This window comes from Natator depressus, chromosome 5, assembly GCF_965152275.1.
Source record: "Natator depressus isolate rNatDep1 chromosome 5, rNatDep2.hap1, whole genome shotgun sequence".
Taxonomy (NCBI): Eukaryota; Metazoa; Chordata; order Testudines; family Cheloniidae; genus Natator; species Natator depressus.
Genome location: NC_134238.1, coordinates 1,645,205 through 1,772,031, shown reverse-complemented (window position 1 = coordinate 1,772,031; position 126,827 = coordinate 1,645,205). Strand labels below are relative to the sequence as shown.

The window sequence follows — 126,827 nt, the reverse complement described above, 5'->3', positions numbered from 1 at the left end:
ATCCTGACGTCTGTCCAGGAAATCTTCAGTTTCTCTTATTGAACGCAGGGTCGATACCTGTTGTTCCAGACCTTGAACCTTCTCTTCCAGTATGGAGACCAGCTTGCACTTTGTACAGACAAAGTCGCTTCTGTCCTGTGGAAGAAAGACAAACATAGCACATCCAGTGCAGGTCACAACAGCTGAACACCCCCCATCCATATTACCTTCCTTCTGCGAGCTTCCTCAGGAGTTGTAGTAACTACTCAGAGAAGCCGGCCAGATGTCAGCCTCAGCAGGCTCTCCCCAGGCGAACTCCCAGGCAAACTCCCTCTGTTAGCTGCTCTGCTGTTCGCAGCTGACTGGCTGACTGGCTTTTATACAGTCAGGCCCACTCATGGCTCACCAACACAAGTTCTATCCTGGCCCCACCCCACAATCCAGCCTCCTCTCTGGGGCTGGGAGGGCCCTTTCCAGCAGAGAGGGTGAGGGGGGGCCTCCTAACACTGGATCTCATAAGGCAAAACAAAGCTACAGACCCAGCCGTGTAGCCCCAGGCTCTGAGCCTGCCTCGGTGTGCTAACCCAGAGCGCAGGGATTTGAATGCTTTACCCCTCCCCCCATGCCTGGATTTTGGTGTCGGTGTCTGTCGAGGGCGCCTAGCGCCCGCAGTGTCTGAGCATTGGCTGGAAAAGCTTTTCTTCTTCCGGTGTGAGTGCCGCTGTGTGCTGAGACTCGTCAGGTAGAGATGGGGCGCGGGGTACATGCAGCCCCGGTGTAGCTCCAGTCGCCAGTGATGTTATATCAGGATCCATTTGGCCTGTTGAGATTGGCTCTTCCCTGCCGGGGCCAGGGCAGGCCTGTTCACGGCAGCGTGTTCAGCATTGTCGCATGGGGACCGTCCCGGGCGATGGGATTCTCGCCCAGCCTACGCGCTCCATCACGGAGCTTCCGCCAGCCGCGTCTCAGTGGTGGGTGGATATGGAGGGCGCAAGGTGCTGGGGGTCTTTGTGAGGGTAAGGCGCTGTGCCCAGCAGATGCAAATCTTTAGCTGGCTCTGTTTGGGAGGCTGCCTATAGGTGTGAAACCGTCATGCCTATGGCTTGATCAGCAGCACCCTGCTTCTGGCTTTGAACACAGCCTCATCTAGAGTGTGGCAAGTCAGGCTGCGAGTCTCTGTTTCAGGTTTTAATAACCCCCTGTCTATCCCCTGTCTGCCGGGTGGAGCCCCTGGCTGTGCTGAGCTGTCAGCTCCCTGCCTTCCTGTACAAAGCCAAGCCCCCTGCCAAAGTCTTAGACTTCAGCTCTAAATGGATCAGGCCCCTCCCCGTGGGATGCAGCTGGAAACTGGATCCTGATCGGACTTGTTCGTAATTTGAAAAGCACGACATGCCCCTGTCGCCCCTTCTTTTCCCCAGGCTGTTTGCCTGCCAGGGTCTGTCTCCGGCCAGCCTGGCCTAGAGGAGGAATCGCGCCCGGTTTCTCTCTGCTGCCAGCCCAGTGAAGCTTGTGCTGCCAGGCTCTGGGCACAGACTTGCAGTGTGAGATGCTGCACACCCTTAGGCCGGTCTGTTATATAACACCATGAACAAGCATTATTTGATCTGATAAGTGTCTCTCAAGCGAAGGCCAATACTGCCAGTCCTAGGTGCCAGCCAGTGAGCTCCCACACCCAGCACGTATGAGCAAGTGGCCTGGTTTTCAGCTGTGCTGAGCAACTCCAGGTCCCGTTTCCTTCAGTGGGATCTGTGGCTCTACCTAGGAATTTGTCTGGCTCCCATCGCCATGACATCTGGGCACCTCCCAATTGCTAATGCGCTTGTCCTCGGAGCATTCCTGTGCCGCAGAGGAATGCTGTCATCCATTGTGCAGACGAGGAAGGAGGCCCCAGGAAGATTGACTTGCCTAGGGTCACACACGGAGTCTGCGGCTGTGCCGGGAATTGAACCCAGGTCTATTGAGTGGCAGGGCAATGCCCTCCCCACTAGTCGCTCCTGCCAGTGTTCAGCACTTCTGCCAGTCCATTGCCATTCAGGGACTGGAGTGAGGAGTCGGATTTTAGGCGCTTGGGAGGGGGAGAGAGGTGGTGGACCAACAAGAAACGCTCTGAAACAAGAAAATGGCACATAAAGAAAAATGAGTGACTCCGCCGAGTGTAGATGAAAAGGAATATAAAGAAGCAAAGTACCCTAGCAGGCAGGCAGCGAGGAAGGCCAGAGGGATCACCTCAGATGAATTGTATGGTGTGAATGATCCACAGCTGGCTGTCAAAGAGCTCTCGAACTCTGCAGCCATGAGCGGGGAAGGAAAGGCGGATGGTTGTGTTTCACCATTTGTTAGTGATGACCGGGAAGCCTGCTAGTAACCCCCCAACAAGTGATGGAGAGGGAGAAACAATACTTTGAGAGGCTCTTACATGAGGCAAATCCCTTCTGGGTGGAGCTGCCCACATGCAATCCCTAAGCCTGACATAACAGAGGGGGAGGTGAGAAGTGATGTCCAGGGAATGAGGAGTGGTAAGGCAGCGGGACCTGAAGTGAAGGCGGACATGCTGAAAGTCTTGGGTGAGAGAGGCGTAAAATAGCTGAGCAGAGTGGCTACAACTGTGTGGTGAGACAAGAATTCCTGACGTCTGGTGTAGTCTTTCCTGGTCCCAACACACAAGAAGGGGAGCCTCCATGAACGTGGAAACTGCCAAGGGATAAAGCTATTGGTGCATGGGATTAAGATACTGGAACACATCTGGGACGCTAGGATTGGGAGGCAGAACACCACTTTGAACACGAACAGTTCAGGTTCAGGAAAGGACGAAGATCAGCATATGCCAGTTTTGTAGTTCGGCAAGGGATAGAGAAGCACCTACAGCACCAGCAGGATAGGTTCTGGGCTTTCACAGACCTAGAAGAGGAGACCGCTAAAGTGGACAGAAGATGCTGAGGAAATATAGAGTGTCTCAGGATCCAATAACTGATGAATGGCCTGTATAGAGCCCAATGTTTTGGAATGACAAGGCCCTTTCGAGTGGAAGTTGGACGCACCGGGGTCAGCCCTCAATCCACTGCTGTTTATCATATCAATGGGCTATGTCAGCAGGAAGAGCCCCATTGGGAAAGGTGAGAAGCTGCTGTATGCAGATGGCAAGCAATACGGGCATCCTCAAAAGAACTAGAGGAAATAGCGGTATGAGCAGCTACGCTGGCGTGGAGCAAATGGGCGTGATTAAGACGGGGCCTGTGGGTCCAGTAGATGTGCCACAGGGCAATTGGCCTTATTGGTTAATGGAGTGAGACTAAACCATCCTAACCAGTTCAGGTACCTTGGTGGCTAGGCTACGGAGACAGCGAGCTTTACCCCGAGATGCAGTCCAGGCTGGGGAGTGGTGGTGGAGTGTGGAATAACATCTCATGGGTTGTGTATGCCAATGAGACTACGCCCAACTGAATAGAACCATGGTTTTCAACCTGTGCTCTGCGGACTCCTGGGCACTCCAGACTATGTCTAAGGGGCCCACGAAAGGTTGTTATTACCATACAACAGAGGGTTTCAACCTGTGGTCCTGGGGTCCACAGACTGTCTAAGATTTCCAAAGGGGTCCGTACCTCCATGTGAAATGTTTTAGGGGCCCACAAATGAAAAAAGCTTGAAAACCCTGGTATAAGACAATGGTGTGCCCTGGTGTGTTATATGGTGCAGAAGCAGGTTCAGCGCCTACAGGTGTTTGAGATGCGGTGTCTTTGTGTCATAAGACGAGTTACACAGAGACGAGAGATCCGAAATGAAAGCATTCAAACCAAGTCAAAGCCCGTGATGTGGCCGACAAAATCCAGGAAGCATGACGTTGCTTTTTCACACCTATGAGTAGGAGGAATGAAGGGGACCTGGTGAAGACAGCATGGCAGGAGGGTGTAGTAGGAAAGAGACCCGAAAGGAAAGCTGAGGAAGCAATGGATGGATTGCTTCAAAGAAGAAGAAAAGTGGGGGGACCTTAGTGCCTCCTCAGACAGGTGAAGATGGCGGATGTTGACCTTGTAAGGCCTAAGGCCTTTGTCTGCAGCCATATTAGGAGAGCAGCAGCCATTACCTGAGAAGCAAGAAGTCACATCCTCACATTCCACCTACATTATATTAAAACAATGTAATATCCGGCTGTTACGATGACTGTCCTGTCCTAATGGCACCCACCATCACCAGATAAAGAAACAGATCTTCAGATGGTTAAAGAAAACTTAGTTTGATAGCATCTGTCTGACAGGAAATCACTTATCAACAGTTGTGGTTGTGAACTCTTCATTTCTTTATTGTTTTATCTTTATGGTCCACACTTCTCTATTGTTTATCTGTATGGTCTCTGCCTGGTTCTTTGATTGTTTCTGTCTGTTATATAATTAGTTTTGCTAGATGTAAATCAATTAAGGTGGTGGGGTAGAATTGGTTAGAGAATTTTGTTCCACTACGTTAGGATTGGTTAGTAAAATTTTAGTATGATGATTGGTTAAGGTCTAGCTAAACAGAACTCAAGTTTCACTATATAAACTGGGGTCCAAAAGGAAGTTCTTGGGAACCAACTACAGGACACAGCCCCAAAGATCAGAGCTGCCAGAACTCAACACCCTGCCAATGACACCGGGCAGAAACTGGAATCCCCCAGATGACTTGATCCTGACTGGCCAGCAGGAAAAGTTCATCTGCCTTTTTGAGAGTGGGGAGCATTGTATATTTAGCATGTGCATTCTGCTTTGGTGATTGTTAATAAATCCAGGTTAAGTAGGATATTACTGTGTAAGGCTCTTCCACTGGTAAAAGACCCTGGAAACTCACAAAAGATTAAGCCCTGAGTCCACAGGGAATGGATGTTTGCTCAGAGGAGTAGAGCCTGGAGCCCATGGAAGGGTAAAGTTAGGTGCCTTTCGCCTGGAGCCCTAGGAACTGGGAAAGGATGGGGGTGCCTAAATCAAAAGGGTTACGCCTTGAGCCTTAGAGGCTGGGTGCCCTAGAGTGTGCAAGTGACAGAGAATTTTGAGCGGGTAACAATCTGATGACCCTGTGATGGATACGGCAATTGCCTGCCTATCTTTGGAAGATCTTATTGAATGAAGTTTTAAGTGTTTGTATTATTGTGGGCCAGGATTGCCTGTGTCCTCTCTGGGGGGAAATGTGATGTGAGCCTGGGAATTCAAAGGACTCTGTTGAAAAGGTGCCAGACAAGAAGAGCTTTGAGACACTAAGTGTGAAGTGATTTCCCTGGGAATCCCAAGGGAGAAGTTGGGGATCAAAAGGGTGTGAGCTATATGAGGGAACAGGCTGATTTTCCCACTCTGGGCTCTGGTTCTGAATCTGAAGACCATCATTATCATAGAATATCAGGGTTGGAAGGGACCTCAGGAGGTCATCTAGTCCAACCCCCTGCTCAAAGCAGGACCAATCCCCAACTAAATCATCCCAGCCAGGGCTTTGTCAAGCCTGACCTTAAAAACTTCTAAGGAAGGAGATTCTACCACCTCCCTAGGTAACGCATTCCAGTGTTTCATCACCCTCCTAGTGAAAAAGTTTTTCCTAATATCCAACCTAAACCTCCCCCACTGCAACTTGAGACCATTACTCCTTGTTCTGTCATCTGCTACCACTGAGAACAGTCTAGAGCCATCCTCTTTGGAACCCCCTTTCAGGTAGTTGAAAGCAGCTATCAAATCCCCCCTCATTCTTCTCTTCTGCAGACTAAACAATCCCAGTTCCCTCAGCTTCTCCTCATAAGTCATGTGTTCCAGACCCCTAATCATTTTTGTTGCCCTTCGCTGGACTCTCTCCAATTTCTCCACATCCTTCTTGTAGTGTGGGGCCCAAAAGAGGCCTCACCAATGTCGAATAGAGGGGAACGATCACGTCCCTCGATCCGCTCGCTATGCCCCTACTTATACATCCCAAAATGCCATTGGCCTTCTTGGCAACAAGGGCACACTGCTGACTCATATCCAGCTTCTCGTCCACTGTAACCCCTAGGTCCTTTTCCGCAGAACTGCTGCCTAGCCATTCGGTCCCTAGTCTGTAGCTGTGCATTGGGTTCTTCCGTCCTAAGTGCAGGACCCTGCACTTATCCTTATTGAACCTCATCAGGTTTCTTTTGGCCCAATCCTCCAATTTGTCTAGGTCCCTCTGTATCCTATCCCTACCCTCCAGCGTATCTACCTCTCCTCCCAGTTTAGTATCATCCGCAAATTTGCTGAGAGTGCAATCCACACCATCCTCCAGATCATTTATGAAGATATTGAACAAAACCGGCCCCAGGACCGACCCCAGGGGCACTCCACTTGACACCGGCTGCCAACTAGACATGGAGCCATTGATCACTACCCGTTGAGCCCGACAATCTAGCCAACTTTCTACCCACCTTATAGTGCATTCATCCAGCCCATACTTCTTTAACTTGCTGACAAGAATACTGTGGGAGACCGTGTCAAAAGCTTTGCTAAAGTCAAGAAACAATACATCCACTGCTTTCCCTTCATCCACAGAATCAGTAATCTCATCATAGAAGGCGATTAGATTAGTCAGGCATGACCTTCCCTTGGTGAATCCATGCTGACTGTTCCTGATCACTTTACTCTCGTGTAAGTGCTTCAGGATTGATTCCTTGAGGACCTGCTCCATGATTTTTCCAGGGACTGAGGTGAGGCTGACTGGCCTGTAGTTCCCAGGATCCTCCTTCTTCCCTTTTTTAAAGATTGGCGCTACATTAGCCTTTTTCCAGTCATCTGGGACCTCCCCCAATCGCCATGAGTTTTCAAAGATAATGGCCAATGGCTCTGCAATCACATCCACCAATTCCTTTAGCACTCTCGGATGCAACTCGTCCGGCCCCATGGACTTGTGCTCGTCCAGCTTTTCTAAATAGTCCCAAACCACTTCTTTCTTCACAGAGGGCTGGTCACCTCCTTCCCATGCTGTGCTGCCCAGTGCAGTAGTCTGGGAGCTGACCTTGTTCGTGAAGACAGAGGCAAAAAAAGCATTGAGTACATTAGCTTTTTCCACATCCTCTGTCACTAGGTTGCCTCCCTCATTCAGTAAGGGGCCCACACTTTCCTTGGCTTTCTTCTTGTTGCCAACATACCTGAAGAAACCCTTCTTGTTACTCTTGACATCTCTTGCTAGCTGCAGCTCCAGGTGCGATTTGGCCCTCCTGATTTCATTCCTACATGCCCGAGCAATATTTTTATACTCTTCCCTGGTCATATGTCCAACCTTCCACTTCTTGTGAGCTTCTTTTTTATGTTTAAGATCTGCTAGGATTTCACCATTAAGCCAAGCTGGTCACCTGCCATATTTACTATTCTTTCGAATCATCGGGATGGTTTGTCCCTGTAACCTCAACAGGGATTCCTTGAAATGTGTGATGGGAGGGCTCCTTAACTTGTAATCATGGGGAAACCCAGCGGTGGGTTTTCAAGGAGCCCGAGGCTGAAGTTGGGATGACCTCTGGCTAGCTTTCTAGCATGCGGGTAGGTTCTTTTATTCTTTGTCATATGTGTTCCCTGTGGTGCTTTCACTTTCAGAATAAATGTGCTTGCTTAGAAAGAGTGGTGTGGTGACCTGTGAGTGCAGGCCATTATCACAGTGTAGGCAGGGAGCGGTGCAGCCTTTAAACCCTGCTCAGGAGGGAGAGAGACATGGAGGAGGTGAGAAGAGGGTATGAAAAAGAGGGTGACAGCTGAGAAGCTGGGAGCCTAGAGTGGGTGCCCTTGGTGGACCACGAGGAGAGAACACAGGGGCAATTGCCCTGATAGATCTGGCCCCAGTGGATGGGATATGGAGGGGAAAGAATAATAATTTTAGACACTTGGACTTGAAAATATTCTCGTAAATCTCTCCTAGTTCATCCACTTCACAGATACCAGGAGGTCAGACCCTCTCTTGGTGTCATTTCATTGTGTGGGTTTACGTCTTGTGGGCACAGACAGGAATCTCTGTTGCAGCCAGCGTTGGGGGTAACTCCCTGAGTTCTGCAGCAGCACCTTTGCTGGCTGTCCTCTTCTCTGCGTACAGGAGATCCTGGCAGGCAGGTTTGTTCTCTGTCCCCGTGGCTTGGCTCTCTCATGTGCTGGAGCACTGAGAGGAGAGGAAAGTGATCAGGAACAGTCAGCATGGATTCACCAAGGGCAAGTCATGCCTGACTAATCTAATTGCCTTCTGTGATGAGATAACTGGCTCTGTGGATGAGGGGAAATCAGTGGACGTGTTGTTCCTTGACTTTAGCAAAGCTTTTAACACGGTCTCCCACAGTATTCTTGCCAGCAAGTTAAAGAAGTATGGGCTGGATGAATGGACTATAAGCTGGATAGAAAGTTGGCTAGATTGTCGGGCTCAACGGATAGTGATCAATGGCTCCATGTCTAGTTGGCAGCCGGTATCTAGTGGAGTGCCCCAGGGGTCGGTCCTGGGGCCGGTTTTGTTCAATATCTTCATAAATGATCTGGAGGATGGTGTGGATTGCACCCTCAGCAAGTTTGCAGATGACACTAAACTGGGAGGAGAGGTAGATACGCTGGAGGGTAGGGATAGGATACAGAGGGCCCTAGACAAATTAGAGGATTGGGCCAAAAGAAATCTGATGCGGTTCAACAAGGACAAGTGCAGAGTCCTGCACCTAGGACGGAAGAACCCCATGCACCACTACAGACTAGGGACCGAATGGCTCGGCAGCAGTTCTGCAGAAAAGGACCCAGGGGTTACAGTGGACAAGAAGCTGGATATGAGTCAACAGTGTGCCCTTGTTGCCAAGAAGGCCAATGGCATTTTGGGATGTATAGGTAGGGGCATTGCCAGCAGATCGAGGGACGTGATCGTTCCCCTCTATTCGACATTGGTGAGGCCTCATCTGGAGTACTGTGTCCAGTATTGGGCCCCACACTACAAGAAGGATGTGGAAAAATTGGAGAGAGTCCAGCGGAGGGCAACAAAAATGATTAGGGGTCTGGAGCACATGACTTATGAGGAGAGGCTGAGGGAACTGGGGATGTTTAGTCTGCGGAAGAGAAGAATGAGGGGGGATTTGATAGCTGCTTTCAACTACCTGAAAGGGGGTTCCAAAGAGGAGGGATCTAGACTGTTCTCAGTGGTGGCAGATGACAGAACAAGGAGTAATGGTCTCAAGTTGCAGTGGGGGAGGTTTAGGTTAGATATTAGGAAAAACTTTTTCACTAGGAGGGTGGTGAAGCACTGGAATGCGTTACCTAGGGAGGTGGTGGAATCTCCTTCCTTTGAAGTTTTTAAGGTCAGACTTGACAAAGCCCTGGCTGGGATGATTTAGTTGGGGATTGGTCCTGCTTTGAGCAGGGGGTTGGACTAGATGACCTCCTGAGGTCCCTTCCAACCCTGATATTCTATGATTCTATGATTCTGGCACTGTAGTCTCTTCAGGCTGCATGGCCCATGTTAAGGATGAGGATAGCTGCTCCTTTGGAAGTGAGAGAAGTACATCCTTCAGGCTGCTAGCAAATGGCCTCTGAGGGTGGGAGACTTGTGGGCCTCTGGAGGAAGTTCTGTGGGCTCATAGCTTCCTGCAGCTCCACCCAGGATTAGCTCATCTGGAGCTGGCTGGGACATTTGAAGCACCAACTCTTGTACGTTTGCCAGCAGAACTCACGGGACGTCCCACTATAAACTTGGCTTGGACGAGGGTTTCCTGCCTGTACCGTCCCCCTCCCCGAAGCGTGCAGCGAGGCTGGATTCCAAACTGGCTTCACTTTGTGCAGCCTGCTTCCCGCTGAACACCCACTTCTTAAGCGTGGGCAGCTGTTTGAGCCCAAGGCTCCGCTCTGATTCCCAGCCCAGTGACGTCTGGCCTGGTGTAGTCATGAGTATGAGTGTGCGTGTTGCTTCTCTTCTCCCCCCCCCCCGACTCTGGCACACATGGCCTGCCTGGGGATTCGCTCATGGTAGCCGCTTCCTTGAAACCCAGAGAATCTCCCCCCATTTCCTCTGCTCTGCTCCCCTCACCTGGACGGAGTTATCCGGGGCTCTCCAGGCCTGTATTGGGGAGTCGCAGCTGAGAATTTGAGGGCATTGCTCCTGCTCCTGAGCCGTGCCCTGCAGCGTGAGCTGCGGCGAAGCACGGCTCGGGGCTGTTCTGCATCCTTATGCCCACTGCTGCTCCTGGTGACCTGCTGGTGCTTCTTCCTGCACAGATGGCTGGGGCCGTTCCCCTGTGCCAGGCCCCTGCTCCCAGTGCCACCGGCTCCCAGCCTGCATACTGACTGTGGCTCACTGTGGTTTCTGGGGAGGGGAGGGTGAATGTGCGGTGCCCATGGGGAGCTCCCATCCCGCGCGTGGGGACGGTCGTTCTCCCAACAGCTGGCTCCCTAGTGATCTCTTCAGCCTCTGCCGTGTAGCCCAGGTCCCCCAGAGGCAGAGAGCCCGCTCAGGGGGCACAAGCCGCCTGCTCTCCTGCTATGCTGTGAATCTAATCCAGGTGCCCATGTAGTGCCAGCCCTGCAGTGTGCGCATGTGAACGAGATCCAAGGGCTGCTCCCTACCACGGCTCCTAGCCCGGGGCAATGGCGGGTGGGGGGCGCCATGCCCAGGGAGGCCAAAATACAAGTTCACCCAGGGCGCCATTTTCCCTAAGGTCAACCCTGATCACCCCCTTTCTGTCCTGGCAAAGTCCTGTGGTGATGATTGGCAGGCGTGCCTGGCATTGGGGCGCTGGGGGGGATCAGTCCCTGCTGCCGGTGGTCCGAGTGAGCTCCGCACGCCGGCTGGGCCTTGGAGGGGAAGGCCGTAGGCAGCGGGAGGGTCAGTGCACCTTGGTCCGGTGGCAGTGAAACGCCCCACTGTACTGGCCGTTCTGTGTACAGTAACTCTGAGGACGGCCTGTGCCAGCCCCAGCTCCAAGCTGGGACGTCCTGAGCCACCCTGAACAAATGACTGACACCAGTTGTTAGTGCTGATTCGCCCTGGCCCCCGGGTCTCTTGCATTGGGCAGTCACGTGCTGTCCTGCTCGGACTGCAGAGAGCCATCTCCTGGGGCCGGTGGGGGGCATTGCCCGAAGAACTAGGGCAGTTTATGCCTCTGTTTGGCCAGGAGGGCGGGGAACGAAGATACAGTACAGTCCAGGCAGCCCTGTGGCGGAGAGCGGTGGAGAGCAGCGTGCAGTGCTCCAGGCAGGCAGAGCCCCACGCCCAGACTTCCCCTGCGGAGTCTCGGCTCTCCTGAGGAAGGGAGCGGCTGTGCACGCCCTTCCCTGTCGCTGCTGTTGTGCCAGGCTGGCGAGGGGCCGGTGGTGGGAATGCAGGAGCAGAACTTCCTGCCTGAAGGGGAGCCAGGGAAATCTGTTTCCCTTTGAGAGAAAAGGGGTGATGGCAGGGGGCACCGGGGAGCCTGAGACATGGACACCAGTGCAGACGGGGCACTCCCAACCCAGCTCCCCCGGTGGGCCGCTGAGCCTGCCCTGTGCTCCGGTGCCTGGAGCGGGTCCTCTGAGGCCACTTGCACATCTCAGCCAGTCCCAGGTATTGACAGGCACTTCTGTGCCCCCGAATGGATGCTTTAACCCAGGCGATGCATGTTAGGGTCTGTAGAAGTAATGGGACACGGTCACTGTGCACCATAACCCTTTGACCCTCTCCTTCAGCTCCCCTCCGCCCAGGGTGTGAGAGTCCCTTCCTGCAAACTACAGCTTTGGCTCTTCCTGGCTGGCCTGCTGCCTCTCAGGCAGCCCTGGCTCTGCCTGACTCCTGCCCCAAATCTGCCTGCTTGTCTTGCTCCTCCTCCACTAGCCAGTCAGCCCTGGTAGCTGCAGCTCCTGTTCCTCCGTGCTCAGTTCTCGTTCCATTTCTGCTGCCTGCCCGACCACCTTCCCCCTCCAGGAACCAAGCTTCCTGCTTCTGCTTAGATCTCTCCCCACTCCTGGGCGTTTAAAATAAAAATTAAGAGATGCGAGGGCTCATGTTGGTGTTCATTAAAGCCCTGAGTCACCAGCAAGTCAGCACCGTCGGATCGCAGCTGTCAGCGGGTGGGATTGTCATGCTCACCACGGCCAGCTCACTTTGCAAATCAGCAGCCAGCGCTCAGTCCACGTGCCGTGTCTGGGTGACACCCCAAAGCCTCGTTACGGAGGATGCACACCCAGAATTGGAATGCCGGGAGGCAGCAGTGGGGCACGGGTGACCTGGCTTGCTCGTGGTCCTTGAGAGGGGCACCTCCTGGCCCAGGGTCACGTCCTTGAGCTCACACCCAAAGTCTCACTTGATTAGCCAGCCTGGGCCCGTTTGCAGAAGGAAGAGGCCAGCGCAGACAGAGCAGACAGAACTAGCTGGCCATGCCGGACCGGCCCAGGGTCTCCGAGTATCCCAGCCTGGTGAAATCATCCCAGCAGAGCTGACTGTCTTGTTCTGCTACTTGGCTCCATCCCTTAGTGGCTGCTGGCTTATGCTGACAAAGCAGGGCTCAGACCTTAATGACTGTTCACTAAGGTAACTGGACGTTCCTGTTATCCACCCAGAGCAGTGCCCCATCTACCACCAATGCCTTTGTGCCCCTTTCTCCCCTCTGAACTAACTAACTAACTTGAGCTGCTCAGTCAGCCTGCCCACGGCTGGCTGCTGCGCGCCCCGCCAGCTCTTTGAGGAGCAGCAGCTCGAGCCCTTGTGACTCACTGGGGGCTGTTCCCCGGGAAAGCTGCAAACATGGCACCTGGGCGGGGGACGGCTGAAGGAAGTGGAGCCTGTTTCTCACAGGGTTTGGCTCTGCCCTTCCTAGCGCAGCAGGGGAGATGGGGAACAGCTGGCGGGGAGGGAAGTGGGGAGATTAATCCGCAACGGGAGCCCTTGGCTGAGGTGAGCCCCAAAGTTGGGGCAGTTCATGTGAACTCTGATCCCGACCAGAATTTTGCCGTAGGCTCCTGTCCCTGTAATGGGCCAAAGCAGAATCCAGACACCCCCGAACACTGTGATTCGAGTCTCTCATCTGGCCAGAAACCGAGTTTAACGCCCCTGTGGTGTTGCCGAGTGCCCCATCCCCCATCCTCTGGAAGCTTCATGCTCTTTATAAACAGGGCCAGTGTTTGCTCTGCGCTGGAGCCTGATGACCCTTTGGAGCATGCTCTGCTGTGCTGCTAAATCCGGCTGGCTGCCGGGCACGCCTCGGCTGGGAGAACGTGAGCTCCCTGGTGGTGCTATTCCCGGTGGCCCAGCCTGCTCCTGCGTGGGGTGAAGTCATTCCTGCCGCTGTGTTGTGCATTGCTGACATTCCGGCCCTGCATGGTCCTGTCTTACCGAACGCCGCAGCCCTGCCAGCATGCGCCCTGGAGCAAGCCGCTTCGGGAGCCGGGGAGCTGTGGGAAATGCTGTCTTCACCAACAGCGCAGCTGCAGTGACAGAGCCCAGGGTGAGCACTTCCCCGGTGGGGTAGACCACAAGGCGGGCTCCGGGCAGGGAGTGAGGGTATTCATGGATAATCTGCTTCTGGGATACTCATTACTCAGTACAAGGTGCACAGATATTAACCGTTAATGCATTTACCCTCGTGCCCCCGGGAGGTAGGTCAGGGTCATTATCCCCATTTCACAGATGGGAAAACTGAGGCACGGACCAGCCGGGACTTGCCTAGGCTCACACAGGCACCTGGCAGAGCTCGCAATGGAAACTAACCTGAAAAGATTCAGAGTGCACCCGTCCTTCCCCGTAATGGGCAAGTACAACCTGTGGCCGATGCACCCCAGCTTGTGGCTCGGACGGAGATGGAGCACTGCATGCATCCTTAATGAGGGCAGTTCCAGGCCATGCTGACGCCATGGGCCACCCCAGCGAAACCTGGGAGCAGATGGTGCTGCGGTGAGGTTAGCGGGGGAAGGGTTTTGGAGAGGCATTTTAGGGGCACAGGGGCAGGGAGAGAAGCAGGCAGAGCTTAGGGCACGACCCAGGGAGTGGGACATGGGCTGAGACGGAGGTATGGACAGAGCGGTGGCACCATTGCGTTCCCAAGCCGTCCGGGGGAGCGCTCTGCCCCGGACGGTCAGTGTGCTGTAGCCTGGGGTGAGGAGCCTTGGCAGGGGGCGCTTTACACCTGGTCGGTGCAGGCTATGCCTCACCCCGGGCTGGGATCACCTGTGTTGGGTCAGCTTGAACCCAAACAAAGAGCCCCGGTTTGGTATGAGAATGGCGATGTGAGCAGTGCTCGGGCTGGTGCCGTGTGCTCCAGTGCTGGGGCGCCTCGCGCCAGCACACTTGTGAAAGTCCGTTCCCTGTCACGTTGTATTATGGGCTGTAACACTCGGGGGGTGGGGGGGGTCCTGCGGGGTCTTGTGCACTCCAGGGTCTGTGAGAAGGGCTCGAGGGGAAGGGAGGCAGTGTGGCCTAGTGGCTAGAGCTCTGGACGGGGATTCAGGAGACCTGGGGTCTGTTCCCAGCTCTGCCACTGGCCTGCTGGGTGACCTTGCAAGTCACTTCCCCTCTGTGTGTCTGTGTCCCCACCTGCTTTAATGGCACTGCCCTGCTTTGCAAAGTGCTTTGAGCTCTCTGGATGAAGAGCACTGTATAAGAAGTTAGCTGTTATTAGCTGCCGTTATGGACCCTGCACAGCACTGGTTGCATCTGAGCCATCTCCATTGCAGCCGCAGGCCTGCGTGGGAACCGAGCAGGGGCCCCTCCCTACGCCAGGCTTCTAGCCTTGCTTGAACTCGGTTTCTGCTAGAGACGGGCATGACTCCAGAGCCAAATGCCCGAAGAGGAGGCTGGAGCCTGGGCGGTTTTGAGAACACATTTAAAGCCCTTGGTTTCTGCCTGCATGGCTGGTCACTCCTGTCTGACCCCAGCGTAGCTGGAACTGTACACGTAACCCCGATGCAGATGCAGGCTCAGCGTTGTCTTGCTCAGCTGTGCCAGGACCTGTCGGCGCTGAATAGCTTCACACGAAGGGGAGCCTGCCTGGACTCTCCCATGTGCAGGGCTGAGCTTCGTGTACGTGCACAGAACCCGTTCACTGCCGCTGGGGTGCTGGCAGCGGGCTGGCCTGGCAGAGTGGGGAGGCAGGCCTGGCCCTGGATCCAGCCCCATCTCAGTGGGAAGCTTTCCGCTTTTGCCATGCGGATACTGCTGCAAAAGGCACGGACTGTCCCAGCCAAGGGGGCGGCTGGAGGAGGAGTGGAGGAGGAGTGGAGGAGCGCTGCTGGCTTCCCTTGCTCAGGGACTGGCAGCCTAGGGAGGTGGCCCTGGCGTAGGGAGCCCCCCTGTTGCTCTGATAGCTGCGTCCCTCCCAGGGGGCCAGGAGGGCGGCGTTGGGCTCCTCAGCCAGAGCACCTCGGTGGGGTCGCAATAGGGGGAAAGTGGGAGCGTGGAGGAGCCCTTCCTCAGCTGCCCCCGCCCCCCAGAACGAGCAGGTGGAGCTGACGGTTGTCCCTCCCACCAGCCCAACCCAGGAACTTGGGGACTTAGGCCAGGGCCAGACCGGCACTTTGCTGGGGACTGGAGGGGAGCGTTTAATGGGAGATGCAGCCTGCGAAGACTACAAGCCCCAGCATGCTGTGCGGCAGGGCCGCTCTCACTGAGGAGGAATGTTGCATGCTGGGCCCTGTAGTCTCCCTGGGCATCCCTATGTCCCTGTAATCAGCAGGGTTGCTGGCCCTCGCTCTGGGTGCCTCCGTATAACAGCAGCCCCCAGCATGGGCCCTTTGGCAGCGCAGGAGTCCTGCCCTGGCCCCACACTGGGTCCCCGGGGAACCGGCTGCTCCTGGGCACCCCCGAACCGCGAGGCCGGCGTGATTCGCGGCCCCTCTCTCTTGTTCGAAGGTTTTGCAGGGCAAGTCCTCCCGCCTGGGCCCCAGAGCTGGCTGCACTGGGGACGCCTCGGGCGTGAGGCTGGTCCCTGCTGATTGCTGCCCAGAGAGAGCCCCCTGGGCGTTCCGGAGACTTCGTTTTGACCTGCTAAAAGTGAAATCGAAAACCCAACCTCTCCAAACCGCTGTCCCCGGGCTGCGCCCCCAGGGCGGCACCGTCGTGTCTTCCTTGGTCAGTCGCTTGCCTGGGGTAAATTCAGCCAGGGTCAGATGTGTGGGTGGTGCTGAGATCTGAGCGGGCTCAGACATGCAGCAGGCCAGGCCAGCCGGTGGAGTGAACTGGACGGATGGGAGCCGCGGGGCTGCAGGCGGCCTGGGGGATTCGGTGCCCGTGACTGTGAAGCCCTGTGCTCAGGAAGAGGGAACAGGCAGCAGGCGAGGGGGCAGAAAGGGAGCTGAGCAGCCTTGCCCATTGCGTTCAAGTGAGGGGCTGTTTGGTCTCCCAGGCAGGACTGTTTGGTGCAGCTCCGCTCCGGGGATGATGTGGATTGGGCCAGGCAGGCTGGGGGACGGGTGTCTAACTTGATCTTTAGTGGGTCCCATCGGGAGAGTTCTGTGAGTCTCTGAGTTATTTAATATTCCCCAGTTGCTGAGGATGGGGGCGTAGAAGCACCTGGGAGAGGCGGTATCCAGGGGCCTCTCTCCCTTCCTAGGTGATAATGGGAGGCCAGTCACTGTACCCCATGGGGTCTCCTCCCCCGATATCTGGGGAGTGGCGCGCTTGTTTGCAGTCAGCCAGCTTCATGCTCTGTGCTCTGGAAATGGCTCTCTGTAACCCGAGCTGCATTTCTGCCATGCCCTTTGAGAGGGCCTCTGGATGTGCACTGGGCTTTTCATTAGCAGGCTGGGCCTGGCTTTGCCAGCCAGCAGCCCGCGTCTCCCCGGCTCGCAGGCTCTGTGAGAACACATGCGCTTTGCAGTGCACGGCCAGCAGTAGGACGGGGAGAGGGGAGCCGGGCTAAGCCCAGATCCCTGCCTGAGAAGTGCCCTGTCATGCCGCTTGCTTTCCAGCAGCTGCTGGCAGCCTCTTCCTGACACCCGATTACAGCACAGAGCCAGCTGATCACTGAGCCGGTGCTGGGACAAGCTGGTTTTCCTTTGGATTATCACTGGCCCTGCATCGTGTATTCTCCAGCCACTCTAATGCGCCAGGCATTGTGAGAATCTAATCGCTTACGCGCTGGGCACCCAGCTGCAGCGAGCCGTGACCAGAGCCTGGGAAGCCGGTACAGGGACTGCACCCAGCCAGGTAGGAGCTGCAGCCGTCTGTTTGCACTGCTCGAGGTCTCAGTATTGGCACCGTAACCCCCCGTCTCCCCACCCAGGGAGTGACAGGTGGCCTGTGTACGTGTTCTATACAGCACTGTGTACGTATTCCTACCAGGACGGGGTGTGCTATGGGAGGATCGTACGTGTCTGCGTTGCAATGGGGCACAGAGCTTTCCTCTCGTGTTCCCTGTTCCAACCCGGCCCAGGTCTGTAGGGATCCAGCGTCGGTCTCGTTTCCCATTATTGCGCAGTGCCCCGAGTTGTCGATGTCGGCGCATCTCCCGGTGGGTGGCGGGGATGTCCTCCTCACAGCCCTCCCCAGCCGCAGCGCTAACTGTCCGATTGAGCAGCGTGGGCGAGAATGGGATCTGGCCCATTTCAGCTGGGGAGAGGGTGGTTTTATGGAGAAGTTACAGGGCTGGGTTCTGTAATCACTGAAACTGACCCTAGAGAAATGACTCAAAACCCTACCGAATGGGACTGGGGCCGATCTCCGGTTAGCAGGGGATTTGAAAGGTTCCCATTTTCCTAGCTTCTCTAGGCCGTTCCCATCAGGGATCTTCTGAGGTGGCTGCTGGTCCTGGATAGGGGCTCTAGGGCTGGCAGGCTGGCATCTTCCCCCACAGCTCAAGGCATGTTTTAAACACAACAGTGTTCACACAACGAGCATTCGTATTTAGCAACCTGCCCCCCAGCTCCAGTCATGCTGATGGCACAGCAACCAGGGGGGTGTAAAGCGAGGGGCCCGCTCCCCTGCGGATGGGGTCATGCTTGCCTGCCTTCCCACCACCACACCCACTCAGGCTGCTCTTGTGCTGATGGCCATCCTGCCCCCAGCCGCCAGGCACCTCTGCCGGGCTCCCCGCTCTAGATGGCAGGCCAAGGAGACTGAGGCTGCTGCAGGGTGGGGCTCGTTTGGAGGGCCAGCTCCAAACACCAAACCATTGTGCAGTGGCTGCTCAATGCCCCCCACCCCCCAGCGTTGGGAGAAGGGTCTCTGGCCCCCCAGCACCCCCCTCTCTGCGGGCAGAAGCTGTATAAATAGTGCCCGCAGGATACTATTTCGGCTCTAGCCCTTCCCAGGATGCCTCCCAAGAGTTATGTGAACAAGTGTTAAAAATAACACCCCAAGCCCTGTCTGAATGCTGGAGTTGCTTCAGACTGAGCAGAACCGGGCGACCGTTCCATAGACAGCAGACCTGGTCCCTGGGCATGGGGGACCAGGCAGGACCCCACGGGCTTTTCTGCTCTGACTGCTCAATCTCCCCAAGGGGGCTATCGAGGGCATCGGCTCGCCAGGCCCACCACTGGCCTGTGGGACTGGGAGTATTTGCCAAAAAGCAAAGGACCTCGCCCAGAACAAGCTGGGTTTTATTTCCGAGCTCTGACGTGAGGGACAGGCGTTTCTAGGAAGGATCAGACGCGGGCTCCACCCAGCACTGTCCTGCCTCTACAGTGCAGCACCTGATGCTTCCGAGGAGGGTGCAAGAACCCTGCAGCAGTGGACTTGAGAGAATCTGTCCCCCACGTTAGGTCTCCCCTGATCCCAAATAGTTAGAGACGGGTTTAGACCCTGAAGTATGAGGATTAATGTCCCTACCACGACTCCTTCTTTGCAGTAGCTTGATAGCTCTGGATATTCTTGCTAGCCATAGACAGACATAGTCCTGAGAGCAAAGGGTTAACCCTGGGTCAGGGTCCCTCACTCTGGCTGACTTTTCCCTGCTATGGTGCAGGGGCTCCTGGGCTCAAGGGGAGCATTGTGTGCTGGGAGGTGTAGTCTCTGCTGGCCGCACTTCCCTAATTCTCCGGCGCGAGTGAGGCCCGGGCTGCTTGTCAGCACAGACAGGACAGAGTTTGGGCACCTGTGTTTGCACGTGACTCTGCAGCGAGAGGCGCGTCAGCACTTCCGTTGTGACCCCCCAGACAACAGCGGTTCCTACCCGGTGCAGCTTGTGTGTGGGGCATTCCTGCCGTGCTGGGGTCCGGTGGCGGCTTTGCTGCAGAGGGGGTCAGGCCTGGCTGCGGTCTCGGAACACGGCAGATTCAGAAAGACGCTTGTTATTGGAAGTCGCTATGAAATGGAAGAGTGACGCTAACAGGGCTAGAAATTGCTCTAAAAACCTCTGGACTCACTGGTGCCATTTCCCCATGGGTGCCACAGGGGCACCGATTGTCACACGCCCTAGGGAGCTGCAGGCCTAAAGGCATCAACGTTTATAACCCTAAACGTCCCTCAGCCAGGGCCAAATGAAATATCCTGGCAAAGAGTTCTGCCCAGCCTTGTTCTGAGATAGAGCAACAGACCCACGCATGTGTCTGGCTCCCCCTCCCATCCTTAGTCACCCTGCTTGGCACTCCCTCGCCCTCAGCCCCCCCGTTGTGCATTTGGTTGGCGTCCTGTTTTCCTGGCACTGTGATTAAAGATCCCAGGGCAGGTTTTGCCCGAGTTGGAGTGTGAACCCCAATGTCTTGGACATATTCCAACATGGGCAATTCCATACATTTCCTCTGCGGTTTCAGCTGGCCACAGAAGTCACTTCCTGGCCTGAACTGAGCGGCCTTGTTGCTGTGCGTTGTGACACATCTGCAGTGCTTCACCCTAAAGGTGGCTGCGTTTTAGGTTGGGTTTGGGATTTCTGTTCCTTACGTGTCCCTCACCTGCTTCTCCAGCTGGCTGTGAAGCTTCGCTAAGGTCTGAAAAGTAACTGAGATGAAAGTCCGTCATGGAAATGTAAAATACCTTCGTGTCTGATTCTGCTGGGGACTGGCTGGGAGGCAGGATAACCTGTCCCAGCCTTTAAGCCCTGCATCTGCTGGCCTAGCTGCTGCTGACCTCCAGCACAGGGTCTCTCCGTCCCTCAGAAGGGCTCTCCTTTCTCTGCCATTCTCAGCACTGGGCATCACGTAAGGCAATGTTCTCGCTCTGCCAGGAGCACTGTCACTGTCAGCAGACACGAGCCTGTGGACCCTGGGAATCTCTCTGCTGGGAGGTCCCCTGAAAGGGAGGTGGTGTGGTGTAGTTAAAGCTAGAGGAGCTCTATTAGGCTCCCGTTTACTTCAGACCATTTCTCTAGTTTGTCCAGAGCATTTTGAATTTTAATCCTATCCTCCAAAGCATTTACAACCCCTCCCAGCTTGGTGTCGTCTGCAAACTTTATAAGTGTACTCTCTAAGCCATTATCTAAATCATTGCTGAAGACATTGAACAGAACTGGACCCAGAACTGATCCCTGCGGGACCCTACTCGATAAGCCCTTCCAGCATGACTGTGAACCACTGGTAACTACTCTCTGGGAATGGTTTTCCAACCAGTTCTGCAACCACCTTATAGTAGCTCCACCTAGGTTGCATTTCCCTAGTTTGTTTATGAGAAGGTCCTGCGAGACAGTATCAAAAGCCTTACTCAAGTCCGGATATACCACGTCTACCGCTTCCCCACATCCACAAGGCTTGTTACCCTGTCAAAGAAAGCTCTCAGGTTGGTTTGACACGATTTGTTCTTGACAAATCCATGCTGACTTATCACCTTATTATCTTCTAGGTGTTTGCAAATTGATTGCTTAATTATTTGCTCCATTATCTTTCCAGGTACTGAAGTTAAGCTGCCTGGTCTGTAATTCCTCGGTTTGTCCTTATTTCCCTTTTTATAGATGGGCACTAGATTTGCCCTTTTCCAGTCCTCTGGAATCTCTCCCGTCTTCCATGACTTGTCGAAGATTTTAATTGCCAATGGCTCAGATACCCTCAGTCAGCTCCTTGAGTATTCTAGGATGCATTTCCTCAGGCCCTGGTAACTTGAAGACATCTAAGTTGCCTATGTAACTTTTAACGTGTTCTTTCCCTATTTTAGCCTCTGATGCTATCTCATTATCACTGGCATTCACTGTTAGATGTCCAACCGCTACTAACCTTTGTGGTGAAAACTGAAACAAAAAAGTCATTTAGCATGTCTGCCATTTCCACATTTTTCCGTTATTGTTTCTTCCCCCCCGCCCCCGCCTCCCTGTCCTTGGGCTTCCTCATTCTTCTAATGTATTTGTAGAATGTTTTCTTGTCTCTAGCTAGTTTAATCTCATTTTGTGCTGTGGCCTCTCGAATTTTGTCCCTACATACTTGTGCTATTTGTTTGTATTCATCCTTAGTGATTTGGCCTAGTTTCCACTGGACTAGGACCCTCCTAGCCTTCACCACCGTGGTTTTCAAGACCATCTCATGATGTTTTGGGGGGCCTGACTCCTGGGTTTTGAGTTCCTGGGATTGTGCTGACACCGAATTGCCACTCCATAGCGGAAGCACGGCCTCCTGGAGCTAGGTGTCACCATGGGAAGCCTGGTAAACTCTGGGCAGGTCACGTTACTGCATGTGTGTGAGCGACCTGCACTTTGCCTGGCCCCTCTGCAGCTGTGCCCGTGTTAGCACTCCTAGCCCCGGGGATGGGAACTGATGAGTGCCTGGCTGGGAGACGGCCCAGGAAATCGCAGCAGCATCGCTCATTCCCTCGCCAAGTTTCTCAAGGTTTTGCAGGTTGGCGACTCCTTATCTGAAGAGACACATTTTTGCTCCCCCTCAAACTTCTTATGAAAGTCAGAGTAAAACGGGACCAGTCCTAGCACTGCTAAGCCTGGCTGGTTAGTTGTGCGTGCACATCGGGAGGTAGCAGAGAACAGCTGACCTTGAAGGGCCCGGGGGTGGAGGGAACAAGACTGTCTGTGCTTTAGACTGGAATCGAATGTTCAATGCCTGCAACCCACCGCCTGAGAAATGGGGCTCGTTGCTGTAGTGCACCTCTCAGGCAACCCCTGATGGGCAGACTAGCCTGGGGGGCGGCTGGGCGCTGACGTGTCCTGGGGGGTTTCTGTTTCTGCCATGGGCAGCTGCGCGGTGACTGAGAAGGCAGTGATCTGCTCTGGAGTCTGTGTACAAATGTTCCTTCCATAGTCTGGGGCCAGTCACTCAGCTCTCCTTCCCCGAGACAGTGCTGGGAAGGGGGGCCGTGGTGGGCTAACTCCAGTGGCCTCTGGTCACGTGTCCTCCCTGCTGATTCATCCAAAGCCAGCTGGCGGATTTGTGTATTAGAATAGATGCACAGAGTCATGGGTTCCAGAGCCAGAAGGGACCATTGTGATCATCTGGTCTGACCTCTGGCATAGCACAGGCCAGAGACCTGCCCTGAAATAATCCCTAGAGCCGATCTGTTAGAAACACAGCCAATCCTGATTTCAAAGTTGTCAGAGCTGGAGAATCCACCATGTCCCTTGGTAAACTGTTCCAATGGTTAATTATGCCCACTGCTAAAAATTTACACCTTATTTTCAGTCTGAATTTATCTAGCTTCAATGTCCAGCCATTGAATCGTGTTTAGACCTTTTGCTGCTAGATTGCACAGCCCAGTATTAAATATTTTGTTTCCCATGTAGTTACTTGTAGATTGTGATCAAGTCTCCCTGTAACCTTCTGTCACGGAGTCCCTGGGCGATGCTCTGGAACTGCTCCCCATGAAGCCAGTCAGTAAAACAGAGGTTTATTAGACAACACGAACATGGTCTAAAACAGAGCTTGCAGGTGCAGAGAACAGGACCCCTCAGCTGGGTCCATTTTGGGGGGCAGTGAGCCAGACAACCACGTCTGCACTTCACTCCTCGTCCCCAGCCAGCCCCAAACTGAAACTCTCTCCAGCCCCTCCTCCTCCTCTGGGCTTTGTCCCTTTCCCCGGGCCAGGAGGTCACCTGATTCCTTTGTTCTCCAACCCTTTAGCTCTCACCTTGCAGGGGGGAAGGGCCAGGCCATCAGTAGCCAGGAAACAGGGTGTCGGCCATTCTCTGTGTCCAGATCCCTGCACACACCTGCCCCCTAGGGCTCTGCAGTGATCATACACCCTTACCCCACCCCCTAGATACTTAAGAACTGCCTAGGGGAAACTGAGGCACCCCCACACTATTCAGAGGAGCCATTAAGAACAGTCCCACTTCATCACACCTTCTCTTTGGTGAGGTAAATAGATTGAGCTCTTCGAGGCCATCACTGTGAGGCAGGTTTTCCCATCCTTTAACCATTCTCATGGATCTTCTCTGACCCCCTCCGATTTATCAACATCCTCCTTGGATTGTGGGTGCCGGACCTGGACCCAGGTTTCCAGCAGTGGTTGCACCAGTGCCAGGTACAGAGGGAAAATCACCTCCCTGCTCATTCGCAAAATCAGCCTTTTTGGCCACAGCGTCACACTGGGCGCTTGCGTTCAGCTGATTTTCCACCACGAACCCCCACTCTTTTTCAGAGTCCCTGCTTCCCAGGATAGAGCCCCCCTCCTGTAAGAATGGCCTATGCTCTTTGTTCCTAGATACATACATTTACATTTAGCCGTATTAAAATACATGCTGTTTGCTTGCACCCACTTTACCCCGCGATCCAGATCGCTCTGTCTCGGTGACCTGTCCTCTTCATTATTTCCCACTCCTGCAATTTTTGTGTCATCTGCAAACGTTATCAGTCATGACTAAAGCTACAATTTTGTCATGGAGGTCACAGAAGTCATGGAATCCGTGCCTTCCAGAGACCTCCGTGACGTCAGCCCAAGGCGGCTGGGAGCTGCAGGTTCCCCCCACGGCCCATGGTGCCCGGGAACGGCAGGGCACCCCCGCCGCCCGTGCTCCGGTTCAGGCGGATGGTGCCCTTGGATGAGCAGGATCTTCACTGCTGTGGTAGCAAGTCCTTTTTCTCAGCTGTTTCTCTGAACCCTCGTTGCCATCAGAAGGAAGTGGCCCTCCAGGCAGACTGTACCTACGGCCTGTCAATCCCAGCCCCCTGCGGGGCCAAGCCTGGTCAGGCCAGGCCGGGTGGGATCCTGGCTGGGTTAGGCTAGTTCATCAGGTCAGTGTGGTGTCGTGTCCCCCCCGTGAGGAGTGTAGCTGTCAGTTACAGCCCTCTGGGGGCCAGTCGGGGCCAGGCCCGGTGGGATCCTGGCCAGGTTAGGTTAATCAGCTTGGCTTGGCATGGCGTCCCCCACGTGAGGCCGCAGTTCCTGACAGGGAGCTGGTTAATGTCAGTGTCTGTGGGCAGGGACAGCGGCTTGGCCCGTTTGCTCTGGTACCTCGTAGCGTCAGGGCTGGCAGGGCTCCCAGGAGAGCAGGGAGGGCAGTAGAATATTTTCCATTCTGCTCCTCGGTGCGGGAACGAGTCTCTGGGGTAACGCCTTGCTTTGCTACAGAGGCGATCCTGCTGTCCCGGCCGAATGGTCCTCAGCACGTCCACCCAAGTCTGCCTTAATCACTGCGGACAGCACAACGGGGCGGGCCGGGTGGTGGTCTAATGGGAAGGGGTAGCTGAGACTCTGTTAATAGTCTCGCTTACTGCCGCTCGGGGGAACAGAGCCCTCCAGGGCGAGCTCTCTGCTCCCCTCAACGGAGTGACGTGCGACTCTCAGTGCAGGAGGAGGCTGGGCCCTGCTCCCAGAATGGGCACTGCCTGAGTGGCCGTCTCCTGACGCAGCATGAGCAGCGAGAGCCCAGGCCATGCACCTCATACGGGAGAGCCCCCCCAGCCCCGGGCCTTTGGAAATCATCGCCCTGACCCTGCCCTGCTGGGAAAGCAGCTGGGGGGTCATGTGCCCGGCACAATGGTTCTAGCTGCACTGGTACGTCGACCCTGGGAGCCGTGCCCAGGCCCTGCCGTGCAGTGTTAAATGCCGGGCCGTGCCGTGTCTCCGTGAGGTCTCGTCACTGCCTCCGTGAAGCGCGGCTGGGCTGGGGTCCAGCCCAGACTCCTTGGCCTTGCCAGCACAGAGCGTTTTCTGAAACGGGCCCGTTGCTGAAACGGGCCTGGTGCAGCTCAGCTGGTGCCCCGGGAGCGGGGACGTGAGTGCGGACTGGCCTCTGAGCCGGGCACGCCGAGCCGCTGGCACTGCCAGGGCTGGCTGCTCTGCGCTGCTGCCCCCGGGGAGCTGCCAGTGCTATCAGCTTTGCCCACCACTGGGGGGGTCCCACTGAAACTGCCCCTGAGCAGCCTCCGGCTGCGCTTTGGGCCTTCACATGGGGGCCAGCTGCACCGGGCGTCTCCCCAGGAGAGGAGTCCCCCTGGAGGGGTGGGGGAGGACTCAGATAATTCAGCGACGGGCGCTAGAAATCCTTCAGGAGAGCCACTCGCCCCGCAGGGCACGGGCCCCCCCTCGGCAGCTTGCCAGGAGCCTCGCAGGTGCAGCCACCCTGTGCTGACAGGGAGGCGGCCTGTCCTAGCGCATGGATGGAGAGGAAACCTCGCCTCTGCGAGCCGGGGGCTCCATGGGCCACGCGTTTCTGTGAGCGACGGGGTGGCCCTGGGCGGCATCGCGGAACTGACGGGGTTTGGCTGGCCTATAGGCAGCGGAGGAACCCCCCGCTTTAGACAGCTGCCGATTCACTTGTGGTTTCAGATTCGCGGCGTCTCTGAGCGTGAACCCTTGGCCGGGTGATGGCTGCACTGGCTGAGTGCCTGGCTGCTGCTGCTCTCCACCCCCGAGGTGGCTGCATTTCGAGGGTGCTGTTTGGATGGTGCCTGCGGAGGCCTTTGGGGTAAGTGGCACCATGGAGAACCACAAATCTTTCCTTCCAGCCCCTCCGCGGCCCTGGCCGCTCCTCTGTTCCGCACCATGGGCTGGCCAGCGCCTTCTCTGCAGGGGCTGGGCTGCCCCAGGGCTGCTCTGCGGGCAGGCGGCGATGCCAGCTCCCCCCGGCTGTTGCCAAGAGGAGAGAGCAGGAGGGGTGAGGCCGAGCAGCCGGAGCTGCAGCATCTGTCACTGCAGAAAGAAAAGGAGGACTTGTGGCACCTTCGAGACTAACCAACCAATTGAGCTTACCCAAATAAATGTGTTAGTCTGGTTCTGTGGATGAAGGGAAAAGCAGTGGATGTATTGTTTCTTGACTTTAGCAAAGCTTTTGACACGGTCTCCCACAGTATTCTTGTCAGCAAGTTAAGGAAGTATGGGCTGGATGAATGCACTATAAGGTGGGTAGAAAGTTGGCTAGATTGTCGGGCTCAACGGGTAGTGATCAATGGCTCCATGTCTAGTTGGCAGCCGGTGTCAAGTGGAGTGCCCCAGGGGTCGGTCCTGGGGCCGGTTTTGTTCAATATCTTCATAAATGATCTGGAGGATGGTGTGGATTGCACTCTCAGCAAATTTGCAGATGATACTAAACTGGGAGGAGTGGTAGATACGCTGGAGGGGAGGGATAGGATGCAGAAGGACCTAGACAAATTGGAGGATTGGGCCAAAAGAAATCTGATGAGGTTCAATAAGGATAAGTGCAGGGTCCTGCACTTAGGATGGAAGAACCCAATGCACCGCTACAGACTAGGGACCGAATGGCTAGGCAGCAGTTCTGCGGAAAAGGACCTAGGGGTTACAGTGGATGAGAAGCTGGATATGAGTCAACAGTGTGCCCTTGTTGCCAAGAAGGCCAATGGCATTTTGGGATGTATAAGTAGGGGCATTGCCAGCAGATCGAGGGATGTGATCGTTCCCCTCTATTCGACACTGGTGAGGCCTCATCTGGAGTACTGTGTCCAGTTTTGGGCCCCACACTACAAGAAGGATGTGGAGAAATTGGAGAGAGTCCAGTGAAGGGCAACAAAAATGATTAGGGGTCTAGAGCACATGACTTATGAGGAGAGGCTGAGGGAGCTGGGATTGTTTAGTCTGCAGAAGAGAAGAATGAGGGGGGATTTGATAGCTGCTTTCAACTACCTGAAAGGGGGTTCCAAAGAGGATGGCTCTAGACTGTTCTCAATGGTAGCAGATGACAGAACGAGGAGTAATGGTCTCAAGTTGCAATGGGGGAGGTTTAGATTGGATATTAGGAAAAACTTTTTCACTAAGAGGGTGGTGAAACACTGGAATGCGTTACCTAGGGAGGTGGTAGAATCTCCTTCCTTAGAGGTTTTTAAGGTCAGGCTTGACAAAGCCCTGGCTGGGATGATTTAACTGGGAATTGGTCCTGCTTCGAGCAGGGGGTTGGACTAGATGACCTTCTGGGGTCCCTTCCAACCCTGATATTCTATGAAGTCCTCCTGTTCTTTTTGCGAATACAGACTAACAGGGCTGCTACTCTGAAACCTTTCACTGCAGAGGCTTCAGCTGGGGGTGGGAGGCTGCAGGGGACCCCGAGCTGCTCCTCCCTGATGCCCCAGGGCTGACCAGAACCGGCCCTCCATCCTCCCGCCGGCCTTGCTCTCTGCACCCCCCGCCGAAGCCCCGCCGGGGGCCAGCCGGGCAGTGGGCAGGCCCGGCCCTGCGCGCCGCCCCGCGTCACAGCCGCCGCACCGGCAGCCTGGAGCTGGGATTGCGCAGATCCTCCGCAGTGCCCGGGATGCGGCGGCGGCGGCGCCTCCCCCAGGACCGCGGAGAGAGGCGAGCCCGGAGCCGGCGGGCGCCTGCCCCCGCAGCTGCCCCCGGGGGCGCAGGGACGCGGCGGCGCCTCGGGAAGGTGAGCGAGGGCGATGCCGGGGGCGCTCCTCTTGCTCGCAGATGGTTTTTAGGTCGGACGTTTTCCTGCCGAGCCCTGGCTTTTGCCAGCTCCGCGCCGGGGGCCGTGCCGGGTGCGGGGCCGGGCGGCAGTGGCACGGCGGGCTGTGGTGTCTGGACGCCCCGGCGGGCCAGTCCCGGCCCCGGCCTGGGCGCAGGACCCGGCTCCCCTTTGTCTGCCGTGGCAGCCCAGCCCGGGCTGGTTGCGGTGCTGAGCGCGGCCGTGCCCGGGCTGGGGATGCTGCGGCCGCCCGAGACAAAGGACCCAGGCTGGGGAGGGAGAGGGGGAGGGAGGCGGCCGGCCTGGGCTCGCTTTGCAGGCTGGTGCCTGGCTGGCCCACAAGCCCGGAGCTTGGAGCACGGCGGGCAGGCGCAAGCCCTGCTCCCAGCCGGAGGGATACACCCGGCTCTGCGGGCTGGGACCCTGCGCGCTGCCCGGGGGGTGCCGTCAGGAGCTGCGCTCTCCTCCGGGCTGGGAGAGGGGCCACCCGTGCACCGGTTTCCTCTTCGGGGTGGGCCGGGCCCCGTGACTGCAGCTTAGCTGCGAGCAGGTGTCGCGCCCAGTCCTCGTCTCGCTGCAGCCGCTGCAGCCAGCCAGGCGCCCCGCCACTGCCGGCCGCGGAGACGGGTGCTCCAGGCACCAGGGCGGCTCCCCTAACGCGTATGTGGTAAAAGGGGACGGACCGGGTGGAGGGAGGTTGAGATCTGAGGCCAGACAGAAGAGCAGGGGGTGAGGCGGTGCTGTAGGGTGTGAAAGGGAGGAGGAGGTAACTATAGGGGTGCAGTGGCGGGGGCTCCAGTGGGGTGCTGTGTCTATGGGGGGTGCAGTGGCAGGGGCTCCAGTGGGGTGCTGTGTCTATGGGGGGTGCAGTGGCGGGGGCTCCAGTGGGGTGCTGTCTATGGGGGGTGCAGTGGCGGGGGCTCCAGTGGGGTGCTGTGTCTATGGGGGGTGCAGTGGCGGGGGCGCCAGTGGGGTGCTGTGTCTATGGGGGGTGCAGTGGCGGGGGCGCCAGTGGGGTGCTGTGTCGGTGGGGGGTGCAGTGGCGGGGGCTCCAGTGGAGTGCTGTGTCTATAGGGGGTGCAGTGGCGGGGGCTCCAGTGCAGTGCTGTGTCTATGGGGGGTGCAAGGGGGATGCAGTGGCGGGGGCTCCAGTGAGATGCTGTGTCTATGGGGGGTGCAGTGGTGGGGGCTCCAGTGCAGTGCTGTGTCTGTAGGGGGTGCAGTGGCGGGGGCTCCGGTGGAGTGCTGTGTCTATGGGGGGTGCAGTGGTGGGGGCTCCAGTGCAGTGCTGTGTCTGTAGGGGGTGCAGTGGCGGGGGCTCCAGTGAGATGCTGTGTCTATGGGGGGTGCAGTGGCGGGGGCTCCAGTGAGATGCTGTGTCTATGGGGGGGTGCAGTGGCGGGGGCTCCAGTGAGATGCTGTGTCGGTGGGGGGTGCAGTGGCGGGGGCTCCAGTGGAGTGCTGTGTCTATGGGGGGTGCAAGGGGGGTGCAGTGGCGGGGGCTCCAGTGAGATGCTGTGTCTATGGGGGGTGCAGTGGCGGGGGCTCCAGTGGAGTGCTTTGTCTATAGGGGGTGCAGTGGCGGGGGCTCCAGTGGAGTGCTGTGTCTATGGGGGGTGCAGTGGCGGGGGCTCCAGTGAGATGCTGTGTCTACGGGGGGTGCAGTGGCGGGGGCTCCAGTGCAGTGCTGTGTCTATGGGGGGTGCAGTGGCGGGGGCTCCACTGGAGTGCTGTGTCTGTAGGGGGTGCAGTGGCGGGGGCTCCGATGGAGTGCTGTGTCTATGGGGGGTGCAGTGGCGGGGGCTCCAGTGAGATGCTGTGTCTATGGGGGGGTGCAGTGGCGGGGGCTCCACTGGAGTGCTGTGTCTATGGGGGGGGTGCAGTGGCGGGGGCTCCACTGGAGTGCTGTGTCTATGGGGGGGTGCAGTGGCGGGGGCTCCACTGGAGTGCTGTGTCTATGGGGGGGTGCAGTGGCGGGGGCTCCACTGAAGTGCTGTGTCTATGGGGGGGGTGCAGTGGCGGGGGCTCCAGTGGTGTGCTGTGTCTATGGGAGGTGCAGTGGCGGGGGCTCCAGTGAGATGCTGTGTCTATAGGGCATGCAGTTGCATGAGGTTATAGGGGATGCGCAAGTCAGTAGCTTTTCTCCCCTCGACAGCAGGTATGAGATGTGCTAAAGTACAGGTGACCTGAGTTGAGCAGCCGTACCACACTCACAAAGTCACTCCCCAGTTAGCCAGCTCGGCTGAGCTCTAGGGCAGCTCATTTCAGGGATCGCCAAAGGGTGGTTTAGATACAACACCATGAGATCTGCAGGCTTGGAAGGGCAGGGATGGGGCAGGCTCAGTTTGTCAGTGCTGTGGAGGAGCTGAGAGTGCGAACAGCAGCAGAAGGGGCTGCAGGTCAGGAGTGAGGTGCCTTCCAAGTTGCATGTGGGGCTCAGGGCTGGAAGAGTAGGGGGGCTGCTGTGTCAGAGTGGAGGCTTGAGGAGCAGTGGCAGAGGTGGGGAGGTGGAGGGAATTCAGGACTGGAAGAGCAGGGGAATTTAAATATTAAATCCTTAGCGTGACTCCCTCCAGCTTGTCTCACTGTGTTCATCAAGTGTGTCGGGACTCTCCCTAGCGGGAACACGGTTTGGCTGAGGCTGGAATTGTCCTCAGCACAACCTTTTGTGCAGCAGTTTTCTGGAAGGACCATTTTATTTCTGCAAGTCCTTGGTCAGTCAGTCTGTCTGTCTGTCTCTCTCTCTGTCTCTCTCGTCCCATGTGGTCCTGTCTTTTAAACCTGGGGAGCAAGACAAAGCCAGAGCATCTGTTCAGGACAGCAGAGGGGAAGAACATGGATTCATACAAAAGTATGTGGGAGAGAATTAGTTCTCACCAAAGCTTTAGGCCCATAAATTAAAATGGCATCAGGGCATTTAACCTCCTGGACTGCGAACATCCTCCCATCGCAAACCTGAACCCCATGCCAGGAACTCAAACCTCTGTGTGTCCCCCGTCCTCTTTCACGATCCTGAGGGACCCTGCTGCGGGATATGCACCTGCAGGAGGGAGCTAGGGAGAACTTGGGTTAGGGTACATGCATCTGCCTGTGTCTGCATCAAGGAGCCAGAGGAGAAAACGGGCAGCAGGACACGCAGCAGCTGTGTCTGCCTTGAGGAGGTGGCATACCTACTTCGGGGCACCGCCACGTCTCGGGAAGCTGGGGACAATTTGCATCAGGTGTATGCGATTCTCTGCATGAGGAGACTGAGGCAGATCCTGCAGCGGTCACAGCCCTGGGGAGAGCTTGCGCCCTGACACGCAGGCTGGCTGGGCCTTGTTCGTGTCGCTTGGACTGCACTAGTTGTTAAGCACTGAAAGCACAAAGCCACAGTCCCTGCCTGAGATGCCTGAAGTCTAAAGGAGAGGCAGGATCAGGTGGGCACTGGAGAGACTTTAGGAATCATTAGCTTTAAAGAAATCCTGCAAATACCGCGTAGGCCCTGGTGTAGGCTACACAGTTCCTGCTGCACAGCCTCGTTAGTGCCTTGAGATAGGACGTTAGAGAGAATGGGGCATGGGTCACTGGCAGGTTTAAACTGGCGTCCATGGTGGAGTCTCTGTCACGTGAAGTCTGTAAATCATGGTTTGAGGATGTCAGTAACTCAGCCAGAGGTTCGGGGTCTGTTATTGGAGGGGGTGGGCGAGGTTCTGTGGCCTGTGATATGCAGGAGGTCACACTAGGGGATCATGATGGTCCCTTCTGGCCTTTGAGTCTGTGCAGCATGGTCTCTGGGCGAGGCCTGTCAGTGATTGCATGGCAGGAGATGCAGATGCCCAGGAGAACATGTCTGCCTGTGCCGGTATTCCTGCCCTTCACGCGTGATCTCACGGGTACTTCGGTGGCCAGGTCCCTGCCCCATGGCTTTTACAGTCTCGCTTAGAGCCAGGTTCAACAGAAAAGACCGTGTCTGGGTGGGGATAGGGACAGGCGCAGGATGGGGGGTAGAAAGCCAACAGTAACCAGTGGGAGGGGGATGTTGCTTCTTGGGAGAATTCAGCTTTTCTGCCGAGTAGGTGATCAGCTTGGAACGGGGCAGCGCTGGCTGCTGGGTTAGGGCTAAAGCCAGAATCTCATTCTGGGGTTTTTCTTTAACCCTCATCCCAGCTTCTCCCGAGAGAGTCCAGCCGTCCCGACTCTTCCCCTGCTGCCCCTTAGCCCAGGCTGGAGTGCTGGGAAAAGTCAGACAAGAAGTGTTCAGATTGTCTTGGGGGGGCTCTTCTCCCCAGCCCCCACTTCGCATGCACTCCTCTTTCTAGAGAGCAAATGTTAAGCCACCTTTCCGAGGGCTGCTGGGGTCTGTGCATTCCAACTAAAATAAACCCTTTAGGACACAAAAATGGGTTTAATCAGTTCCCACAAAAGGCAAATTCTGGGCAGCTAAGAGGCCAAAAATGAGAGGGAGAGTGGGGGTAGCTGTGCTTGCCAAACATACCCCAGGGCAAATCTGTGTAGCAGGAGGGTGTCTGGCTCCTCCCTCTGGAACTGCAGCTGTCACAGGGCTGGGGTGGTGGCTTTGTCCCCTCCTGTTCTCCCAGCTAACCTCCCCTGGCTCGTCTGGCTTTGGATGGTGCTAATGCAGTCTTTGCTCTACACACAGCTTCAAAATGATGGGTTGGGCTGGAGCCTCTAGCCTGACCCCCACACCTCCCAGCATTAACCCAGTATGGCCAGCCCCAGGCATTCAGAACATCATGACTCAGGCCCCAGAAAACCATGAAACTTTACAAGATAAGGATTGGGCCTTTTTCCTTTGCCTCGTGGCTTCTGCGTCTTTAAGGGACACTCGGCTCATGTTTTCAAGCTTTTCACCACAAGAAGGAGGGTAGAAACTTTTGTTATTGGAAGCCAAGCTTCCTACATACTCACATGACTCCAGGAGCTGGGGATTTAAGAAAAACACCCAAACTGGTGAGAACTGGCAACTAGCCGCTCTCTGGCCTCCTAGAGCCATGCCTTCCCCACAGGGCCGGCCACTCTCCGACATCCCAGAGCTGGGCCTTCCCCACAGGGCCAGCCTTCCTCTGGAACATGGGTGTGATGACATACATTAAGTATCAGTGTGCAGATTGCTTTGCACAGCAGAGCCCGAGACCCTGCCCCAAAGAGCTCACCTTGCTTAGAGCCAGAGCAATGGGAGCAGACGCCAGGCCAGGGTGGGAACCTCTGGGAGGGCAGGGATGATTGGGATGGACAGTGACTGTGCAAACCAATTGTAGTCAATTGTAGAGTTCAGCCAGATAGTGACTAGCTGGGAATGGATCAGGGGCCACTGATCCTGACTCTGGCTCTGAACGCTCCTGTACTACAGAGGGCCGAAGAAAAGCTCTATGTAAAGGCCAAAGCTTGTCTCTTCCACAGCGGCTCTTGGTCCAGCACCAGATAGGACCTGGCCCAGCATGTGTCCTGTACTGCAGAGCCCGTTAGAACTGAAGCGGGTGATGCGTAGGTGACTTACACCCTCTCAGGAGCTGGGCCTGACCCTCCCAACCACGCCCAGAACCACATGCCTGAGTTAACCCTGTTCCTCGGTCCTTGCTGTTGGCATGCAGTGAAATGCCTGCACTGCAGCTGGAGCATCCCCTCCTGTCCTGCTCTGGCGCAGGACGTTATCGGGGCTCCCTGGGCGGCTGCTGCTGCAGTGGTGTGCCTGGGGGCTGGCGTTACAGGGCACTCGGGCAGAGGGGAGCAACTGGAGGCTCCTGCTTACAAGAGAGATCCTAGGTCATAGGTGTTAGAGACAGAAAAGATCACAGGGGCTGGCAAGACCACAGTCCCCATAGAACATGTCCTGGGCTTGATTCTGATGTTGGACTTGGTGTCAGCTGTGCATTAGACTAGAATAGGTGCTACGTAAGTCCCAGCCTGCGCCCTGGGAGCCCTGCACGCGGTTAGAGTGCTCTGACGCTGGACTCTGAGATCGCCCCCCGCCCCCTTTACTCGCGTGCGGGGGGGCCTACACTGCGCACACAGCTCCTGTTTGCTCTCCTGCACAGCGGTGCCGGGTGATGCTGTTTGGATGGAGATTCCAGCCACTCTGCAATGGCTGAATCAATGAGCAGTTGCGGTCTGGTTGGAATGCTCTGACCCTCAGTACTGGCAAATGTCGAACCCATTCACACCCTAGCCACTCCTCTCCCCTGGCTTGTGATCCTCTCCAGGGTGCTGGGTACCTCAAGTGTCAGGCCGGATCGGGGCCCAGCGACCCCTGCTGTCTGCTCAGTCGGTGCGTGTGGCTCAGCTGGGTGCTCTCTCTTTTCTAGAGCCACATCAAACTCTGTCGTCAAATGGCATCGGCTGCAATTGCTTCTGACCTAAACCCGTTCGGTGGCCAGTCCTTTCTCAGCTCTGCTCAGCCTGCCTTGGTCCAGAAGTGACTGCCCCTTTCCTAGTCTTGGCCTATCTCACCTGCCTAGTCCTGTCTGAATTGTACTAGGGCTGTCAAGTGATTAAAAAAATTAATTGTGACTAATCGCACGATTAATCAGGCTGTTAAACAATAACAGAATGCCATTTACTTAAATGTGTTGGATGTTCTGTACATTTTCAAATATATTGATTTCAATTACAACACAGAATACAAAGTGTACAGTCCTCACTTTATAGTTATTTTTGAATACAAGTATTTGCACTGTAAAACACCTAAAGAAATAGTAAATTTCAATTCACCTTGTACAAGTACTGCAGTGCAATCTCTTTATCATGAAAGTTGAACTTACAAATGTAGAATTATGTACAAAAACCCCCTGCCTTCAAAAACAAAGCAATGTAAAATTTTAGAGCCTGCAAATCCATTCAGTCCTACTTCTTGTTCCACCAGTTGCTCAGACAAACAAGTTTGTTTACATTTGCAGGAGATAATGCTGCCTGCTTCTTGTTTACAATGTCACCTGAAAGCGAGAACAGGCATTCTCATGGCACTGTTGTAGCTGGCATTGCAAGATATTTACGTGCCAGATGCGCTAAAGATTCATATGTCCCTTCATGCTTCAACCACCCTTCCAGAGGATGTGTCCATGTTGATAACGATCCAAAGCAGTGCGGACTGATGTATGTTCATTTTCATCATCTGAGTCAGATGCCACCAGCAGAAGGTTGATTTTCTTTTTTGGTGGTTCAGGTTCTGTAGTTTCTGCATCAGAGTGTTGCTCTTTTAAGACTTCTGAAAGCTGCTCCACACCTCGTCCCTCTCAGATTTTGGAAGGCACTTCAGATTCTTAAACCTTGGGTCGAGTGCTGTAGCTGTCTTTAGAAATCTCACATCGGTACCTTCTTTGCGTTTTGTCAAGTCTGCAGTGAAAGTGTTCTTAAAATGAACAACATGTGCTGGGTCACCATCCCAGACTGCTACAACATGAAATATGTGGCAGAATGCAAATAAAACAGAGCAGGGAACATACAATTCTCCCGCAAGGAAGTCAGTCACAAATTTAATTAACGCATTACTTTTTTAATGAGAGACATCAGCAGGGAAACATGTCCTCTTGAACGGTGGCCGAAGCATGAAGGGCATACGAATGTTTAGCAGATCTGGCACGTAAATACCTTGCAATGCTGGCTACAAAAGTGCCATGCAAACACCTGTTCTCACTTTCAGGTGACACTGTAAATAAGAAGAGGGCAGCATTAACTCCCATAAAAGTAAACAAACTTGTTTGTCTGAGCGATTGGCTGAACAAGAAGTAGGACTGAGTGGACTTGCAGGCTCTAAAGTTTTACATTGTTTTGGTTTTGATTGCAGTTATGTAACAAAAAAAAATACATTTGTAAGTTGCACTTTCACAACTAAGAGATTGCCCTACAGTACTTGTATGAGATGAATTGGTTAGTCTCTAAGGTGCCACAAGTCCTCCTTTTCTTTTTGCGAATACAGACTAACACGGCTGTTACTCTGAAAACTATTTCTTTATCATTTTTACAGTGCAAATATTTGTCATAAAAAATAATACACACTTTGATTTCAGTTACAACACACAGAATACAATATATATGAAAATGTAGAAAAACATCCAAAATATGTAATAAAGTTCAGTTGGTATTCTGTTGTTTAACAGTGCGATTAAAACGGCGATTAATCATGATTCATTTCTTTTGAATTAATCACGTGAGTTAACTGTGATTAATCGACAGCCCTAAATTGTACCCAAGGAAACATCAGTGTGGCCTGCTGCCTGGACCCTGTTGGCAAAGAGCGTGGCCTCAGATTCTCAACCCTTGTCTCTGGGGTGGAGTCGCAGCCCTGGAGATGGAAAAGCCCTACTGAGTTACAGTAGTTAATTCTGGCCTCCACAGGGCCAGGGCAGGGTTCTTCTCTGCAGGATGTTTGCCAGGTTTGGACTAGTCCGTTTTAATGACACAAGTGGAGGAGCATCCACCTCTTCCCGTGGCAGTATTGTTCTGGTTGGCCTCTGCTCTGCCATCGCCAGCTTGCAATTCTCATGCATGTTGAAACGAACGTGCTCCTGGGACCATCTCCCTGACCTCTGTGGGGTTCCTTGCCCGAGTTAGTGCTGCTCAGCAGGGGTAAAGCTTTATGTGGCTCTTTGTGTCTTCAGCAAAACGTTTCCTCTCACTCTGTTCAGTGCCTTCTTAGCCAAGCCATCATTGAGCTTTGCCTGCTGCCAGGCGTGGAGCTAGAAGGTTTGGAACATACTGCACATGTGCCAGATCTTCCGCTGTTTGAGAATTTTCAATGACCGCTGAGAGTCGACCTCTTCCCTTTCCAGCTGTCTCCTTGGTTTCACAGCCTTCCATTTTCCTTTCATAAGACACTTGCTAATTATAATTTACTTCTTCAGCACCCACAAGGGGCTTGCTGCTTATCACCCTGACCCAAATCATCTCCCTAGTGTCTTGTGCTTTTCCTGACGGTCCAGATGTCCTGCAGCCACCTTTCACACGTCATTATATGTTCGTTGGGGAATACAAAGGCCACTGTGCTGTGATTGTGTGGGTACTCAGTGTAGGCATGTGCCATCTCAGTGGTTAGCTTACACTAGTAATTATTGATCTCTGTGGGTTTCTGTTCAATATCCATAATGGTGGTGTCTGCCTGTCTTATAAAGGTCCTAAAGTGAACTCAAAAATATCTTACTGTCTGTTCAGTATTTTTATGCTGTCAAATGATGATGTCATGTCATATGATGATAACACTTTCCATTCCATTGGTATCTCTGGAGGACGTTAAACAGCAGCTACTAAAGTTAATCAGCCGGTCCAAATAACTTGCATCCAAGAGTTTTAAAAGAGCTGACTGAGGAACTCACTGGACCATTAATGTTGATTTTCATTATGTCTTGGAACACTGGGGAAGATCCAGAAGACTGGAAGAAAGCTAACATTGTGTCAGTATTTTAAAAAGGGAAATGGGATATTTAGGTAATTATAGGATGGCTTGGCTGACATCAATCCCTTATAAGATAAGGGAGTGGCTGATATGGGACTTGATGGATAAAGAATTAAAGGAGGGTACTATAATTAATGCCAATCAACATGGGTTTATAGAACATAGATCCTGTCAAACAAACTTGATATCTTTTTTGGATGAGATTACAGGTTTAGTTGATAAAAGATGATAATATTGATGTAAGATACTTAGACTTCTGTAAAGGTCTTTGACTTGGTACTGCAGGGCATTTTGATTAAAAACCTAGAACAATACAAAATTAACATGGCACACATTAATTGAATGAAAAACTGACTAAATATTAGGTCTCAAAATGTAACTGTAAATGGGGAATCATCACTGAGTGGCTGTAAAAAGAAAAGGAGTACTTGTGGCACCTTAGAGACTAACAGATTTATCTGAGTATTTGTTGTGGTTGTGTTTTTTGTGGGGGTCCTGCAAGAATCAGTTCTTGGTGCTAAACTAACATTTTTATGAATGTCCTGGAAGAAAACATAAAATAGTCACTGGTAAAGTTTGCAGATGACGCAGAAATTGGGGAGTGGGAAATAACGAAGAGGACAGGTCTCTGATACAGAGCAAGATGGATCATTTGGTAAACTGGGTGCAAGCAAACAATATGCATTCTAATATGGCTAAATGTAAATCTATACATATAGGAACTGAGACTGTAGGACATATTTCTCGGCTGGGGGACTCTATTCTGGGAAGCAGTGACTCTGAAAAAGATGTGGGGGTTTTGGTGAACATGAGCTCCCAGTGCAACGCGATGTGATCCTGGGATGCATAAACGGGGGAATCTTGAGTAGCATTAGGGAGGAGATTTTACCTCTGTATGTGGCACTGGTGTGACTGCTGCTGGAATCCTGTGTCCAGTTCAAGGAGAGCGTTGATCAATCGCAGAGGGTTCAGAGAAGAGCCATGAGAACGGTTAAACAGTTGGAAATCCTGCCTTGTAGTGATAGATTGAGCTTCATGAGTCTATTATCTTAACAAGGAGAAGGTTAAGGGGTGACTTGATCACAATCTGTAAGAGCCTACATGGGGAACAAATATTTAATACTGGGCTCTTCATTCAAGCAGATGAACGTTGAACATGATCCCAGTGGCTGGAAGTTGAAGCAAGACACACTCAGACTGGAGATAAGATGTACATTGTTAACAGTGAGGGTCATTAACCACTGGAACAATTTACGCAGGGTCGTGGTGGATTCTCCATCGCTGGCAATGTTTAAATCAAGACTGCCTGTTTCTAAAAACTCTGCTCCAGGAGTTATTTTGGGAAGTTCTCTGGCCTGTGATATGCAGGAGCTCGGACCTGATGATCATTGTGGTCCCTTTTGGCCTTGGGATCTATTAAAAAACCCAGTATGAATTGCTTTTAAAGGGCTATGCACTTCCTCCATTTCTCAGGCTTCTCCTCTGTGGACCCAGGCCCTCTGCAGCAACCTGGGAGCTCAATGCCTCCTGGGTTACACTTTTTAAATCACCAGCACTTGTTCTCTTGGCCCACTGATTGGTGTGCGAGAGCTAACAGCCGGCACTGCACAGGTCCCTGCGAGGAGCAGTGCTGTTTAATACATTTATTAATGACCTGGAAAAGGGAGGGGACAGATGACACAGTTATTTTGGCTGTGAGAACGTCGGAGGGACGTACCCAAGCTAAGTGTGGGCAACGTGATGGCAGAAGAAATTCAAAGCAGCACGTTTTGGGGTTCTAAATTAAGTGTATCAATTCGTAGACAGCACAATGGAGGCCTGGTTCAATGCGCAGCTGCAGTCAGAAAAGCAAACCAGATGTTAGGCTGCATAAGGCCTGGGATGGAGGATAATATTGAAACTCTTCCAATGCCATTATGGTAATCAAAGCACTCTCCTGGGTTCTGTGTGCAGCACTGGTCACCCCTCAGTGCACATCGTAGGAAGGGAATTGTGGAATTAGAGGAAGGTCAGACATGAGGTAGGAGAGTGATCAGGTGCCTGGGGAAAACTCTCATCGGAAGAAAGATTGAAAAGATTGTTTACTTTAGATCAGAGACAAGAGGACGTGAGACAAATGTACCATGTATAGACTTGGCTATAGAAAGGAGATCTCATAGCATAAGAATAAGGGGACATTCAATTAAGTTAAAGGTGGCAAATTTAGAAGTGCTGAAATACTGTTTTACACGTTGTGTATTTAATGTGTGGAACTCACTGCCACAGGATGTCAGTGAGGCCAAGAATGTAGCAAGATTCAAAGGAAGATTTGACATTTATGTGGATAACAAGAGCTGTTAGTGCTTGTAGAAGGATTCTAAAACCTCCTGCCTCCAGGTTTACACCAAGTTCCATCTGCTAGGGGCTCAGAGGCACCCTCAGGGGTCACAATATCCCATCACTGTCTTCATGAAGGACAGGTCCATCAATGGCTATTAGCCAGGATGGGCAGGGATGGTGACCCTAGCCTCTGTCTCCCAGAAGCTGAGAATGAATGACAGGGGATGGATCACTTGATGATTCCCTGTTCTGTTCATTCCCTCTGGGGCACCTGGCACTGGCCACTGTCGGGAGACAGGATACTGGGCTAGATGGACCCTTGGTCTGACCCAGTAGGGCCATTTTTATTTTCTTGCTTCTTCCTCTGAAGCATCAGGTGCTGGCCCCTGTCGGAGACAAGATACAGGCCTAGATGGTCTGTGGGGCTGAGCCCACCTGGCAGTTCCTATGCAGCAGCTTCAGGGAGTCAGGAGCTCACAGCACAGAGGCCCTCTCCATAGGCTGGGCTGGGAGCCTGGCTATGGACCATGCTTCCTCCCAAGAGTCCGTAGAAAGATTAAAACTGGAGCTGGCGTGATTCTCATCTGCTCAGTGTGACCTCAGGGCCTTGGTGCTCTAACCTGCTACTCAGATCATCCTCCTGATTCCCACGCCGCTCGCCCTCAGGACCTAGCCTTCCTCCCCAACCAGAAAAGCCTTCTTGAGCGGCAGCCCCTGGTCGGTGTGGGGTTGGCAGACTGAGTAATCAGGACCCCACTAGCCAGTAGACGTCCAGTCGCTCTGAGCCATAGTTGGGTGTGAGGAGCCATCTTCTGCGATGTGTCCGGACAGAAACAGCTCAGCCAGAGCCCTTCTGTAGGAGAGTTCCCTCACACGGGGCGGGATTTTGGCCTGTCAGCGAGCTCTGTCTTGGGAAGAATTTCTGCTCTCAGGGCAATCGGAGGGAAAGCAGGTGGGTTTGTTAGTGAGGGCCTGTCCCCGTAGCAAGCAGTTTCTGAGGGCTCTAGCTGTCCTTGTATTTGGGCTGTGATGCATTCTAATGCTATTATGGATATCGTTGATGCAGCCTGCAGTTCGGGTCACATCCCCCTCTCGCCCCCCCGAAAGGGGAGAGCAGCATTCAAGGGGGGATCAGAGGCTGGCAGTGGGAGCCATCAAGGGCCTGGAAGAACTCTGTTAAGAGGAGAGATTGATGAGATTGGAGGAGAGAAACCAGAGCACCAGGGTTATGTGCTCCCTGTCCTGTAACACCAGAACAAAGGGACAATCAGTGACATTAACAAGTGACACAATCAAAACTCATGAAAGGAAATATCTTCACACAATGTGTGATTAGCCAGTGGAACTCACTGCCACAAGATGATGTTGAGGCCAAAAACCTGGCAAGATTCAACAAGGGATTGGGCATTTATATGGACAACAACACTAGCCAGTTATAATAGTTAATGCTCACAAATTTTAGAAGAGATCTAAACTATCTGCTTCAAGGCTTAAGGCAATTTCTAACGCCTGGGGCTAAAAGGAGGCTCCAGTGGGGGGCAGATTATCCCCCATCTGCCTACTGGGAGGAGTCTTGTACCTTCCCACAAAGCACATGGCACTGCCCATGCTGGGTACAGAACAGTGGACTAGCTGGACCATGGTTCTGATCCAATCTGGCAGGTCTTGAGCCTGAAACCAAAGTTTTGCCCTGTGGTTGCTCCATGGAGGCTAAATGTGTCCTGCTCCTTCCCCCACTTCTGAGCCAATGGCAACTATCGCCCTAGATTTCCTCTCTTTTAAAATGGCTTTGCTCAGGGAAGGTTTAGAGACCGTGTCCATCTATCTCCTGGAAGGAACCGCGAGGCTAAAGCCGTTCTCAGCTCGTCCTGGACTTCCTTCCCATGGCGGAGCTTCCTGTTACATCAGTCCAGAAATCGCCCTGTGCGGCCCTTGCCTTCTCGGGCGTGCGCCTAGCAGAGGGCCTGGCCCCCCGCCATGTGCTCAGAGGACAGCGAACCCCTCCATCCAGACTGCGTACCAGTGGCCGGAAAAGAAGCGTCCAGGCCTCATCACAGCCAGGGGAACAAATCCCCAGCAGCCATCCCAGGCCAGAGCCAGCTCCGGGACGGAGAACGAAAGGGCGGCAGCAGAAGAATTGTGTCAGGCCCCTGTATTGCCTGAACAGGGGTTGACGCAGAGGCAGTCGTCAGTGGCCGTTGCTGGGCGCTCCTGCTTTCTACGGGCCTTTCCTTCCCGAGCTGGGGGTCTGCTGGGCATGGGCACAGATGGCTGAAGGGTTTGCTGCGGAGGCCTGCTGCGTGGATACAGAAAGTCTCTCCCCGGTATGCAGCTGGCTACGCCCCCCCCCCCCCCCCCCCCCGGAGGCTGCCTGCCCTTCAAACGGTGGACGTGTTTTGCAGCTTTGGCAGGAATCCTGTGGATGTGGCTGCTGTTGGAAAGGCCCGTTAGCGAGGCAGTTTAAAGGGGAACATCTCATGAAGAGAGCTGGCTGCTGGGATGTTTTCCATCGGGGCTGGGGCTCTGGGCGCTCGCTCTGGTTGCGTTCAGCAAGCTTCGTGCAGAATTGCATCATCCGTAACAAAGAAAACTCAGCAGACTCGCACTTAATGGCTCCCTGGCCGAGCTGCCACTGTGCATTGCTCCTGCCAGCTCTTTTCTCTCCACCCAGGGGGGCGCAGCCACCTCGCCCCAGCAGCAAACAGCCAGGCAGGCACAGCAGGAGGGCTGAAAATTACCGCCCTGGCATGACAAGATCAATCTGGCCTTACTGTAGGCATCGATCCCAGTGCCCCAGCCATGTTCCAGCCTGGGCAATCCGCTGGGGTGGGGTGGAAGTGGGGGGGTATTTCTCCTGTTTTAAGGCCTTCAGCCTCTCTAAAGTCCTTCTCTGTTCTCAGATGGGTACAATATTTATCTTTGCTTCCTGTCCCGAGCATGCAGAGAGTTGCTGTGTGCTGTCAAGCGGCTGCTGTCTCCCACCCCAGATGCAGCTGCCTTTCGGTGGGTGATTCCTGTGGGCGTGTAGCTTGCAAAGTGCTGTGGGGTGAATGATACCAGAGGAATGTTTGAATTACGATTGAACACTCCTCTTCTCAGGGTTCCTGATCCAGCTGGCTGCCTTGGCCCCTGGCACTACATCCTAGAGGAAGGCTGCAGCCAGGAAGAGGTGCTGGGAGCACACTGCCTTTGGCCCTCTCAAGGTTTAGCTTGACCCTCCTTCCCAGCTTTGTCACCAGTTCGTGGGTATCAAGGCGATAGGAGCGATACCTGAGACTGAGCCCTCTGTCCCCTTCCGCAGGTGACCCCGCTCTGTGTCTTCCCCTCGGCCTGGCTGGGGTCGGGGTGGGGACCAGGGCAGGTGGCCTGAAACGTAACGGGGAAGACTGAGCTGGTGGGGGAAGAAACGGAAGGGTGTCGCAGGGCTGATTCCTGACCCCGGAGCTGAGGGGTTTGCCCACGCTTTGTCTAAGGCTTGCAGCGTTGGGGTGCAGGGACCCTCGCTGCTCCTGGAGTCTGGGCAGCATCACTGGCCTTTTCCATCCACGTTAGACCCCTGGGGCTCTCCCCACAACCACCCCCAGCTGGCCCCTGGGGGCTTCACCCTGCAAAGAGCATGGGGCGGGGGCTGCGCTGCGGCCAGTGAGTCAGCTTTTGGAGGGTGTTCTTGTGATTTTCTCGGCGCCCAAAAGTTACGTGCTGTGACACTCAGCGTTGCAATGCCTACGTCCCCTCGTGGATCCCACCCTTTGTGTCCCCGGCCCAGGTCCTCAGAGCTATGTAGGGTCCTAACGTCCCTTGATTTCACTGCACGCTCGGCGTCTCCATGCCTTTGGGGCGCCAGCTCCCATCCATAACACAGGGATGACTGGACTGCCCTGCCCTGCCCTGCCCCACGGGGCTGTGGGAGGAAGAGGAGGGGTCGGTCCTGGGGCCGGTTTTGTTCAATATCTTCATAAATGATCTGGAGGATGGTGTGGATTGCACTCTCAGCAAATTTGCGGATGATACTAAACTGGGAGGAGTGGTAGATACGCTGGAGGGGAGGGATAGGATACAGAAGGACCTAGACAAATTGGAGGATTGGGCCAAAAGAAATCTGATGAGGTTCAATAAGGATAAGTGCAGGGTCCTGCACTTAGGATGGAAGAATCCAATGCACCGCTACAGACTAGGGACCGAATGGCTAGGCAGCAGTTCTGCGGAAAAGGACCTAGGGGTGACAGTGGACGAGAAGCTGGATATGAGCCAGCAGTGTGCCCTTGTTGCCAAGAAGGCCAATGGCATTTTGGGATGTATAAGTAGGGGCATAGCGAGCAGATCGAGGGACGTGATCGTTCCCCTCTATTCGACACTGGTGAGGCCTCATCTGGAGTACTGTGTCCAGTTTTGGGCCCCACACTACAAGAAGGATGTGGATAAATTGGAGAGAGTCCAGCGAAGGGCAACAAAAATGATTAGGGGTCTAGAGCACATGACTTATGAGGAGAGGCTGAGGGAGCTGGGATTGTTTAGTCTGCGGAAGAGAAGAATGAGGGGGGATTTGATAGCTGCTTTCAACTACCTGAAAGGGGGTGCCAAAGAGGATGGCTCTAGACTGTTCTCAATGGTAGCAGATGACAGAACGAGGAGTAATGGTCTCAAGTTGCAATGGGGGAGGTTTAGATTGGATATTAGGAAAAACTTTTTCACTAAGAGGGTGGTGAAACACTGGAATGCGTTACCTAGGGAGGTGGTAGAATCTCCTTCCTTAGAGGTTTTTAAGGTCAGGCTTGACAAAGCCCTGGCTGGGATGATTTAACTGGGAATTGGTCCTGCTTCGAGCAGGGGGTTGGACTAGATGACCTTCTGGGGTCCCTTCCAACCCTGATATTCTATGATTCTATGAAATACACTAGAGCGTGGGAGGAACTCAGATGCCACGGTGATCAGTACCAAGGAGCGTTAGAGCAACCAGGCAAGGTCCCGGACGACTGGAAAAAGGCTAATGTAGTGCCCATCTTTTAAAAAAAGGAAGAAGAAGGAGCCGGGGAACTACAGGCCAGTCAGCCTCACCTCAGTCCCTGGAAAAATCATGGAGCAGGTCCTCAAGGAATCAATTCTGAAGCACTTAGAGGAGAGGAAAGTGATCAGGAACAGTCAGCATGGATTCACCAGGGGCAAGTCATGCCTGATTAATCTAATTGCCTTCTATGACCAGATCACTGGCTCTGTGGATGAGGGGAAAGCGGTGGACGTGTTGTTCCTTGACTTTAGCAAAGCTTTTGACACGGTCTCCCACAGTATTCTTGCCAGCAAGTTAAAGAAGTATGGGCTGGATGAATGGACTATAAGGTGGATAGAAAGCTGGCTAGATCATCGGGTTCAACGGATAGTGATCAATGGCTCCATGTCTAGTTGGCAGCCGGTGTCAAGTGGAGTGCCCCAGGGGTCGGTCCTGGGGCCGGTTTTGTTCAATATCTTCATAAATGATCTGGAGGATGGTGTGGATTGCACTCTCAGCAAGTTTGCAGATGACACTAAACTGGGAGGAGAGGTAGATAGGCTGGAGGGTAGGGATAGGATACAGAGGGCCCTAGACAAATTGGAAGATTGGGCCAAAAGAAATCTGATGAGGTTCAACAAGGACAAGTGCAGAGTCCTGCACTTAGGACGGAAGAATCCCATGCCCCGCTACAGACTAGGGACCGAATGGCTCGGCAGCAGTTCTGCAGAAAAGGACCTAGGGGTTACAGTGGACGAGAAGCTGGATATGAGTCAACAGTGTGCCCTTGTTGCCAAGAAGGCAGTATTTTGAGCTGTATAAGTAGGAGCATTGCCAGCAGATCGAGGGACGTGATCATTCCCCTCTATTTGGCATTGGTGAGGCCTCATCTGGAGTACTGTGTCCAGTTTTGGGCCCCACACGACAAGAGGGATGTGGAAAAATTGGAAAGAGTCCAGCGGAGGGCAACGAAAATGATTAGGGGGCTGGAGCACATGACTTATGAGGAGAGGCTGAGGGAACTGGGCTTATTTAGTCTGCAGAAGAGAAGAGGGGGGATTTGATAGCTGCTTTCAACTACCTGAAAGGGGGTTCCAAAGAGGATGGAGTTCGGCTGTTCTCAGTGGTAGCTGATAATAGAACAAGGAGTAAAGGTCTCAAGTTGCAGTGGGGAGGTCTAGGTTGGATATTAGGAAAAACTTTTTCACTAGGAGGGTGGTGAAGCACTAGGGAGGTGGTGGAATCTCCTTCCTTAGAGGTTTTTAAGGTCAGTCTTGACAAAGCCCTGGCTGGAATGATTTAGTTGGGGATCGGTCCTGCTTTGAGCAGGGGGTTGGACTAGATGACCTCCTGAGGTCCCTTCCAACCCTGATATTCTATGATTCTATGAACCAGCTCCTGGATTGAAAGGTCCATGAGAAGCCCTCAGTTCTGGAATTCACTCCTCGGCGCCTGCTGGTCTCGGGGCCCAGGAGAGAGCCCCTCGCCTGGCTCAGGCTTTGGCCTGGGTCCGTTGGGGCAGTCATGGGCAAGTCCTCACAAGGAAAGCGGGCTCAAGCTGGCCTGCCGATACTCGCTGGCTGAGTGCATTTGCTGAGCCATGGCTGCAGCTGTACAATCCGAGGCAGAGCTCACACACTCAGCAGAGTCAAGGCAGGTAGGTGTTGGGAAGTCCAGGTACTAGCAGAAGTGCGGTGGACGAGATACTGGGAACACGCTTCCCTCCAAGTCAGTGCGCAGTGCGGCGTTGGGGCGGTGGCCTGATGGAGGTTGCAGCTTTCTGCTGAGGTCTTGCCCATTTTGAGGATTTTCAAGCTCCCCTGGCAGAGGCGTGCATCTGGGTATAAACTCTGCTGAGCACTGGCATTTGCAGGTTGGATCCTTCAGGGCTTCCTCCCTTAACCAGTTCGTTAGTGTGATTGTGTGTCATCAGACAGCTGGATCCAGGGTTCCGGGAGGTGATGCCCGTTTGGGAGCGCTCTGAGCTCTTGCGGAAATGTCGCTCTGCCCGCTGGGCTATGCGTGTATTGGTGACAGAAAGTGGGGCTCGGTGCTCGCCTCCGATGTCAGCCATCAGTTCAATGAGGCATTAGCCATTAGACAGCCAGTCTCGTTCCCCTCCGTGCAGGTTTGCAGAAGCTTTGGGAGCGTGTCTGGGGGGCGGGGTGGGCCGGCGGAGGGTACGAGGAGTGGATTCTATTTGAGGGGTCTGCACTTCAGAGCTCGCGGGGCTGCAGGTGTCTGCCGCCCTGAGCTTGTGCCCTGTCCTCTGCCTTTGTGGTGGGGAGGGGCATGGACCAGCCCTGGGGGGGCGGGCGGGGTGCAGGCTAGTGCTTTTGAGGTGGGGAGGGGCATGGGCCAGTGCTCAGGGAGGTGGGGGGAAGGGCATGGACCAGTCCTTGGACCAGCCTGCTGGGTGCCAGGCAGCCCTCTGCTATTGAAGCCCAGGGGGGCGCAGGCCCTCAGAACATCCACAGGGCCATGTGGAAGGGTACGTGGCTCTTTGCTGTAATGCCCGGTCTCTGTTGCCTGAGTGGCAGGACAGGTGGCCACTGAGGGGCGCTGGGGAGGGTCCTGGCAGGCAGATGCCCAGGGAACAGGTTCTGGCCCCTCCACAGTGCCAGACGGGGCTCTTCCCACCTGGATTAAAGCGGTTCATTCCTCTGCTGGCACCCATGGGAGGGGATTGCTGTGTGCGGGGTGGCAGAGCAGCCGGGAGCTGCCACGTGCCTGAGGCATGGGCAAGGGGAGCCCTGGCACCAGTCGCCCTGCCAGAGCAGTGCATACACAGCTAATAATGTGACCTCCTGCAGCCCGGCTTCATCACCCCTTAGCTTGCCACACAGGAGCGCTCAATAAAGGGAGCTGCGTGTTCCCGGCAGTGTCCCCTGGACTCAGCAGGGGAGGAAAGGGGAGTTTGACTCATGCCGATAAAACGAACCATTGACTCAGTGAAAAGTGTCCGTGTCCGTCGGGGTGGCGTGAGGCCTTCTCCGCTCGGTTCCCAAGAACTCAGCTTGGCGCCGAAGGCGTCACTGAGCTTCCTTTACTGGCATGCAAGGGAACCAAACTTGGGTTGAGCCGGGTACAGGGGACAGTGCCCATCCACTGAACAGACTCCAGAGTCCGCGCTCGTACAGTGAACGACGCTGCTGGTTAAGGCGCGTCGCGCCCTGTGTGTGTCTGATTCGTCGACTTGGTTTTGCCCCTGTCTGGCTCAGGAGCGGTTCTCGTGCTGCAGTACGTATGAAGCCGCCGTGGCAAGCGATCACACGTGGCTTACTGCCCACTCTGTTTTGCCAGCTCCAGCTTGGGCATATGGACAAGATTCCTGCAAGTTCCAGCTTGGCTCATTGTTTCCTGGCCTGGCTCCGAGTGGCCATACAGGGCAATGCCTGCCTGGGTAGCTATACTTCCCTCCTCCCCACGGGGCCAGCGGCCCTTCCAAACACACAGCCCACCACAATCAGCGGCCATGTTTCTCGCCAGCTGCAGGAGAGTGAGGGGGAGCGCCCCGCGCGGGGACAGGGCTGGATGGCACAGCGCTGAGTGGCTGGGGACATCCTCGCGTGGGGAGGGGAATGCTGCAGGGCTGGCGACGCTGCTGGCTGACTGCCACGCCAGCTGCAGCAGGAAGAACCCATGTCCTATGTCGCCACTGCGGGCTGGGCAGGGGCACGCAGGCGCTCCTGCATGTCTCTGGGGAAGCTGGCGGGTTGGCTGCTGGCAGGAGCTGTCCAGGCCTGCGGGTGACTCGCTGGCAGATCCCTGCGCTGGCAGGAGGGACGCAGCGGAGGGCAGCTGCCCCCAGGAGCCCCTCGGTTCCAGTGTCTGGGCGGGTCAGTGAACCCGAATCACAAGGGAGCCATTGCTGACACTTGGGACCAGGGCAGAGCCGTGTGCTGCAGGGAGACCTCTGGGAGAAGGCTGCAAGTAGTCTGTCTCCCGTGTTTCTCTGGCAGACGTGCAAACTGCACCCTCGCACAACAGGAGCCGTGCAAAGGAGAAGCCCAGGCAGCTCTGCCAGGTTTGCTAGCAACGTCCTACTGGGCCTGGGAGCATCTTCAGAGCAACCTCTTCAAAGGAGGCTATGGGGACGCTTGGCGCCAGGAGGCCGTGGGGGTGCCCTGGTCATGGTCCCTGTTCCCAGACTGACATGGTCACTGCTGCTGTGGCACCTGCCATGGGCTGGGCCCTGGGGGGTGAGGGGGTGGAAGGGGGGGGGTTCTGCCTTACAGTGAAAGACAAAGCAGGGGAAGGGAAAGGAGAAGGTGACGGCACACAAATGGGGTGATCCTGTGGTGGGGTGTATCAAACCCGCACTGGGCAAATGGGGGGGGGGTGCGGAGGGCTCCACACGCCAAGCCCCCAGGACCAAGCCCAGGGGTGGGTGGCTCAGGGCTTGGGGGGCCCAGAGGAGTTGTGGGGGGGGGATTCAGTATCAAGTATCTCCTGACAAATGGTCTTAAATGGAATCCCTTCTGCTGGGCATCCCAGAAGAAATGGGGCTGAAGGAGGGATTGAAACGGGCCGAGGCTAGCGGCCTTGAGGACCTGCCGAGCGATAGGGACCTGCCTGAAGGGAGACAGAGACTCACCAGGATGGGCTGGAGGGGGCAGGGGCACAAGATAAGGGATGAGTCCGGAAGGACGGGCAGAGCTACAGGACTCAGTAGGCCAGGAGGAGACAGTTACGTTTGATGCCCAGGTAAAGGGGAGCCAGTGGGTGATATGCTCAGTCTGTGAGCCAGGGAATCGGTGCAGTGGGGGGATGTGCTTGGTCTGTGAGCCAGAGCATAGGCGCCGACTTCCCCTCTGCCCAGTGGGTGCTCAATGCCCTCCGCCCCTGCACCGCCCTCACCCTGCCCCCATTGCACCCCTTCCCCCAAGTCCCCGCCCCTGCCCTGCCTTTCTCCACCTCCTCTCCTGAGCGCCCGCATCCCCCTCCTCCCCCTCCCTCAGTCCTAAGCGCTGCCAAACAGCTGTTAGGCGGTGGGAGGAGGGGTGGGGACCTGGCACGCTGTGGGGGGGAGAAGGAGGTGAGGGGGGGGAGCTTGGCTGCCGGTGGGTGCGGAGCACCCACTAATTTTTCCCCATGGGTGCTCCAACCCCAGAGCACCCACAGAGTCTGCGCCTGAGCCACAGGATCGGTGTAGTGACTGCAATGGCGGGATATGCTCAGTCTGTGAGCTGGGAGCTCATTGCAGTGGGGGGATGTACTTGGGGGGTCATTGCAGTGACTGCTCAGGGGATTGGTGCAGTGGGGGGATGGGCTCAGTCTGTGAGCCGGGGACTCATAGCAGTGACTATAGTGGGGGGATGTGCTTGGTGTGTGAGCCGGGGGAGCATTGCAGTGGGGGTGGGGGTGTCACGGAGTCCCCGGGCGTTGCTCTGGAACTGCTCCCTACGAAGCCAGGCAGGACTCTGGGGAAGTCTCCTCTCTGTGAGCAGCCTGTCTGCAGGACACACAGCTCACCCGGCTCCACCTTCCTGGGCCTGACCTCGGAGCATTCAGCCTCCTCTGCCCCTCCCTGCGCTTCCCACAGCGAGTCCGCCCGGGCGGGGTCCTGGGGAAGCCAGAGGGTCCTGCCCCCCAACTCCGCAGTCAGACGTGACTCTCAGCCAGCCAGTAAAACAGAAGGTTTATTAGTCGACAGGAACACAGCGTAGGGCAGAATTTGTTAGGACAGAAATCAGTGACTTTCAGCCAAGTCCATCTTGGGAAGTCCTGGGCCAGGCGGCCTGGACTCCCCCTCTTCCAGTCCCCCAAGCAGACTGCCAGCTTCCAGTGACCCAACCTCAGACACCCCTGTTGCTTCTCCTCCTGGTCTTTGTCTCGCTTCCTGGGCAAAGAGTCACCCGGTCATCACCTGGTTGCATCCCCCTCCTGGATCTCAGGTTATGAAGGGCACCGGTCATAGCCTACATGCAGGCAGCTGGAACAGCCTCACCTGCCCCAGAAGTCTCAGCCAAAGTCTCACACCCCTATTCCCACCACTGAGGTATTGGTGCAGCACACAGGGAAACTGAGGCACACATTATTAATGCAAAACAATAAAACTCACATAGGCTCAACAGTAAGACTCACATACAACATAACCAGCGAAAATCCCCACTTCGTCACAGTGTGCTCAGTCTGTGAGTCGGAGGATTGTTGCAGTGACTGCAGCGGGGGGATGTGCTCAGTCTGTGAGCTGGGGTATCGTTGCAGTGACTAGTGGGGGGATGTGCTCAGTCTGTGAGCTGGGGGATCGTTGCAGTGACTGCAGCGGGGGGATGTGCTCAGTCTGTGAGCTGGGGAGCATTGCAGTGACTAGTGGGGGGATGTGCTCAGTCTGTGAGCTGGGGAGCATTGCAGTGACTGCAGCGGGGGGATGTGCTCAGTCTGTGAGCTGGGGAGCATTGCAGTGACTAGTGTGGGGGGATGTGCTCAGTCTGTGAGCTGGGGGAGCATTGCAGTGACTAGTGTGGGGGGATGTGCTCAGTCTGTGAGCTGGGGGAGCATTGCAGTGACTGCAGCGGGGGGAATGTGCTCAGTCTGTGAGCTGGGGAGCATTGCAGTGACTGCAGCGGGGGGATGTGCTCAGTCTGTGAGCTGGGGGATCGTTGCAGTGACTAGTGGGGGGATGTGCTCAGTCTGTGAGCTGGGGAGCATTGCAGTGACTGCAGCGGGGGGATGTGCTCGGTCTGTGAGCTGGGGGAGCATTGCAGTGACTGCAATGGGGGGATGTGCTCAGTCTGTGAGCTGGGGAGCATTGCAGTGACTGCAGCGGGGGGAGGTGCTCGGTCTGTGAGCTGGGGGAGCATTGCAGTGACGAGTGGGGGGGATGTGCTCGGTGTGTGAGCCAGAGGATCATTGCAGTGGGGGGATGTGGGTGTCAGAGAGGCCAGAGGTGAGAGGAGGTTAGTTACAAAGGAATTGCCAGACTGGATCAACCCCAGGGTCCGTCTAGGCCAGTCTCCTGTCTGTGATGGTGGCCAGTGGCAGATGCCTCAGAGGAAGGTGCAGAAACCCTGTGTCACGGAGTGTGGGGGAGTCCAGGCCCTGCACCCCTCTTCCTGGGATTCACTGAGACTCTCAGCCAGTCAGTAAAACAGAAGGTTTATTGGACAACAGGAACACAGTCCAAAACAGAGCTTGTGGGTACACCCAGGACCCCTCAGTGAAGTCCTTCTGTGGGAGCAGGGAGCTTAGACCCCAGCCCTGGGGTTCCCTGTGTTCCTCCACCCAGCCCCAAACTGAAACTAAACCCACCGAGCAGGTTCCCTGCTGCAGCCTCCGTCCACATTCCTGGGCAGAGGTGTCACCTCCCTCTCCCCCTCCTGGCTCAGGTGACAGGCTCTCAGGTCTCCCGTCCCCAGGGCACATTCCCAGGTCAACACTCCCCCCTCCCTGCTGCGTCACATCGTCACATCCTGCACTAGCAGATGTGAAAAAATCTGCCCCCCACTTCATTAGGTCTCATCCTGGTTGTGAATGGAGGGCAGTTTAAGCCTTGAAGGAGAAGGTTTAATAACCCTGCCAGAATGTCTGTTATCATTTACTGCTGTAGCGCCAGATATCCTTGCTGTCCCCATAAACATCCAATCCCTTCACAAGCTTGCTAGACTCTTGGCCGCAGTAGCACACAGGCTAATCATACGTTATGTGAGACAGGAAGAACAGAAGAACCCCGTCTCCCTTCTGTGACCACTTATTAGATTATAGATGTTTACATGTGCTCCCTTACCTGACCCTTCTCTACTGTAGCAATCCCCAGGCTTTCAGTCTTGCTCCAGAGGGGAGTTTTGCTGGGCCCTGGGTCTCATCTCCCCCCCTGCACCCCTGCTGTCCTACGTACCCTTTCTGAGGCTGCAGTGAGCCAGGGGAGGAGAAGCTGGGCAGTTGGGAGCCAGAGGGAGGCATAGATACTGCAGTGGCTGCTCGGCTTGTGGGGGTGGCAGGATGGAGAAGCCAGTGTGCCCACCATGGGGTCCCGGCGAGGGGCAGGCTGCCTGCTGGGTGGCGGGTGGAACGGCAGCGCTGATGGGACATCCAGAGACATGATCGAAATCCGGGAGTTTGGGCTGCTGATGTGCAGAAAACGGAGGGTAAATTACCTGAGTGTAAGGTGCTGGCTTCGCCCTGTAAAGCCCTCAGCTGTGGGACCGGCTCAGGGTACACGGGCTGAGACCTCCCCTTCCGCCATGCCACGCTGCCCCAGCTGCACTCCCTGACGGGGCCTGAGCTGGAGCCCCCCGGGTCCGTGAGGAGCCCTCGGCTGTTGAGCTCTGCCCAGCACCAGAGCTGGAGTTGGCTGGGATCAGGGCTTGCTTCCTTTCACCCGAGCTTTGGGCGGGGGGAGGGGAGGTCTTGTTCTGAGGGCTACCTGGCCGGCCGTCTGCCTGCTCCACGTGGAGGCCTGGCAACTTTGTCAGGGTTGGGGTGACGTCCCCGGAGCTGAGAGGCAGGGGGAGGGGCTCCCAGAAAGGCAAGTAAATGGAGAATTGCATTGTGGGACGGGCGCGCTCGGAATTGAAGACGGGCAGCCTCACGGGACCGCATGGGCTGTGTTTGGCCCAAGGGCTGCACGGTACCTGGGCCACGTGTGCATCGGGAGGGGGTAGCTACCAGCACGGATAGCTAACCGATTGCTCCTGACCCCCTCTGTATTCTGCCTCCCTTCAGGTCTCTGACTCCTCTCCTGTGATGTGTTCTCCCAGCCCTGCCCGCAGCCCACCAACCTTCCATGTAGCGCCAGCCTGGCTGAGTTCCTGAAGAGCACTCTCAAGAATGGATAGTCCACCCAAGCTGGCAGGAGAAACACTGATTGTCCATCACATTCCCCTGGTTCATTGCCAGGTCCCCGACCGACAGTGCTGCAGTGGAAGCAAGAGGACCAATCCCTTCTGCCAGCCAGACCTGGGCATCACGCGGACCGCCTCTCTGCCGGAGCGGGACCTCTTGCAGGCAGACTCCCTGGTGTACAGCAGCTTGCTGCAGGCCTCGGATGCGCCGGCAGAGGCTGCAGAAGACAAAGAGAGCAAAGCGCGAGACTCGGTCATCCCCGGCATCACGACACGGCACAATCCCTTCCTCCTGGGCGACAGTGAGGGGCATGGTCTCCTCAGCGACAGCACAGGCCAGAAGTCCTTCCGCCTGCACAGCTCCATGGTGGCCGGCAAGCCGGCCTTCCAGCTGCATGAGCTGCCGCCCTTCCACCTCCATGACGCCGGCCACGTGGTGAAGCCCTGGAGCATGGCCAGCAGGTCCGGCGTGGTGGACGGGCAAGAGGACAAACGCACAAGCGCCGATGTCCAGAAGAGGAACAACGCTGACTACTGCCTGCTGGCCTCGGAGCGCATGGAGCTGGACGAATGCAGCTGCCAGCGCGGGAGCTTCTCCTTCGAGGGCGGCGACCAGGACTGGAACAATGGCTCTGACGAGTCAGGGAGGAACCCGGCCGCCCCGCACAGCCGGACCTGCAGCTGTTCCAGCACGGAGCTGCTGCCCTGCCGGTGCTACAGCATGTCCAGCCAGTCTGAGACCGGGGACCAGCAGATGGGGTACATCAGCGACTCTTCCTGCAACAGCTCGGACGGGGTTCTGGTGAACTTCAGTGCCCTCTACAACAAAATGAACGGCCATTCTCGCTCCAACTTGAACTCTGCCAACTTGTCCTGTGACTCTTCCTTCTGCAGCCACTCGGACGCTGGAGCCTTTTACCTGGATCTGCATTCGTCACCCACGGAATCCAAGATGTCTTGTGAATCACACAACCCGGAGAGCTCGGGAAAAGTGTGTGGGTGCCACCACCCGTCTTCGCCCGTCTTAGATGCCAACTGCAACTCCTACCACCTGCACTGCGAGCCGTGCACTTCGGAGAGCTCAGACCTCACCGCTTGCTTCCAGAGCCAAGCCCGGCTCGTGGTGGCCACCCAGAACTACTATAAACTAGTCACATGTGACTTGTCTTCCCAGTCGTCGCCTAGCCCTGCAGGCTCTTCCATAACCAGCTGCTCTGAAGATCACACCAAAGGGAGTCCTGTCCAGCCGTCGGAGTACTACTTGTTTAGAAGGCCTGATGCTAAGCTGGAGGAGAGCGATGGGGAATGCTTCATGGCGGAGACCAAGGGCAAAGCTGTGAAAAACATGATTGAGGGGCAAGTGTATGTCAACATATCCCCGCCTAACCTAAACGCTGGCCGGCCACGCTCCAGGAGCTACGATCGGAACCTGGACCGGAGCCCCACGAGCAGGCTGGGCTCCCTGGAGCGCATGATGAGTTGTCCGGTCAAGCTGAGCGAGAGCCCAGCTCTAGCGATCCAGAGCTTGCCCCCGAAGCGGGTGACTTCCTTTGCCGAGCTGGCGAAAGGCAGGAAAAAGAACGGCTCCTCCCCACCGCTCAGAACCAGCGGTGACTCTTCCTTGGAGTTCTCGCCCATCCCCGAGTTCCAGCGGGACTGCCCAGGGCTTCTCGAGGACAGAGCTCGACGCTGCCAGAGTCTCCCGCCCCTGCCCTTTGGTCATTGCCTGAACCGGAGCTGCGAGGGCTCCCGTGTGGAGCACAGACTCGGGGACGGCCCGAGGGCGTGTTCCAGCAAAGACTCAGGCGCCAACGGGCCTGAGGCAGCCGAGCAGGCCTCTCTCTCTCTGCTGATGGAGGCTGGTGGCAGCTTCTCAGGCAGCCCTGCCAGTGGGCACGGACAACGTGATGTTAGAGCCAGAGCGGATGGTAAGGAACCAAATGCGAGCTTAAAATAGACGAGCAAATGCCCCCCTTTGGCCCCAGGGGAGCAGCAGAGAGAGGCTCTGTGGGGAGGGGTGATTTAGGGCTGTGCCATCATTCGAATCCAGGGAGGAAAAGAGCTCCTGTGTGAGGACATGTAACGCCCCCACCCCCAGGCCAGAGCAGGCTCCTTGCCTGCCAGGTATTTCTGGCCCTTGCTGGGTCTTGTTTCAAACCTCCTGTGTGATGGGATTTGCGCAGCCTGCCATGGTGCTTGCAGACTGACATTAACGTCTCGTGTTGCCCAGGGGTCAGTTTGCCCCCTGTCCCTCTGATGGGTGCCCTCATCACACCATTGGCTTAATCCCAGGAGGGTCCCAGGACCTTCTGCTCCCCAGATTGTCAGCTCTGTGCAGGCCAGAGCCTTGGTTACCAAGAACAATTCAGTGGCTTCTTAGCCGTTCGCCTCCGGAGCCCCACATTCAAGTCCTACCCAATCGCAGTGAGAAGGGGTGGGGCGGTCACACTACAAAACCATCTCCCTGCGTGGCATGACTGGCAGCGTCTCCTCTGGAGGCAGCCCAGTGTGGGCATTGGCCTGGGGCGCTCGCACCGTCCCGCCTGGCTCCTGCCGCTACGGCCCCCTTTTCATAAGCTTCAATTCGCTGTGATAGAGAGAGGGAGGGTTGAGTGAGCAAACCCCAGCCCCAGCGTTTCGACAGTAAATAGCTCGTGGGGCAGCAGGGAAGTGAGGGTGGGGCCTGAGCCTTTAATGGCTATTAACTTCCCCTTTGTGTTGGCATCGCGTGCCAGCCTGCGTGGTGGCTGCTGTGAGCGTGGGCCAGCGCGAGAAGGATCAACCGGGCATTGGCTAGAGGGGCCTGATGGGTCATGCCCACCTCTAAGTTCTACGGCTTGTGGTGTGTGCCCCTCCGAAGTCCAGCTCTGTTCCCCGGGCCCCTGTCTGTGCCCACTCCCCTCCGGCTGCTCTGGCACTGGGATCCCTGGCACTTTGTGGTGTAGACGGGGCTTGTCCGTGGTTGGGGCGACGTGGGCCTGGCTATGGCCCATTGTGTAAAATCCATCAGCTGTTGCATTTGTACAAAGTTCCTGTCACAGGTTAGTCAGGTAACTGCTCGTTTACCCTGCAGGTAGGTGCCCTGTTACATACGGGCAGCTTTGAAAACCAGGCTGTCTGGAACGGAGTGCTACCAATACGGCCCTGCGCCCTGTGGGGCAATGGGACCCCCGGGAGGGCCGGGAGCAGGGTCCTGGGGGCGCGCACTCGCAGCCCAATGGCCTGGGTACCGGGATCGCTGCCCGGCCCTGCGCGCCAGTCACAGCGTAGATCACGTCCGGGTGTGGGCCTGGCCTGGGTACCGGGATCGCTGTCCGGCCCGGCGTGCCAGTCACAGCGTAGATCACGTCCGGGTGTGGGCCCGGCCCGGGTACCGGGATCGCTGCCCAGCCCGGCGCAGATCACGTCCGGGTGTGGGCCCGGCCTGGGTACGGGGATCGCTGCCCGGCCCTGCGCGCCAGTCACAGCGTAGATCACGTCCGGGTGTGGGCCCGGCCTGGGTACCGGGATTGCTGCCCGGCCCTGTGTGCCAGTCACAGCGTAGATCACGTCCGGGTGTGGGCCCGGCCTGGCTACGGGGATCGCTGCCCGGCCCGGCGCGCCAGTCACAGCGTAGATCACGTCCGGGTGTGGGCCCGGCCTGGGTACCGGGATTGCTGCCCGGCCCTGTGTGCCAGTCACAGCGTAGATCACGTCCGGGTGTGGGCCCGGCCTGGGTACGGGGATCGCTGCCCAGCCCTGCGCGCCAGTCACAGCGTAGATCACGTCCGGATGTGGGCCCGGCCTGGGTACCGGGATTGCTGCCCGGCCCTGTGTGCCAGTCACAGCGTAGATCACGTCCGGGTGTGGGCCTGGCCTGGGTACGGGGATCGCTGCCCGCCCTGCGCGCCAGTCACAGTGTAGATCACGTCCGGGTGTGGACCTGGCCTGGGTACCGGGATTGCTGCCCGGCCCTGTGTGCCAGTCACAGTGTAGATCACGTCCGGGTGTGGGCCCGGCCTGGGTACCGGGATTGCTGCCCGGCCCTGTGTGCCAGTCACAGTGTAGATCACGTCCGGGTGTGGGCCCGGCCTGGGTACCGGGATTGCTGCCCGGCCCTGTGTGCCAGTCACAGCGTAGATCACGTCCGGGTGTGGGCCTGGCCTGGGTACGGGGATCGCTGCCCGCCCTGCGCGCCAGTCACAGTGTAGATCACGTCCGGGTGTGGGCCTGGCCTGGGTACCGGGATTGCTGCCCGGCCCTGTGTGCCAGTCACAGCGTAGATCACGTCCGGGTGTGGGCCCGGCCTGGCTACGGGGATCGCTGCCCGGCCCGGCGCGCCAGTCACAGCGTAGATCACGTCCGGGTGTGGGCCCGGCCTGGGTACTGGGATCGCTGTTTGGCCCGGCGCGCCAGTCACAGCATAGATCACGTCCGGGTGTGGGCCTGGCCTGGGTACGGGGATCGCTGCCCGCCCGGCGTGCCAGTCACAGTGTAGATCACGTCCGGGTGTGGGCCTGGCCTGGGTACGGGGATCGCTGCCCGCCCTGCGCGCCAGTCACAGTGTAGATCACGTCCGGGTGTGGGCCTGGCCTGGGTACCGGGATTGCTGCCCGGCCCTGTGTGCCAGTCACAGTGTAGATCACGTCCGGGTGTGGGCCCGGCCTGGGTACCGGGATTGCTGCCCGGCCCTGTGTGCCAGTCACAGCGTAGATCACGTCCGGGTGTGGGCCCGGCCTGGGTACGGGGATCGCTGCCCAGCCCTGCGCGCCAGTCACAGTGTAGATCACGTCCGGGTGTGGGCCCGGCCTGGGTACCGGGATCGCTGTCCGGCCCGGCGTGCCAGTCACAGCGTAGATCATGTCCGGGTGTGGGCCCGGCCCGGGTACGGGGATCGCTGCCCAGCCCGGCGCGCCAGTCACAGCGTAGATCACGTCCGGGTGTGGGCCCGGCCTGGGTACGGGGATCGCTGCCCAGCCCGGCGCGCCAGTCACAGCGTAGATCACGTCCGGGTGTGGGCCTGGCCTGGGTACGGGGATCGCTGCCCGCCCGGCGTGCCAGTCACAGCGTAGATCACGTCCGGGTGTGGGTCCGGCCCGGGTACGGGGATCGCTGCCCAGCCCGGCGCGCCAGTCACAGCGTAGATCACGTCCGGGTGTGGGCCCGGCCTGGGTACGGGGATCGCTGCCCGCCCGGCGTGCCAGTCACAGTGTAGATCACGTCCGGGTGTGGGCCTGGCCTGGGTACGGGGATCGCTGCCCGCCCGGCGTGCCAGTCACAGTGTAGATCACGTCCGGGTGTGGGCCCGGCCTGGGTACGGGGATCGCTGCCCGCCCGGCGTGCCAGTCACAGTGTAGATCACGTCCGGGTGTGGGCCTGGCCTGGGTACGGGGATCGCTGCCCGCCCGGCGTGCCAGTCACAGTGTAGATCACGTCCGGGTGTGGGCCCGGCCTGGGTACCGGGATCGCTGCCCAGCCCGGCGCGCCAGTCACAGCGTAGATCACATACAGGCACATACCCAACCGATGCCTCCGAGAGGTACTGCCCAGCTCCGTGTGCTGGAGGGTCCTTGCAGGACCTTTCCAGCTCCCCCTTTTCCCCATGGCTCCCCGCTGACCGCTGCTGCTCTGTGTATGGGTCCCCGTGAGAGGGTGGCCCCATGGCCCCTGTAACAGCTGAGGCTAGTGCTGGCAGGGTCGGCCCCGTGACTCGCTGCCCGTGTTCCAGCGACAAGAGTCCTGCCGTCAGTACCTGCGCCCAGCTCAGAGAGAGGAGCAAATCTGCCCCCCTCCAGCGGCTTCAAGGAGGTCGGGGGGGCTCACCCAAGGCTGGGCTCACCAACTGCCTGGCCTCCATCTGAGCCCTCCACCCTGCAGGGAAGCCCAGCTCCTGGGATGGCTCCTGGCCAGTTTGCAGGGGGGTGGGGGGTGCAGGAGCCAGCCCCTGGGTGTATGGGGCTCTGGCCAGCATGTGGCAGCCGCTTGCTGGGCAGCGCTGAGGATGATCTGCCCGCAGGCAGTCCTGCTGCTGGAGGGTCCCCAGAAGGAGATGGAGGGTGGGGGAACCTGGGGCACGAGATCCCACTCGCTAGTGTGCGGTGCTGAGCGTCACGCTGGTGACCCACGCTCTGACTCGGGCCTTAGTCCATGGTGCTAGCTGCCTGCTTGGGTAGCCCGTCGCTCTGCGTTGGAACTGGCCTGGGGAGGCAGAGGAGAGGGCTCTGTGGGACACAGCCAGGCCCCCCGCAGGGCCCCCAGCCCAACCTCATTGGCATTTGAGGCTGGTGGAAGGAGGGTGGAAAATACCAAATGTGCCAGCCCCTCTCCGTTCCTACCCAGAGCCCTTCCAGTGCAGCCTGACCAGCTCGGAGCTCAAGCCCCCTGGGCCGAAGTCTCCTTGGCTGGCAAGAGCCTTGTCTGGCTGGAGCCAGGAACAGCAGTGAGCCGGACAGGGCACGGTGTGCCCACAGCCAGCCTTCTCCCAGCCCCTGGCAGGGGAGCTAAGGGATCCCAGCCAGGTCAGTGACACAGGAGACTTGTTAGTGAGCGGGAAGGCGCACTGCCCCTTCAGAAGGAATGTGTTGTCCGAGCACACGCAGGGGGGTCTCATTACATGAGCCCTGCGATCTGCACCGCTGCTTGGCAAAGCCAGCGGGGGCTGGCCGGCAGGGACAGGGCAGCCGTGGACGGGGAGCGTGAGCAGCAGTGGCCGAACCCCAGGTTAGTGGTCAGGAGTAAGTGCGGGCAATGGTGCAAGCTGCCAGTCGGGCTGGAGCACGGCCGTGGCTGGGGCTCTCTGGAGCTCAGCTTGGGGCTGGTCCGGATTGGCACTGGGCCAGGCATGCTACGCCTGCTGGAAGGGCTGGAGTCGCTGAGCCAGGTGGCGGCTCCTTACCCCGTCTGGAAGGAGGGAGGCGGCTCTCTTGCATGTGGGTTGAGCCATGCAGGGCTGCCCAGCCTGGGGAGGAGGCTGGCGCTGAACTGCTGGGTGGTGTGTGAATGAAGCCAGGCCCCAGGACAGGGCTGGTTTGGAGTTTCCCCAGGGCGTGGTTGTAGCATAGCACAGATTGGACACGTCACCTGCACACCCCACGGCTCGGGGACTGGGGTGGGGCTAATGCTGCGGGGGGAGCAGGTGGGGGCCCCTGGGAGCCACAGGAGTTCATTATTAAAGTGGCTGGCTCTGTGTAATGAGCCGTGGCTCCACCTCGCACGGCGTAGTGGGGTCAGAGCAGAGGGGGTTCGGCAGAGCCCCGTCGGGCCCGGGAGGACGCACGCTCAGGGACGGGGCCCTGCAGCCTGTGGCCCTGCTGGGGAGGGCTGACAAGCTGACATGGGTTTCCTGCAGAACTCAGTGTTAGGGAACCGAGGCTTGCTGAGCACTGCCCCAGGGTGCTGAGCCGGCTGGGGACCTGTGGCACGCATCCTGTTGAGCATGTACGTAAAGTCGAGTTTACATCAAGTACATAAAAGTTTACAAGGAGGAGGGAGAAAAATTGTTCTCGTTGACTTCTGAGGCTAGGTCAAGAAGCAATGGGCCTAAATTGCACCAGGGCGGTTTAGGTTGGACATCAGGAAAAGCTTCCTGTCAGGGTGGTTAAGCCCTGGAATAAATTGCCCAGGGAGGTGGTGGAATCGCCGTCACTGGAGATGTTTAAGAGCAGGTTGGACAAACGCCTGTCAGGGATGGGCTGGATCAGTGATCCCCAGCCGGTCGATAGCAATTGACTGGTCGATCCTGGGGACTCTCCCAGTCGATCGCCATCTCCAGTGGTGCAGCGGGGCTGCCGCTAAGTCAGGCTCCCTGCCTGCCCCGGCCTCAGACCGCTCCTGGAAGCGGCCAGCATGGCCCCACGGGGGCGGTGGGGTGGGCGCAGGGGTCTCGGCGCGCTGCTCCTGCCTACAGGCACCACCCCTGCAGCTCCCATTGGCCGGGAACAGGGAACTGTGGCCAGTGGGAGCTGCGGAGGGTGGTGCCTGCAGAGAGGGGTAGCGCACGGAGCCACGTGCCCCTCCGCCCAGGGGCGCATTGGCCCCTTCCGGGAGCAGCGTGGGGCACGGGTATGCAGGGAGCCGGCCTCAGCCCCACTGCGTCACCGAGCAGGAGCCGCCTGAGATAAGTGCCGACAGCGGGACGCCACACCCCAGCCCTGAGCCCCCTCCCAGAGCCTGTGTCACGGAGCGTGGGGGAGTCCAGGCCCTGCACCCCTCTTCCTGGGATTCACTGAGACTCTCAGCCAGCCAGTAACACAGAAGGTTTATTGGACAACAGGAACACAGTCTCAAACAGAGCTTGTGGGTACACCCAGGACCCCTCAGTCAAGTTCTTCTGGGGGGCAGGGAGCTTAGACCCCAGCCCTGGGGCTCCCTGTGTTCCTCCACCCAGCCCCAAACTGAAACTAAACCCACCCAGCAGGTTCCCTGCTGCAGCCTCCGTCCACATTCCTGGGCAGAGGTGTTACCTCCCCTCCCCCTCCTGGCTCAGGTGACAGGCTCTCAGGTCTCCCATACCCAGGGCACATTCCCACGTCAACACTCCCCCCTCCCTGCTGCGTCAGATCCTCACATCTCTCCCCCCTTCGAGACCGAACTGAGCAGGGTCACTGTGACCAGTGACCTGGGGAAGTTCAGGGCCCCCTCTCCGGGACAGCGCATCCGCTATCAGGTTGGCCCTCCCCTTCACGTGGACCACGTCCATGTCGTAATCCTGCAGGAGCAGGCTCCATCTCAGGAGTTTGGCGTTGGCTCCTTTAATCTGGTGCAGCCAGGTCAGGGGAGAGTGGTCGGTGTAGACGGTGAAGTGTCGCCCGAAGAGATAGGGCTCTAGTTTCTTGAGGGCCCACACCATGGCCAGGCACTCCTTCTCGATGGCCATGTAGTGTTGCTCCCGGGGTAGCAACTTCTTGCTCAGGTACACGATGGGGTGTCTCTCCCCCTTTTCATCCTCCTGCATTAACACCGCCCCCAGTCTCGTGTCTGAGGCGTCGGTGAACACCACAAAGGGCTTGTCAAAGTCTGGGTTTGCCAGAACTGGGCCACTGACCAGAGCTTCCTTCAGCAACCGGAAAGCCTCCTGGCACTGCTCGGTCCAGACCACCTTGTCTGGCTTCCCCTTCTTGCATAGCTCAGTGATGGGGGTGGCTATGGCGCTAAAGTGGGGCACAAATCTTCGGTAGTATCCTGCCATCCCAATAAAGGCTTGGACCTGCTTTTTGGTGTGGGGAGCGGGCCAGTCTCTGATCACCTCCACCTTGGCCGGTTCCGGCTTTAGGCGGCCGCTCCCCACCCGATGGCCCAGGTAAGATACTTCAGCCATCCCCACCTTGCACTTCTCCGCTTTGACAGTCAGCCCAGCCCCCTGGAGTCGGTCCAGCACTTGTCTAACCTGGGACACGTGGTCCTCCCAGGTCTGGCTAAAGACACAGATGTCATCAATATACGCCACGGCAAAACTCTCCATCCCCCTCAGTAGCTGGTCCACCAGGCGCTGGAAGGTGGCCGGCGCTCCCGTGAGGCCGAAAGGCAGGGCCAGGAACTCATAGAGCCCCAGAGGGGTAATAAAAGCAGATTTCAGCCAGGCATCTGCATCCAGCGGCACTTGCCAGTAGCCCTTTGTAAGGTCCATGGTGGTAAGGTACCGAGCTCCTCCCAGCTTGTCTAGGAGCTCGTCAGGCCTGGGCATGGGGTAGGCATCAGATACAGTGATGGCATTGAGCTTCCGATAGTCCACACAGAACCGGACCGACCCATCCTTTTGGGGACCAGCACCACCGGCGAGGCCCAAGGGCTGGCCGATGGCTGGATCACCCCCAAAGCCAGCATGTCCCGGACCTCTCTTTCCAGGTCCTGAGCAGTTTTCCCTGTGACTCGGAAGGGGGAGCATCTTATCGGCGGGTGCGACCCCGTCTGCACCCGGTGGACAGTCAGATTAGTGCGTCCAGGCTGGTTGGAAAACAGCTGTTGGTACGGATGCAGCACCCCCCTGACCTCAGCTTGCTGGGCAGGGGTTAGCTGATCCGAGAGGGGAATTGTTTCCAGGGGGGAACCAGCTCTGGTCCCAGGGAATAGATCTACTAAAGGGTCATCTCCCTGCTCCTCCCAATGTCCACACACGGCCAACACCACATTCCCCCTGGCATAATATGGCTTCATCATATTCACATGGTACACCCAGCGGTGGTGTGCCCGGTTTGACAGCTCCACCACATAATTTACCTCATTGAGCTGCTTGACGACCTTGAAAGGGCCTTCCCAGGCGGCCTGTAGTTTGTTCTTTCTCACGGGGATGAGAACCATCACCTGATCCCCGGTGGCGTAGGCACGGGCCCGCGCCGTGTGGTCATACCAGACCTTCTGCTTCTTCTGGGCTCTGGCCAGATTCTCCCTGGCCAGGCCCATGAGTTCAGCCAGTCTCTCTCGGAAGATCAGGACATACTCCACCACTGACTCTCCATCGGGAGTGGCCTTCCCCTCCCACTCGTCTCTCATCAGGTCCAGGGGGCCCCTCACTCTCCTTCCATATAACAGTTCGAAAGGCGAAAATCTGGTCGACTCCTGGGGCACCTCCCTGTACGCGAACAGCAGGTGAGGTAAGTACTTGTCCCAATACTGCGGGTGCTGGTTCATAAAGGTTTTCAGCATCATCTTTAGCGTCCCATTGAACCTCTCCACCAGCCCATTGGACTGGGTGTGATAAGCTGAGGCCCAGTCGTGCCGGACCCCACATTTCTCCCACAAGCACCGGAGCAGGGCCGACATGAAGTTGGAGCCTTGGTCCGTCAAGACTTCCTTGGGGAACCCCACTCAGCTGAAAATGGTCAGGAGCGCATCTGCCACGGTGTCTGCTTCAATGGAAGCTAAGGGCACTGCCTCGGGCTAGCGGGTGGCAAAATCTACCACCACCAGAATGTATTTCTTCCCCGACCGGGTCGTCTTGCTGAGAGGTCCCACTATGTCCATGGCCACCTTCTGGAAAGGCTCCTCTATGATGGGCAAAGGTCTCAAAGCCGCTTTCCCCTTGTCCCGGGCCTTCCCCACCCTCTGACGGGGTCACAGGATCGGCAATACTGCCAGACCGTGGTAAAGACCCCGGGCCAGTAAAAGTTCTGTAGCAACCTCTGCCGGGTGCGCCAGATTCCCTGGTGCCCTGCGAGGGGGATGTCATGGGCCAGGTACAGGAGCTTGCGGCGATACTTCTGGGGGACCCCCAGCTGCCTCCTGATCCCACAGGACTCCCTTGTGGGATCCCATTCTCGGTACAGGAACCCATTCTCGGTACAAGAACCTCTCCTGGCAACCTCTCCTCATGGTCCGTACCACACTGAGGTCGGCCAGGTCCCTGAGCTTCCGCAAGGAGGGATCTTTCCTCAGCTCGGCCTGGAAGTCAGCGGCTGGGGAAGGGATGGGGACCGGTTCCCTCCAACTGGCCGGGTCTGAGGCCACAGCCTCTCCGAGCCGTGCCCCTCGGCGCTCCCTCCCCACCAAGGTAGGGTCCTGCACCTCTGGTGTGGTACCCTCCCCAAGGTCAGGGCGCAGTGCCCTCGCTGGCTCCGGCTACGGGTCACAACCAGGGCGGTCTGGGGGTTGCTTGGCCAGTCCTCTAGGTCCCCCCCCATCAAAACCTCAGTGGGCAAATGGTGGTGTACCCCCACATCCTTGGGGCCCTCCTTGGCCCCCCATTTCAGGTGTACCCTTGCCACGGGCACCTTAAATGGGGTCCCGCCCACCCCCGTCAGGGTCAGGTAGGTGTTGGGCACCACCCAATCTGGGGCCACCACCTCGGGCCGGGCCAGCGTCACCTCCGCGCCCGTATCCCAGTATCCATTGACCTTCCTCCCATCCACCTCCAGGAGTACAAGGCACTCTCTCCGGAGGGACAGCCCCGCACCCATCCTGTAAACCGAGCACCCTGAGCCCAGAGCCTCCAGCCCTCCGGCGGGGCTGGCCGGGGGTACTCTTCCCTCCTGAGCAGGTGGTAAACTGGCAGCCCCCCTTGCCTGGGTCATCTGCCCCTTGTCCACCTGGGTCCCTACCCATTTAACCCTGGGTAGGTTGGGTCTGCTCAGTCTGTCCATGAGCCCGGGGCACTGGGTCCGTACGTGGCCTCTCTGGCCACAGTGATAGCAGCTCAGGTCACGTTGGTCCCCTCGAGCGGGTCGGAGGGGCCCGACGCCAGGCATTCCCCTTTGGAGGGGGTTCTCCCTATTTCCCCGCTGGGAGGCCCTATGGTGACTCTCTCTCTGCATCGGGGGGAGCCTGTTCTTTTGGGACTCCTACCGGCTACCCCCTGACCGACTGTTCACAAACTCGTCGGCCAGCTGCCCTGCATGCTGGGGGTTCGCGAGCTTTTTGTCCACCATCCACAGCCGCAGGTCGGAAGGGCACCGTTCAGACAGCTGCTCCAGTACAAACAGGTCAAGCAGGTCCTCTTTAGTTTGGGCCCCCGCTGTCCACTTGCGGGCATATCCCTGCATCCTGTTGACCAGTTGTAGGTAGGTGACCTCAGGCGTTTTACGCTGACTCCGGAACCTTCTCCGGTACATCTCGGGGGTCAGCCCAAACTCACGGAGCAGGGCCTGTTTGAACAGTTCGTAGTCCCCTGCCTCTGCCCCTGTCATTCGGCTGTACACCTCCACGGCTTTGGGGTCCAGTAAGGGGGTGAGAAACTGGAGCCTGTCTGCAGGGTCAACCCCGTGCATCTCGCAGGCATTCTCAAAGGCCGTCAGGAAGCTATCTATGTCCTCCCCCTCCTTCCGCTGGGCCAGGACGCACTTATCCAAGCTCCTTGCAGTCTTGGGTCCCCCCTCACTCACCGCAGCCGGGGCCCCACTGCTCCTCAGCCTGGCCAGCTCCAGTTCATGCTGTCTTTGTTTCTCCTCCTGACGTTCCCGCTCCTTCTCCTCCTGCTCATGTTGACGTTGTTTTTCATGATCCTCCAGCTCCCTCATTCTCATCTCCCTCTCCCATTCCAGCCGCATCCGCTCCAGGGATGGGGAGCTCCGCCGGGAGGATCCCCTGCTGGCTGCTGGGGTCAGGGGGCCCTCGGTATTCGCTGGGCTTCCCCCAACCCCTCCCCCAGGCCTAGGTAGGAAGGGTCTCGGGATGTCCTTGGCAGCAGTCTGACCCCTCCCAGCCCGCTCAGGCCCCAGGGCCCACGCTGCGTCCACCGGGCGGCTTCCCTCCGGGACAGGGATCGGGTCATCCAAGCGATCCCTCTCCTCCAACTGGGCAATCAGCTGTTCCTTGGTGGACCTCCCGATGCGCAGCCCCCTCTGCCTGCACAGCTCCACCAGGTTGCTCTTAAGATGTTTAGCGTACATCTCCCTGCTGGCCACTCGCAGGCCTGGGCAGCTTTCTACGGTTTCCAGGAAAAACCCCTAGTGTGCCAGTCCTTCTGGAGGTCACCACCTCTTTGCCAGGGTCGAGCTGCAGACTCCTCCACCCCTGGGACCGCTCGCTGCCATCCCCCGGGGGACGCTGTTACTGCAAAAGTCCTTCTCTCTGGTCACACACTCCCAGGGGTTAACCGCCCCCTGAAACTCTCTCTCTCTGAATCTTCAGCACGCCTGGTCCCTGTCAATCCCCCTTCATTTTACTGCTCCCCAGTCACTTACTGCAGGAAGCGCTGTTCACGGGGTGCAGTACATCCCACCTCTGCCACCAGTTGTCACGGAGTGTGGGGGAGTCCAGGCCCTTCACCCCTCTTCCTGGGATTCACTGAGACTCTCAGCCAGCCAGTAAAACAGAAGGTTTATTGGACAACAGGAACACAGTCCAAAACAGTGCTTGTGCGTACCCCCAGGACCCCTCAGTTAAGTCCTTCTCGGGGAGCGGGGAGCTTAAACCCCAGCCCTGGGGTTCCCTGCGTTCCTCCACCCAGCACCAAACTGAAACTAAACCCCCCCAGCAGGTTCCCTTCTGCAGCCTCTGTTCACATTCCCGGGCAGAGGTGTTACCTCCTCCTCCCCCTCCTGGCTCAGGGGACAGGCTCTCAGGTCTCCCATCCCCAGGGCACATTCCCAGGTCAACACTCCCCCCTCCCTGCTGTGTCACATCGTCACAGCCTGCACCCTCTCCTGCACCCCAACACCCTGCCCGAGCCCTGAGCCCCCTCCTGCACCCATCTCCCTCCCAGAGCTTGCACCTGCACCCCAACCCCCTGCCCCAAGCTCAGCCCGGAGCCCCCTCCCACACTGCGAACCCCTCGGCCCCAGGCCAGAGCCCACATCCCCTCCCGAACCCCAACCCCCTGCCCCAGCCCAGTGGAAGTGAGTGAGGGGGTGGGGGCTTCGGAGAAGGGGCGGGGCCTTGGAGAAGGGGCGGGGTAGATCCTGGGTTGCCCTTAAATTCAAAAAGTGATCTTGGGCATAAAAAAGTTGGAGACCCCTGGTCTAGAGAATACTTAGTCCTGCCATGAGTGCAGGGGACTGGACTGGATGACCCCTCGAGGTCCCTGCCAGTCCTACGAGTCTATGTGCAGAGAGAAATAAAACTCACCAGCTGGTGACAGGCCTATGGGCCCGATAGGCCGTAGCCTGTCTCCAAAGGGCCAGTGACAGGTGCCTCAGGGGCAGTGTTAAACTCCTGCACCTAACCAATGCTGCCCCATGGTGGGGAGGGGGGGTTGCTTTCTGCCTGGCCCTAGCTGGTGGGCAGCGAGCAATGCCCTGTAGCGTGTCTGTTCAGAGCCTGGTCCTGGAACTAGCACCCTGTCCCCATGGTGGTGTTGTCAGGCACTGTGGCCTAAATGTGCATGAAAGAGCAACCCCCCAAGGGTGGGATGGTAAACACATGGTCTCTGTGTGTGTGCACATCTCCACTGAGGTTTTGCACACTCCCTTGTGGCAAAGAACCCAATGCACAGCTACAGACTAGGGACCGAATGGCTAGGCAGCAGTTCTGCGGAAAAGGACCTAGGGGTGACAGTGGACGAGAAGCTGGATATGAGTCAGCAGTGTGCCCTTGTTGCCAAGAAGGCCAATGGCATTTTGGGATGTATAAGTAGGGGCATAGCGAGCAGATCGAGGGACGTGATCGTTCCCCTCTATTCGACATTGGTGAGGCCTCATCTGGAGTACTGTGTCCAGTTTTGGGCCCCACACTACAAGAAGGATGTGGATAAATTGGAGAGAGTCCAGCGAAGGGCAACAAAAATGATTAGGGGTCTGGAACACATGACTTATGAGGAGAGGCTGAGGGAACTGGGATTGTTTAGTCTGCAGAAGAGAAGAATGAGGGGGGATTTGATAGCTGCTTTCAACTACCTGAGAGGTGGTTCCAAAGAGGATGGTTCTAGACTATTCTCAGTGGTAGAAGATGACAGGACAAGGAGTAATGGTCTCAAGTTGCAGTGAGGGAGGTTTAGGTTGGATATTAGGAAAAACTTTTTCACTAGGAGGGTGGTGAAACACTGGAATGGGTTACCTAGGGAGGTGGTGGAATCTCCTTCCTTAGAAGTTTTTAAGGTCAGGCTTGACAAAGCCCTGGCTGGGATGATTTAATTGGGGATTGGTCCTGCTTTGAGCAGGGGGTTGGACTAGATGACCTCCTGAGGTCCCTTCCAACCCTCATATTCTATGATTCTATGATTCTAAATCTCTGGTGTAATGCCTGTGGGTTGTGCCTGCCGGTGGTTTGCAGGCGTGAACGTCCACACGGCCTCTTGGAAAGCTCCTCTCAGGGAGGCTCTGCCTGCATGTCCAGCCCTGAGCTCTAAGTTTCCCGCCCATCTTGTGTGAAGGCCGCAAACGCTGCAAGTCTGGAGGGCGTTGTGGCTGGGAGAGCATCAGTTATTGCTCTGGTGTGTGCCGTGTGGAGTCCTGGAAGTGTGCATGGGGTGGAACAGCCTGAAAGGCAGGCAAAGGCCCTGGAGGGTGGGGGACACGGGGGCCTTTCAGGTGTAACCCTTCTGACAGGTGGAGCCAGCAGCATCCAGGGTCGGGTTCAATATCTGGGGGTTCCTTTCCATCGATCCAACACAGAACTGGCTCGAGCTCCCACCCAGTGACCTGGGACAATTACACCCCAGCCCCAAGGGCCTCTGAGAGGCAATACTTCCCCCCTCACAAGCACTGAGTCTGAGGGTAGAAAAGAAACTTTTAATAAAAGGAGGGAAGTAACTTGGAGTGAATTTGGGAAAACACCACACACAGGGTTCATAAACCTAAACCCTGAGTAAAGACCCACCCCCAAGTAGGTCGGGCAGTGCCCTTTTCCCCTCAGGGTCTTAGCTCCAGCAACCTAAAAGTCCCTTTCACATGCCCGACCTGACCCTTCTCTGCACCCCCCTCACAGTTGCTGTCCTTGGTCAGCGCAGACCCAGAGTTCACCTCTCCCCTGCGTGGGGTAAAGAGGCACCTTACTCGCTCCTCTGGCCGCTCACTGGCCACCTGCTCATTGCGCCTCTCCAGCGCCTCCCTGCTGGCCGCTCATTCACCAGCTGACTCCGTCACCTTCTGCCTCTCGGCCGTGACCTCTGCACATCCGTCTCTCAGTGATTTTCGGTTCTTTTGCAGGCAGGGCAGAAACCCAGTCCTACCACAACTGGTTCCAGCTCTGGATTGAGCAATTAAAATAATAATGGAAGCTTCTAATGAAGCTTATTTAGCTCTAAGTCTTTGAACAGTGGGAAAGAACAGGTTAAGCCAGTCTAGAAAAAATCTGGGGGCGGGGAGGTTTCAGCTGAGGGTGACAGGTTAAGCACAGTCCTGGTTTCCTGTATTCCTACAATAATTACAGCATTGGTAGCCATATTTCACTACCCCGGCGTTCGGTACTAAGGTGATTTGTACCCAACGTCAGCCACAGTTGATCACTTTTTGCTGCATATGTAAGCAGAGCAGGAACATAAACACAGGCAAGTCTCCCCCCTCCCAGCTAGCCGTCAGGGAAGCAGTGATTCAGCCCCCGCTTACACAGGGTCCTGGACAGCGGGGCTGGAGGGGTAACGAGTGGCCCCGCTGAGCTGGAGGGAGGGAGGTTCCTACCAGGGAAGGGACGTGGGTGAGTGTTCCCACCAGTTCCTGTCGCCGCGTTCCCACTGCACTGGGGCCTGGCCCCAGCGGCACGGCGCGGTGGGAGCTGGGCTTGTTAATTCTGTGGAAAGCTGCTGCCGGGCCTGCCAGCTGAACGCCGCACCCGGGCCTCACAATGGGACTAAAAGCCCTGTTCAAACCACCCTGGAGGTGAAGGCCTGAGGCCCCCCACAAGCACCAGGGCTCCACATGGAGGGGGCTCTTCCTGGGCCTTTGCAGCTGGGCCGCTCTGGGCCATGCAATCCCACCATCCCATTGCACCCATGTAGTGCTTGTGGAGTGCCAGGTCATATGCAGCTCTGGCAGGAGGGCCCTGCCCTAAAGGCCTGGTCCAGTACCTAGGGTTGTCAACGCTTCAGGATTAGCCTGGAGGCTCCCGGAATCGGCATCAATCTCCCGGTGACTAGTGAAAGCAATCCAGAGATTTTAATAGGATATTTTAAGGCAATGACATTATGTCCTGTTGGGGAAGAAAATCTCTCGGAATTGTTTCTGTCTGAGTTGGCAACCCTACCAGTAGCAGCAGCCAGAGGGCAGGGGAGGCTGTACAGAGCCCTGGCCTGGTGGGCCCCTTTGCACTTAGAATCGTAGAAGATCAGGGTTGGAAGAAACCTCAGGAGGCCATCTAGTCCAACCCCCTGCTCATGACAGGACCAACCCCAACTAAATCATCCCAGCCAGGGCTTTGCCAAGCCTGACCTTAAAAACCTCTAAGGAAGGAGATTCCACCACCTCCCTAGGTAACCCATTCCAGTGCTTCACCATCCTCCTAGTGAAATAGTGTTTCCTAATATCCAACCTAAACCTCCCCCACTGCAACTTGAAACCATTGCTTCTTGTTCTGTTATCTGCCACCGCTGAGAACAGCCGAGCTCCGTCCTCTTTGGAGCCCCCCTTCAGGTAGTTGAAGACTGCTATCAAATCCCCCCTCATTCTTCTCTTCTGCAGACTAAGCCCAGTTCCCTCAGCCTCTCCTCATAAGTCATGTGCTCCAGCCCCCTAATCATTTTTGTTGCCCTCCACTGGACGTTTTCCAATTTTTCCACATCCTTCTTGTAGTGTGGGGCCCAAAACTGTACTCCAGATGAGGCCTCACCAATGCCAAATAGATGGAAATAATCACTTCCCTCAATGTGCTGGCAATGCTCCAAATAATGCAGCCCAATATGCCTTTAGTCTTCTTGGAAACAAGGGCACACTGCTGACTCATATCCAGCTTCTCATCCACTGTAATCCCCAGGTCCTTTTCTGCAGAACTGCCCCTTAGCCAGTCGGTCCCCAGCCTGTATCAGGACGGAAGAATCCCATGCACTAAGTGCAGGACTCTGCACTTATCCTGGTAGAACCTCATCAGATTTCTTCTGGCTCAATCCTCCAATTTGTCTAGGTCACTGTGGACCCTCTCCTTACCCTCCAGCGTATCTTCCTCTCCCCGCAGCTTAGTGTCATCCACGAACTTGCTGAGGGTGCAATCCATCCCATCATCCAGATCATTAAAGAAGATGTTGAACAAAACTGGCTCCAGGACCGACTCCTGAGGCACTCCCCTTGATACCGGCTGCCAGCTAGACATTGAGTCATTGATCACTAACCGTTGAGCCCGACAATCTAGCCAGGTTTCTATCCACCTTATAGTCCAGTCATACAATCCATACGTCTTTAACGTGCTGGCAAGAATACTGTGGGAGACCATGTCAAACGCTTTGCTTAAGTCAAGGTATATCATGTCCACCACTTTCCCCTCATCCACAGAGCCAGTTATCTCATCATAGAAGGCAATCAGGTTGGTCAGGCATGACTTGCCCTTGGTGAATTCATGTTGACTGTTCCTGATCACCTTCCTCTCCTCCAAGTGCTTCAAAATGGATTCCTTGGGGACCTGCTCCATGATTCTTCCAGGGACTGAGGTGAGGCTGAGCAGAATGTACTTCCCTGGGTTCTTCTTCTTCTCTTTTTAAAATATGGGTATAATATTTGCCTTTTTCCAATTGTTCGGGACCGCCCATGATCACCACGAGTTTTCAAAGATAATGGCCAATGGCCCTGCAATCACATCAGCCATTTCCCTCAGCACCCTCGGATGCATTAGATCTGGACCCATGGACTTGTGCATGTCTAGCTTAGCTTTTCTAAATAGTCCTAAACCTGTTCTTTCACCACTGAGGGCTGCTCACCGGCTCCCCATACTGTGTTGCCCAGAGCAGCAGTCTGGGAGCTGACCTTGTCTGTGAAGACTGAGGCAAAAAAAGCATTGAGTACTTCAGCTTTTTCCACATCCTCTGTCACTAGGTTGCCTCCCCCATTCAGTAAGGGGGCCCACACTTTCCTTGACTATCTTCTTGTTGCTAACATAGCTGTAGAAACCCTTCTTGTTCCCCTTCACATCCCTTGCTAGCTGCAACTCCAGTTGTGCCTTGGCCTTCCTGATTACACCCCTGCATGCTTGAGCAATATTTTTATACTCCTCTCTAGTCATCTGTCCATGTTTCCACTTCTTGTAAGCTTCTTTTTTGTGTTTAAGATCACCGACGATGTCACTGTTAAGCCAAGCTGGTCGCCTGCCATATTTGCTATTCTTTCTGCACATCGGGATGGTTTGTTCCTGCACTCTCAGTAACGCTTCTTTAAAATACAGCCAACTTTCCTGGACTCCTTTCCCCCTCATATTAGCCGCCCAGGGGATCCTGCCCATCAGTTCCCTGAGGGAGTCAAAGTCTGCTTTTCTGAAGTCCAGGGTCCGTATTCTGCTGCTCTCCTTTCTTCCTTGTGTCAGGATCCTGAACTCGACCATCTCATGGTCACTGCCTCCCAGGTTGCCACCCGCTTATACTTCCCCTACCAGTTCTTCCCTGTTTGTGAGCAGCAGGTCAAGAGGAGCATGGCCACTAGTTGGTTCCTCCAGCACTTGTACCAGGAAATTTTCCCCAACACTCTCCAAAAACTTCCTGGATTGTCTGTGCACTGCTGTATCGCTCTCCCAGCAGATATCGGGGTGATTGAGGTCCCCCATGAGAACCAGGGCCTGTTTTCTGGAAACTTCTGTTAGTTGTCCGAAGAAAGCCTCGTCTACCTCATCCCCCTGGTCCGGTGGTCTATAGCAGATGCCCAACACGACATCACCCTTGTTCCTCTCGCTTCTAAACTTCACCCAAAGACTCGCAATAGGCTGTTCTCCAGTTTCATACCGGAGCTCTGAGCAATCGGACCGCTCCCTTACATACAGTGCAACTCCCCCACCTTTTCTGCCCTGCCTGTCCTTCCTGAACAGCTTATACCCATCCATGACGGTGCTCCAGTCACACGAGTTACCCCACCAAGTCTCTGTTATTCCAATCACATCATAGTTCCTTGACTGTGCCAGGACTTCCAGTTCTTCCTGCTTGTTTCCCAGGCTTCTTGCATTCGTGTACAGACACCTAAGATAACTAGCCGATTGCCCCACTTTCTCAGTATGAATCAGGAGGCCTCCCCTGTTGCACTCTCCTCCTTGTGTTTCCTCCCGGTATCCCACTTCCCCACTTACCTCCGGGCTTAGGTCACCATCCCCCAGCGAACCTAGTGTCACGGAGTGTGGGGGAGTCCAGGCCCTGCACCCCTCTTCCTGGGATTCACTGAGACTCTCAGCCAGCCAGTAAAACAGAAGGTTTATTGGACAACAGGAACACAGTCCAAAACAGAGCTTGTGGGTACACCCAGGACCCCTCAGTGAAGTCCTTCTGGGGGAGCAGGGAGCTTAGACCCCAGCCCTGGGGTTCCCTGTGTTCCTCCACCCAGCCCCAAACTGAAACTAAACCCACCCAGCAGGTTCCCTGCTGCAGCCTCCGTCCACATTCCTGGGCAGAGGTGTCACCTCCCTCTCCCGCTCCTGGCTCAGGTGACAGGCTCTCAGGTCTCCCGTCCCCAGGGCACATTCCCAGGTCAACACTCCCCCCTCCCTGCTGCGTCACATCGTCACATCTCTCCCCCCTTCGAGACTGAACTGAGCGGGGTCACTGTGACCAGTGACCTGGGGAAGTTCGGGGCCCCCTCTCCGGGACAGCGCATCCGCTATCAGGTTGGCACTTCCCTTCACGTAGACCACGTCCATGTCGTAATCCTGCAGGAGCAGGCTCCACCTCAGGAGCTTGGCGTTGGCTCCTTTCAACTGGTGCAGCCAGGTCAGGGGCGAGTGGTCGGTGTACACGGTGAAGTGTCGCCCGAAGAGATAGGGCTCTAGTTTCTTGAGGGCCCACACCATGGCCAGGCACTCCTTCTCGATGGCCGCGTAGTGTTGCTCCCGGGGTAGCAACTTCTTGCTCAGGTACACGATGGGGTGTCTCTCCCCCTTTTCATCCTCCTGCATTAACACCGCCCCCAGTCCCGTGTCGGAGGCGTCGGTGAACACCACAAAGGGCTTGTCAAAGTCTGGGTTTGCTAGAACTGGGCCACTGACCAGAGCCTCCTTCAGCGCCCGGAAAGCCTCCTGGCACTGCTCGGTCCAGACCACCTTGTCTGGCTTCCCCTTCTTGCATAGCTCAGTGATGGGGGTGGCTATGGCGCTAAAGTGGGGCACAAATCTTCGGTAGTATCCTGCCATCCCAATAAAGGCTTGGACCTGCTTTTTGGTGTGGGGAGCGGGCCAGTCTCTGATCACCTCCACCTTGGCCGGTTCCGGCTTTAGGCGGCCGCTCCCCACCCGATGGCCCAGGTAAGATACTTCAGCCATCCCCACCTTGCACTTCTCCGCTTTGACAGTCAGCCCAGCCCCCTGGAGTCGGTCCAGCACTTGTCTAACCTGGGACACGTGGTCCTCCCAGGTCTGGCTAAAGACACAGATGTCGTCAATATACGCCACGGCAAAACTCTCCATCCCCCTCAGGAGCTGGTCCACCAGGCGCTGGAAGGTGGCCGGCGCTCCCTTGAGGCCGAAAGGCAGGGTCAGAAACTCATAGAGCCCCAGAGGGGTGATAAAGGCCGATTTCAGCCGGGCATCTGCATCCAGCGGCACTTGCCAGTAGCCCTTTGTAAGGTCCATGGTGGTAAGGTACCGAGCTCCTCCCAGCTTGTCTAGGAGCTCGTCCGGCCTGGGCATGGGGTAGGCATCCGATACTGTGATGGCATTGAGCTTCCGATAGTCCACACAGAACCGGACTGACCCATCCTTTTTGGGGACCAGCACCACCGGCGAGGCCCAAGGGCTGGCCGATGGCTGGATCACCCCCAAAGCCAGCATGTCCCGGACCTCTCTTTCCAGGTCCTGAGCAGTTTTCCCTGTGACTTGGAAGGGGGAGCATCTTATCGGCGGGTGCGACCCTGTCTGCACTCGGTGGACAGTCAGATTAGTGCGTCCAGGCTGGTTGGAAAACAGCTGTCGGTACGGATGCAGCACCCCCCTGACCTCAGCTTGCTGGGCAGGGGTGAGCTGATCCGAGAGGGGGATTGTTTCCAGGGGGGAACCAGCTCTGGTCCCAGGGAATAGATCTACTAAAGGGTCATCTCCCTGCTCCTCCCACTGACCACACACAGCTAACACCACATTCCCCCTGGCATAACATGGCTTCATCATATTCACATGGTACACCCGGCGGTGGTGGGCCCGGTTCGACAGCTCCACCACATAATTTACCTCATTGAGCTGCTTGACGACCTTGAAAGGGCCCTCCCAGGCGGCCTGTAGTTTGTTCTTTCTCACGGGGATGAGAACCATCACCTGATCCCCGGTGGCGTAGGCACGGGCCCGCGCCGTGCGGTCATACCAGACCTTCTGCTTCCTCTGGGCTCTGGCCAGATTCTCCCTGGCCAGGCCCATGAGTTCAGCCAGTCTCTCTCGGAAGGTCAGGACATACTCCACCACTGACTCTCCATCGGGAGTGGCCTTCCCCTCCCACTCGTCTCTCATCAGGTCCAGGGGGCCCCTCACTCTCCTTCCATATAACAGTTCGAAAGGCGAAAATCCGGTAGACTCCTGGGGCACCTCCCTGTACGCGAACAGCAGGTGAGGTAAGTACTTGTCCCAATCCTGCGGGTGCTGGTTCATAAAGGTTTTCAGCATCATCTTTAGCGTCCCGTTAAACCTCTCCACCAGCCCATTGGACTGGGGGTGATACGCTGAGGCCCAGTCATGCCGGACCCCACATTTCTCCCACAAGCACCGGAGCAGGGCCGACATGAAGTTGGAGCCTTGGTCTGTCAAGACTTCCCTGGGGAACCCCACTCGGCTGAAAATGGTCAGGAGCGCATCTGCCACGGTGTCTGCTTCAATGGAAGCTAAGGGCACTGCCTCGGGGTAGCGGGTGGCGAAATCTACCACCACCAGAATGTATTTCTTCCCCGACCGGGTCGTCTTGCTGAGAGGCCCCACGATGTCCATGGCCACCTTCTGGAAAGGCTCCTCTATGATGGGCAAAGGTCTCAACGCCGCTTTCCCCTTGTCCCGGGCCTTCCCCACCCTCTGACAGGGGTCACAGGATCGGCAATACTGCCGGACGGTGGTAAAGACCCCGGGCCAGTAAAAGTTCTGTAGCAACCTCTGCCGGGTGCGCCGGATTCCCTGGTGCCCTGCGAGGGGGATGTCATGGGCCAGGGACAGGAGCTTGCGGCGGTACTTCTGGGGGACCACCAGCTGCCTCCTGACCCCACAGGACTCCCCTTGCCCTGGGGGAGCCCATTCTCGGTACAGGAACCCCTTCTCCCACAGGAACCTCTCCTGGCAGCCTCTCCTCATGGTCCGTCCCTCACTGAGGTCGGCCAGGTCCCTGAGCTTCTGCAAGGAGGGATCTTTCCTCAACTCGGCCTGGAACTCAGCGGCTGGGGAAGGGATGGGGCCCGGTTCCCCCTCCGTGGCCAGGTCTGAGGCCGCAGCCTCTCTGAGCCGTGCCCCTCGGCGCTCCCTCCCCACCCGAGTAGGGTCTCGCGCCTCCAGTGTGGTACCCTCCCCAGGGTCAGGTCGCAGTGCCCCTCGCCGGCTCTGGCTACGGGTCACAACCAGGGCGGTCTGGGGGTCGCTTGGCCAGTCCTCTAGGTCTCCCCCCATCAAAACTTCAGTGGGCAAATGGTGGTGTACCCCCACATCCTTGGGGCCCTCCTTGGTCCCCCATTTCAGGTGTACCCTTGCCACGGGCACCTTAAATGGGGTCCCGCCCACCCCCGTCAGGGTCAGGTAGGTGTTGGGCACCACCCGATCTGGGGCCACCACCTCGGGCCGGGCCAGCGTCACCTCCGCGCCCGTATCCCAGTATCCATTGACCTTCCTCCCATCCACCTCCAGGGGAACAAGGCACTCTCTCCGGAGGGACAGCCCCGCACCCACCCTGTAAACCGAGCACCCTGAGTCCAGAGCCTCCAGCCCTCTGGCGGGGCTGGCTGGGGGTACTCTTCCCTCCTGAGCAGGTGGCAAACTGGTAGCCCCCCTTTCCTGGGTCGCCTGCCCCTCGTCCAGCTGAGTCCCTACCCAGTTAACCCTGGGTAGGTTGGGTCTGCTCAGTTTGTCCCTGAGCCCGGGGCACTGGGCCCGTACGTGGCCTCTCTGGCCACAGTGATAGCAGCTCAGGTCACGTTGGTCCCCTCGAACGGGTCGGAGGGGCCCGACACCAGGCGTTCCCCTTTGGAGGGGGTTCTCCCTATTTCCCCGCTGGGAGGCCCCATGGTGACTCTCTCTCTGCCTCGGGGGGGGCCTGTTCTTTTGGGACTCCTCCCTGCTACCCCCTGACCGGCTGTTCACAAACTCGTCGGCCAGCTGCCCTGCATGCTGGGGGTTCGCGAGCTTTTTGTCCACCAGCCACAGCCTCAGGTCGGAAGGGCACTGTTCATACAGGTGCTCCAGTACAAACAGGTCAAGCAGGTCCTCTTTAGTTTGGGCCCCCGCTGTCCACTTGCGGGCATATCCCTGCATCCTGTTGACCAGTTGTAGGTAGGTGACCTCAGGCGTTTTACGCTGACTCCGGAACCTTCTCCGGTACATCTCGGGGGTCAGCCCAAACTCACGGAGCAGGGCCTGTTTGAACAGTTCATAGTCCCCTGCCTCTGCCCCTGTCATCCGGCTGTAGACCTCCACGGCTTTGGGGTCCAGTAAGGGGGTGAGGAACTGGAGCCTGTCTACAGGGTCAACCCTGTGCAGCTCGCAGGCATTCTCAAAGGCCGTCAGGAAGCTATCTATGTCCTCCCCCTCCTTCCGCTGGGCCAGGAAGCACTTATCAAAGCTCCTTGCAGTCTTGGGTCCCCCCTCACTCACCGCAGCCGGGGCCCCACTGCTCCTCAGCCTGGCCAGCTCCAGTTCATGCTGTCTTTGTTTCTCCTTCTCCTGCTGCTCATGTTGACGTTCCCTCTCCTTCTCCTGACGCTCCCTCTCCTTCTCCTCCTGCTCATGTTGACGTTCCCTCTCCTTCTCCTGACGTTCCCTCTCCTTCTCCTGACGCTCCCTCTCCTTCTCCTGACGCTCCCTCTCCTTCTCCTCCTGCTCATGTTGACGTTGTTTCTCCTTCTCCTCCTGCTCATGTTGACGTTGTTTCTCCTCATGTTGACGTTGTTTTTCATGATCCTCCAGCTCCCTCATTTTCCTCTCCCTCTCCCATTCCAGCCGCATCCGCTCCAGGGATGGGGAGCTCCGCTGGGAGGATCCCCTGCTGGCTGCTGGGGTCAGGGGGCCCTCGGTATTCGCTGGGCTTCCCACAACCCCTCCCCCAGGCATAGGTAGGAAGGGTCTCGGGGTGTCCTGGGCAGCAGTCTGACCCCTCCCAGCCTGGTCAGGCCCCAGGGCCCACGCTGCGTCCGCCGGGCGGCTTCCCTCAGGGACAGGGATCGGGTCATCCAAGCGATCCCTCTCCTCCAGCTGGGCAATCAGCTGGTCCTTGGTGGACCTCCCGACGCGCAGCCCCCTCTGCCTGCACAGCTCCACCAGGTCGCTCTTAAGGCGTTTAGCGTACATCTCCCGGCTGGCCACTCGCAGGCCGGGCAGCTGTCCACGGTTTCCAGGAAAAGCCCCTAGTGTGCCAGTCCTTCTTGAGGTCACCACCTCTTTGCCAGGGTCGAGCTGCAGACTCCTCCGCCCCTGGGACCGCTCGCTGCAATCCCCCGGGGGACCCTGTTACTGCAAAAGTCCTTCTCTCTGGTCACACACTCCCAGGGGTTAACCGCCCCCTGAAACCGTCTCTCTCTGAATCTTCAGCACGCCTGGTCCCCGTCAATCCCCCTTCGTTTTACTGTTCCCCAGTCACTTACTGCAGGAAGCGCCGTTCACGGGGTGCAGTAGATCCCACCGCTGCCACCAGTTGTCACGGAGTGTGAGGGAGTCCGGGCCCTGCACCCCTCTTCCTGGGATCCACTGAGACTCTCAGCCAGCCAGTAAAACAGAAGGTTTATTGGACCACAGGAACACAGTCCAAAACAGAGCTTGTGGGTACACCCAGGACCCCTCAGTGAAGTCCTTCTGGGGGAGCAGGGAGCTTAGACCCCAGCCCTGGGGTTCCCTGTGTTCCTCCACCCAGCCCCAAACTGAAACTAAACCCACCCAGCAGGTTCCCTGCTGCAGCCTCCGTCCACATTCCTGGGCAGAGGTGTCACCTCCCCCTCCCCCTTCTGGCTCAGGTGACAGGCTCTCAGGTCTCCCGTCCTCAGGGCACATTCCCAGGTCAACACTCCCCCCTCCCTGCTGCGTCACATCGTCACACCTAGTTTAAAGCCCTCCGTGCTAGGTTAGCCAGCCTTCCTGCGAAGATGCTCTTCCCTCTCTTCATTAGGTGGATCCCTAAAGGTGCCCCCAAGAGGAGGCAACCTTACTTCTTCCACCCCGGAGCTGCGGGCCGGGCACCATGCGGGGAGGCGGGGAGCTACCCATGTTCTGGGGCCTCCCTACCCTTCACTGGCAAAGTCCTGGCCTTCCACGGTCAGGCCCCTGCCCTGCATTTTCCCTGTTTTCCCTGAGCCTGGGTTGTGTCTTAGCAATTGCACCTGTCTCTACCTCTGCCAGGGGCTTCCCTCTGCCTCCCCGGAGCTCTTCGGCTCCCGCCAGCATCTCCCCCCACTATGGCATGCTGGGCAGCAGGCCCTGCCCTGAGGGCTCCCAGGCTGAGGGCACCGATGGTGGCAGAGGGGACGGGCAGGACAGGATCAGGCTCGTCGGGGGGGCAGGGGTGGTGACTGCTAGATCCTGAGCGCTGCGTGGTGCAGAGGACGGGGTTGTCGTGTCCCGCTGGAGGTGTTGCAGGAGTTTGGGGTGAGGCTATTCTGGGCCCCAGGCGGGGTGGATGTCGGGTGGTTGGGGGCTTGCAGGGGAGGAGGCAAGCGAGTGGGAGCCCCGTGCGGTGGTGGGGGCGCAGGGCAGGGCTGAGAATGGTGCAGCCGCTGCTGAGGGAGTAGGTCCCCCGCCCCCCACTGACGGCTGTCTCCCCGCAGCCCGGGGGCCCTACACGGCAGCGAATGTCAGCGAGGCGGCTGCCCCGGCCAGCCTAGTGCCAGGAGCCCCACGCGCCCGCCCGCGGCTCCCGCCCGCAGCTCCTGCCCTTCCCCTGCTCCCTCGCCGGTGCCGGCTGGGCTGGGCTCCCCTCACTCTCCCCGTCTCTCCCGCAGGTGGCGGTGCGGACAGCAAGGCCGTGGTGCGCTACAGCAAGGAGCAGCGCCCCACCACCCTGCCCATCCAGCCCTTCGTCTTCCAGCACCACTTCAGCAAGCAGCCCAAGGCCCGGGCCCTGCACAGCCACTTCGCTGCCAGCCTGGCGCAGCTCTACGGCGCCTCCAGCAGCCGGCCCGCCAGCCAGCAGCCCTCCTCCAACTCCCGGTCCTCCACCTCGGCGGAGCAGCCCGGGGCCGCGGGGGGCCCCCCGCATGGCGCGCTCCTGGCCCAGCGCTCGGCGGACGGAGCCGCCTCCCTCAGCGACGGCTACGCCAAGAAGCCGGCCCCGGAGAGCACCCGGCCGTCCCCCCTGGGGAGCTACTCTCCGGTGTGCAGCATGGCCCCTTTCTTCCAAAGCCTGGACTCCTCCTCCGGCTCGCCCACCCCGGAGAGAGCCGGCGAGAGCCACCCTCCCCGCAGCAGGTCCTGCCCGCTCTCTGCCAACCTGCTTCCCACCAGGGCCTCCCCCGCGGCAGGCGCCGCGCTGCCCGCCCAGGCTGATGCCCTGCACCGCCAGGAGAGCCCCCGGCCAGGCCCTAGGAAGGAGGCGCCGTTGGAGCAGAGCACGCGGGTCTCTGAGTACCGACTCCATGGCGGCTCCCTCCCGCCTCTGGCATCCGAGGGGGCGAGTGCGAGCCGAGCGGGGGGCCCTGCGGAGCTCCACTGGACAGGCACCAGTGAGGCTGGAAGTTCGGGGTCGCTGAGCAGTGTGGGCACGCGGCCCCTCAATGGTACGTCCCTGCTACTGGGCACTGAGTGTGGGTCAGCCCCGGACAGCACGCCCCCCAGGTGCCTTGCGCTGAGCACCCAGGCCGCCCCATTGCTACGGCCCGGCCCTGAGCGACCCCCAGCCCCCCTCCAGCTCTGAGCCCCCCCGGCGCCAGGGCAGCCCGGCAGCGCTGCTCTCTTGCCCCACTCTCTGCAGTCTGTGTGTGCTCGCTGCCCCCCTCAGCGACGGCCTGTCCTGTCCTTGCTGCTCAGCTCTGGCTCCTGTTCCCTTGGCACGCAAACCCTCTAACATCTCTGAAGCGCGGCTGGACTGTAACTAATGTGCTGTGTCTCTGTCTCTGTCCCTTTCCCTGTCTCTCTCCCCCCCGCCCCACACTGGTCCCCGTCACCCTCCACCGCTAGCAAACCACCTCTCCCCTCAAGCGCTGAAGTGGCGGGAGTACAGGCGGAGGAACCCCCTGGGCCTGGACCGCGGCTCGGGGGTGGCTGGGTTAGCAGGCAGCCTGGACAGGAGGCAGCAGGAGCCCCAGCTCGCCCGGAGGAACCCCATCTTTGAGTTCCCTGGTTCCCTCAACACCGGCCACGTTCACGGCAGGCTGAATGGTGCGCCTCTACCTCGCTGGTGGGGGGCAACATGGGTCACGCTCCCCCAGCTTCTGCCCCACAGGGCCAGGCCAGGTTAGATGGGCTCCTGCCCCCACGGGGCTGCTGGCCTGGCCCTGTGGGGCAGGAACACACCGGTGACCGTATGGGGAAGGGCAGGTGTGAGCTTATCCCCCCGACAGGCCCAGCCAGCCACCCCACTCTGCACAGCGGGCAGGGAGCGGCTCTGAGCACACGTCCCCCAGCTCTGGGCAGGCAGAGCTGGTCCTAGGGCAGGCGCCCTCTGTGCCCCATCAGAACTGGCCAGGAGCCCCTGGGCCAAAAAGGAGCCTGTGGCAGCCACCTCCATTTTCCCACAGCCCTTGGAGCCGATGGGCCCTGCGTCCCACTGTCCGTCTGCTCAGATCCCGGGGCTGCACTGGCTGCAGGGAGCTCTAGCTTCCCGGGGCACCGCGGGGAAAGTGCGGCTGGTGCTTGGGCTGCCCCACGCTGCAGGGTGTGCCTCAGTCACCGCTGCCCCGTGCCAACAGCCCCCCACAAACACCCTTCAGGGGGAAGGGACGGGCAGACTGCCCTGTGCCCAGGAGTGTCTGGTCAAAGCAGAACGACTCCCCTGCTCAGCGTCCCCGGGGCGCTGTCTGGGCCGGGGCAGAGCTTCCTTGGGGCTCCAGGCTCTAGGGATCATCCCCCGGCCTGCTTGACAAACATACCCGCACCACCACCAGGAAAGGGCAGAGGGGTAATACACTAACGAGCCCTGGCATCATTTTCCCCTTGGAGACTCGAGGGGGTGAGAGTGGCATGTGCCACTAACCGTGGTACGGAGCAGCTGCGTGGCCCGGTGGGGACACTATTCTCCGTGTGGCTCTGTCGGGCAGCGAGCTCACATATCCTCCAGGCCAGGGGCTAGGTTGCAGGGTGGCCCTGGAAGTCTGGCCTGGGGCCCTTGACACCCCCCAGTCTGTGAGCAGAGGGGCCAGGTTCAGCATCCCCTGGGGCTGTGGTTGCTGCAGTGTGTTTGTGTGCTGTGTGAGCCGAGGGGGTGACGGACACAGGACAGGAGGCCCATCAAGTCACTGTCTGACTGGGGGCCCGACAGGGCGAGTGCCAAGCCAATAGCCATGCTGCAGTGTCCCTGGGCCAGGCCTGGCTGGCTGGCAGGCTCCTGCTGCGGCCAGTTACCTTTGGAGCCAGTCGGCGCATTCCCAGCCAGGCCTGGGGCTGCCTTAGCATGCGGGTGTCTGTCTGATTGCGCTTCCTGTCTCCAGGCCCTGCAGGTCAGCCTGTGAAACAGCTCCAGCTGGGCTACGCCGACTTCTTCCCGGAGTACTTCTCGCTGGCGGAGAAGCCGCCGGCTGAGTTCTGCCTCTCCCCGGACGGCAACACGGAGTCCATCTCCATCGACCTGCTGCAGAAGAAAGGTAGGGTCCTGCCTCCGCAGCAGGGGATGGAAAGCGCAGCGCCGGGAGGGGCAGCGCAGCCTCACGGCACAGCCAACCCTGAGCAGAGAGTCGGTGCTTTGAACCTGCCTCCGGGCCCTGAGCCCAGCCCCCTACCTCTGCCCCACTATCTACGCAAAGGCCACCCTAGCCAGGTTCCCGATGGGGCCAGCCCAAGACCTGTTCCCTGCTCGCCAGCGCTAACGGATCCACAACCCCGGGTAGTTCCTGCACCTCGTCGTAACGTCACAGCGTTCTAAATAGAGCCCTGCCGCAGGAACAGAGCCCGGCACGGCGTCCTCCCAACCCCCGCATGGCCCCCCGGGGCAGCACGTCACGCCAGGAGCCGACAGCTAGCGCTGATGCCCCACAGCTGTGCGCCGGGTGAACCTTCACCAGCTGTGTCATGCCCCATTCGCCAGCCAGCCGCAGGGCACGGGGCTGAGGGCGCTGATTCTGCTCCCAGCTAGACTCGGGACGTCAGCTGGAGTCCTTGGGGACGCGCTTTCACCTGAAACAGCGCCCGGCTCCCCCGCCAGCCCCTCTCTGACGCCGTCTCTGTCCTCTAGGGCTGGTGAAGGCCATCAACACGGCCGTGGATCTGATTGTGGCTCACTTCGGATCAAGCCGGGATCCGGGGGTGAAGGTAAAGCAGTGCCCGCCCTGCCCCACTGACCTGCACGGGGCTGCCTTTCCTGGCCCTCCCCACCTCCTCCCAGTGGTGCTGTCAGGCCATGCCTTAGGGCTGGGCGGTCGGGGACCCAGGTGTAGGTGGGGGCGGGGCAGTGCTGCTGTTGGCCCCGGGGCTCACACCCTTGGGGATTGTAATATTTCCACAGTGCTACAAAATGAGCAATTTGTTGAACCGTCGTCGGCCGTGCCGGGTGCCAGAGCTTGGAACTGCGCCTGCCCTGGCTCTGTAACCTGCTGTGTCCTGCTGGCCCCGGGTCTGCAGCTGGCCCCTCCTGCCCTGCAATAACCTCGCCCGCTGCCACCGCCCTGGCCCCGGGTACGAATGTGCTGGCGGAGGCGGTGGAGCAGGGAATGGAGTGACTGTGCTGGTCACAGCCACTTGCCTGGTCCCCACCATGACCCCGCGGGCTGCCCCTGCTATTGGCCTTTCCGAGGCTCGCCCGGTCTTTGCAGGCCGCAGCTCCCTGCGTTCCCTTCCGTGACAGGACAGAGCCGTTCTGCACCTGCCCGGTGCCTTCCAGCCAGGGCCGTGCAAAGCCAAGGTGCCGCCCCAGGCCCTGCAAGCCCAGCGGGGTCAGAGGCCAGGCTGCAGTCAGAAGCAGAGCCGAGGCTGGGCATGCAGAATGATGTCCCCGGCAGCCTTGCCTGCCCTGTGGTGACACCAGCAGCAGGAAGAGAAAAAGCCAGCGGCTTTAGAAATGGTTTGACTGTAATCTAAGTCCCCAGATGCTCTTGGGCCCGGTGGTGATCAATCACAGAGAGTGCAGGCGTCAATGGGGGGCAGAGTCAAGGCTGTTTGGGGCCCTAGCTGCATTGCCAGACCATTCCCTGCTTGGGCTGTGGCTGTCCTGGCTTTGTTGTGTCCTCTGGGGAGATAATGGCACCGTCCGACCGTGGGTTTGCCCCAGTGATTTCCCGACACCCCCCCTGAATTTCCCCAACCCCCCCAATTTTGTGAACTAGTTACATGCAGTGTTGCCAATTTAGTGACTGTTTGGAAATTTTGAATTGAAATTGAAACATTAATACACACTGTAAAAGCATATACAGTGTATGATAAAATACATGTATCTGAAAAAGTATCATAGATTTGAAAAGTATGAACATAGACTAGCTTCCTTGTACAGCTGTTGTTTTTATGACCATGTCAGTGCATTCATGTCGGCGATGTTGGCCAACCTAATCATTTCAAATGATGATTTGTAAGCAAAGCCTAAATGAGCTCTCCCTGGCAGCTAGTGATGAGCTGGGGGCAGGGGGGAAAGGCTTCAGGACCAGATTGTATTTACAGTCACACCTCATCTACGGAGGTATCCAGCAAACAGAGCTGCCTTGCCCGAGTGATAGATTTGGGCTGGGGTTGGGTTACAAATCACTTGAATGTGTGTGTGGGGAGGGGGTGGGGGGGGGATGAAATGTTGTTGTTCTTATTGTCGGAGTAAAGGGCACGTAGCCTCTGCAGACTGAGGGCATCAGGAGAGAGGGCGGGGACAGGTGTTTTGCTTGATGGTCTGTCTGAGTCACAAGTACTGTTTGACCAGCCCCCTCCACTGTTTAAAGACAGAGCGGATTAGGCTCCATAGAGAGTCTTTTGTTCTGTTAAGTGACCACTACAGCTGACATCAGGTCTAAGTGCTTAGACCTGCTGGGGGACAGCGTTTCTGTGGAAGAGACGGCCCAGCCTGCGCTCGCAGCGAGGTTCCCCACCCTGAGAGCTCAGCTGAAATCACTGAGACCGATCAGCAAAGCCAATGCTGACAAACTACGTGGAAAGGCAGCAAAACGCAGGGCCTTTGGAGTGCATCAACATGCAGAAAGCCTCATAAGCCCCCTTTCAAAGCCAATTTTAGAAGTACTTAATGAGGCTGTTAAGAATGCTGGAGACACAACACAGTTCACGTGAACAAACGTGGCTGTGGCATCCTACTTTCCATTTAAGCAAGAGATGCCACACGCTACAAACCGGAGGCCAGTGTTAAGTGCATTGTCACTTGTTCATCCTGGAGCTGAACACTGGTTCCGAACAAGCCCAGCAAATGCTCACTGTCTTTCTGCAGGAAACTCAGTTGACTGGCTAGACGCATGTGGTGCAACAAAGTGAAAGACTCAGCTGAAAAAGTGAAGAACTCTCTCACCACATTCAAAAAATGTGCATACATGGCTGATGAATGCACCGATGCAAATGGGCATCAAGAATTAAGTTATTGTGTACGTTATCTTGATGTCAGTGGTAGGCCAGTAGATGCATTTCTAAATTCATAGGCAGGAGTTGTAGACCAAGCTGGATGAGCAAGCATCTCAGAGAGGTGATTAAGAAAAAGCTGAAAGCCTGCAAGGAGTGGAAGATGGGGGGGATCAGCAAGGAAAGCTACCTTATTGAGGTCAGAACATGTAGGGATAAAGTGAGAAAGGCCAAAAGTCAAGTAGAGTTGGACCTTGCAAAGAGAATTAAAACCAACAGTAAAAGGTTCTGTAGCCATATAAATAAGAAGAAAAAGAAAGAAGAAGTGGGACCGCTAAACACTGAAGATGAGTGGAGGTTAAGGATAATCTAGGCATGGCCCAATATCTAAACAAATACTTCACCTCCGTCTTTAATAAGACTAATGAGGATCTTAGGGATAATGGTAGCATGACAAATGGGAGTGAGGAGATGGAGGTAGATATTACCATATCTGAGGTAGAAGCCAAACTCGAACAGTTTAATGGGACTAAGTCGGCGGGCCCAGATCATCTTCATCCAAGAATATTAAAGGAACTGGCACATGAAATTGGAAGCCCATTAGCAAGAATTTTTAATGAATCTGTAAACTCAGGGGTTGTACCGTATGATTGGAGAATTGCTAACATAGTTCCTATTTTTAAGAAAGGAAAAAAAAGTGATCCGGGTAACTACAGGCCTGTTAAGTTTGACATCTGTAGTATGCAAGGTCTTGGAAAAAATTTTGAAGGAGAAGGTAGTTAAGGACATTGAGGTCAATGGTAAATGGGACAAAATACAACATGGCTTTACAAAAGGTAGATCGTGCCAAACCAACCTGATCTCCTTCTTTGAGAAAGTAACAGATTTTTTAGACAAAGGAAACGCAGTGGATCTAATTTACCTAGATTTCAGTAAGGCGTTTGATGTGGTGCCACATGGGGAATTATTAGTTAATTTGGAAAAGATGGGGATCAATATGAAAATTGAAAGGTGGATAAGGAATTGGTTAATAGGGAGACTACAGCGGGTTATACTGAAAGGTGAACTGTCAGGCTGGAGGGAGGTTACCAGTGGAGTTCCTCAGGGATCGGTTTTGGGACCAATCTTATTTAATCTTTTTATTACTGACCTTGGCACAAAACGTGGGAATGTGCTAATAAAATTTGCGGATGATACAAATCTGGGAGGTATTGCCAATACAGAGATGGACCGGGATATCACACAGGAAGATCTGGATGACCTTGTAAACTGGAGTAATAGTAATAGGATGAAATTTAATAGTGAGAAGTGTAAAGTCATGCACTTAGGGATTAATAACAAGAATTTAAGTTATAAACTGGGGACGCATCACTTGGAAGTAACAGAGAAGGAGAAGGTCCTTGGAGTATTGGTTTATCACAGAATGACTATGAGCTACCAATGTGACATGGCCGTGAAAAAAGCTAATGCGGTCTTAGGATGCATCAGGCGAGGTGTTTCCAGTAGAGATAAGGAGGCGTTAGTACCGTTATACAAGGCAGTGGGGAGACCTCACCTGGAATACTGGGTGCAGTTCTGGTCTCCCATGTTTAAGAAAGATGAATTCAAACTGGAACTGGTACAGAGAAGGGCTACTAGGATGATCCGAGGAATGGAAAACCTGTCTTATGAAGGCAGACTCAAAGAGCTTGGCTTGTTTAGCCTAACCAAAAGAAGGTTGAGGGGAGATAGGATTGCTCTCTATAAATATACCAGAGGGATAAATACCGGAGAGGGAGAGGAATTATTTAAACTCAGTAGCAATGTGGACACAAGAACAAATGGATATAAACTGGCCATCGGGAAGTTTAGACTTGAAATTAGACGAAGGTTTCTAACCATCAGAGGAGTGAAGTTCTGGAATAGCCTTCCAAGGGAAGCATTGGGGGCAAAAGACCTATCTGGCTTCAAGATTAAACTCAATAAGTTTATGGAGGAGATGGTATGATGGGAAAACATGATTTTGGCAATTAATTGATCTTTAACTATTCATGGTAAATAGGCCCAATGGCCTGTGATGGGATGTTAGATGGGGTGGGATCTGAGTTACTACAGAGAATTCTTTCCTGGGTATCTGGCTGGTGAATCTTTCCCACATGCTCAGGGTTCAGTTGATGGCCATGTTTGGGGTCGGGAAGGAATTTTCCTCCAGGGCAGATTGGAAGAGGCCCTGGGGGTTTTTCACCTTCCTCTGTAGCATGGGGCATGTCACTTACTGGAGGATTATCTGCACCTTGAAGTCTTTAAACCATGATTTGAGGACTTCAATAGCTCAGACATAGGTGAGAGGTTTATCGCAGGAGTGGGTGGGTAAGATTCTGTGGTCTGCGTTGTGCGGGGGGTCGGACTAGGTGATCATAATGGTCCCTTCTAACCTTAATATCTATGAATCTAAATTCAAGTTATAGAAGACAGATTGGCTGCATCTGTGACAACCCACATCTTAGAAGAGTTAAATGCGTGTCAGTTGGACCCCAAACTGATGGCTGCTTCTGCATTTGATGGAGCTGCAAACTTCTCTGGAAGACATGGTGGAGCACAAGCTTTGCTCAGAGAAAAGTATAACCCTAGCCTCTCCTATACACACTGCAGAGGCCATCTACTCCAACTAGCGCTAATACGAGCTGCAGAATCTTCAAAAGACATTTAAAAAGCTATACATTTAATGTCTTCATTATATTCTTTTTTCAGCAAGAGTCCAAAGAGACTGAATATCTTGGAAAATATAGAAGATACACTGGGACTGAAGTTCATATTAGTCTAACCTGGGAAAACCTCTGGCTTTCTCATGAGCGATCCTTGGCTCTTGTCTTAAAATTACTCCAGCTGTTATCACTGGCTTTGGAAAGTATCTACCAAGATGGGATGGATCTAAGTAGTGAGGCTGGGGGATTACTTTTGCTACTACGTTCAGAGAAGACTGTCGCCATTCTCTCTCTCTCGTAAGTCTACTGTGGAAACCGCTTGGGCCATTGAACAATGGCCATCCGGGCATCTGCTACAACAGTAGTAGATCTCTGTCCTACATTTGGATCAATCCGAGAGCTATCCATTGAAAAAGAACTGGAAGAAGGAAAGACGTCAGTCCAGAAGTTGACTAATGAAGGCATTTATATTGAATCCTTAAGTGAAAAGGACAAGAGGTGTTTAAGACAACTGAGAAAGTACACAGGCTTGATTCTTAAAAATCTACAACAGCGACTTCTAGATTCTACTCAACCTCTACGTAGCTTTTACAGATCCCTGTCCTATAAAACACCGACAGCTGAGTGGAGTGAGGCACGAGCAGCCATGGGGCTGCCGTGTGCTCCAGAGAGAATAGAGAATTTGAACACACTGTGGTGTCACGGAGTCCCCGGGCGATGCTCTGGAACTGCTCCCTACGAAGCCAGTCAGGACTCTGGGAAAGGCTCCTTTCTGTGAGCAGCCTGTCTGCAGGACACACAGCTCACCCGGCTTCCACCTTCCTGGGTCTGACCTCGGAGCATTCAGCCTCCTCTGCCCCTCTGTGCGCTTCCCACAGCGAGTCCACCCAGGCGGGGCTCCTGGGGAAGCCAGAGGGTCCTGCCCCCCAACTGTGCAGTCAGATGTGACTCTCAGCCAGCCAAGGAAACAGAAGGTTTAAAAGACGACCGGAACATGGTCTAAAACAGAGCTTGCAGGTGCAGAGAACAGGACCCCCTCAGCCGGGTCCATTTTGGGGGGCAGTGAGCCAGACAACCACGTCTGCACTTCACTCCAGGTCTCCAGCCAGCCCCAAACTGAAACTCCCTCCAGCCCCTCCTCCTCTGGGCTTTGTTCCTTTCCCGGGCCAGGAGGTCACCTGATTCCTTTGTTCTCCAACCCCTTTAGCTCTCACCTTGCAGAGGGAAGGGCCCAGGCCATCAGTTGCCAGGAAACAGGGTGTCGGCCATTCTCTGTGTCCAGACCCCTGCACACACCTGCCCTCCAGGGCTCTGCAACGATCATACACCCTTACCCCACCACCTAGATACTTAAGAACTGCCTAGGGGAAACTGAGGCACCCCCACACTATTCAGAGGAAACATTAAGAGCAGTCCCACTTCGTCACAAGTGGAATATCACACGACGAATGAATGAAGGTTTGACTTCAACTTCTTTTTTATCATCGCTCGTGGCTCAACCCGATCTTTGTGCTCTGTTTCCTGGGCTGAAAGAAGTCGGAATTCCTCTCTTGCTACTCCCAGTCAGAACAGCTACAACTGAGCTTTCTTTTGCCTCATTGAATAGAATTTTGTGTTTGGAAAGAAGTCACCTCGTGCCTGATCCTGTGAATGATCTAATGAGTCTATCAGTTGAAGGACTGGAAGTACTGGACACACGAGAACCCACTTTAGCGCCATCGCCGCCCCCATCACTGAGCTGTGCAAGAAGGGGAAGCCAGACAAGGTGGTCTGGACCGAGCAGTGCCAGGAGGCTTTCCGGGCTCTGAAGGAGGCTCTGGTCAGTGGCCCGGTTCTGGCAAACCTAGACTTTGACAAGCCCTTTGTGGTGTTCACCGACGCCTCAGACACGAGACTGGGGGCGGTGTTAATGCAGGAGGATGAAAAGGGGGAGAGACACCCCATCGTGTACCTGAGCAAGAAGTTGCTACCCCGGGAGCAACACTACGCGGCCATCGAGAAGGAGTGCCTGGCCATGGTGTGGGCCCTCAAGAAACTAGAGCCCTATCTCTTCGGGCGACACTTCACCGTCTACACCGACCACTCTCCCCTGACCTGGCTGCACCAGATGAAAGGAGCCAACGCCAAGCTCCTGAGGTGGAGCCTGCTCCTGCAGGATTACGACATGGACGTGGTCCACGTGAAGGGAAGTGCCAACCTGATAGCGGATGCGCTGTCCCGTAGAGGGGGCCCCGAACTTCCCCAGGTCACTGGTCACAGTGACCCCGCTCAGTTCAGTCTCGAAGGGGGGAGAGATGTGACGCAGCAGGGACGGGGGCGGATTTGACCTGGGGATGTTGCAGGGGAGTTTCATTGGGGATGGGAGACTTCCCTTGAGGGAAGATACCTGAGCCTGTAACCTGAGCCAGGAGGGGAGTTGGGGCGAGGTGACACCTTCTGCCTGGGAAGCTGGACAAAGGCTGGAGGAGGAGTTGGGGGAAGGTTGGGTGGGATGTTGGAAGGGTTTCCAGTTTTGGGGAGTTGGCTGGAGAAGAGGAGGGAGCACCAAGGCTGGGGTCTAATCTCCCTGCCCCCCAGAAGGACCTGACTAAGGGATCTTGTTTATGCCTGCAAGCTCTGGTTTGAACTGTGTTCCTGTCGTCTCCAATAAACCTTCTGTTCTACTGGCTGGCTGAGAGTCACGGTGAATCGCAGGAAGTGGGGGTGCAGGGCCCTGACTCCCCCTCACGCCATGACAGCTGCCCCGCCAGCGCTGGGCTCTGTGCAGTGCCCCAGCCTGGCCTGCCCGTTTAGAGCCATCCCCAGGACTGAGAGCCGGACCGCAGGGCTGACTTCAGCCTCCCTGAGCCCTTGCAAGCAGGGAGCTCCCGGGTCACCTGACACTTTGGTGTTTGCGATGTAAACGGCATTTCCTGCTCCCAGAAGAGGAACAAAAAACTCCCTCGCGGCCAGGCCCCTTGGGTCCCCGTCTGCCAGGCCCCATGGCCACGCTGCACCTGCTGGGGAGCAGTGCCGCCACAGTGCGAGGCCCCGGCTGCCAGCGGGGCTTGGTGGTGTGACACGGGCTGCTCTGACTCCGTTCATCCCCCATGCCCTGTGCCCTGGCGCCAGCCCGGGGGCCATGGGCAGAGCAACGCGACAGGAAATGCGGGCTCAGGGCTGGCTTGGGGTATGCCAGCTGCATGGGAGCATGGGGCGTAACTAGCAGCAAACAGGCCCCCGGAGAGCTCAGGGTGGGTGTGCGGACTCGGGGCCTCTCCCAGCCGCCAGACGGACGCCTCTCCTGGAAGGGCTGGCAGCTCCGGTGCCTGGGAGAGTGAGTAAGGGCAACGCCTCAGCGAGTAGGCAGCAGGGAGCGCTCCTGCTCTGGGCCTGAGACACACCCACGGTTTGCCTGACCGGCACCTAGGCACCGCGGGGACAGGTGCCTTAGAGACGCCCGCGGAAGTTGGCCTCTTCCAGCGCTAGAATCCCGGGGAGGAGCGTGCGCCGGCCTTGCTCTAGGAAGGGGAAGTGGCTCCACCAACGCCCCAGCTCTGGCTGACGTGGGCCCCACCCCGGCCGTTGGGCCCCTGGGTGCAGCATCGGCAGCGGGTGTTTCTCCCAGGACCAGGGGCTGGGCTGGTTTTCCAGTGCCCCAGGAACAGCGAGGCGGGGAGGTGTTTGGGGCCTTGGGAATACACCTGTGGGGCCAACTACGCAGAGTAGTTGGAGGCCTGATGCCAGAGAGGGTCGCCCGTACCCAGCAGGGTGTAGTAGAGACAGCACTGGCCTTTGCCTGAGGAACAGCCCTTCCTTGGCCCGAGGGGCTGCGAGGGAGGCAGCCTGACTGGGCATGGCCCACTCGCTGTGGGGAGCTGCGGGGGCTGAGCACTGCACATCTCAGAGCTGTTTGCTTCACTCAGCTCCCTGCAGTGACCGAGGCAGGCCAGCCTGCCTGTGCAGCCTCCATCCCTCACCCCTGGAACTCCCCGCAGCAGGAGGCAGAGCACTCAGCCGCGCAGTGACTAACCCTCTCCCTCCCATGTGCTTGCTGCCAGGCCAAGCTCGGGAACAGCTCGGTGAGCCCCAACGTGGGGCACCTCATCCTGAAATACCTGTGCCCGGCCATCCGGGACATCCTGAGCGATGGGCTCAAGGCCTACGTCCTGGACGTGATCATCGGCCAGCGGAAGAACACCCCCTGGAGCGTGGTGGAGGCGTCCACCCAGCTAGGTACCGTTTGGCTCAGCCCCGGGCTGAGGTTTGCTCCAATGCGGCAGTCACTCGCTCCTGGGCCAAGAACCCCCCTAGCTCTGCACCCCGCCAGGCAGGGGCCTGGGCTGATGGCAGCCACCCCCTGGGGCAGGCTGCTGGCCTGGTGTAACGATGCTGGCTTTGGTGGGACACTTCTGAGAATATCAATTCAGGACAAATTGCTTAGAGCAGGGCAGTTCCAGCCCCAGGCTGGGGTTTCTGTGCACCCCAAGGCAAACCGAACCAGCCAGACAGAGAGGACTTTGGTTTTACCCCACTGGCTAACCACAAGTCACACAAGCAATTCCCTTAGACACCCCAGTTTCCCAGTATCCCCACCAGGGCCACTCGTTATGGGGACAAATGGTTATGAAAACCAATACCCCAGTAAAAGAAAAAAGGTTCCCTTGATCCCAAAGGACCAAGCCCCAGACCCAGGTCAATATACAAATCAGATCTTACCCACAAATCACACTGTTGCCGATCCTTTCGAATCTGAAATCTAAAGGTTTATTCATAAAAGGAAAAAGATAGAGATGAGAACTAGAATGGGTTAAATGGAATCAATGACAGACAGTGATGGCCAAGTTCTTGGTTCAGGCTTGTAGCAGGGATGGAATAAACTTCCGGTTCAAATCAAGTCTCTGGAGAACATCCCCAGCTGGGATGGGTCATCAGTCCTTGGTTCAGAGCTTCAGTGTAGCAAAGTCCCTCCAGAGGCAGGAAGCAGGACTGAAGACAAGATGGAGGAGCTGCAGCAGCTTTTGATATTCTCCTGCCATGTCCCAAAGACAAGCTGTTCATCACCTGGCCTGGAAACACCTCAGAGTTCTGTCCATAGGCAGGTCCCTGCATACCTTGCTGAGTCCCAAGGCTTATCTACCTTCTCTCAGTGGGCCAGGTGTGTAGCTGATGGTCCTTAATGGGCCATCCAGCAGGCTAGGCAGAGCTGACACCAACTTGTCTGGGGTGTCCCCCAGAAGCACAGCACAAGTTTGAACTACAGACAGTCTAGAGCCAATACTTATATCTTCAACTACAAAAATGGTACACACAGACAGACAGACAGAGTGAGGCCTGTTGGTCTGTGCATGCCCCAGGGGTGCGAGGGGACCTGCTCACCTGGTTTGACCCTGACCCTGCTCCGGGACTAACCCCCAGCTTGTCCCCGTGTCCCACAGGCCCCTCCACCAAAGTGCTGCACGGCCTCCACAGCAGGATCAGCCAGTTCACCGAGCTGACCAGCCACAGCATGAGGTTCAACGCATTCATCTTCGGCCTTCTCAAGTAAGCGGGCCCCAGTGCGATGCGCCTCTGTGCTGCCACAGAGCCCCCGCCCGCCTGTCACTGTGCGCTGTCCTGGCTACCCGGAGCACTTGGGGAACAGCCGCCCCACGCGCCAGGGACTCGCCAAAGGGGAACTAGGCAAGCGCCGGAAATGGGAGGGGAAGCCATGGCCCAGACAGCTCAATGCAGCTGCCCGCTGTGCTCCTGCAGCTCCTCAAGGGCTGGCAGATCACAGGCAAACGGGGCTCTCCATCCTGGCACATCCTGGCTCTGGTGCTGCTCTGCACCCAGAATGCCCAGGACCCCTGGGACAAGACCCTCAGCAATGTAGGGGCTTGGCCCCTTCTCAGCAAAGCAGGCTGGGCCAGGAACACCTGCTGGGCTTGTGAGAGACGTGTTTGTCACAGCAGCCGCTCACCTGTCCTAAACCAAGCGGCCTCTTTAATGCTGGGGCCCCCCCACAGACATGTCTGCAGGCAGAGCTTGCTGCTGGGGAATTAGCCCCTGGCCCTGCATTGCGTTCTGCACCCCTGAACTGCTCCCCACCAGGCTCAGCTGTGAAGATGCCCCCCTCCAGCTGTGCTTCTTCCTACAGAACATCTGGAAGGAACCGGGCTAAATGGGCGTCACGAGTTCTCACCTTCATTGCTTGTGTTTCCTTTCCCGCAGTGTCCGGTCTCTGGAGTTCTGGTTCAATCACCTGTATAACCATGAAGGTAAGTGCCTGGGGAGGCTGGGCAGAGCGCAGGGACAGAGCGAGGGGGCCGGGCAGAGCGAGGGGGCCGGGCAGAGCGAGGGGGCTGGGCAGAGCACAGACCGCCCAGCATATGCCTCCCCTGGGCCAGGGGGATAGGTGCCCAGAGCCCCATGCTCCTGCCACCGGCCCCCAACTGGCCAGACCTCGAAATGCAGCCGGACACACTTCTCCCCTCCCCAGAAGGCTTTCTAACGGAGACGGGGGTGGCTGGAAGCGCCTGTGAGATTCTAAACAACGCCCGTTAATGTTCCTCTGGGCCGTGGGCTGCCGCTCGCTTGGGGGATTTCAGCAGCGCCCCGGGGATTGGAGATCCCCCAAACGAGAGGCCCCTTTGTGCTGGCCCCTGGTTTGCAGAGCATCCCAGGTGCCCCCTTGCCGGGCCTACCTCAGCTGTGCTGCAGCCCTGGGTCTCCCGCCCCGTGCTGGGCGGAGGGGCCCCGTGGGGCAGGCCCTGCATTCCCAGCGCCCAGCAGGCAGGCAGGGCTCACCTCTGGAGGGCACGCAGCAGTGGGGAACCGTGGCACCCTGAGCACGGAGGGGCGGTTGGGGCCCCTTGGTGGTGAGCGTGGCCCTTGCGGTCCCTCGGATGTCAGACGGTGCTGAGTGGAGAAGGGGGCCGTGTCCCAGCTCTGCCAGCGCCCGGGGAAGGGCTGGCTCTGCGGCCAAGGCAGTGGAGTGGGGGGAGGGCATGGGGTTGCATCCCCTTGGCCAAGTGCCAAGCCTCTGTGCCCCTCGTGAGCTGGGAGGGTGACGGCCCCCCCGGGGCTGGATTCATTCCTATTTGCAGAGCACTGAGCCCCTCGCTGGGAGGGGCCTGGCGTGAGCGGCGAGGGGCACATGCAAGTGCTGGGTGAGGAGGGCTCTCGCCCCCCTCTGGCCCCTCCAGCCCACAACTAACAGGTCACAGCGGTGCCTCTTTCCAGCGGGCGATTTTCATGCCAGCCTCGGGGCTGCGCCGGAGACGCGCCCGGGCCCAGTGTGATGGGCCCTCCTGGTGCTGGTGCTCGCTCGCCGGGGGCTGGCGAGAGACTCCCGGGGGTGCTGATCTGTGCTCTCCGTGGGGCAGAGCTGGAGACACAGCACGGCCGGTACAATGGTACTTGGCTGCTGGGTTGGGACCGTCCGAGTGAGACACGGGAGCCTGTTGGGGCTCCCCAGAGCCACAGGAGGTTTGCCCAGTGCTGCTGGGCTGCGCACAGCTCCCTGCGCCTGGCCCCCTGCCCCGGGTGGCACCTCCAGGCCATGCCGGCCGCACCGCCCGGCCCTGCCCCCTGGGAAGGGCATCCCTGGGGACGTGGGGTAACTGGGCGTCGTGGCGGGTGCGCTGGGCTCTCACCGCTTTCCCTCTGCCCTGCAGACATCATCCTGGTGCACTACCAGCCGGTGGGCTTCCTGTGCCTGTCGCACGGCGTGTGCCAGGCCCTGTTTGAGGAGCTGCTGCTCCTGCTCCAGCCTCTGTCCCTGCTGCCCTTCAGCCTGGACCTGCTCTTCGAGCACCACCTGCTGCAGATGGGCAGGGAGCAGCAGCAGCGGAAGGAGCTGCTGCGGGTCAAGCAGGACCTGCTGCTCTCCGTGCACTCCACCCTGCAGCTGATGCGCTCCCGGGGCAGCACCGAGGAGCCGGCCGGCTGGAGCACCGCCCCGGAGCAGGGCCCGGGGAGCGCCGGGGACGAGCGGCTGTCTGCAGGCCAGGGCCAGGAGGGAGCGGCGTGGGAACGGGTCAAGGGGGTGGGCGCATCCTGCGGAGACGGCGCCAGGGAGGAGGAGCAGAGGAAGGCGAAGGAGAGCGCCTGGGAGGGGAAAAAGGACAAGCAGGCCGGCTGGTGGTACCAGCTCATGCAGAGCTCCCAGGTTTACATCGAGGGCTCGGCCGAGGGCTCCAAGTTCATCCGCCCTGAGAAGAAGAAGCAGAAGGCGCCAGGAGCTGCGCCCAGGCTGGCCGAGGGCGGGAAGGCGCCCCCTCCCCGCGAGGGCGTGGTGGAGGGGGCGGAGGCCTGCCCTGTCGCCGAGGGGGCTGTGGAGGAGAAGCCCAAAGCTGCGGCAGAGCCCGGGGAGAAGCCAGGCGAGGCCAGCGAGCGGAGCTGGCCCTCCTGGATGGGGAGCCCCCCGGACTCGGTGCTAGCAGAGCTGAAGCGCAGCAAGGAGAAGGAAAATGGGGCTCCCCACAGACAGGGGGTGGTCGCGCCCCCCATGGCGGAGAGCAGCCCTGGGCCCCCCGACGGCAGCCAGCCCACCAAGTGGGGACACCTGTTCGGGGCTAGGAAAGTGCAGAAGGAGGCCAGGCAGCCCAACAGGTAGGGACGTGAGCCCCGGCTGCAGCGAACGGGCAGGGGGCAGTGCTGGGCCCACTCACCGCCCAGAGCCTCGGGCACAGGCCAGGGGCCGCCCCACAGGAGACGGTTCACCCCAGCCCGTCACCCCCCGAGGTAGCAGGAGGAGCTGAGCTAGCGCGGTCTGGGGCAGAATGGCTCAGGCGAGGGGGCTGTCTGAGCTGGGACGCGCCCCGGGCATCTGCCTTCCCCAGAGGTGGCTGCATTTTGGGGGAGACGTGATCCCTCTGTGGGAGCAGGGCCCGTTGGGGTCTTTCAGGCTAGGAATAGAACCTGTCCCCTCCCCGGCAGGGCCGAGCCGCCCGCCAGGTCCAGCTTCTCCTAGCCCCGGGGCCCCGGGACATGTCCCCGCCTGACTCCGCGCCCTTCCTTTCAGGTTACCCTCTGGCTGGCTGACCCTGGACAGGTCCGTGTTCCAGCTCATGGCCCAGACGGTGGGGGCAGGAATGTGGAGAGAGGCGGCCCCTGAGCCCGAGCGACCGCAGGCGGAGCTGCCCAACGAGCGCCCTGGACAGCAGCTAGCTGGGGGGCTGCCCCCGCAAATCCCCTGGTGAGTGGCGCTGGCCTGTGACGGGGGCAGAACCCCGGGGCGGGTGCGGAGCTCAAGCTGACAAGGGATTGGTTGGGCCCCTTCCATGCAACAGGGCCTAGCACCACCTTCCTCTGGGGGGGGGCGCCCCTTCCTCACCCCCAGCTCCAGGGAATAGGGGAGCTTAGTCCAGTGCCCACTGGGCAGGACCCTCTCCCCGCTGCACGACCATGGAGCTGGCAGCTGTCCATGCCCCATGAGATGAGCCGCAGGCCTCGCTGCACCCCAAACTCCCTTGGGGGGCTGGGCTGCACTTGGTATGCTCTCCACTCGGTGAGAGACACCCCCAAACCCCACCTCAGCACCCCCTGCCCCACGGCTGAGAGACACACCCTGCCCCGCCCCCCAAACCGCAGCCCCTGCCCCACAGCTGAGGAAAACACAGCCAGCCCCAAACCCCACCCCAGCACCCGGTCAGCCCCCTGCCCTGCAGCTGAGAGACACACCCAGCCCCAGCCCCCGAACCCCACCCCAGTGCCCCCTGCCCCCCGGCTGAGAGACACACACCCGGCCCCACACCCCAAACCCCGCCCCAGCACTGCTCCGGGGCAGCCAGGCTGGGAATCATTGCAGTGGGGGTGATGGGGAGGACTGTGATGGGGGGCTGGCAGGGGAGGAGGGTTCTGGGTGCAGGTGCCCCGGCCTGGGGGGGTGTCTCGTTTGCCCCCCCCAGCCGGCACGGCGCCCGCTCCCCAAGGGGCAGAGCAGAGGGCGCCTGTCCTGCGAGCAGCACCAGCCCTGCCATGCGTGACAGGCCTCCCCTCCGCTCTCCCCGCAGCGAGGTGAAAGCGCTTTGCCATCACATTGCCACCGAGGCGGGCCAGCTGAGCTTCACCAAAGGGGCCGTCCTGCGCGTGCTGGCCAAGGTGGACAGCGACTGGCTGCAGTGTGGGCTGGGCTCGCAGAGCGGGCTGGTGCCCATCATGTACGTCACCCACCCGGCGGCCGAGGACTACTGACGGGGCCGGGACGCCGCGCCCAGGACCACGGGGGGACAGACGCCGCTTCTCGCTAGTCCGTACCGTGCCCGCCCTGCCGGACATCCCGTAACCCCGGGGTCGCCTCGCCCGCCCCAGGCACCTGCCCCGGCGGACCCCGCGCCCGGCGCCACCGTGCATGCCGCCCCCCAGGGACTCGCCCGTCACCCCGCTCCGTCTCCGGCCCCGCATGCCCTGGCCCCCTATGTAGCAGGACTCCAGGCGGCGTCGCTCTGCAGCAGGGGCTGCCCAGCCAAGGACCCTGATGGGCTGGGGACGCGCGGGCTCCTGGCTCCCGGACTGGGCAGGGGCTGGCCGCAGGAGACTACAGCCCCCAGCATGCACTGCTCCGGCTCCGTCAGCGCCAGCTGGCCCACCGCATGCGGGCAGGGCCTCTGCGCTGCAGGCCGCCCCCTTGTGGCGTCAGGCGGCATTGCCGAGCTCAGGCCCCTTTTGCTCGGGAGCAGGGGCTCTCGGCCCGGGCCCGATCAGCGCAGGGCTGCGGCCCATGTGACATTCTCAGGGCCATACAGGGGGGCTGTATGGGGTGGCGGGGCCCAGGGGGGACACACGGCAGCTCGGCTGCGGAGCCTGGCTCCAGGGCAGCCCCGGGCGCGCACTGTGCGGGTCCCACAGCATGCATTGTACCCAGCCCGTCGCCAGGGCGGCGCCAGCCCCAGGTCCCGGCCAGCGGCCTGGCACTGCCACGCCACGGGGCCGCCTGCGTCTAGGCCAAAGCCAGTCAGTGTTAGAGGGGGATGCGCCCCCAGGGGGTTAGTTCCAGCCCCGTGCAGACACAGCGCTGCGGGGTGCATGCGTCCCCCCATTTGCTGCTCCAGCCATGGGGCACTGCCTGGGGAGGGGCAGTGGCACAAGGCCATTCCCAGCAGGTGGGGGGGGGAGGGGCAGTGCCCCAGCAGGGGCGGTTGGGGGGCACTCCCAGCATGGCCAGGGCCTGGCTACGGGCTCTCATCTCCGCAAGGGGCAGGCTGTATGATTCAGGCAGGGCCCTGCCTGCGGCTGAGTTCCCAGCCGTGCCTTGGGGGAGGGAGAGCAGGGCCTGGGCCCCCAGCAGGAGGCGCCACTGTCAGTTAACCCTTGTCTTGCCATGCTCACCCCATTCCCAGGGCGGGCACGTGGGCAGTGCCAGGCAGCAGGCAGTATTAGTTCGAGGCTGTGCCAGTATTTGTTGCCAGGATGGTGCTGGTGTCTGGGCAGCGTGATGCCCGGGCTGGCTCCCCCGGGGCCAGGGGCCCACGTCTCGCCAGGTTCCCACCTGCTTGTACATCGCTCGTGGCCGCTGCGCCCTGTGTGCCGTGGCCATTCCCGGAGGGGCGGGGCCGACTTTATTTATTTCTTTATTTATGAGGCATATTAATAAAAAAGGTGCTGACCCAGCTCTCCCCAGCACCCGCCCCCTGATGTCGCCCCCTGCCCCAGAGCACTGCTCCGGGCCTCGGGCCCAGTGGGCTGGCTTTGGGCCCAGTCGGGCTTGGCCCTGCAGCCCGGAGGGGCAGAGCTGCCCTCGGCTCGGGGCAATGCTAGCCCTCGCGCCGTGCTGGCAGTGCCCCCGCCTTGGCACCAGCCCATGTGCAGTGCAGCATCACACGCCGGGGCTGGTGGCACTCCCTGGCGGGGAGGCTGCCCGTGTTGGGTGGGAAAGATTCAGCCAGGGCTGCGGGGCAGGAGCACTGATTTAAACACCCCCCCACCCCCGGGCATGTCCCCGCCGACGGTTTGCAGCGCAGCCGGGCAACATGGAAGGGCAATAGAGTTTGTGGCTCCTTCTCTTTATTGCTCCTGTACACGGTGGGGCAGGCTCCAAACAGCTCCGGGAAGGAACTGGCCCAGCCCCGCTGCTAGTCGGCCATCTGCTTCTCCAGGGTGCTCAGCCCCAGGGCGTTGTGGGTAAGCTGGCCATAGGTGTGGCCAAACTGGAACTTGTAGCCTGCGGACAATGAGAAGGAGCCAGTGAGAGGAGCCCACCTGGGGCAGATGCGGCCCGGTCCCTGGGGCTGCAGCTACGGAAGGCCCAACGTGGGCTGGACAGCACAAAACACCTACCCGGCGGGGGAGCCACCGCCCATGGGCAGGACTGGGCACCCTGTCACTTGGGGCCTTTAGTCTGCATAAAGCCCCTGCCCCAGCCTGGCATTGCCCCCCATGGGCTGTATGAGCCACTGCCTGCAACTCTCTTGGACTCAGCAGCACCGGAGAAGCCCTGCGGGAGGGGTGCAGGACCTGCCAGCTGGGAGGCTGCCCCCTGGGTTTAACTGCTCGCTCGTTCCAGGCGAAGCACGGTAAGCTCCAGGTCAGGCTGATGGCAGCTCTCTCCGCGTGCCAGGGATGCTGTGTTAGGAGCCCACCATGGCTCTGGCAAGGCAAACGGTCAGCCCTGCAGAGGCAGAGCCATGGGCAGCGTTAACCGGCAAATGTCAACGTCTGGAAATTCAATCAGGTCCCCAAAGCCCCTTAACTCTGACCAGTATCCCAGCCCACTATCCCCACCTGGTGGTGTCTAGGGCTCGCTGCATCGTAGCTGAAGGCTATGACCAAGGCTGCATTAATCACCTACCCCATGGACCCCGTGAGCCGGTGCTGAGTGGGGCACGCGGGGGGTTGATCTGAGGCGACCCTCCACCAGCGATGGTCTTTCCCGCACACTGGGCTGCAGGTGCCGATACTGGGCTTGTCTGGCAGTACAGTGAGATGGGATGGGGCTGTGGGCCAGGATGGAGCCGTGGAGAGTTTGGGGGTCCAAATTAAGGGGGTTTGTGGGGGTCTGCTGTGAGTCCTTCCTGGTCTTTCCTTCCATTGGCACTGCAGGAGCCAGCCATGGGTGGGTGCCCACTTTTCTGCAGGGAGTGCCCGTCGTGCTGGCTACTTTGTCCCTTCCTAGCTGGCTGCCCTGGGTCCTTCCCCGGGGCCGCACCGCTCACCTGGGACGTAGCCTGCGTAGTGGGGCAGCAGCCCCATGTCTGTGGGGTACGACTTCAGCAGCGGAGGAAGGACCGTGCTGCCTTTCCCGGCCTCAGGCCTGCTCCCTCTGATCTGGCCAAACTCCACCAGGGCACGGTGGGTGGTCAGCGGGTAGCCTGCCCCGATCAGGAAGCGGGCGCGGGGCACAAAGCCGGTGAAGCCTGCCCAGGTCACAGGAGGATAACCTGAGCCCTGATGCCTGGAAACGAGCCCAGCCCCACCACCGCCTCCCCACAGCGGACTGGCTCTTCCAGACCCAGCAGCCAACGAAGCAGCTGGGGGGCAGACCGTGTGGGTCGTGCCAGGGCCCCTGCAGGGGCAGTACATTCCCACCATACCAGCACCCCAACTCGGGGCACCATGTCACCCCCTCCCGCCCCCCAGCACTGTGGGGGCCCCAGAGCTCTCTGCCAGACCCTGGGTGTGACTGGCGCCGCAGAGGCAGGTCCTTGGCTGGTAGGATGGTTGGTCCTTGCAGGACTCTGGATTAAAGGATGAAGAGGGGGGCTCCTCAGGGCTCCCCCCAACACACTCCCTCCCTTCTGCTCCCCGAATCCCAGCCCACATGCCCAGCCCCAGCCCTGCAGGCTCACCCGAGATGAAGCACTTGTGGGGGTTGTTGTCCTCCATGGAGTAGGGGGAGCCCTGCGGTTGGAAGGCGAAGGGCGATCCGTACGGGGCTGCTGCCGGGCCCGGAGTCCTGTACTTGGCGGTGAGGAGCTGGGGGTGCAGAATGGGGGTCATGACACAGGGGTCCCCGTGGGGGGACGGGTCAGGGAGCGCTGCCCAAGCTGGGTGGGCCGGGCACACGCCACGTGGCAATGCTCTCGCTGTTAGAGGAAGCAGCCAGAGAGCTCCCTGTGCCACCCCAGGCTGGGGCAGACGCTGGTGTAAGAACAGGAGCAGCTAAATAAGCCAAACCCATCGGGCTGAGCGCAGCAGAGCCCACAGGCTAAGCAGGGCCGCTCTTGGCAGGCAGACGTCCAAGGAAACCCCAGGTGCTGCAGGGAGCAGCATGGGGGGGTCAGTAGGGGGCGCTCTCCCCTGGCAGTCAGGGCTGACCCTATTGCCCTGTCTGGGGCTGTGTGGGGTAGGTGCAGAGGGTCCATGGGGTAGGTGCAGGGAGGGTGAAGGGGCATGGGCCTGTCCTGGGCTGTGCGTGGGGTAGGTGCAGAGGGTCCATGGGGTAGGTGCAGGGGTAGTGGGCCTGTCTGGAGCTGTGCGTGGGGTAGGTGCAGGGGTAGTGGGCCTGTCTGGGGCTGTGCGTGGGGTAGGTGCAGAGGGTCCATGGGGTAGGTGCAGGGGTAGTGGGCCTGTCTGGGGCTGTGTGGGGTAGGTGCAGAGGGTCCATGGGGTAGGTGCAGGGGGGGTGAAGGGGCATGGGCCTGTCTGGGGCTGTGTGTGGGGTAGGTGCAGAGGGTCCATGGGGTAGGTGCAGGGGTAGTGGGCCTGTCTGGGGCTGTGTGGGGTAGGTGCAGAGGGTCCATGGGGTAGGTGCAGGGGGGGTGAAGGGGCATGGGCCTGTCTGGGGCTGTGCGTGGGGTAGGTGCAGGGGTAGTGGGCCTGTCTGGGGCTGTGCGTGGGGTAGGTGCAGGGGTAGTGGGCCTGTCTGGGGCTGTGTGTGGGGTAGGTGCAGAGGGTCCATGGGGTAGGTGCAAGGGTAGTGGGCCTGTCCGGGGCTGTACATGGGGGAGGTGCAGAGCGTCCATGGGGTAGGTGCAGGGGGGGTGAAGGGGTGTGGGCCTGTCTGGGGCTGTGTGTGTGGGGTAGGTGCAGAGGGTCCATGGGGTAGGTGCAGAGGGGGTGAAGGGGCATGGGCCTGTCCGGGGCTGTGCATGGGGTAGGTGCAGAGGGTCCATGGGGTAGGTGCAGGGGTAGTGGGCCTGTCCTGGGCTGTGCGTGGGGTAGGTGCAGAGGGTCCATGGGGTAGGTGCAGCGGGGTGGGCCTGTCCGGGGCTGTGCGTGCCGACACTCACTCCCAGCAGAGCAGCCCGGCGTGTCTGTCGGTGGTGAAGGGGTGTCTCTGTTGCTGGGGGGAAGGGGACAGAGCCGATGAGTAACGTCCCCCAAGCTGCCCCGTGAGCCAGAGGGATTCGCCCCCAGAGCACCGAGCTCCACTAGCCCGTGTGGCCTCGCGAGGCGCCCGGCTGGGGCCGCAGGATTGATGGTGGCCAAGCTCCCTGCCCAGGCTGCTCCTTGCTCAGTGCCCCACACACCTGCGTTCTCAGACCCTGGGGACCCTGGAGCAGGCAGGGCACACACCCCCCAGCATGCTGCCAGTGTGGCAGGTGACGGGCCGTGGGCATCCCTGGGGGCAGGGTGCAGTTCCTGGCGTGGCGGGTGACGGGCCGTGGGCACCCTGGGGGCAGGGGCCAGTTCCTGGCGTGGCGGGTGACGGGCCGTGGGCGCCCTGGGGGCGGGGGCCGGTTCCCGGCGTGGCGGGTGACGGGCCGTGGGCGCCCTGGGGGAGGGGGGGCGGTTCCTGGTGTGGCGGGTGACGGGCCGTGGGCACCCAGGAGGCAGGGGGCAGATCCCGGCGTGGTGGGTGACGGGCTGTGGGTGCCCGGGGGGCGGTTCCTGGTGTGGCGCCCTGGGGGCAGGGGTAGGGGGCAGTTCCTGGCGTGGCGGGTGATGGGCCGTGGGTGCCCCTGGGGGCGGGGGGCGGTTCCCGGCGTGGCGGGTGACGGGCCGTGGCGCCCTGGGGGCGGGGGGCGGTTCCCGGCGTGGCGGGTGATGGGCCGTGGGCACCCCTGGGGGCGGGGGGCGGTTCCCGGCGTGGCGGGTGACGGGCCGTGGGCGCCCTGAGGGCAGGGGGCGGTTCCCAGCGTGGCGGGTGACGGGCCGTGGGCGCCCCTGGGGCGGGGGGCGGTTCCCGGCGTGGCGGGTGACGGGCCGTGGGCGCCCATGGGGGCGGGGGGGCGGTTCCCGGCGTGGCGGGTGACGGGCCGTGGGCGCCCCTGGGGCAGGGGGCGGTTCCCGGCGTGGCGGGTGACGGGCCGTGGGCGCCCCTGGGGCAGGGGGCGGTTCCCGGCGTGGCGGGTGACGGGCCGTGGGCGCCCTGGGGGCAGGGGGGCGGTTCCCGGCGTGGCGGGTGACGGGCCGTGGGCGCCCATGGGGGCGGGGGGGCGGTTCCCGGCGTGGCGGGTGACGGTCCGTGGGTGCCCCTGGGGCAGGGGGCGGTTCCCGGCGTGGCGGGTGACGGGCCATGGGTGCCCCTGGGGCGGGGGGCGGTTCCCGGAGTGGCGGGTGACGGGCCGTGGGCGCCCTGGGGGCAGGGGGGCGGTTCCCGGCGTGGCGGGTGACGGGCCGTGGGCGCCCATGGGGGCGGGGGGGCGGTTCCCGGCGTGGCGGGTGACGGGCCGTGGGCGCCCCTGGGGCAGGGGGCGGTTCCCGGCGTGGCGGGTGACGGGCCGTGGGCGCCCCTGGGGCGGGGGGCGGTTCCCGGCATGGCGGGTGACGGGCCGTGGGTGCCCCTGGGGCGGGGGGCGGTTCCCGGCGTGGCGGGTGACGGGCCGTGGGCGCCCATGGGGGCGGGGGGGCGGTTCCCGGCGTGGCGGGTGACGGGCCGTGGGCGCCCCTGGGGCGGGGGGCGGTTCCCGGCGTGGCGGGTGACGGGCCGTGGGCGCCCCTGGGGCGGGGGGCGGTTCCCGGCGTGGCGGGTGACGGGCCGTGGGCGCCCCTGGGGCGGGGGGCGGTTCCCGGCGTGGCGGGTGACGGGCCGTGGGCGCCCCTGGGGGCGGGGGGGCGGTTCCCGGAGTGGCGGGTGACGGGCCGTGGGCGCCCCTGGGGCGGGGGGCGGTTCCCGGCGTGGCGGGTGACGGGCCGTGGGCGCCCATGGGGGCGGGGGGGCGGTTCCCGGCGTGGCGGGTGACGGGCCGTGGGCGCCCATGGGGGCGGGGGGGCGGTTCCCGGCGTGGCGGGTGACGGGCCGTGGGCGCCCCTGGGGCAGGGGGCGCGGTTCCCGGCGTGGCGGGTGACGGGCCGTGGGCGCCCCTGGGGCGGGGGGCGGTTCCCGGCATGGCGGGTGACGGGCCGTGGGTGCCCCTGGGGCGGGGGGCGGTTCCCGGCGTGGCGGGTGACGGGCCGTGGGCGCCCATGGGGGCGGGGGGGCGGTTCCCGGCGTGGCGGGTGACGGGCCGTGGGCGCCCCTGGGGCAGGGGGCGGTTCCCGGCGTGGCGGGTGACGGGCCGTGGGCGCCCTGGGGGCAGGGGGCAATTCCTGGCGTGGCGGGTGACGTGCTGTGGCCCCTGGGGCAGGCAGCAGGGGCAGGCTCCAGGGGGGCAGCAGCAAGATGCCAAGTCGCTCTGGTGACTCACTTTGCCCTTGATGCCCTGGGGCAGCCGCCCTGCCTTCTGCAGCTCCTGCTCCTGGCCTGCGGCTCTCAGCTGCTGCCTGGCAAAGTCCCTCCTGGCCTCCTTGCAGATCTCGGGGTAGGTCTTGGCGAAGAGGTTCTGGGCCCTGGGAATGAATCCTGGGAGCGGGGCGGCCCCAGTGCCCGGAGACGCAGGCGAGATGAGAGGCAGGTTAGTAGCCCAGAGCCCTGCTGTGTGCGGGAGGGCAGGGGAAATAGGGCAGGGGAGAGCTGGGCTCAGGGGTGGGGGAGTCCTGAGGGCCGAGGCAGGGGGTAAGGGGGTGATGCCAGCTGGAGGGGTGTTCCCCGGGCCCAGCCTCGCAGAGCCCAGCTGTGTCATGCTGGGCACTGAGAACAACCCGAGGGAGAGGCACAAAGACAGAGCTGGAATCCACTAAGCGGGCGCTCCGGAGGGGGGGATCCCCAGGGGGTACGGGAGATTTTCGGGGTGTCGGTGGCTACGAAGCAATTCTCTGAGTGCAATCTGGGCCTTCAGGGGGAAAGGGCAGGTCCCCACTTTCTTTTCACAATAACCAGGGGAAATGCCTAGGGTGCCTGGCTAATGCTGCCTGTGGGGCACGGCCAGGGGGCGGCTTTGCCCCACTAGTGGTGTCACCATGGCAGCGTGGCAGGTGGGGGCATCCTGCAGACAACATGGTACAGAGGACTGGCCCCTCTGCTGAGCGGCGCCTCCTGTCGGCTGAGCCCAGCCTGGGGCACAGGGAGAGACGCACGAGAGGGGGCTGCTTGCGGCTCCCCCATGCCAACGGTGTGCCCCGACCCCACTCAGGCTAGCAGGCCGGCCTGGGCTGATCCCGCACGATCCCTCCCGTGGCCCTGGACGGGGAGGGTGCAGCGGCACCAGGTGTGAGCAGAGGCCCTTGGACAGAGCCCGCTGGGTCATGCGCCACACTGAGTCCCCAAGAGGAGGCCCGGTTGCGATTGGGGGAGGCTCCCTGGTGCCCAGCGTGGTCTCCTGGGCGGGGGGAAGGGGGGGGCAGCTCGTGGCATGGATGGAGTCCCTAGGAGAGGCGGGAGCAGTGGCCAGCATGGCTCCCAGGCCCCCACCCCCCTACAGCCGGCCATGGAGCCCAGCGAGCATGGGGGGCAGCTGCCCCGTCTCCCACCTGTGTAGCCTGGGATCACGCAGCATCCCAGCGGCTGAGCTCCTGCCCCCCAGCAGGCCGGCCTCGTCTCCAGCAGCTCCCCTGCCTGCTGCACGGGCTGGGCACCATGGCAGGGCCCAGGGGCGGGCTGCAGCACCAGCTGGCTGGAGCCAGCCACCTCGGGGCTGGTCAGGAGCGGTGAGGTCAGCTGCCCGCAGCTCTCGTTCGGAGGGCAGTACCCGGCGGAGCTGCAAAGGGCACAGGCCGCAGGGCTGAGGCAGGGCCCAGAGCGAACCGCCGCCCCCAACATCCTGGAGCCGCTGAACAAATCCCCAGGGCAGCCGACCCCAGACTCGCCCTGGGGCTGCTGCCCTGTCCCGCGGGGGAGATGCAGCTCCAGGAGCGGGGCCTGGAAGCTCAGATGGCTCCCAGCAGCCGTCAGCCCGGCCCATGGTGGGCTTGGGGCACCTACGGCTGTGCAGGAGGCAGCCGTGACAGCTCAGGGCCGGGGATGCCCATGAGACAGAGCAACGGGGAGCTGGAGCTAGGAGCTGAGCACAGCGGGCACGGGGGGCTCTCCCCTGCCTTCTGCCACGGGGCTGGGCCCGGCCCTGGGGGCAGACAGGGTGTTGGGCTCTCCCCCATCTCAAGGCGCCAGCGGCCCTGGCAGTGTGGGTAGGGCCGGGCGCAGCCTGCCCAGTGCCTCCGTGCCAGGGGGGTCTGTGTGCCACGGGGCCAGCTGCGTGGGGAGAGATTGCCTGGGACAGCGATCCTTTCCTGGGAGGGAGGCGGGAGCCGTGGGGGGAAAGCTGCAACCCCCCCTGCACCCCAACTCTGCTCCACTCCCCCTCCTGCCCCTTCCCACCCGCTCTACTCCCCCTGCCCCTCCCCTCCCGCACTCTGCTCTGCTCCCCCTCCTGCCCCTTCCCACCCACTCTGCTCCCCCTGCCCCTCCCCTCCCCCACTCTGCTCTGCTCCCCCTCCTGCCCCTTCCCACCCACTCTGCTCCCACTGCCCCTCCCCTCCCCCACTCTGCTCCCCCTCCTGCCCCTTCCCACCCACTCTGCTCCCCCTGCCCCTCCCCTCCCGCACTCTGCTCTGCTCCCCCTCCTGCCCCTTCCCACCCACTCTGCTCCCCCCGCCCCTCCCCCTTCTGCCCCTCCCCTCCCCCACTCTGCTCTGCTCCCCCTCCTGCCCCTGCCCCCCGCTCCCCCCACTCTCCTCTGCTCCCCGCGCCCCTCCCGCTCCTGCCCCTTCCCTCCCCCCCCGTTGCTCACCCCTCCCCCTCCTGCTGCTCGAGGCTTCTCGCTCCCGCTCCGGCCAGCTGGGCTCGGCGTCCTGTTGCCATGGCAACCCCCGCACGCAGCGCCGAGCCTGGCAGGCACCAATCGCAGGGCGCGCCGGGTCCCTGCAGGCCCCCCCCCCGGGACACCCCCCCATGCAATGCTTCCCCCACCCCCGGGAGTGCGCCGGGTCCCGGCTCCCTGCAGCCCCCCCCCCCCGGGACACCCCCCCATGCAATGCCCCCCCCCCGGGAGTGCGCCGGGTCCCGGATCCCTGCAGCCCCCGCGCCCCGCAGGGCGCAGCGCGGGCGGGGCAGATCCTCCCCTTACCCGGGGCCGTGGTGCGGGTCGGGGCTCGCCAGGCTGCGGCCGAGCTTGGGGGCGAAGGCGGCGGCCATGGCCCGCGGGCGGCCGGGTGCTGCGGGCGGCGTCGGGCGGAGCAGACGGTGCCCCGGGGACACGAGCCGGGGACAGCGCCCGACCCCGGTGGGCTGGCCCGGGCCACACGGGCAGGGCGAGGCCCGGCTGCCCGGAGCGGAGGCTGGAGCCGAGCGCCCAGGGCAGGGGGCTGGGGGGGGGGGGTGCCATGCACCCCTCCCAGCCCACACGCCCGCTGGGGAAGGCCAGGCAGGTGGCTCCATGCGGAACAGGACCTGCAGCCCCAGCTTGCTGCCCCCCAAGGCATGAGGTGGGTGGGGAGAGAAGCCAGCGCTCTCCTGGCCGGGCTGGAAGGTGCCAGCATGGCAGTTGTCACGGAGTGTGGGGGAGTCCAGGCCCTGCACCCCTCTTCCTGGGACTCACTGTGACTCTCAGCCAGCCAGTCAAACCGAAGGTTTATTGGACAACAGGAACACAGTCCAAAACAGTGCTTGTGCGTACCCCCAGGACCCCTCAGTTAAGTCCTTCTCGGGGAGCGGGGAGCTTAAACCCCAGCCCTGGGGTTCCCTGCGTTCCTCCACCCAGCACCAAACTGAAACTAAACCTCCCCCAGCAGGCTCCCTGCTGCAGCCTCCGTCCACATTCCTGGGCAGAGGTGTTACCTCCCCCTCCCCCTCCCCCTCCTGGCTCAGGTGACAGGCTCTCAGGTCTCCCGTCCCCAGGGCACATTCCCAGGTCAACACTCCCCCCTCCCTGCTGCATCAGATCCTCACATCTCTCCCCCCTTCGAGACTGAACTGAGCGGGGTCACTGTGACCAGTGACCTGGGGAAGTTCGGGGCCCCCTCTCCGGGACAGCGCATCCGCTATCAGGTTGGCACTTCCCTTCACGTGGACCACGTCCATGTCATAATCATAGAATATCAGGGTTGGAAGGGACCTCAGGAGGTCATCTAGTCCAACCCCCTGCTCAAAGCAGGACCAATCCCCAATCAAATCATCCCAGCCAAGGCAGGCTCCATCTCAGGAGCTTGGCGTTGGCTCCTTTCATCTGGTGCAGCCAGGTCAGGGGAGAGTGGTCGGTGTAGACGGTGAAGTGTCGCCCGAAGAGATAGGGCTCTAGTTTCTTGAGGGCCCACACCATGGCCAGGCACCCCTTCTCGATGGCCACGTAGTGTTGCTCCCGGGGTAGCAACTTCTTGCTCGGGTACACGATGGGGTGTCTCTCCCCCTTTTCATCCTCCTGCATTAACACCGCCCCCAGTCCCGTGTCTGAGGCGTCGGTGAACACCACAAGGGGCTTGTCAAAGTCTGGGTTTGCCAGAACTGGGCCACGGACCAGAGCCTCCTTCAGTGCCCGGAAAGCCTCCTGGCACTGCTTGGTCCAGACCACCTTGTCTGGCTTCCCCTTCTTGCACAGCTCAGTGATGGGGGTGGCGATGGCGCTAAAGTGGGGCACAAATCTTCGGTAGTATCCTGCCATCCCAATAAAGGCTTGGACCTGCTTTTTGGTGTGGGGAGCGGGCCAGTCTCTGATCACCTCCACCGTGGCCGGTTCTGGCTTTAGGCGGCCGCTCCCCACCCAATGGCCCACGTAAGATACTTCCGCCATCCTCACCTTGCACTTCTCCGCTTTTACAGTCAGCCCAGCCCCCTGGAGTCGGTCCAGCACTTGTCTAACCTGGGACACGTGGTCCTCCCAGGTCTGGCTAAAGACACAGATGTCGTCAATATACGCCACGGCAAAACTCTCCATCCCCCTCAGGAGCTGGTCCACCAGGCGCTGGAAGGTGGCTGGCGCTCCCTTGAGGCCGAAAGGCAGGGCCAGGAACTCATAGAGCCCCAGAGGGATGATAAAGGCCGATTTCAGCCGGGCATCTGCATGCAGCAGCACTTGCCAGTAGCCCTTTGTAAGGTCCATGGTGGTAAGGTACCGAGCTCCTCCCAGCTTGTCTAGGAGCTCGTCCGGCCTGGGCATGGGGTAGGCATCATGGGGTAGGTGCCAGGCGCTGCACAGACACAGAGCGAGAGAGAGACAGGCCCTGCCCCGGCTGAGAACAGAGCCCCGGGGGCCAGGCGCTGCACAGACAAACAGCGAGAGACAGGCCCTGCCTCAAAGAACTCCGGCTACAACTGCACGTCACACTGAGGGTGGAAGACGGGAAGAGTGGCTGTTATGACCCCATTTCAGGGGTGGGGAATTGAGGCCCAGGGTCCAATACATGACAGCTTGTTCCTCTCCCTCCTCCCCTCCCTATTCTTTGCTCAGCCAATAGGAATGCAGAGGTGTAGCTGGATGAGCCAATAGCAGGGCTGGGAGCCTCCGCAGCACTTTTTCATAGAAGATCAGGGCTGGAAGGGAACTCAGGAGGTCATCGAGTCCAACCCCCTGCTCAAAGCAGGACCAACACCAACTAAATCAGCCCAGCCAGGGCTTTGTCAAGTCTGACCTTAAAAACTTTTAAGGAAGGAGATTCCATCACCTCCCTAGGTAACGCATTCCAGTGTTTCACCACCCTCCTAGTGAAACAGTGTTTCCTAATATCCAACCTAGACCTCCCCCACTGGAACTTGAGACCATTACTCCTCGTTCTGTCATCTGCTGCCACTGAGAACAGCCAAGCTCCATCCTCTTTGGAACCCCCCTTTCAGGTAGTTGAAGGCTGCTATCAAATCCCCCCTCACTCTTCTCTTCTGCAGACTAAATAACCCCAGTTCCCTCAGCCTCTCCTCATAAATCATGTACCCCAGCCCCCTAATCATTTTCGTTGCCCTCCGCTGGACTCTCTCATGGTCACTGCTGCCCAGGTTGCCACCCACTTATACTTCCCCTACCAATTCTTCCCTGTTTGTGAGCTGCAGGTCAAGAAGAGCTCTGTCCCTAGTTGGTTCCCCCAGCACTTGCACTAGGAAATTGTCCCCAACATTTTCCAAAAACTTCCTGGATTGTCTGTGTACCGCTGTATTGTTCTCCCAGCAGATATCGGGGTGATTGAAGTCCCCCATGAGAACCAGGGCCTGTGATCTGGAAACTTCTGTTAGTTGTCCGAAGAAAGCCTTGTCCACCTCCTCCCCCCAGTCTGGTGGTCTATAGCAGATGCCCAACACAACATCACCCTTGTTGCTCTTGCCTCTAAAATTCACCCAAAGACTTGCAACAGGCCGTTCTCCAGTTTCATACCGGAGCTCTGAGCAATCAGACCGCTCCCTTACATACAGTGCAACTCCCCCACCTTTTCTCCCCCACCTGTCCTTCCTGAACAGTTTATACCCATCTATGACGGTGCTCCAGTCACGCAAGTTACCCCACCAAGTCTCTGTTATTCCAATCACATCATAGTGCTTTGATTGTGCCAGGACTTCCAGTTCTTCCTGCTTGTTTCCCAGGCTTCTTGCATTCATGTACAGACACTTAAGATAACTAGCTGATCGCCCTGCTTTCTCAGTATGAATCAGGAGGCCTCCCCTGCTGCACCCTCCTCCTTGTGCTTTCTCCCAGTATCCCACTTACCTCTGGGCTTAGGTCACCATCCCCCAGCGAACCTAGTTTAAAGCCCTCCGTGCTAGGTTAGCCAGCCTGCCTGTGAAGATGTTCTTCCCTCTCTTCATTAGGTGGATCCCATCTCTTCCTAGTAATCCTTCTTCCTAGAACAACATCCCATGGTCAAAGAATCCAAAGCCCTCTCTCTGAGATCACCTGTGCAACCCTGCATTTACCTCCACAATTTGATGGTCCCCACCTGGCCCTTTTCCTTCAACAGGGAGGATGGATGAGAACACAACTTGCACCTGAAACTCCTTTATCCTTCTTCCCAGAGCCATGTAGTCTGCAGTGACCTGCTCAAGGTCATTCTTGGCAGTATCATTAGTGTCCATGTGGAGAAACAGGAAGGGATAGCAGTCCGAGGGCTTGATCAATCCTATTCAATTTATTCATAAATGATCTGGAGAAAGGGGTAAACAGTGAGGTGGCAAAGTTTGCAGATGATACTAAACTGCTCAAGATAGTTTAAGACCAAAGCAGACTGAAGAACTTCAAAAAGATCTCACAAAACTAAGTGATTGAGCAACAAAATGGCAAATGAAATTTAATGTTGATAAATGTAAAGTAATGCACGTTGGAAAAAATAACCCCAACTATACATGCAATATGATGGGGGCTAATTTAGCTACAACTAATCAGGAGAAAGATCTTGGAGTCATCGTGGATAGTTCTCTGAAGGTGTCCATGCAGTGCGCAATGGCAGTCAAAAAAGCAAACGGGATGGTAGGAATCATTAAAAAAGGGATAGAGAATAAGACGGAGAATATCTTATTGCCCTTATATATATCCATGGTACATCCACATCTTGAATACTGCGTACAGGTGTGGTCTCCTCATCTCAAAAAAGATATACTGGCATTAGAAAAGGTTCAGAAAAGGGCAACTAAAATGATGAGGGGTTTGGAACAGGTCCCATCTGAGGAGAGATTAAAGAGGCTAGGACTTTTCAGCTTGGAAAAGAGGAGACTAAGGGGGGATATGAGAAAGGTCTATAAAATTATGAGTGGTGTGGAGAAAGTGAATAAGGAAAAGTTATTTACTTGTTCCCATAATATAAGAACCAGGGGCCAAATGAAATTAGTGGGCAGCAGGTTTAAAACAAATAAAAGGAAGTTCTTCTTCACTCACCGCACAGTCAACCTGTGGAACTCCTTGCCTGAGGAGGTTGTGAAGGCTAGGACTATAACAGGGTTTAGAAGAGAACTAGATAAATTCATGGAGGTTAAGTCCATTAATGGCTATTAGCCAGGATGGGTAAGGAATGGTGTCCCCAGCCTCTGTTTGTCAGAGGTGGAGATGGATGGCAGGAGAGAGATCACTAGATCATTACGTGTTAGGTTCACTCCCTCTGGGGCATCTGGTATTGGCCACGGTCGGTAGACAGGATACTGGGCTGGCTGGACCTTTGGTCTGACCCAGTCTGGCCATTCTTATGATCAGTTTCAGCAAACACTCCATCATATCATGAATTCTAGCTCCAGGCAAGCAGCACAATTCTTGAGTTTCCCAGTCTGGACGGCAGATGGATGACTCCGTCCCTGTCTCCTCCTCTTGGGAGTGATGGTGGTGGAACCCCCATCCCTAGGACACAACATCCCATGCCTTCCGGTCAATGGGGTCTCCTTCTGATCCCTTCCCTCAGGTGACTCTTCCAAACCATTCTCTGCCGTAGTACCTGTGCAGAGAGCCTGAAAATGGTTTCTTACCTCTATCTGCATTGGGAGTACATGGGTTCTCCTCTTTCTTCTGCTGGAGGTCACATGCTACCAATTTTCTTCCCCGTTCTGCACTGCCCTCTCTGATTCTTCAGCACGTTGTGCCTGCAGTACTAAACACTGACTTCTATCCAGAAAGTCTTCATTTTCTCTGATGCAGTGCAGGGTTGATGCTTGGGTCTCTAGTCCTTTAACCTTCTCTTTCAGTATGGAGACCACCTTGCACTTCATACAGACGAAGTCGCTTCTATCCTCTGGGAGAAAGACAAACACGGCACATCCTGTTTAGGTCACAACAGCTGATCGCACACTATCCATATTGTCTTCCTTCTAAGAGCCTCTTCAAATGTTGTATTTACTGCTCACAGAAGCCCAAAAGGCAAAAAACTCTGTGGGAACTTCCCCTAGGCCGGTAGTTCTCAAACTTTTGTACTGGTGACCCCTTTCACATAGGAAGCCTTTATAAATTAAAAAACACTTTTTTATATATTTAACACCATTATAAATGCTGGAGGCAAAGCTGGGTTTGGGGTGGAGGCTGGCAGCTTGTGATCCCCTGTGTAATAACCTCCCGAGCCCAGTTTGAGAACCCCTGCCCTAGACGTCCTCCCAGACAAACTCCCTCGGGTTTTGAAACAAACCTGCTCGGGGAGGGAGAGGAGGGGAAAGCTCTGTGCTTAGGTCAGAAGATGCTTGCTGCAGATTTCATCCTGAGCTGCCATTCACCTTCCCATGGCGACATGTCACAAAGGCAGGAGCCAGCCCCTTGTGGCACCAGTAGGCACAGGGCTTCTCAGGCAGGGGAGGGGGCTGCTGCCCTTGGCACATTCGGGGGTAATTACCCCTCAGCCAGCCCCGCTTTGGAAGTTTCAGGCTGCAAGAGCAGCATTGAGGCATGACCACCGGGGATCTTTCCCTGCTGGGAAGAAACAAACGTGCTGTCACACCACAAAGATGGTTCAAATTACACTTAAAACTTTCCCATTTTTTCCAGTGCTCTAATTTTGTGTGTGACTGGCAGTACCCCAGTATCAGGGGGTTGCTGTGTCAGTCTGTATCCACAAAAACAACAGGGAGTCCGGTGGCACCTTAAAGACTAACAGATTTATGTGAGCATAAGAGTTGTGGGTAAATAACCCACTTCTTCGGATGTAAAGCTTATGGCCAAATAAATCTAGTACCCCAGTGTGGTCATTTATTCCAAGATTTAGTCCCACCTGTCTGTGGGAGGCTTTGGGTCAGGTCACCAGGCAGGTCCATACAGGCTCTGACACAGAAACACGGATTCCTCTGGGAATGCCTTGATCTTACCAGATCTCCCCAGGGTTGCACATTTCTATGACCTTTCCCCTAGAATACCTTTTGAGGAGCTGCCGGTCCTTTGCATGTGCAGACACAGGCACCTGCTGCCTTCAAGCAGCCATCGTGTAGCTGTAGGTTTGCTGTGCGGTACGGCCGCCTCTTCCAGCTGGGGAATCGTCTGAGCTCCTACTTACTTACTCTGTAATATTTCTGAGGGTGGCGGAGACTCACAAACTCAAGTACCATCCATGAATGTCACGGAGGTGATGTTTACTCTCTCAAATCCTTCCAGCAACACTCTAGAAACCACCTTCCAACTGAATCCTTTGTATTTTTCAGAACGATTTGTAGAACCCCTTCAATGCACAGAAACCCAAGCCAATCTGAACACTCTGTAAGATTTGGCTGCCAAACCTTGCTCGTTATGGATCCATGCTGCTAACATCCTCCATTATTTACTTACATTCTAGAGAGTGATTTTTAAGAGATCTTTTTCCCCAAAGTTTGGTACCTCAGCTACTGAGCCATCACCAATTTCATTCCCCCCCCCCCCGACCTTCGTTTGTTAATTAATGCACATACTGTCTCTCTAATACTATTTCCTCCCTTGACAAACTTATAAATCTTCATCTTAACCCCTCTAGTTTAGCATCAGCTCATTTATGTTGGTGGTGAACGACCAGGTTACAACACATAGTCTGAAAATTTCTTTCATGATGCATTAGAAAGATCTCCAAGAATATCATGGCCAAGAATAATCTAGAGATCCTTCTGTCACTGGACTGGCCCTCTATAGGACAGAAACCACTTCAGCCAGGGGGTGCTGCATCCCCGCCCCCCTAGTTCCAGCACCTATAACTTAGTTTTAAAATAAAAAAAAGTTATAAAACCCTAGACTACAAGAAAGGTTCCAAACCCCTTTTTAAAAGGCTACGTATCGGACTGAAAATAGTTCTTAGACCAAGATTCCTGGGCCGTGTTTGAAACCCAGACATTGGAGCACCAGGACACTGAAAGTGAAATGAATTAAAAGCAGCAGAACTGATCTTTTCCCCATTGTCTACACTTAGAGAAATGCAGAAAGTGGAGCACAGAAGTAGTTACCAACTACATTTAAAATTCTTTCATTCGTAGTGGCCTAAATCAGTGTTGTCGTCCTTATTATCTGCTAGTCAGTCGTGCATCGTGGCAAGTGGGCGAAGTACGGTGTGATGAAGTCACAGTGGGACTGTTCTTAAAGTTTTCTCTGAATACTGTGTGGGTGCCTCAGTTTCCCGTATGCCTTTCTTAAGTAACTAGGTGGTGGGATAAGGGTGTGTGATCGTTGCAGAGCCCTAGTGGGCAGGTGTGTGCAGGGGTCTGGACACAGAGAATGGCCGACACCCTGTTTCCTGGCAGCTGATGGCCTGGGCCCTTCCCCCCTGCAAAGGTGGGAGCTAAAGGGTTGGAGAACAAAGAGATCAGGTGGCCTCCTGGCCGGAGAAAGAGACAAAGGCCAGAGGAGGGGCTGGAGGGGGTTTCAGTTTAGAGCTTGCTGGGGAAATGGAGGGAGGCCCAGAACTGGGCTCCCTAAAACCCCCCATGATGGACCTGACTGAGGGGTCCTGTTCTCTGTACCTACAAGCTCTGTTTTAGACCATGTTCCTGTCGTCTAATAAACCTTCTGTTTTACTGGCTGGCTGAGAGTCCCGTCTGACTGCGGAGTTGGGGGGCAGGACCCTCTGGCTTCCCCAGGACCCCGCCTGAGCGGACTCGCTGTGGGAAGCACATGGAGGGGCAGAGGATGCTGAATGCTCTGAGGTCAGACCCAGGAAGGTGGAAGCCGGGTGAGCTTCTTTTCCTGCAGACAATCTGCTGCCAGAGAGGAGGCTCCCCCAGAGTCCTGACTGGCTTCGTATGGAGCAGGTCCAGAGCATCGCCCGGGGACTCCGTGACATACGGAAACAGATTGGGCCAGTTTGGGGCTACTTAAGTGACTTTACGCTATCAATGCAGTAGAAATCTGGCAACTTCAGGCTGCAAGAGCAGCGCTGCAGAATAGAGCACCTGTAACCTTTCCCTGCTGCGAAGAAACAAGCATGAGCTGCCACCACCACAAATAGTGTTTAAATTACACTTAAAGCTTGGCCATTTTTTCCAGCTCTCCAATTTTGCAGTGAACGGCAGTGCCCCAGCGTGGCCATTCATTCTGCCATTTAGTCCCACATGCCTGTGGGAGTCTTTCCTTTGCTTTGCGTCAGGTCCATAGGCTCTGACTCAGCAACACCGATTCCTCTGCGAATGCTGGGATTTCACCAAATCTCCTTTTCCCAGATACCTTTTGAGGAGCTGCTGCCCCTCAACTGCTGCCCTCAAACAGCCATTTTGCAGCTTTCTGCTGTGTCTCCTCCTCTTCCAGCTGGCAAATATTCTTCTCTCCGGTTGTATTTACTGTTTAACATTTCTGAGGCTGGCAGAGTCCCACAGACAGGGGGAACATCCATGAATGTCACTGCGGTGATGTTTACTCTCCCAAATCCTCCCAGCAAAGCTCTAGAAACCTCCTTCCAACTGAATCCTTTGTATTTATCAGAACGATTTGTATAACCCGTCAGTGCACAGAAGCCCAAGGCAATTGGTAAGATTTGGCTGCCAAAATGTGTTTGTTATAGATCTATGCTGTGAACATCCATCGTTTAATTACACTCTAGATAGTGATTCTTTTGAAGGGTATAGACCCTAGTGTTAATAAAAAGATTGTTAAATAAAGAGATTGGGCTATGTGGGGCTAGTTTTTAAGTGACTGGGGACTATTGACGCAGTAGAAAGTAGCACATGAGTAAAGTTCCCCCCTCGACCAAATTCTGAAGTGGCCCCGCTGGGCGGGGAGTCAATGGCAGAGAACTGCCCTCACATTTCTGGGGACCCTAGGCCAGATCCTAGCCACCAGCCCAGCTGCCCTTTCTTAGCAGGCGTGTGATTCTTTGCAGGAGGCAGGGTCTGGGCATTGCTGGGGTTAGTTTATTCATTGATTCCCAGGCCTGTTCCTTTGAGCACGGGTTCCTAACTATGCCCCTTCCGTCAGTGTAACCCTATCCTGGTCCCTATAAAGGGTTTGTTTCTTCTCACAACTGGTTGGTCCTTGGTTCCTTTTAAAGGAAACATTAATGTAAGCGAGGCTGTCGGGGCTGGATGTTCATTCCCCCGCCTGCTGGTGGAGGCGGTGTGTGTTCAGAACATCAGCGAGCTAAGGGGGGGGACCAGCCGTCAGTGCCAAGCGCACAAAGAACCCAGGAGCAGCATTCCTACTAGTCTCTTCCACCCGCATACCGTGTGACACGCCACCTCCGTATTGGTGCACATAACAAAATTCATGTGGCGGAGGTGGGGCCGAGGGGTTCGGAGTGTGGGAGGGGGCTCAGAGCTGGGGCAGAGGGTTGGGGTGGGGTGGGGGGGTGAGGGTTCTGGCTGGGGGTGTGGGCTCTGGGGTGGGGCCAGGGATGAGGGGTTTGGGGCATGGGCGGGGGCTCAGAGCTGGGGCAGAGGGTTGGGGTGGGGGGGGTGAGGGTTCTGGCTGGGGGTGCGGGCTCTGGGGTGGGGCCAGGGATGAGGGGTTTGGGATGCAGGCTGCCACGGGGCTATGGCGGGGAGAGAGGACTCCCCCCAGCTCTCTCTCTCTCCCTGCAGCAGCACCTGGGCCGAGGGAGAGGGGCTCCTCTCCCCGGCAGCTCCGGCGGGGCCTGGGCCAGGACACCTGTGCGGCCCTAAATAGCCGGCTGCGAGGCCGTGCAGCTTATAGGGAACCTAGCCCAGGACCCATTGATCCAGGGGTGGGGGGCACTTAGGGGACAGCCCCACGCCTAGGGGTCAGGAGGCTCCGAGAGAGGAGAGGGAAAAAAACACACTGAGGGACAGCATGACTCGGACTGCGGCAGGGCGATTTAAAGAGGTGTGTAACGGGGTCCACTCACCACTCTGGCACCTCCTCAGCCTGTCTTGGGAATTAGCTCTACAGCTGAGCGCGCCCCCTTTGGGTGGTGCCTTGCCGCCATGACTCCCGCTCTTGGACCCACGTCTCTCCAAGGACTGTGGCGTCCTCTTCAGCGACACAGCCCCCCGGCTGCCACACACTGTGCTCCCCCGTTCCAGGGGACCTGCAGTCCCCTGTTCAGCCACTTCCCGCCAGTGGAAAACTGCGGTCCACGGTCTAGCCACTTCCCACGTGGCTCCGGCACCCTCTTTACCCTTGTATCAGGGCCTCAGTCTGCAACCCCCCAGCAGCCAGCCAGGAGCTGTCGCTGGCTCCCTCGGCTCCTGTTTGCAGCACTGCTCGGTCCAGGATGCTGGCAGTTCTCTTAGCCCTCCAGAGACACAGTCCTTCCTTCCTGGGCTCCTAGCAGAGAACTACCCTCTTCTGCCTTGCAGCGCCCTTTTTATATGGGCCTGCTTGGCCCTGATTGGCAGCTCTTTTCAGCCCTCTTCTGATAGGCTGCCTCTGGCACAGCCTCCCTAGGGCTGCTCTTAAGCCCTTTTCTGCCAGTGAGGGGCAGCTGCCCCATCACAGGTGCCACCAGTTAAACATCACATTCCCTTCAATTGACCCTGGCACGATGACACCTCCAGCTGGCCCTCAGGGGGCCGTTTCTCTGATTTCACCTCTTTCTTTTGCTTAGGTCAATGAGCCTGGTGAATGGGATGACCTGGGTAATAACAGGCTTGTCAGTCTGACATGGAAGCTGGGCAAAAACCAGCTGGTGTAGCCCTCGCTTAACAAAGAATTAAAGAACAGGAGGACTTGTGGCACCTTAAAGACTAACACGTTTATTTCAGCATAAATTTCGTGGGCTACAGCCCACTTCATCGGATGCATAGAATGGAACATATAGTAAGAAGATATATATATATATATATATATATATATATATATACACACACATACAGAGAAGGTGGAAGTTGCCATACAAACTGAGAGAGGCTAATTAGTTTAGATGAGCTATTATCAGCAGGAGAAAAAAACTTTTGTCTCGATCATCAAGCTGGCCCATTTAGACAGTTGACAAGCAGGTGGGAGGATACTTAACATGGGGAAATAGATTCAATATGTGGAATGACCCGGCCATGCCCAGTCTCCATTCAAACCCAAATTCATGGGATCTAGTTTGCATACTAACTCAAGCTCAGCAGTTTCTCCTTGGAGTCCGTTTTTGAAGCTTTTCTGTTGCAAAATTGCCACCCTTAAATCTGACTTAGGTCTCGTCCCCTAACGCCCCTACTCTACTTGCAGTACATTGATGACATCTTCATCATCTGGACCCATGGAAAAGAAGCTCTTGAGGAATTCCACCATGATTTCAACAATTTCCATCCCACCATCAACCTCAGTCTGGACCAGTCCACACAAGAGATCCGCTTCTTGGACACTACGGTGCTAATAAGCAATGGTCACATAAACACCATCCTGTATCGGAAACCTGCTGACTGCTATACTTACCTACATGCCTCCAGCTTCCATCCAGGACACACCACATGATCCATTGTCTACAGCCAGGCTCTAAGATACAACCGCATTTGCTCGTGGCACCTTAGAGACTAACCAATTTATTTGAGCATAAGCTTTCGTGAGCTACAGCTCACTTCATCGGATGCATACTGTGGAAAATACAGAAGATGTTTGTTTTTATACACACAAATCATGAAAAAATGGGTGTTTATCACTACAAAAGGTTTTCTCTCCCCCCCACCCCACTCTCCTGCTGGTAATAGCTTATCTAAAGTGATCACTCTCCTTACAATGTGTATGATAATCAAGGTGGGCCATTTCAATGCCCCTCTGCCATGTACATTGGTCAAACTGGACAGTCTCTACGTAAAAGAATAATGGACACAATTATAACATTCATAAACCAGTCGGAGAACACTTCCATCTCTCTGGTCACGCGATTACAGACATGAAAGTTGCGATATTACAACAGAAAAACTTCAAATCCAGACTCCAGCGAGAGACTGCTGAATTGGAATTCATTTGCAAATTGGATACAATTAACTTAGACTTGAATAGAGACTGGGAGTGGCTAAGTCATTATGCAAGGTAACCTATTTCCCCTTGTTTTCCTAACCCCCCCCCCCCCCCCCCCGTTCCTCAGACGTTCTTGTTAAACCCTGGATTTGTGCTGGAAATGGTCCACCTTGATTATCATACACATTGTAAGGAGAGTGATCACTTTAGATAACCTATTACCAGCAGGAGAGTGGGGTGGGGGGAGAGAAAACCTTTTGTAGTGATAAACACCCATTTTTTCATGATTTGTGTGTATAAAAACAAACATCTTCTGTATTTTCCACAGTATGCATCTGATGAAGTGAGCTGTAGCTCACGAAAGCTTATGCTCAAATAAATTGGTTAGTCTCTAAGGTGCCACAAGTCCTCCTTTTCTTTTTGCGAATACAGACTAACACGGCTGTTACTCCGAAACCCGCATTTGCTCCAATCCCTCAGACAGAGACAAACACCTACAAGATCTCTATCAAGGGTTCTTACAACTACAATACCCACCTGCTGAAGTGAAGAAACAGATTGACAGAGCCAGAAGAGTACCCAGAAGTCACCTACTACAGGACAGGCCCAACAAAGAAAATAACAGAACGCCACTAGCCGTCACCTTCAGCCCCCAACTAAAACCTCTCCAGCGCATCATCAAGAATCTACAACCTATCCTGAAAAATGATCCCTCGCTCTCACAGATCTTGGGAGACAGGCCAGTCCTCGCTTAGACAGCCCCCCAACCTGAAGCAAATACTCACCAGCAACCACACTCCACACAACAAACACACTAACCCAGGAACCTATCCTTGCAACAAAGCCCGATGCCAACTGTGTCCACATATCTATTCAAGGGACACCATCACAGGGCCTAATCACATCAGCCACACTATCAGAGGCTCGTTCACCTGCACATCCACCAATGTGATATATGCCATCATGTGCCAGCAATGCCCCTCTGCCATGTACATTGGCCAAATTGGACAATCTCTACGCAAAAGAATAAATGGACACAAATCTGACATCAGGAATCAGAACATTCAAAAACCGGGAGGAGAACACTTCAACCTGTCTGGCCCCTCAGTAAAAGACTTAAGGGTGGCAATTTTGCAACAGAAAAGCTTCAAAAACAGACTCCAAGGAGAAACTGCTGAGCTTGAATTAATATGCAAACTAGATCCCATGAACTTGGGTTTGAATAGAGACTGGGAGTGGCTGGGTCATTCCACATATTGAATCTATTTCCCCATGTTAAGTATCCTCCCACCTGCTTGTCAACTGTCTAAATGGGCCAGCTTGATTATCATGACAAAAGTTTTTTTCTCCTGCTAATAGCAGCTCATCTTAACTAATTAGCCTCTCGCAGTTTGTATGGTAACTTCCCCCTTCTCTGTATGTATATATATCTTCTTAGCATATGTTCCATTCTATGCATCCGATGAAGTGGGCTGTAGCTCACGAAAGCTTATGCTCTAATAAATTTGTTAGTCTCTAAGGTGCCACAAGTCCTCCTGTTCTTTTTGCGGATACAGACTAACACATCTGCTACTCTGAAAAGCATTAAAGGAGAGTAATGGAATTAAAGCCAGTCACCGTGGGTTTATGGACACTAGATCTTGTCAAGATAACTTGTGAGCTCATAAAAATACGTCAGGTCTGGTTGATAAAGATATTAGCACTGATGTAACAGTCTTAGATTCCTATAAGGCGTTCGCTCTGGTAGCGCAAGACATTTAACTAGAATGATACAAAATGAACATGGCCCACGTTCCATGGATTAAAATCTGGCTAACCGAAGGCCTCACGACGGAAGTGTCGGCAGGGAATCCGCCTCAAGTGGGAGTGCTGGTAGTGGACCTCTTAACCCTACACGATTTAACATTTTTATCCAGAAGCTGGAAGAAAATGTAAAGCCGTCACTGACCAGGCTGGCAGATGATGCAAAGGGTGGGGAGTGGAAAATAATGAAGGGAACATGCCACTCAGACAGAGCAATCGGGGTCCCTGGGTAAGCTGGCCACAAGTGAACAATGTGTATTTCAGTATAGCCAAATGTAGGGTCATACAGCTGGGACCAAAGAATGCCGGCCATGGTTCCTCTGAAGAAGACGACTTGGGGGTCATCAATAATCGTCAGAACTTGCGCTCCCAGTGCAACACTGAGGCCAAAAGGGCTAATATGGGACGTATAAGCAGGGGAATCTTGATGAGGAGTAGGGAAGTTATATTTCCTCTGTATCTGGCACTGGGGCTACCGCTGCTGGGATCCCGTGTCCAGTTCTGGAGTCAGCACTTCCGGCAACTCGCAGAAGCTACTAGATCGCACGCCCTGGTTCTCATGGGTGACTTTAATTTTCCTGATATTTGCTGGGAGAGCAATACAGTGGTGCATAGACAATCCAGGAAGTTTTTGGAAAGCGTAGGGGACAATTTCCTGGTGCAAGTGCTAGACGAGCCAACTAGGGGGGGAGCTTTTCTTGACCTGCTGCTCACAAACCGGGAAGAATTAGTGGAGGAAGCAAAAGTGGATGGGAATCTGGGAGGCAGTGACCATGAGATGGTCGAGTTCAGGATCCTGACACAGGGAAGAAAGGTAAGCAGCAGGATACGGACCCTGGACTTCAGGAAAGCAGACTTCGACTCCCTCAGGGAGCGGATGGGTAGGATCCCCTGGGGGACTAACATGAAGGGGAAAGGAGTCCAGGAGAGCTGGCTGTATTTCAAGGAATCCCTGTTGAGGTTACAGGGACAAACCATCCCGATGAGTCGAAAGAATAGTAAATATGGCAGGTGACCAGCTTGGCTTAATGGTGAAATCCTAGCAGATCTTAAACATAAAAAAGAAGCTCACAAGAAGTGGAAGTTTGGACATATGACCAGGGAAGAGTATAAAAATATTGCTCGGGCATGTAGGAAAGAAATCAGGAGGGCCAAATCACACCTGGAGCTGCAGCTAGCAAGAGATGTCAAGAGTAACAAGAAGGGTTTCTTCAGGTATGTTGGCAACAAGAAGAAAGCCAAGGAAAGTGTGGGCCCCTTACTGAATGAGGGAGGCAACCTAGTGACAGAGGATGTGGAAAAAGCTAATGTGCTCAATGCTTTTTTTGCCTCTGTCTTCACTAACAAGGACAGCTCCCAGACTGCTGTGCTGGGCATCGCAACATGGGGAGTAGATGGCCAGCCCTCTGTGGAGAAAGAGGTGGTTAGGGACTATTTAGAAAAGCTGGACGTGCACAAGTCCATGGGGCCGGACGAGTTGCATCCGAGAGTGCTAAAGGAATTGGCGGATGTGATTGCAGAGCCATTGGCCATTATCTTTGAAAACTTGTGGCGAACGGGGGAAGTCCCAGATGACTGGAAAAAGGCTAATGTAGTGCCAATCTTTAAAAAAGGGAAGAAGGAGGATCCTGGGAACTACAGGCCAGCCAGCCTCACCTCAGTCCCCGGAAAAATCATGGAGCAGGTCCTCAAGGAATCAATCCTGAAGCACTTACACGAGAGTAAAGTGATCAGGAACAGTCAGCATGGATTCACCAAGGGAAGGTCATGCCTGACTAATCTAATCGCCTTCTATGATGAGATTACTGATTCTGTGGATGAAGGGAAAGCAGTGGATGTATTGTTTCTTGACTTTTGACACGGTCTCCCACAGTATTCTTGTCAGCAAGTTAAAGAAGTATGGGCTGGATGAATGTACTATAAGGTGGGTAGAAAGTTGGCTAGATTGTCGGGCTCAATGTCTAGTTGGCAGCCGGTGTCAAGTGGAGTGCCCCAGGGGTCGGTCCTGGGGCCGGTTTTGTTCAATATCTTCATAAATGATCTGGAGGATGGTGTGGATTGCACTCTCAGCAAATTTGCGGATGATACTAAACTAGGAGGAGTGATAGATACGGTGGCAGGTAGGGATAGGATACAGAGGGACCTAGACAAATTGGAGGATTGGGCCAAAAGAAACCTGATGAGGTTCAATAAGGATAAGTGCAGGGTCCTGCACTTAGGATGGAAGAACCCAATGCACAGCTACAGACTAGGGACCTAATGGCTCGTCAGCAGTTCTGCAGAAAAGGACCTAGGGGTTACAGTGGACGAGAAGCTGGATATGAGTCAACAGTGTGCCCTTGTTGCCAAGAAGGCCAATGGCATTTTGGGATGTATAAGTAGGGGCATAGCCAGCAGATCGAGGGACGTGATCGTTCCCCTCTATTCGACATTGGTGAGGCCTCATCTGGAGTACTGTGTCCAGTTTTGGGCCCCCCACTACAAGAAGGATGTGGATAAATTGGAGAGAGTCCAGCGAAGGGCAACAAAAATGATTAGGGGTCTAGAGCACATGACTTATGAGGAGAGGCTGAGGGAACTGGGATTGTTTAGTCTGCAGAAGAGAAGAATGAGGGGTGATTTGATTGCTGCTTTCAACTACCTGAGAGGTGGTTCCAAAGAAGATGGTTCTTGACTATTCTCAGTGGTAGAAGAGGACAGGACAAGGAGTAATGGTCTCAAGTTGCAGTGGGGGAGGTTTAGGTTGGATATTAGGAAAAACTTTTTCACTAGGAGGGTGGTGAAACACTGGAATGGGTTACCTAGGGAGGTGGTAGAATCTCCTTCCTTAGAAGTTTTTAAGGTCAGGCTTGACAAAGCCCTGGCTGGGATGATTTAATTGGGGATTGGTCCTGCTTTGAGCAGGGGGTTGGACTAGATGACCTCCTGAGGTCCCTTCCAACCCTGATATTCTATGATTCTATAATGCGGTATTATGTTGGGGAAACACCACCAACAGGATTCATAACACAACCCATGAGCAAAAAACCCACCCCAAGCAAATTGGGGCATGCCCTTTCCCTTTGGTTCTTGAGTCCAGCAACCCAAAATCACCCAAAGTCCCAAAATCCAATGACCCAAAAGTCTCTGTCCCTGGTCAGGGCAGCCCCAGAGTTCAAAAGTTTATCTGCAGAGTTTTACCTCCCAACCTGGGTGGAGATGGGGGGGGGGTTTAAGGGGCACCT

The 126,827-nt window shown here is 57.4% G+C and overlaps 2 protein-coding genes across 8 annotated transcripts; one reads left to right on the top strand and one right to left on the bottom strand.

Moving 5' to 3' along the window:
* Positions 1-13,098: 13,098 nt before the first annotated feature.
* On the top strand, positions 13,099-100,044 carry RUSC2 (RUN and SH3 domain containing 2). 7 transcript variants are annotated; one of them, XM_074952209.1, is made up of 13 exons: positions 13,099-13,357; positions 25,480-25,618; positions 52,927-54,973; positions 80,600-81,373; positions 81,774-81,974; positions 83,243-83,395; positions 83,983-84,059; positions 93,013-93,187; positions 94,390-94,495; positions 95,165-95,211; positions 96,610-97,546; positions 97,959-98,132; positions 98,950-100,044. In XM_074952209.1, exons 3-13 carry the CDS (start codon positions 53,032-53,034, stop codon positions 99,128-99,130), a joined length of 4,767 nt encoding a protein of 1,588 aa, XP_074808310.1. In that variant the 5' UTR covers positions 13,099-13,357; positions 25,480-25,618; positions 52,927-53,031; the 3' UTR covers positions 99,131-100,044. The 7 variants fall into 7 exon arrangements, with proteins under 7 accessions (XP_074808310.1, XP_074808308.1, XP_074808309.1 ...); XM_074952208.1 differs by lacking the exon at positions 13,099-13,357 and adding an exon at positions 16,726-17,052; XM_074952207.1 differs by lacking the exon at positions 25,480-25,618.
* Positions 100,045-100,909: 865 nt separating this feature from the next.
* Positions 100,910-108,945, bottom strand: CIMIP2B (ciliary microtubule inner protein 2B). Its single transcript, XM_074952213.1, has 6 exons — positions 108,862-108,945; positions 107,606-107,832; positions 106,444-106,598; positions 102,721-102,847; positions 102,088-102,288; positions 100,910-101,096 (listed from the first exon to the last, which is right to left on the bottom strand). The coding sequence occupies exons 1-6, from the start codon at positions 108,930-108,932 to the stop codon at positions 101,008-101,010; spliced, it is 870 nt and encodes a 289-aa protein (XP_074808314.1). The 5' UTR covers positions 108,933-108,945; the 3' UTR covers positions 100,910-101,007.
* Between the last annotated feature and the right edge of the window lie 17,882 nt (positions 108,946-126,827).

Excerpts from the sequence above, each read along its gene's own strand:
- RUSC2 (XM_074952207.1), top strand. The coding sequence starts at position 53,032 with ATGGATAGTCCACCCAAGCTGGCAGGAGAAACACTGATTGTCCATCAC. Across the intron at positions 54,974-80,599 it reads TGTTAGAGCCAGAGCGGATG|GTGGCGGTGCGGACAGCAAG; the intron begins GTAAGGAACCAA and ends TCTCTCCCGCAG. Across the intron at positions 93,188-94,389 it reads GGAGGCGTCCACCCAGCTAG|GCCCCTCCACCAAAGTGCTG; the intron begins GTACCGTTTGGC and ends CGTGTCCCACAG.
- CIMIP2B (XM_074952213.1), bottom strand. The coding sequence starts at position 108,932 with ATGGCAACAGGACGCCGAGCCCAGCTGGCCGGAGCGGGAGCGAGAAGC. Across the intron at positions 107,833-108,861 it reads GAGCAGCAGGAGGGGGAGGG|CTCCGCCGGGTACTGCCCTC; the intron begins GTGAGCAACGGG and ends TGCCCTTTGCAG. Across the intron at positions 102,848-106,443 it reads CCCAGGGCATCAAGGGCAAA|CTCCTCACCGCCAAGTACAG; the intron begins GTGAGTCACCAG and ends CTGCACCCCCAG.